This window comes from Tamandua tetradactyla, chromosome 11, assembly GCF_023851605.1.
Source record: "Tamandua tetradactyla isolate mTamTet1 chromosome 11, mTamTet1.pri, whole genome shotgun sequence".
NCBI classification, from domain to species: Eukaryota; Metazoa; Chordata; class Mammalia; order Pilosa; family Myrmecophagidae; genus Tamandua; species Tamandua tetradactyla.
Genome location: NC_135337.1, coordinates 88,861,092 through 88,979,346, shown reverse-complemented (window position 1 = coordinate 88,979,346; position 118,255 = coordinate 88,861,092). Strand labels below are relative to the sequence as shown.

The 118,255-nt window shown below is 55.3% G+C and overlaps 5 protein-coding genes and 1 pseudogene across 14 annotated transcripts; 3 read left to right on the top strand and 3 right to left on the bottom strand.

Moving 5' to 3' along the window:
• Positions 1–6,083: 6,083 nt before the first annotated feature.
• On the top strand, positions 6,084–24,575 carry ZSWIM4 (zinc finger SWIM-type containing 4). Its single transcript, XM_077121633.1, has 14 exons — positions 6,084–6,236; positions 7,906–8,107; positions 9,786–10,142; positions 12,785–12,933; positions 13,016–13,166; positions 14,037–14,204; positions 14,739–15,080; positions 16,374–16,511; positions 16,712–16,966; positions 17,233–17,368; positions 19,876–20,030; positions 20,782–20,945; positions 21,858–21,939; positions 22,594–24,575. The coding sequence occupies exons 1-14, from the start codon at positions 6,084–6,086 to the stop codon at positions 23,451–23,453; spliced, it is 3,312 nt and encodes a 1,103-aa protein (XP_076977748.1). The 3' UTR covers positions 23,454–24,575.
• Positions 24,576–52,734: 28,159 nt separating this feature from the next.
• On the top strand, positions 52,735–56,435 carry NANOS3 (nanos C2HC-type zinc finger 3). The gene is made up of 2 exons (XM_077119594.1): positions 52,735–53,510; positions 55,300–56,435. The coding sequence occupies exons 1-2, from the start codon at positions 53,060–53,062 to the stop codon at positions 55,365–55,367; spliced, it is 519 nt and encodes a 172-aa protein (XP_076975709.1). The 5' UTR covers positions 52,735–53,059; the 3' UTR covers positions 55,368–56,435.
• Positions 56,436–56,829: 394 nt separating this feature from the next.
• On the bottom strand, positions 56,830–86,550 carry BRME1 (break repair meiotic recombinase recruitment factor 1). Of its 7 annotated transcripts, none has more exons than XM_077121624.1 (12): positions 86,512–86,550; positions 86,166–86,225; positions 85,605–85,656; positions 85,111–85,146; positions 78,644–78,821; positions 77,450–77,531; positions 77,116–77,220; positions 66,365–67,585; positions 60,477–60,677; positions 60,157–60,239; positions 58,236–58,328; positions 56,830–57,895 (listed from the first exon to the last, which is right to left on the bottom strand). In XM_077121624.1, the coding sequence occupies exons 3-12, from the start codon at positions 85,633–85,635 to the stop codon at positions 57,775–57,777; spliced, it is 2,151 nt and encodes a 716-aa protein (XP_076977739.1). In that variant the 5' UTR covers positions 85,636–85,656; positions 86,166–86,225; positions 86,512–86,550; the 3' UTR covers positions 56,830–57,774. The 7 variants fall into 7 exon arrangements, with proteins under 7 accessions (XP_076977739.1, XP_076977737.1, XP_076977738.1 ...); XM_077121622.1 differs by having other exon boundaries at positions 56,830–57,861; XM_077121623.1 differs by lacking the exon at positions 86,512–86,550 and adding an exon at positions 86,331–86,505 and having other exon boundaries at positions 56,830–57,861.
• Positions 86,551–86,671: 121 nt separating this feature from the next.
• On the top strand, positions 86,672–100,933 carry CC2D1A (coiled-coil and C2 domain containing 1A). Of its 4 annotated transcripts, none has more exons than XM_077121619.1 (29): positions 86,672–86,986; positions 88,124–88,259; positions 89,072–89,184; positions 89,280–89,345; positions 89,599–89,733; positions 89,836–90,073; positions 92,666–92,790; positions 93,061–93,133; positions 93,271–93,345; positions 93,448–93,578; positions 93,667–93,739; positions 94,429–94,562; positions 94,920–95,031; positions 95,120–95,292; positions 96,601–96,723; positions 96,812–96,870; positions 96,968–97,084; positions 98,184–98,257; positions 98,337–98,395; positions 98,482–98,533; positions 98,628–98,727; positions 98,816–98,906; positions 99,201–99,338; positions 99,430–99,494; positions 100,065–100,128; positions 100,235–100,361; positions 100,518–100,594; positions 100,679–100,726; positions 100,803–100,933. In XM_077121619.1, exons 1-29 carry the CDS (start codon positions 86,927–86,929, stop codon positions 100,821–100,823), a joined length of 2,859 nt encoding a protein of 952 aa, XP_076977734.1. In that variant the 5' UTR covers positions 86,672–86,926; the 3' UTR covers positions 100,824–100,933. The 4 variants fall into 4 exon arrangements, with proteins under 4 accessions (XP_076977734.1, XP_076977735.1, XP_076977732.1 ...); XM_077121620.1 differs by having other exon boundaries at positions 94,917–95,031; positions 99,433–99,494; XM_077121617.1 differs by having other exon boundaries at positions 94,917–95,031.
• Positions 100,934–101,604: 671 nt separating this feature from the next.
• Positions 101,605–107,438, bottom strand: PODNL1 (podocan like 1). The gene is made up of 10 exons (XM_077121632.1): positions 107,188–107,438; positions 106,773–106,994; positions 106,478–106,571; positions 105,942–106,006; positions 105,734–105,843; positions 105,279–105,435; positions 104,597–104,712; positions 102,903–103,560; positions 102,193–102,341; positions 101,605–102,077 (listed from the first exon to the last, which is right to left on the bottom strand). The coding sequence occupies exons 1-10, from the start codon at positions 107,188–107,190 to the stop codon at positions 101,927–101,929; spliced, it is 1,725 nt and encodes a 574-aa protein (XP_076977747.1). The 5' UTR covers positions 107,191–107,438; the 3' UTR covers positions 101,605–101,926.
• A 6,829-nt stretch (positions 107,439–114,267) lies between these two features.
• On the bottom strand, positions 114,268–116,847 carry LOC143650973 (26S proteasome regulatory subunit 4 pseudogene; annotated as a pseudogene).
• Positions 116,848–118,255: the final 1,408 nt, after the last annotated feature.

Below are 118,255 nucleotides of genomic sequence, written 5' to 3'. Positions count from 1 at the left end.
CATGCTACAGCACAGTGAACCCCAAAACCATGCTGCTCAGTGCAAGAAGCCAGACATGCAAGGCCGCCTTTTGTCTGCTTCTGTTTATATGGAATATCCAGGACAGGCAAATCCAGAGAAACAGAAAGAAAATGGGTGGCTGCCCGGGCCGAGGGAGAAGTGGGGTGAGACTTACTACACACGGGGTCTCCTTTTGGGGAAGAATGTTCTGGAATTGGATGGAGGTGATCATTGGACAGCATTGTGAGTGTCCTAAATGCTGCTGGATTGTACCTTTTATTTTTATTGTATTTATTTTTGGGGGCGGGGTGCATGTTCTGGGAATCAAACCCAGGTCTCCTGCATGAAAGGCGAGTCTTCTACCACTGAGCCACCCGTGCACCCTGTACCTTTCAAAATCATGTGAATTTTAACCACATAAAACACAGAAGAGTGATTTCATGCCGGAAAAAAAAAAAGTCGTAGTTTACGTCTTAAAAACCCAGGCTCTAGTGGGAGCAGAGCCAGCTTTCCATGGAGACATTTGCCGATTTGAAAAATTTGTCTTTCCAAGAAGTCCCCCGTCCACCTCTGGAGACCTGGGCCTCCTGGGAGCTGCCCACCCCAGCAGCAGTCTCTCCCTTAAGCTAGCAGTGAGTGACTTCTGCCCTCTGAGACCCCGCCCTCGTTCAAACATTTACTGTGCACCTACTGCATGCCAGTCTCTGGGCTAGGTAGAACTGAGAACTGACGTTCTAGCCACAAGAAAACAAACGCACCGTGTACAAAGTGAGGAAGAAGAAAGCAGGTAGGGGAGTTGAAAGCATTGGTGAAACCCAATGATGTGAGCAGACATGGAAACTTAGAATAGGAGCTGCAGATTCCCAACACTCAGTCATCCCAGGCAGAGGGAACAGCGAATGCAAAGGCCCTGGGGTAGGACCCAGCCTGATGGGTTTGAAGGAAGGATCTTGTGAGCCAGCGGGGAGCAAGAGGTGAGGGCAGGGTATGGTGAGGATCTGGGCTTCTGAGGGGTAAGAGCAGGGCATGCCAGTGGCCCGATGTGGGGTTTAAGTCCCTCTGGTTTCTGTACAACCAGGCATCTACATTTAAAGGGCCAGCGCCAATCTCAGCTTTAAAGGAAGAACTTTAAAGGATTGTGGCGCCCAGTAGCGTACAGTAGGCGCTTAATAGCTGTCAGGTGCTGCTTTCCCAGTGGACTTTCGCTACCTCCTGATGCAAGAAATTGAGCTGTGGTGGGGTTAGGGTCCTTGACAGGAGAGCCTGGGGTGGGACAGAGGGCTGGCCTGGCTGGTCAGCACTGCGCTCCCAGGAGTGGAAAGCTGCCAGCAGATCCCGGCCCTGTGAACACGCGCCCCTGGTTTTCCTCCCGCCTCCCTGGTCGCCAGTCCTCAGTTCTACTTCAAAGCCCTCTTCCCCTGCCCCCCGAATGCCCTCCCTGGTCTGTGGACTCTGATGCCACCTCTGCAGAAAGCCCCCGGGCCCCCCTCTCCCTCTGTCTTCCTAACTGGGTCCCTTTGCTTCCCCAGCGCCGGGCCTTTGTTTTGCTCCCCGCTGCGTCTCCCAGCACTGAGAACAAAACTTGGCTGGAACAGCCAGTGGCTCAATGAACTTTTGTTGAATGAAGGAATAAATTGTTTCTTCTTTCCGCGAGCAAAAAAATGTGTGCTTCAATAGCATTCTGTGCAACACCTGCCTACGACACTTCCTTCCTGGTTATCTGATTCTCGCCCTCATTGTCTTTGAACTTTTAACAACTCTCTAAATTGTTAGGTATCCAATAGCAACGTGATAGCGAGGGCAAGTGGCAGGTCACTGATAGCGATGCAAAATCATTCCTTTCCATAGATGTGCAAATCTGTCCTGTCCAGGGAACCTGCAGCTCATACTGCTGCCCTCTCCTGTTCCTCCACCTGCAGAAAAGCCAATTTTCCCTTATTTGCACATTCACTTCAACATCTGCCAGCTAGGAAAGGACCATTATTTCCGGACTCTTCTAACTGCTTGTAACATCTGCCCTGGTGCCCCGTGGAGTTCAATAAAACGTTTAACACATGCTCATCTTGACATCTTTTAAGAGTCTCACGATTTCACCCACTTTTGAAATTTGCCCATCCGGCGCCTGGGGAGGGTGAGGGCTGGGAGCCTGCACCTCGCTTGGCCACCAGGAGGCGCTTCAAGCCCGCGGGCAAGTCGCGGGGGGCCAGGCCAGGAAGGAGAAAAGGCTCTAGGGCAGGACAGGCATGGGGTCTGGGGGCCGGGATGTCATCTCACCCGTTTCTCTTCTCCCAAGGTGACTTTCCCTCTTCCATCTGCCTACAAGCCCCCATGCACGTGATAGCCAAGAGCCCCAGCCTTTGGGAAACCCAGGTTCTGCCACTCTGTGCCTCAGTTTCCCCCACCTGTTAAATGGGAATCCTAATACGCCCTGCCCCTAACATGCAGAGTTCAGGAGGCTGGAGAGACCCACTGGTGTGATTTTCAAGCCGCCCTTGTAGATTGGGATGCTGGGGACAGACTCAGAGCGGGCCCTGGACCTCACCCCTCTCCATCCATCCACTCTTGCTTCTCTCCCGGGGCCGGGGGAGTCCCTTGAACTTGGCTTTTTGGACAAAACTGTTCTTGCCTCAACCTTTCTTTCTCCTGCCTCTCTCTTCTCCCTCTGCCTGGAATGCTCCCTTTTCCTGGCAGGGCCCTGAGACTTCACCTGTGAACTCGTGCTGCACAAAGGAAGACAAGAAATGTAAGAAGAGTCATGCCAGCCAGGCAGGCGGGCCAAAGGGGCGCGTCCTCATCCTTGAGCAGGGAGCAAGACGGACCAGACCGGGCCGCGTTCCTGCCTGAGTCCAGGGTGGGTGGCGGGGCCAAAGAGCTGGGGGGCCAAGCCCCCTCCCTCATCTGAGCATGCAGGCTCTCCCCTTTACCCGAGGGTCACAGGGACACGTGGGTTTGGGGTCAGGGCTGCAAATACCCAGACGGTGAGCTCACGGCCGGTGGCAGAACAAAACATGGCTTCTACTTCCTTGAAGCCTGAGCTTCACGCTCAGACCATGGGACTGGCTGGAACCCACCATCAACAGCAGACACACACACACACACACCTCATTTCTTAAAAGTCTCACATTGAAGAGAGCCGGCTGGTAATCTGCCTAGAGACTGTATTCTGGGGCTACTTCCACCTCCCAGGGGCCTATCTGACGGTGGCCACTCTTTCAGGATTGCTGTGTGGCCTTAGGCACCTTGCCCACCCTCTCTGGACCTCAGTTCCCTCACCTGTCAAATTAAGGGACCGAGTCGAATGTTCATATTTCACAAACTCTATGCACTGATCCCCAGAAAATAGTTGCCATATCAGGTAGCACCCATGCTACCAATTCTTCCTATTTCTCTTTGAATCAACGTCTCTTTTTATAGAGTAATACCCTCGACAAGTAGAAAACCTGCGTCACCTGCCATTCATAAACAATCACAATAAATATAAATCCCAGGACCGCTGGACGTAGTTAATAAACCCTGCCTAGGCACTGATGTCTGCAAAGGCGCTGCTTGCTCATCTGAGAAGGAATTTTAGCAGGGTCAGTCAAGTCAGTGCTTGACAGAGGAACCGGGAGCCTGGGGCTCATGCCAGGGGAGGGGCCGGCCCACCAGACTTTGAATGCTGGCCCTACCCTGCCCTACTGCAGACCTCGGGTGGGTCACCTGACGTCCCCCTGCCTCAGCTTCCTCATCTGTAAAATGGGGAAGACAATATTAGAACCTATTGCTTGGGAGAGAATAAAATGAAACATCCTTCTCCCCCGGCCATGGTTCTGAGCTACCCCTTGCCCCTTTATCTGTTACTCCCAAAGTAGACCAACTGGCCTGGAGCAGCTTCTCCGACTCAATATCCCCCTGAAGGCAGGGGCCCTGAGATGTGAGCTTAGCGGACACATTTGGGTATCAGATGCCGAACAGAAACATTAGAAAAGCTGGTCCCCGGACCCTGTCCGGCAGGGAGGGGCAAGAGGTGCTGCGCCCGAGTTACTCCTTCCCCACTGGTGCATCTTTTCCCCGAATCCTTTGCGAGAAAGGGTCACTTCAGTCATTCCAGGGTCCAGAGAAGACACACCTGGCTTCCAGCATCTGTGCCTTCACTGGTGGGGACTTTCCCCTTGATAATATACCTGAAAATCTAGAGCAATACATAGGCTTTCGGTACACTGCCATCATCGTCCTTTCTGTTGTTGTCATTTTTATGCCAAGCTGTGTTTTCTCGAGGCCAGCGCTGTCCAGCAGAAATATCACTCGAATCACATCTGTCATTTTAAATGTCTTCCGGCCACATTCAATAAGATGAAAGGAGGCAGAGGGAGTTCATTTGAATAATGTCTTTTATTTCCACCAAATGGTTCCAAAATCTTCTCATTTCAACGTGTACTCAATATAAACCATTCTTAATGAGATCGTTTCCAGTTCTTTGTTTGCCTGCTAAGTCTTTCCCATTGACAGACCACCCGACTTCGGGCCAGGCCCCACTTCAAGGGTTCAGAAGCCCTTGTGGCCACGTCATTCCTGGACAGCGCTGGACAGTAAAGGTCCCAAGGGGACTTTACTGAATGGTGGGGGTTGGGGACTTGCCAGAAAATACTGCCGTGAGACTGGAAGTTCCTGGAAGGAAAAACCCAGAAGAAAGCCAGGGTTGTCACTGGAGGGAGGGACGGGGGTGAAGGGGGACATTGAGGCCACTTAAAAAGCTGGCTTTTCCCCCCTGCTCTGTAAATCATGTCAACCCAATGGGGCCAAAGGGCGAGTTGCTTCACTGAACAAGGTACGGATTGAGCGCCTACTGTATCCTGAGCGCTCTTCTAGGTGCTGGCGGCACAGCAGTGCCCCAGGTTGACAAAACCCCTGTCCCCTGAGGCGCCTGGAACCATCGCCCAGTCCATCAACGTTGGGGGAAGAGAAAGAAACGCGGTGAGGGGGAGAGGAATGGGGAGAGGCAGGGTTGGTTCCCCGAGGGAACGGGAGACCAGTGAAGGGGGGAAGCCATGGCAGGCAGCCAGGCCAGAGACTAGTCGGGAGAAGCTGCCGCCCAGAAAAAATCAGCGCAAGCTGTCGGATTCGACGTGTGTGAGGTTGTACCTAATGAAGTTGCCATTTTTATAGGTCAACAGTGGCTGAAAATCGGCAATTTCATATGATTAAACCTAATAGGGAATAGGAAGGACGGTGAGATCCCCGCTTGGGGTGCAGGGGCGGTGGTCCGTGAACCCTTCACTGGGCTCTAATTCTGGAGTAGGGGTTTCCCTCCCCAACGCGATCCTCAAAGGCGCCCTTGACCTCACTCCCCCCTAAAAAAAGCATCCGGATGACCCAGCGCCCAGAGAGGCAGAACGAGCGCCTGGGGACACACAGCCCTGCGGAAGGGGGCCGCCTCCCGCCGTCCCGTCTCGCTCCCCCGGCCGGGCCGTGTGGATTTCCCTCGCGGCGCCCGGAAGCGACCCTCGGTCAACAAAGCCGCGTGTGGGCGCAGCCCCCGCCGCTCGGGGCAGGCTGTCCAGCCCGAGGGGGCGGGGGAGGAATGTTGTGAATGAACCCAGAGCCCGCCCCGAAACTCCGCCGAGGGCCGGAGCCACGAGGGGGGAGAGGGGAGTCCTCCCGTTCTGATTGGCCGCCAGCGCCCCGTGATGGACAACGCCGCTCGCTGCGCGCTTCGATTGGGCGAGCCCGATAAGACGGGCAGCGCGGGGGGCGAACGAAAAGCGGCAGCTCCGAGTCGGGGCCGGCAAGAGCCGCCAATGGCGGAGGAGGGCCGTGGAGGCTGCCGGGGGGGCCAATGGGGACGGGCGGCGGGGGCGGGACGACGGCGGAGGATAAAGCGGCGGCAGAGGCAGCTTCATTGTTGTGAAGAGTCTTAAAGGGGCCGCATCGCCCGGCTGGCCCGGCGCGGGGCGGGCGTGGGGGCGGTGGGGGTCCCGGGCGGCGGAGCACCGAGCACCGACCGAGGACGGGCGGGGGGCGGAGGGCGTGGGAGCCGGCGCCGCGGAGCGGGCAGCGCACCGAGTCCCCCCCGGCGGATCCCGCCCCGGCCCCGGCCCGGTCGGATGGACCCCCCCGCGGCCAAGCGGAGCCGGGGCTGCCCCGCGGGACCCGAGGAGCGCGAGGCCGGGGCCGGGGCCGCCCGCGGCCGGGGCCGGCCCGAGGCGCTGCTGGACCTCAGCGCCAAGCGAGTGGCCGAGAGCTGGGCCTTCGAGCAGGTGACGGAGCGGGGAGGGGTGGGGGTCGCGCCCAGCGCCTTCCCACACTCGCCTTCTCCTGCCCCTGCCCAACCCCCAGATTCCGGACCTGCCCCCCCCCACAATCGGAGACACCCCCAAGAACCTCCACCCCGCCCGTTGTCACCCCCTCATTCTCCTCTCATTTCTGTCCTTCGCACCCTATGACCCACCCCGTCCCCTTCCCTCCCCCCAACTCCTCCTTTCCAGCCCCCACCCCACCTCGGGGTGCTGCCTTCCAGCCTTCACCCAGGGACACCCAGAGCTCCCCAGATCTCAACTCGGGACATTTCCTTCTCTTCCTCCTGCCCCAGATTCCTGGGCTCCAACCCCCATGACCCTCCCACTACGCCTCCCCCATCCCTCTTTCCACTCCTAACTTAACACCACCTCATTCAGCCCTCACTGTTCTCCCCAACTCCCACAACCCGCCCCCACCTGGGGATTTCCTAGATCTCAACCGGGAGACACATCAACCCCCCCCTCCCCACTTCCTTCCACCATACCCCTGCCCTAAGCCCCCAAGTAGAAGACCGCCCCCGCTGTTTCCACTTCTCAGCCCCAACCCACCCCTTGATGCCCCGGCCCATCCCTCCAGCCTCTGGAACCCACTTTCTGGGTAGGACCACTTTTCCAGTTGGGACCCCTTAGCCCTTCCTGAGCCCTGCTTTGTCTGCCACCCCCAACCCCACCTCCCTGCCTCCTGGGGTTCCTGCCAGGGATGCCCCAGTCCTGGGACCCTTGAAGTCCCCTTTCCTAGTCTCAGCGCCCCGCCCCAAGGAACTAGAGATGCAGCCCAGACATGCCAAGCCCGCAGCAGCCCCCGCCGGCCCTGTCCAGCTTTTGGCCCCCTGACCTCTTTGGAATCGGGAACTTTCCCAGGACGGACAGGTCCGTGCTGAGTAGGGAATGGGGCGGGCTCTGATTCATGGCCTGGAAAATCCCTCCTTAGTCACCCGCTGCTGTCCTTGCAGCCCGAGCCAGTCCCTGACCCTCCCACCATCCCCAGAAACCCAGGAGTGGGGGCGCTGGAGCATCCCTGCCCCACACAGAGTAATCCATCCTAAAGCCCCCTCGGTGGCTCCCCGGTACTGCCCCTGGTCAGGCTAGGATAAGTGTGTAACCCACAGAAGCTCAGTGACTCTGGGAGTTGTTCCTGTGCCCACTTGTGGAAACCGGAGCTCAGAGAGGTTGAGAAACTTGCCCAAGGTCACCCAGCCAGGGTGTAGCAAGCCCGGACTGAAATGCAGGCTCAACTACCTTGGTTCCCTGCCTGGAGCCCAGAGGGGTGTCAGATTAAGGAAAATTGCATCCATCAAGCATTTAACACATTGTAGGCTAAGAAAATGTCCTTTTGAGTCACTTTTTCTTCATTTCTGCTGCCCCCTCCAGCTCTGGGAGGAAGGACTGCCTTATACTGGCTCCCTAGGCCTGGTGTCCCCAGGGTGGGCAGAAAATTCTAGAACACTAACTATAGTCCAGGTGTTACTGCAAACATTTTACCTACGTGAATGCAGATTTAATCCTCTCGACAGTCCCTTTGACACTTGAGGAAACTGAGGGTCAGAGAGGGGGACGTGGCCCAGCCAGGATGCAAACCCAGGGTCCCTGGCATCCAGTCCTGGCTCCTGACCCCGGGCCCCTCCTGCAGGTGGAAGAGCGGTTCTCCCGGGTGCCAGAGCCGGTCCAGAAGCGCATTGTGTTCTGGTCATTCCCACGAAGTGAACGGGAGATATGCATGTACTCGTCGCTTGGCTACCAGCCCCCCGAGGCCGAGCAGGACGCCCGGGTGCCCTTCGCCCGTGGCCTGCACCTGCTGCAGAGTGGGGCGGTGGACCGTGTGCTGCAAGTGGGTGAGTGGGCCCCCTCCGCCCCCTCCCCTCCCCCCTCTCCCCCCTTTCTCCCTCTCCCTCTCCCCCTCCCCCCCCCCCGCCATTGCCCACTCCCACCCAGGAGTCCAGAGCTGACCTGGAGGAGGAGTTAGGGGGAGTGCGCAGGGGGTCCAGGGGAACTTTGGGGGTTCAGCCAGGGGGATGGGAGGTTCTCGACGTGAGGCAGCAGGGCTCGGATGGAGAGTGGGGTGAGAAGTGGTGAGCCCAGATAAGGGCTGAGAACAGAGCGAGGGGTGTTCTAGACCCCAGGCTTCGGGTCTTTATAGTGATTGGGGGTTGAGGTTGTCAGACATGGTGACCAAAAGAGGGCCATAGACCTCAGGCTTCGGGCTCAGATAGGTTGAGTGCTAAAGATAAAAGGATGAGCTAAAGGTCAAAGGTGGTCCTAGAACTCAGACAGCTTAGTTGGGGGATGGGGGAAGAGATGGTGACCCAGAGAGGAGGGGCAGCCCAGGCAACGGGGTCCAGGGGGCTTGCAGGAGTTCAGGGGAGCAGGTGTGAACCAAATGAGCGAGGAGATTCCAGCCCTGAAGCAGCAGGGTTTAGAGCTGGAGGTTAGAGGTAGTCTGAGACCTCAGGCGGTGACTCAGGCGGGGGCTGGGACCAGAGGTTGAGTCCTAAGGAATGGAGTTGGAACCTAAGGCAATGGGGCAGAAGTGGTTGCTGAGGGTAGAAGCATAGGGTCAGGTGGGAGGGGTGGTTTTAGACCTCAGGCAGAGGGATCCAGTTGAGGACAGGGAACAGAGGTTTAAAGCTAGAGGTAAAAAAAAAAAAAAAAAAAAAGATCCTAAATCTCAGGCAGCGGGTCCGAAGCTGGGGATGGGGACAAGGTGATGAACCAGAATGAAAGAAAAGGGGGTGCAGAGCTTGGGTTGGGGGAAATGTTGTAAGGGAGTAGGGGAAGAAAAGCCTCAGACCTCAGGCAGTGGGACTCAAAATGGGACAAGAGAGCAGGTGGGTCAGAGAGGCAGGAGCTCAGCCACAAAAATCCTTCCTGAGCCCTCCTAATCCCAGCATCAGGCACACCGCCCGGGCCCTGGACAGCTTTGGGGCCCCTGGTGGCGGTACAAGGCCCAGCACAGGCTCGGCCACCTCCAGCTGGTATGAGGAAGCCTTGTCTCTGCATGACACAGCCAGGCCCGCCTGGGGCCCGAGCTACCCAACCAGTCTGGTGAGCCTGGCACCTGGGCTCCCCAAGGGGCCAGGGAGGGGCAGGGGCTGCTGGGGTGACCCGGGCCGCCATCTGCCTCCTCAGCCCCTTGCTCCCAATATCGCATCCCTTAGGCATCTTCCCAGGGGGTTTCGGGGTTCCTGACTGTTTCCCTGGCAACCCAAGGACTGAGAAAACCACCTTCCCCATCCTTACTTTAATAATATTATTCATAACTAGAACAGCAAGCCTTTATTTAGGACATAGGTATGGCAACAGTGATCGAAATTCCAGGATAAATTCAGGTGGAAGGTGTAACTATTGTTCCCATTTGACAAACGAGGAAACTGAGGCACAGAGAGGTCCAGGGGCGGGCCCTGGGTTTCTCAGCTGGGTCTCACGCTTCCGGTTTTACCGTGCACTGGGTCCAGGCATTGGCTGCCCGTCCCTGGGGCAGGCACAGCCCCGACGGTTCGGCTTCTATCTTAGGGTTCCACCTGAGTGGGAATATCCGAGAGCCGGGGGGCCCTGGAGAGCCCGAGCGCCTCCACCACGTCTCCATCAGCTTTGACCGCTGCAAGATCACTTCCGTGAGCTGTGGTTGCGACAACCGCGACCTCTTCTACTGCGCCCACGTGGTCGCCTTGTCGCTGTACCGCATCCGGCACGCCGGCCAGGTGGAGCTGCGGCTGCCCATATCCGAGACGCTGTCCCAGATGAACCGCGACCAGCTGCAGAAGTTCGTGCAGTACCTCATCAGCGCCCACCACACCGAGGTGCTGCCCACCGCCCAGCGCCTGGCTGACGAGATCCTGCTGCTGGGCTCCGAGATCAACCTGGTGCATGGTGAGGATGCCCCGGGGTCCGGTGGGGTGGGGAGGTGTCAACACGTAGCCACCTGGAGATCTCCACCTGGGGGACATGCGGGGGTGGGGAGGGGAGGGGAGGGGAGGAGGCAGATCCTATAGAATCTGGCCTTGGAGCCAGGGGCGTGGTTGGAAATCAGCCTTGGAGCAGAGGGCAAAGGCAGGCAAAGGGAGCTGGAGTTCAGAGAACAAGCTGGGGTCCAGTCTCAGGCTGGGAGTATTTTAGCATCACAAGGGCAGCCTTGGAGGTGGGTGGGTTGTATGGACATCAGCTTATGTTGAGGGTTGGGTCCATGTGGGAAGGATGTACCAGGAGGCATTGAGAGGCCTGAGAGGGTTTGGAGGCTACGACATCCTGGGTTGCCTCGTTATGATGGCGGGAGGATGAGATTGGATGAGGGATGGGTATACAGAGGCATGGATGGGTGATTGAGAGTGGGTGCTGTAACAATTGATACAGGCATTGTGGTAAGCTGGTGCTGTGGATAAATGGATGGCGTGAGTAGATGGATGAGTAAATAGGAAGAAAGGCAGATGAGTGAGGAGTTAGTGGTAATTGGATGTGGGGATTGGTGGGTGGTTGAGGAGGGCTTTGATGCTTGAGGGGTTATGGTAGATGGATGGTGGTAGACACACAAAATTGGTGGAAGAATGGAAGAACCAGTGGGTTCATGGTTGGGGGTGAGTTGATGGGTGTGTGGCAGGTTCACATGGGTAAACTTGACATGGCGGATGGATAGAATGGGTAGGTGTTTTATGTAGGATGGATGGACGAATAGAGTGCATAAATGGATGGTTTTATGGGGGAAGGATAGATGGAAAGTTGGGGTTAGTTGGATGAATGGATAGCACAGCCGTGTAGGTCAATGTATGGATGGGTGGATGGGGTTTTGACTGGTTTCTGTGGGTAGATTGGAAAGACAAATGGGATAGGTGGGTATATGGATGGGGAAATGGCCTAGGTCTATAGATAGGTAGGCCAGTAGAAGTTATGGTTAGGGCAGATGATAAATTAATGGGGTAGGTAGGGAGGCTGAGGGATATAGATAGATGAACTGATATGGGGGAAATGGATGGATGGATAGTTATAGGGCATGACATGGTGGGAGTGGTAGTTGATAGATAGGTGAGTGGTTTGGATGGATAAGTGGGTGGTGTTTCAAGTAAGATGGATAGATGATGGATGAATACGTGGAAGATGGGCTGGTCGTGTTTATGTCAAGATGGATGGATGGATGGTATTTCAGGTTGGATGGGTAGATAGGGTATGTGTGATGGTTTGGGTGGGTAGATGGTTGAGTAGGTAGATGGGGTGTGTGTGGTGATTTGGATGGGATGGATGAATGGATGGTATTTTAGATTGGGTTGATGGTGGGTGGATGGGGTGCAGTGTTTGGTGGTTTGGGTGAGATGATGGATGGATGGATGATATTTCAAGTTGGATGAATGGATAGGTGGATGAGTAGGGGGATGGGGTATGTGATTTGGATGGGATGGATAGAGAGATGGTACTTCAGGTTGAATGGTTGGATAGATGGATGATATTTTAGGTTGGATGGCGGTGAATAGATGGGTAGGTGGATGGGGTGTGGTCTGTGGTGGTTTGGGTGAGATGGATGGATGAATGGATGGTATTTCAGGTTGGATGAATAGGTGAATGAGTAGGTTCATTTGGGTGGAATGGATGGATGAATAGAAGGTATTTCAGCCTGGATAGATGTATGAGTAGGTGGATGGGGTGTGTGTGTGGTGGTTTGGATGGGATGAATGAATGGTGTTTCAGATTGAATGGTTGGGTAGATGGATGGTATTTTAGGTTGGATGGTATGGATGGATGGGTAGGTGAATGGGGTGTGGTGTGTGGTGGTTTGGGTTTAGGTGAGATGGATGGATGAGTGGATGGTATTTCAGGTTGGATGAATGGACTAGTGAATGGATAGTGTTTGGATGAATGGGTGGATGGGTGGATGGATGGATGGATGGAAGGATGGATGGATGGATGGGTGGATGGATGGATGGGCAGATGGATAGGTGGATGGGCGGATGGATAGGTGGATGGATGGATGGATGGAAGGATGGATGGGTGGATGGGTGGGTGGATGGGTGGGTGGATGGGTGGATGGGTGGATGGGTGGGTGGATGGGTGGATGGGCAGATGGATAGGTGGATGGATGGATGGGTGATGGGCATATGATTAGGTGGATGGATGGATGGATGGATGGATGAGCAGATGAATCGGTGGATGAGTGGATGGATGGATGGATAGGTAGGTGAATGGATGGATGGATGGGTGGGTGGATGGGTAGATGGATAGGTGGATGGATGGATGGATGAATGGGTGGATGGCTGGATGGATGAGTGGATGGGTGGATGGATGAGTGGATGGGTGGATGGATGGATGGGTGGATGGATGATTGGATGGATGGACAGGTGTGTGGATGGTGTTTGGATGGGATGGATGGATGGATGAGGAGGTGGTTGAGTGTGTGGTGGTGGTTTGGGTAGGATAGATGGGCTTTTAGAGTGGGATAGATGGTGTGGAGGAATGGCTGGGTAGTAGGGGCAGACACCCTCTCCTCCCCCCCGCCCACCCCAGCCTCAGCGTTCCCTCCTTCCGCACAGGTGCCCCAGACCCCACAGCAGGCGCAAGCATCGAGGATGCCAACTGCTGGCACTTGGATGAGGAGCAGATCCAGGAGCAGGTGAAGCAGCTGCTGTCCAACGGCGGCTACTACGGCGCCAGTCAGCAGCTGCGCTCCATGTTCAGCAAGGTGCTGTGTGGGCCCAGGGAGCAGGGGGGCCCGGGAGGCACCGGCACCCTGCCCCTTTCCTCACCACCCCACCCCGGCACAGGTGCGGGAAATGCTGCGGATGCGGGACTCCAACGGGGCGCGCATGCTGACCCTCATGACAGAGCAGTTCCTGCAGGATCCGCGCCTGGCCCTGTGGCGGCAGCAGGGTGCCGGCATGACGGACAAGTGCCGGCAGCTGTGGGATGAGCTGGGTAAGGCCCATCCCCGCAGCACTGCTGACGCTGGGCCCCAGCCTCCAGGTCTTACCTGCCCCGAGACGACAGTCTGACCCGGGATTCCTTCCCCCATTCATTTACTGAGCACCTACCATGTGCCAGGCACTCTACTGGGTGCTTGCGGCTGCTGCAGAGAGCAAAAGAGACAGAATCTCTGCCCTCGCCAAGCCGGCATCTAGTGGGAGAGGCGAAGACAAAATACAATAAACATGTTCGACCAAGGATCGGCAAACATTTTCTGGAATGGCCAGATAATCAGTATTTTCTGCTTTGGGGGCCTCAGGGCCCCTGTCACAACCATTCCACCCTGCCATCGTCATGCAAAAGCAGCTGTGGTCACTTAGGTTACTGAGGTGCACGTGGCTAGTGCCAATAAAACTTTATTTATGAACCCTTTATTCAAATCTCAAGTAATTTTCATGAGTTACAAAACATTCTTCTGTTTTTTAAATATTTTTTCCAACCATTTAAAAAGGTAAAAGTAATCCTTAGTTCTCAGGCCATTCAAACCCAGGGTGCCATGTTTGATTTCTTCACAGCCAGTAATTTGCCCATCACACATGTGAAGGCAATAGTGCTATAGAAAAGAAAGGAAAAAAAAAAAAAGATGTTGAGAAGAGCCTAGTGGTATGGGTTCGAATCCTGACTTCGAACTTACCCAGCTGTGTGACCTTGAACAAATGACTTGACCTCTCTGTGCCTTGATTTTCTCACCTGTGAAGTGAAGGTGCCATGAGCCCAGCAGAGCAGGGCCTGGTACACAGTAAGCACTCAATAAGTGCCTGCTGCTTCTGCTGGCGTGAGTGCTGACACAGTCTGTGCCCACATTTGCTGCACCCTCCCCAGGGGCCCTGTGGGTCTGCGTCGTCCTGAGCCCTCACTGTAAGCCAGAGGAACGGGCAGGCTGGCTCCAGCTGCTTCGCAAATGGGACAAGCTGGCCGTGTGTCCGCTGGAAGAGGGCAATTACTCCTTCGATGGCCCCAGCCTGCAGCCCACCACAGGCCCCTGCCCAGGTAGGAGAGGGGGTCCCCGCCGCTGCTTCCTCCAAACTGCCCACCACGGCGCTGGGCCCCAGAACCCCAGCATTTGTGTTTTCGGGCAGTGGGGCGGTGGCAGCGTGGGGGGTGGGTGACGCGTGAAGTGTAGAGACCCAGCGAGGAAGTTGGAGGGAGTACCTGGGACAGGCGAAGCAGAGAGATCTAATGGTAGGACAGAGTCGGGGAAGGGAAAGGACAGGCGGAGTGAAACCGAGAGGAGGAGGAAGAGAGAGCATGAAAAGCGAGGCAGGGATGGATGGAAAGAGGAGGAGAGCAAACGAAGGGGGAGGAGGACAGAAAGGGTAATGGATGACACCACGGAGAGAAAGGCGGACAGACAGTTCCTCGACTGTCTGATGATGGGGCTAAAATGATCCCCAGGCACTGGGTGCTATGAAATATTTGGGGGGAGACGAAGGTGTCCAAGCCCCAGCTTGGCGAGGGGGGCTGCCCACCGCCCAGTGGCAAGGGTGCCCCTCACCAGGCCCCCCTTGGGTGCCCCTCTCCCAGGCCCGGAGGTGGCGGCCACAGGCTCTTGTCGCCACACGGTGTTCGGCCGCGCCCTGCAGGCCGGGAGGCTGCACTGGAGCGACACCCATCTGCAGCGGATCCTGACCAGCGACACCTACGGCCCCAGCCTCAGAGGTGGTGCGGGCAGTGACAAGCTGGCCTTCGACCCCCAGGGCCGCCCGCTCTGGCTGGACGAGCCCTTCCCCACCGCCTGCGCCCGCGTGGACACGCTGCGCGCCCACGGGTACCCCCGCCAGGCCCTGCGGCTGGCCAGTGCCATCGTCAACACACTGCGCCTGCAGCGGCGGCAGCAGCTGGAGAGCTACAGGCAGCAGAAAAAAGGTGGGCCCCAAGCACTGTTAGCACACCCCGGGGGGGCCGCTGGCGCAAATGCCAGCCGGCAGGGGCTGCGGCAGACGGGAGGGTACGTGGGTGCCAGGCAGGGGGCCCATTGGGTAAACAGAAGCCCCATGCTGGGTGTCTCGAGCAGAAAGGAACTTGACAGAGGGATTCGAGGGCTCACAAAGCGGTCAGAAGAGCTGTGGGGTTGAAAGTCCAGGGAAGCTGGGGTTCCAGAACTCAGATGTGCAAGGGTTGCAGCTGACACCCGACAGTGATTTCAGCAGCCGGCAGCTGCCAGTGGGGCAGTTCCCAAGAAGACACCCAGATCCCACAGGCAAAACCTCATGTCTGTGCCCTGCTGCTGGCCACACACCTCTCCACAGGGGCAGCGAGAAAATAATGGCCTCCTACACTTTCCTACTTCCCAAAGTTCACACACAGGGGCCTGGGAAATTCAGTTTCTAAGCTCCCAGCCCCCAAAGTATAGGCAGATGGTGCCAGCCACGGGCCTTTTCAGGAACATGGGTCTGGCGTGGCCACATCTTTTGCAAAAGATACTAAATGTTTGGGTTATTGGACGTACAATGTCCTGACTTCTAAACATGGGCCCAAGTTCACATTTGTGTTTGAAAAAAAATGACAAGTAAGGGCCACAAAAGGGGAGAACATGCCTGCGAAGTGGATGTGGAGTTGGGGGTGGGGAAGGCCACAAGCCGAGTTCTGGGTTATGGGGTTGAAGGATCAGTTAGCAGGAAATCGGACGGAGGGCGTAATGTGAGAAACACCCAGCAAAGACCCTGGACCAGCCTGTGGGCATCAGGGGGCACCAGTTAGCCTAGCTGAGCTCTTGGGCTCTCTCAGAGCCACCCAGGAGGAAGAGGCGGGGTTGGGGGGGGGGGGGCGGAGGGGAGTTCCATGTAGTAGAAGGAACAGCAGAGTCTGAAGCCCAGAGGCCAGAGAGAGGGCAGCTCCTTGGAAGAGACCGGGAAGTGCAGAAGGCAGGTGGTGTAGGAAACCCTCCTTGGGAGCCCTGCACGCTGTTTGGGCCTTAAGTTGAGAAAGGGAGGAGAGGCTAAAGGTCGCAAAGAAGGGCTGAAACTGATGTTTTGAGAAGTGCCCCCCTGGTGCTTTGTGCCCTGTGGAAACCCCCAGCTGGGGCTGGGGAGAGGTGAGCCTATGCAGGGCTTAGGGGGCTGGGACCAAGAGGGCCCCTGGTGGGCAGGTGGCGGGACTGGGAGAGGAGGGCCCTACCTGGCCGGGTGGCAGGCCCTAAGCTGCTCTCCACGCCCTCAGAGCTCCTTCAAAAAGGCTCCACCAGCATCACCAACACGGAAGGATGGGTGGGCCACCCCCTGGACCCCATTGGCTGCCTCACCCGGGCGCTCCTGGAGGCCAGCTGCCCGGAGGAGGAGACCCTCCCGCATTACCCAGGTACCCGCTCTGGGGAGCCCTGGGGGATGTGGTAGGCACCCCCCACCCCACCCCGACCAGGGCCCAGGGTCTGGAGTCAATGGGATCCCTCTAGATCCCCCAAAACGGAGGCCACCAAGAGGCCTACCTCCCACTAGAAGGAGGGCCCGCGCCCCCCGGCTCCCTGCTTGGGGCACCCCTTCCAGCCTGTCTTTCCACAGACCCGGGCCTGGAGAAGCGGAAGGTGGCTTACCAGCACGTGCCGGTGCCCGGGAGCCCCGGCGAGTCCTACCTGGCGCTGGCGCTGGAGGTGGCCCTACTGGGCCTGGGGCAGCAGCGGGCACTGCCCGAGGGGCTGTACGCCCAGGACAAGGTGGTCCGCAGCGAGGAGCAGCTGCTGGCCCTCCTGGAAGAGGTGGAGCTGGACGAGCGGCTCGCGCAGGTGCTGCGGAAGCAGGCCACGCTGCTGCTGGAGGGTGAGCCCCCCCACCCCAACGTAGGGGCCGTCTCCTCCAATGCGGCCAACGGGGCTCCTCTAGGCTAACGAGGATTGCAAGTGCCCCCACCCACTGGGGCCCTCACCAGCTCCTGTTACCCTCCCCTGGGGCCAAGTGTCATCCCTGCCCCCCACTCCAAGCCTGGAGCTCAGGGAGATGTGGAGGGGGTGGAAAGGTGGCAGGGGACAGAGGTGGCCCTACCCACCCTGGGGTGATGAGCTCAGGTCCCCTTCCCCCCACCGCAGGGGGCCCCTTCAGCGGCTTCGGAGAGGTGCTGTTCCGTGAGAGCGCCCCCATGCACACCTGCGCCCGCTACCTGTTCACGGCGCTGCTGCCCCACGACCCCGACCTGGCCTACCGCCTGGCGCTCCGGGCCATGAGGTGAGGGCAGGCAGCTAAGGGACCCGGGCATGCCGGATTGGGGGTGGGGGTTGGGGGGGGCAGGCTCCCAACCCCACCCCGGCTGGCCCTCCGAGTGTGGCTGATTCAGTCTCACACACCCAGGCCTGGGAGGCCACGGTGGGCTGTGCACCGTTAGATAAGAATAGGCGGCCTCCCCGTGGTGCACGGCACACAGGGTACCGGAAGCCAAGTCATTTCCTTTGCACGCTTTGTCTCCAGTTTTCCCTGCAGGCAAGCAGTGCTATCATGGTCCCATAATCCTGCAAGGGTCCAGGTTTCTGCAAATCTGGAAACTGAAAGTTGGTCTTCCTGGTCCACAAACGGTAGCATCCTGTACAGTCTCTCTTTGCACCTTGTTTTCCTATGAACACGGCTTCTTACAGGCTTTATCTTTTAAGCAGTAAAAATGACCCTCTTGCTGGAGCCACTGGACATTTCATGCTGTTTCAGAACACAATGGGATGAGGAACTTTGTTAGGGTTTTTCTCCTGTGCCAGAACATTTGCAGAAGGAGGCTTTTATTTAAAAACCCTCCCTAGAGGAAAACACACCCAAATAAAGGGAAATCATCTTCTCTCCCCATCTTCCAGAGATAGCTATTAACAGTTTGGTATGTGTCTTTCCAGAATATTTGGAAAAAAACAGTATGTCAGCAGCATAACTTTGAGAACTCTTTTACGGGCAGGGTTTTTATTTTCTAAGCCAGGGTTTGGTCAGCTACAGCCCAGGACCAAATTCAGCCGTCACCTTGTTTTCGTTAACAACTCTTGTGATGAGACAGGCTTTTGCATTTTTTTAATGGTTGCAAAAAAAAAAAAAAAAAAAAACAGTATTTCGGGGGAAATAAGAAATTTAAATCATTGTCCATAGGAATAGTGGTTTTTATTGGCACACAGCCCTGCCCATCCATGGCTTTCCCTGGTCTGAGATCGCAATTGTGTCATAACTAGTCACAACAGCGCAAATGGTCCACAAAGCCAAGCACTGATGATGGGGCCCTTTTCAGGAAAAAGGTTCCAACCCCTTGTCTCAGTCCTTGTCTGTTTGGACCTCATTATTCAGAGAGTCTGTATCTGCAAATTTGAGTCCCTTCTGACATTTATTTGTAGCCCCCAAATCAGTGCCACCAACCCTTCCCAGTCACTCGCAGACACACTCCAAGCACCCAAGCACACACCTTATTTAATGAGCTCTAATTACCTTCCCCTTGATGCTATTTATGGTCAGACTTGCTTTATTGAGGCTCCGAGGCTTTGTCCGAATGGTCCTCTAAAATGCTCTGGATGGCACTGGCCCTGTTTCTAGATGAGGTTAGATGGGGGCAGTAGCTAAAAGGCTGCGTGGAGAAATGTATGCATGTTTTTTTTTTTTATTTTTATTTTTAATTGCAACAGCATAGACCACTAAGATGTCCCATTTTCATCACTTTCAAGTATACGCTTGAGTTAATTACATCCAGTGTTGTGCTACCCTGACCACCATCCATTACCAAAACGATTATAGGCATTTTTAAGGAGGAAGCAAAAGATAGAAGGTATCTTTAAACAGAGGCACGCACATAATCCACAAAGCAAGGTTAAAGGTTGGCCAGTTGAAATGTCCTGGTCTGAGATCAGATGCAGGAACTTAAAAACCTATACGGTCTTTTCCCCTGGAGGCCGTGATTCAGTGTTCGTGGCAACTTTATAGGCGTAACTATTGCAAATAACGAGAATGGACTTGTGTCTGTCTCAGTGATCTGCTTCACAATATGCCTGGATGGGGACACTGAGTCACCCACAAATATTTAGCACTCACCTCCTGCCTGCATACCGGCACTTCTGCCTGCTACAGATACAGCAGTGAACAAAATTGTCGAAAATTCCTCCCTGTCCAGAGTGGACAGGCTGATGTGGGAGAGAGACAGCAGATGAATAGACCCTGTTGAATGCCATACTATATGGGAGAGGGGGGAAATCGAACGAGATAGAGGGAATTGGGAGTGGGAAGTTGTAATTTCACATGTGGGGTGGGGGGTTGTCAGAGAAGCACTTATGGAGAAAAATAGTTGAGCGAAGACCCGAAGGAGGTAGGAGAGGACATATGGAGAGCAGGGTGGGCAGAGGGACTAGCACATGCAAAGGTCCTGGGCTGGATGGTGTCTAGGGTGTTAGGAAGGGACAGTGGCTGACGCAGAATGAGCCAAAGCACAGGGGGATAGGAGATCATAAAAGGGACAATAAATGATGGGGGGGTGTCACATGAGGACACAAACAGTCCCCTCCCCTCTTCATCAGCTATGTCCTTGGCTGCACGATGCATTGCACCTTGGAGCTAGCCACCTAGGTGGTTTCCACGTCCCTCACACAGCAGACATCCTTGAGCACACATGGTCCATCCTTCTCGTGTGCCCAGAATGGGAGGCTCAGTCTGGGGGCAGTGGGCCTCTCCCACCTGCAGAGGATGGAGCCTCACTGGGGGCTGTGGCTTCTCTATCCCCACCCCAGGCTGCCCGTCCTGGAGACCACATGTGTGGCCGGAGAACCTCACCCCATGCCCCTGGACTCCATCCTGAACAACCGCTTCCCCCGTTGGTTCATCCTTGGCCATCTGGAGACCCGCCAGTGTGAGCTGGCCTCCGCCATGCTGACAGCCGCCAAGGGTGAGGCTGCCGCTGGCCCCCACCCTCCCCTCCCGGGCCTTCCTCTCCTTCCTCCTTCCCTTGCACCCTACATCCTTTTACCAAATCCCACCCCTAGTCACCTGCTCTGTGCCAAGCACTGTCCCAGCTGCTTGGGGTACAGCAGTGTACAAAACAGTCCCCCCATACCTTACCCCTAGCGCTGCACTAAACCAGAAGGCAGTGAGTGCTGGGGAGAGAAATAAAGCCAGTTGACATTTGAGTAAAGACCTGAAGCCAAGGGAGGAGCTGTGTGGTATCTGTGAAAAACTGGTGGACAGAGAGAACAGCATGTGCAAAGGCCCTGAGGCTGGGCCGGGCCTGGGGAGTTTGAGGATCTGGGCCAACGATGATGATAACAAGAGTGAAAGCTGACATTCAAGTAGCTCTCACCATGTTGAGACCTTTGTAAGCATGGGATCTCTGATGCAGAAACTTGCTCCATTATTATCCACTTTGGAGCCGCTAGGGCCCGGAGAGGGCAAGTGCATTGCCAGGGACACACAGCTGGAGAGCAGCAGGGCAGGGACCTAAATCCAGGCCTGGATGATTAGGGATATGATGAGGGGATCCCAGGGACCCCTAGGTGGCTTCCTTCTGTTATGTGGGTGGGGCAGCCCCAGGTCTGCACTCAGCCACTGCCAGGCCCCGCTCCCTCCATGTTCACCTGGGCAAGGCATGTGTGTGTATAGGTGTAACCCACAGCCCCCCACTGCCCCTCCCTCTGCCCCAGGAGACCCCAAGTGGCTGCACGCTGTGCTGGGCTCCATCCAGCAGAACATCCACTCGCCGGCGCTGCTCTTCAAGCTGGCACAGGATGCCTGCAAGACGGCCACTCCGGCCAGCGGACCACCGGACGCCACGCTGCTGGGCCTGGCACTGGAACTGGGGCTGCAGGTGAGGGCCATGGGGCGGGGCTCGCGCAGTGGGGCCCTCTCCTGGGGGCAGGGCCTCAGTGGACGTGGCTGCAGCAGAGGGCGGTGAGGGAACAGAGCCTGACCACAAGGGGCTTCCCTGGGGGGTCCTGGGGCTGGGGCTGCGGGGCTGCAAGGGAGGACGGAGACCTTCCCTCCCCTCCCTATCCCCCAGGCTGTCGTGCCGGGGCAAGTCAGGACCCAGCAGGAGTGGGGACTGCAGGGCTCCAAAGGGACAGAGGGGAAGCCAGTCAGGGGCAGGGCCTTAGGAGGGTAGCCCAAGTAAGATAAGGAAATGCAGAATTGCTTGCTGTCCCCCGGGCTTGCAGGTTGAGGCGGGTCCTCCCCAGGCAGAGCAGGCAACTCCGGGCCAGGTGGGGGGAGGATACGGCCGGAAGCAGCATCTAGTGCAGATGTGACCATTGTGACTGTCCATTTAGAGGGGGCAGGAGAAGAGACGCACTAGTGTGGCGCTTGCAGAAGGCAGAATCCTTGGGGCAGGACGTGGGGGGAGGCCAGCTGGAGCTTGGGGCCTGAAGGACATGGGGTAGGGGTGGCCTTTCCATGCAGGGGACTTATTTGGGGTAACAGGGGAATCCACCGAGATGACTGATGGAACTTTCCAGAGAGAAGGGCCGGGTGGGATCCAAAAGGGTCCCAGGGTAAGCCCGACAGCAGCAGCAAGGGTGACCGCTGACCTTGTCTGCACACACTGAAGCAAAAGCCACCATACCAAAGAGCCTCACCTGCACGATAATTTCATTTGATTGGTCCAGTAACCCTCCAAGGTGGATCCTCTCGCATCCCCATTGTAAAGATGAGGAAACTGAGGCCCAGAGCCGTGGAGGTGCTTGTCCTTAACTTCCAGGCCACCCTGTGCCCCTCCCCCCCATAGGTAATGCGGATGACCCTGAAAACCATGACGTGGCGCCGGAGGGAGATGGTGCGCTGGCTGGTCACCTGTGCCACCGAGATTGGTGAGCGCCCCAGGCCCCCGCACCCCCTCCCCTGCTGGGCGTCCTGGATTGTCTGCGGGACCTAGGCCGGCCAGGGAGAGAAGCAGAGGCTTTTCCTTGCCTCCAGCCTGCAGCCAGGGCTCAGCTGGAAGGGCGTGTAGGGTCAAGGGGGAGCCCCAGGTGGACAGAGCCCCCCCATGTGCACACATGCACATGCACACATGCACACACTCATGCACACACACGTGTAACTCCAGCCCCGCCCAGCTGCCCCCTGCTCCCCTGGAAAAGTCAAGGCCAACAGTTTCTTCCAAGCCTGCCACCTTCATTTGCCACGCTGCTGTGACACATATCACACAACGGGAGTCTTATTGACTTACGGTTTCCGAGGCCAGGGTAGGGTGACAGCCTATGGGTCCCTTGGGTTTCCGGTCACACGGCCACATCCTCCCCTTTCCCTTCAGAAGGGTCCGCTCAACTTCCAGGCCTTTCTCTTTCTAAGGCTTCCAGGAACAGGATTCAGTCGGGCCCCAAAACCCGGCCTCCAGGGGTCCTCCCGGCCAAGTGGGTTCAGACTGGGCGGGGGGGGGGGGGGGGGGCACGGGGCGCAGCCCAGTCTGCCCCACCCCTCCCCGCCGCTCCCGCTGACCGGGGCCCCCACCCCCGTCCCGCCAGGCGCCCCCGCCCTGATGAACATCATGCAGAACTGGTACTCGCTGTTCACCCCGCTGGAAGCCGCCACCATCGTGGCGTCCACGGGCACCGCGCAGGGCACGCTGCTGCGGCTGCACCTGGACGTGCCCCGGCGGGAGGAGCTCTGGGCGTGCGCGCGCACCCTGGCGCTGCAGTGCGCCATGAAGGACCCGCAGAACTGCGCCCTGCCCGCCCTCACCCTGTGCGAGAAGAACCACGCGGCCTTTGAGGCGGCCTACCAGATCGTGCTGGACGCGGCGGCCGGCGGCCTGGACCACGCGCACCTCTTCACCGTGGCCCGCTACATGGAGCACCGCGGGCTGCCACTGCGCGCCTACAAGCTGGCAACGCTGGCGCTGGCGCAGCTCAGCATCGCCTCCAACCAGGACAGCCACCCGGCCGTCAACGACGTGCTGTGGGCCTGCTCGCTCAGCCACTCGCTGGGGCGCCACGAGCTCTCGGCCCTCGTCCCGCTCATCATCCGCAGCGTCCACTGCGCCCCCATGCTCTCCGACATCCTGCGCCGCTGGACCCTGCCGGCGCCCGGCCTGGGGCCCCTGGGAGCCCGCCGGGCCTCCAAGCCGCTGGGCGCCGACCGGGCGCCCCTGTGCCAGCTCCTGGACGCCGCCGTGGCGGCCTACGTGGCCACCAGCCACTCGCGGCTCACGCACATCAGCCCGCGGCACTATGGCGATTTCATCGAGTTCCTGGGCAAGGCCCGCGAGACCTTCCTGCTGGCTCCCGACGGGCACCTCCAGTTCGCCCAGTTCTTGGAGAACCTCAAACAGACGTACAAGGGCAAAAAGAAGCTTATGCTACTGGTGCGCGAGCGCTTTGGCTGAGCGCCCGGGGGCCGGAGGGGGTCCGCACCCCCACCCCCTTTGCCCCTGCCTCCCCGCAGGCAGGCGCTGGAGGCCCACGCGGCATTTCAGTATTAAGTCAGGGAAGGAGCCGGCTGGGGCAAAGCTGGGGGGTCTTGCCCGCCCTCCCAGCCCCACCCCCCGGAAACCCAGCCGAGGTGGGGGCGGGGAGGTGGTGGTCTCCCACGCATGTGCCTAGGAGTGCCAGACTTGAGGACGAGAAGCCATAGCCACCTCCCGCGGCCTGGGGTAGTGGGCGGCAGTGCTTGGGCAGCGGGTAGGCCCCCCCCAGCCAGGTCAGCACCCCAAAAGCAATAGGCAAGCTCTCCTTCCTCAAGCTCACCAGCCTGGCTCCAGGGGCTGGGAGGCAGGATTTTCCGGAACCCATGTAGCAGACACCCCCCCACCCCACCCTCCCCACCCACACCCCACCCTGGGTGGCCGGAGACTTGTGTTAGGGTGCCCTCCCCTCACTGCCTTAGGGGCCCCAATCTGTCTCCCTGGACCCCACCCTCAGGCCGCACAGCTGGGGCCAAGCTCCCCTCACCAGTGAAGGATTTGAATAGGCCTCTGGCCTCTGCCACATACCTCAAACCTCCCCCACCCCATGCATGGGTCCATCCGAGACCCCCATTCCCTTGGGCACCAGGGTCCCAGGGGGGACTGGGGTCGCTGCTGCCCCCCTCCCCTCATCTGCTAGTCACTGGACACAACTCAGGAACTCACGCGGCTCCCGCCGCCCTCCCACCCTGCTATCAGGGAGGTGGGTGCCAGGACACCCGCCTGGCCAGCCTGCATGGAGTTAGAAAGCAAAGAGGCCGGCACCTTGGCATTTTCCTGTCTGTCTGTTTCCCTGCTTCACCCCTGGGTCCTCCCCACCACTCCCCCTCCCTTTAGCTTGCCTTTGAGTCCCAGCTGCTGTCTCCCTTTCCCCCCAGCGTCCCAGGAAGGAGGAGAGGGGAGCCCCCCCCGACCCCCTTTACCCCCTCTACCTTCCCTCCTCTTGTTTATTAAGGACAGAAGATCATGCCATTTTATAACTTTTTTTTCTATTTATTGAACCATATATTGTTTTTTCTTTTTTCCTTTTTTTTTAAAAAGATTGAGCACAGCTTTTCCTTTTTTCGATCTATTATGTGACTGGGGTGGGATTGACCGGGCCGGGCACTCTGACCTTGGGGACAGGTGGTCACAGGGCCATGCGGACGACTTGGGGGGGCAGGGGAGGCCCCCAAAGAACCGGGACGGCGGGAAGGCCGGTAGCTGGTTTCCCTCCCGCGGCTCCCCGAGAGGAATCTCCGTGGGGCTCTTCAGAGGTGGTCGATGGGGTGCTTGTGGCAGAAGCCGGAGACGGGGTCAACCTCGGGGCCGGGGGCAGACGAGGACACCAGCTCGCGGAGGGGCGGGGTGAGGCGGGGTGGGGCCTCGCCGGCGGTGGGCGTGGAAAGGGGTGGGGCTGGGCACGGCGATTGGCTCGCGGCGCCGCCGTTCGCTCAAGGAGGCCAATTGGAGGCGGTCCCGCCCCCTGCCTCGCCGGGCGCCTACCCGCAGGTATGTGCGGGTTGAGCCGCGGGGAGCGCTCCTCAGCGCCGCCTGGAGGCACGCGGGGTGTAAGGCCGTGCGTCCCCGCGCACAACCAACCGCGGCTCCCGCGGGGGTCCCAGGCCTCCGCAATGCCCCCGTTTTGGCTGGAGCACCCCAAATTTCTCCCCCCAGTTCTGAGTTGCCCTTTAAGTGCCAGTCACCCCCGATGCCCCTAGTTCAAGCACGAGTCACCGCTCAGGTCCTGGCAGCGGCACCACCACCACCACCCCGCCTCCCGCCCAGCACCCAGCCCCGGTTCCCCGTGCGTCCTTGCTTGGGTTCCATCAGTCCCCTGGCCCCGGGACATGGCATACCCCAACGGCCCCCAATGCCAATCTCTAGGGCTCAGGATTTCCCTCAGTCACTCTCCTCATCAGGACACCTGTCCAAGCCCAGGACACCCCGACTTTCCATGAATCCTTCCCCATCCATTAAGCTGGAACTCCTGGAGAAGGGACAGGGACAAAGGAAGGGAGAAAACCACAAAACGCCAGAAATGAAGTCGGGACGACTTTTATTTAATCCATACACAGCACAAACTCTGCCCCCACCTCGCGTTGGCAGGGGGGCCACGGGCTCAGCCTTAAGCTCGGGGCGGGGATGGGGAGTGGGGGTAGCAGTGCATCAGCTGCATCTCTGGGGGTGGGGTGCTTGCTGGACCTGCCAGATCCCTTCCCTTCCCACCCTGGGCAGAGTTTCCAGTGGAACTTAAATATTCCCTGGGCCAGAGGAAGGGTCCCACAGGCCTGCTGGTGTCCTTTCTGGGCCCCCGGGGGCCCTTGTTCGCTGCCCAGGGTCACCACTCCTCTCCCCAAGTTTAGGAAGCTGATGGGGCCAGGCGTGCTCCAGCAGACAAGCCTGGTTCCGGAAGCCTGGGGGTGGCATTTAACGGTCTGGGGGCCCACGGCAGCTTCCTCTTGGGTAACTGGTGGCCTGGGAGGTACAGGGCCAGCCCGTGCCCCTGTCCCACTTGGGACAGGAGGGACTGAGGCTCCAGGACAAGCGGGACACAGCTGCCCTCCCCTTCCTTGCCCCCCCCCCCCCCCAGCCCTGGCCAGCCCGCTGCAGGGCCATGGGGTGGACGCGGGGTCCTCAAATGCAGAGTAGAGGGGAGGGGGGCCCGAGGCCAGCAGACAGCTGGGCCCAGCCCCTTTCCCCCCCAAATTCCAGGCCCCATCCCTCCCATGTTGCCCCCCAAAAGACGGGTGTCTGGGTCCGCGTCTGGGGGAGCCCTGGCACCACTGGCCCACCCAGGGAAGGCGGGAGCCGCGGGCTCCGAGGGGGCTTGACTCCTGTTCCTGCTGAACTGAGCCAGTCTTCCCAAACCAACTGTGTTTCAGCTCAGTAGGCACGGGAGGCAGAGCCCGGGGAGGCCTGGGCGGTCCGCGGGGAGGAGTGGCAGGGGCCCGAGGAGGTGGCGGGGGCCGGGGGGAGCGGAACTTAGCCACTGTGAACACGACTTGTTGGGGACCCTGCTCACAAGCAGCTAAGCCCTGCTCCTCAGGCCGCGTCCAGGCTGCGTGTGCGTGGGGAGAGGTGGGGGGGGGGTCCCTACCACCCCACGCTGGGGGCAGGATCCTCGGTGGTGGCGGCCCCAGAGGCAAGGCTCAGGGTCAGTTGGAAATCCCTGGCAATGTGATTTGTGGCAGACAGCAAATCCCATCCCCAGGAACCCCAGCCGACCATGGCACAGGGACGCCGGGCATCAGGTGGGGCCAACAGCTAGCACCTGAGGAAGAGAGAAAGGAGAGAGCAAAGGAGGTCTTTGAGATGTGGGACCACCTCCCCTCCTCCAGGTCCCGTCCTGCCCTTTCTGAGGCTTTGCAGGATAAAGCCCCTTCCTCATCCATGTGCAGCTTCCTTCCCACTGGCCGTGCCCTGGGCCCCAGGTCCCAAAGAGGGAGCGATGCCCCCAAACAAGACTTCAGGAACATGCAAATCCAGGGTCCCCGCCCCCTCTGCACCCCCACCGCCGCGCCCTGGGCAGGACAAATGGGGCCAGGGCAAGAGGAAGCTGAAGGGGTGCGGGCAGGACGGCAAGGAAGTGATCTCACCCCAGCTGGCGCCACTTCCTAGAAGCCTGAAGGGCAGAAGGAAACCACCAGGGCGTCCCCCCCCCCCGCCCCCCGCTACCCCCACCCCCGGTGGCCCCGTCTCAGCGGTGGCGGGGCCTCAGCCCGAGCCCCAGTGCGGCCCACCCAAACAGGCACCAAGAACGCCTGGCTCTGCCCTTGGACATGCACACACCCGCCCAGCTCGCTTGAGGTTCAAATCCTGAGCTCAGCGGTTCCAAGCCTCAGTTTCCCCACCTTTAAAGAAAGCCAAGCCCCTTTGCCACACAGCCACAGGCAAGAGTGTGTGACAGTCTCAGCAAATGCCAGGTCCCAGAATTTGCAGGGCCCAGGACAAAATGAAAACACCAGGCCCCTTGTTCAGAAATCATTAAGAATTTCAAGGCGGGGACGGCAGCACGTTCAAGCCAAGCGTGGGACCCCACCCCAAGCTCAGGACGCCCACCCACGAAGGCAGCCTAAATGTGGGAAATGGAGCCCCCTCAGGAAGAAAGCTGAGAGCCGGGAGGCTGGGAAACTGCAGCTCTGCAGCCAGCCTGCCCGGGGTTTGAGCTCTGGCTCTGCAACCTCTTAGCTGGGTGACTCTGAGCAAGTCACTCAACCTCTCTGAGCCTCAGTTTTCCCCATCTGCAAAACAGGGATTCATATAACACTGCCTATTTGCTGTGTCCGGTGAGGCACCCTCCCAAGTCCTACGTGTTATGAACCTGGGGTTGCTGGGGTCCCCAGGGCCCGGCAGGCAGCAGGTGGGACGATGGAGACAGGGTCACCTCACCCAGGTAGCTAGGACCCCAGCATCCGATCTGGAGGTGCCCAGCCCTGGGTGACAGGCGGGGAGAGGCATCCTGGTTCACCCACCCCCAACCCACAGAGAAACCCTTCCCATCATCCTTTCCTAAAGGGCCCCACCGGCCAGCCAGGCGTAGCCCCGTCCCTGCAGGGTCTGGGGACACCCACCGGGTGCAGGCCAGGCCCTGGAGGGAGGCCGGCCTCCCTGGGCCGCCTCCGGAAGTGAGACAGCACATTTGTGTCCCAGGGAGGAGACCGGGAAGGGCGGCCATTTGGCCAGGCCCGTTTCCTGTGGGGTTTCCCCTGCACAGAGCCCTGGGCGGGGTCTCGGCCACTCCCCGACCCCGGAGGCACAAAGGGCCTGGGTCCCCACGCATGGAGTGGTGGAGGGGGATCCCACACACAGGTGCAGGGGCACAGGGGTTCCCCCCACTTCAGCCACTGTGTGGCTCTCGGCTTGGTGGTGGGAGACGGTGCCTGGGGAGAGCAGAGCCCCTGGCAGCCAAGACGCATGGGGGAGGAGGGGTGGGCCCTGGGGGAGGGGGAGAGACGGGCCCCAAACTGCACCAGGTCACCCCAGCCAACCGATGCCTGTGTGTGTGTGTGCACGCATGCGTGTGTATCGAACTCCGCAGACGGGGTGTGTGCGGACGAGACGAAAAGTAGGCACGTGTATTGCAACACCTCCCCACCTCCTCTCCACTTCCCCCACCCCAGAAACCCCAGGTTCCAAGAATGAATTGGGGGGCAGCTTCCGCGAGGGGAGCACCCCCCCTCTGCCCCCGAGCCTGGTCCCCAAATACTTTCCACCCTCGCAGAGCAGCTGGGATCGGAAAATACCAAGGGCTGCAGGCCCCGCCCTGCCCGCCGCCACCGCCCGCCCTCACGCCTGTCACTAACGCTTTCCCTAATGGGCCCAGACTCTCAGCAGAGGCTCCGGGGGCCGGGCCCCGAGCCAGCTGCCAACCTGGGCCTGCCCAGAGCCGCCCGCCCGCCGGCCCGCCGGCCCCCGGCTCCCGCCCCGCTGCGGCGACAAGAAGGAGCAGTCACGACGGGCAGGTCCTCAGAGGTTGGCACCAGGCTGTAAGAAGCGCTCCCCTGGAGGCACTGGCAAGTGGGTGGGCCCCCACTGCCCACCTAGGGCTGGAGGAGGGGGAGGGGGGGCTCAGGAAGGGGTGAGTAAGTGAGCACTGAATCACTTGTTATAAATAGGGGAACCATGGACGTCACACCCCAGCCCCCATTGGGTCCGACCTCACCACACCCCAACCCCTGGCTTACACTTCAGTCTCCCGCCACCCTGTCCCCCAAATCGGTCACAGAACTCCCCCGGTGCCCCCCAACATCCCCCACCTCCATGCCCACCTCTGCCTTCTCTTCAGATGGATACGTGTCCCCTGGCCCTATTCTGGCCTTTTGGGGTACCAGCCTCGATGGTAGCTCCCCACCTCCCTCAGCACCCCGACAATCCTCAGGCCCAAAATTTGCTGTCTCTGGGCTCCCCAGGAACATCCCAGGATGTGGGGGACCGCAGTGCCAGATGGTGACACCGGGTAAGGGGCAGCCGAGGGGCGCAGAGGACTCAGAAGCCCGTCCCCATGCCCCACTCCCCAAAGTCTCCTCACCCCAGGATCCCCCAGACCCGCTGTGCCCAGGGCCTCTGCTGGGTGACCGCGCCCAGGGTGGCGCCAGCTCTAGCGCCCTGGGGCCAGGCGCCGCTCGGCATGACTCAGCCATGCCCAGCGTGGCGGCGTCCTTCTCCTCTCCCCAAGGATTCTCACGCTTGCACGCCCACTCCCCCTCGATGCACATCCTTCCTGGGCGACCACACCTCTGCGTCCATGCGAGATGCCGACCGCAGAGTCGAAGGTGTCCAGGGTGACCCAGGACGGATCCGAAGAGGAGTCGCAAGAGGGAGGGGGAGCACGCGCTGTACTCTGCTTGCTTGCTGAAACGCTCCCCGTTTACAGATGGAGAAACTGAGACCCTGGGAGACTCGGAGGTGGCCAAGGTCACACAGTATTAAGTCTACGGGAAAGCCAGGCCCAAATCCACAGTAAAACGCACGCAGAGCAGGCTAGGCCAGGCCAGGCCAGCCAGGAGCTCAGAGAGACGCAGGACAGAATTTTCTGGAGACCGCCGAGGGTTTCTCAGGAATTATTCGCTGCAGACAGACTCCCCCCCATGCAGCGTCCAAGGTGAAGGGCAAATTCAGCGCAGCAGGGGCTGAAAAGGCCCAAAGGTGTATCGGAGAGCTCCTGGGTCCACACTGAACGCGTTACCCCACCGGTTACCCTGATGTGTCTCCCACTCGGAGCAAACGGGCGGCTGGGCACGAGGGTCCCTCAGAGAACACCCCTCTAGACCCCATGCCAAGCACTGGCTCCGTCTTTCTCCAGCCAGCAAGAGTAGAGAGCGGCGATCACAGGCAGGCTGGCCACAGGGCCCCCAGACACACCCTGTCACGCATGTGTGCCGTGTGCCAGGGCCGAGCCAGCCGGGAAGCTATTTTCGAACCCCCTCAAGTGGCCCAGACAAGGCCTGGCAGTTGGAGCCTGGAGGGAACTTAAAGGGGACATCGAGCAAGGGCAGAGGGCCACAGGGGAGGCCCCCTGGCTGATAGGACAGGGCTGGCACCAGCCCCCGGGGCCCGTGCCTTCCTTCCCAGGCCGGTGGCATGTGAACACATGTGCCTGGGCTGGGCCCACGCGGGGGCGAGCAGCTGGGGCGTGTCCACACCTCACCTGGTCGTTGAGCCCGGGCACCTCGGGCTTGGCCACCCCTCACCCCAGGGATCTGACACTGCAGCATCCCCAGCCGCACCCCCCCCACAACCCCAGGCCCCTCCAACATCCATCACGGGCAGGTGGGGAGGGACAGGTAACAGAGAATCAGCCTCACCTTTGGGGGTACCAGAGGGGGTGCAAGGATTGGGGCCTGGCTGAGCAGAGGGTCAGGGGAGGATGAAGCGCTTTGGGGGCAATCAAGGCCAGGGCTGGGGTCAAGGGTCAGTCTGGAACTAGGGTAGGGGGGCTGGGTTCTGGGCGCTTCTCCCCAGACCCCCTGCAGCCCAAGGGCAGTGGGACCTGGGGCGCAGAGGTAAGGAAAGTCAGCCCTCCCGGGGCCTCCAAAACCTGGCCCACTTTTCTGGGCAAACTTGAGTGAGCCCTTCACTCCCGAGACCAAGGAGGGGAGGGGACAGACTCCCTGCCCCCACCCGCCAGGTCCCACCAAGCCCTTGGGGCTGGGTGGCCTTTCCCACACTCACTGGCCAGACATGTCAAGAACTTGAAAGCTGTGTGGAGTCCACCAGAATCCCGGGGACCTCCACCCCAGCGCGTCCCCATCCCCCAACTCCACCAGCCTCAGCCTCACCCCCAGGCCCAGTGGGCAATTCCCCCGGGGCTTAGGCCCACACATATCAGGACAGCCTCCCACCCCCAAGCCGGGCACTCGCCCCTTTGCCCTACCCTCAACTCCGTGCCCACCTTCACCTGACCCGGTGGCTTTAGGGCACCCACCGCCCCCTCCCACCCGGCTCTCATGGGTCTCCTGGGGGGTATCCGGTGTGCGTGCGGGTGAGTTTGGATCCCTCCCTGGGGAAGGAGTAGAGGCCGGGCCGCCGTACCCCCAGGTCCGTAGGGGGCGCCCCGGGACTCGGCCGCCGCCGCCGCCGCCGTCAGATGCAGGGTCCCCGGCTCCACCCACCACCGCGGTGGCGGGGTTGTGGGGCGGCGCCCTCCCGCCGGCACAAGGCTGGGGGGACCCCCCGAGGGGGCGGACCCCCCCCAGCACGCCACCCACGAGTGCGGCGCGGAAAAGTTGCCGCCGCCGCCGCCGCGGCGCCGCTCCTTCCTCGGATTCCACCGTCCCTCCCCCCGCCCGTTCTCCCTCCCCGACTTACCCGCGGGGGGAGGGGGGCCGGGCACTCCGGGCTCTCCCGGCTCCGGCCGCCGCCCCGGGCCCCGGCCCGGCCCGGCCCGAGGAGCCCACCGGCGGGCGCCCGGCGACTGACCCGAGACGGGACGGGGGCGGCCGCCGGCAGCGCTCCACCCCACTCACTGGCCGGCCCGCCGCGGGGCCCGATCGCTTTTAAAACCTTCCCGTCTCCTCCCCCCCCCCCCCACAACCCTCCCCTCCCGGGCCGGGCAGGGGGCGGGCGCGGGGCGGGGCGGGCGCCGCCGTCATGTGCCCCCGGAGGCGGCCCGCCCCCACTTTCTCTCTCCTGTCCCCCAACTCTGCGCCGTCCCCAACTCGGGCCCAACTTTGTCCTTCCTTGTCCCGAATCTGTCTGGTGCCCAACCGGGGACCATGGCCCCCTCCCGGTCCGGGACTTGGTTTCCCACCTCGGGTTTGTAAAGAGGGCTGGGGTGGCCTCGGGGTCTGACACCCAGCCCTCTAGACCCTAAGTCCTGCTCTTGGCCCAAAGGAGCAACCCGAGAAGCTGAGGGGTGCGGGGTGGGGGGTGCGGGGAACTGGCCAGTGGAGAGGTCTCTGTCCCAGCACATGCTGCCACTGTGCCACCACCCCCCGCGGTCACCTCCAGCACATGAACCTGGGGTTCTGGGATCCCACCCAACAGGAATCCCCACTTCTTCCAGTTCTAGAAGGAACCGCTTCAGTCTTAGGAAGTTCCTCCTTTTATCCCACCTAACCCTCTCCTGCTGCCACTGGAAGACACCTCCTGACCCCAGCCCGGGTGGTCCCCAGGTGTGCGTCTCCTTCCCCCACTCCCTGCTTCCCGGCATCCCCCACCCCCACCCCCACCCCCACCCAGGGCCTCTGGGAAACTCCCCAGCTCCTAGAGTATCCCCTGGAGAGAGGCCCTCCCCCCAGCCCTCCCTCCTTCCCTGCCTGCGTGCCTGTCTCTCCCTCCTCATCCTCCGGCCTCCCTCCACCGGGAACACGGCAGCATTGTTCCCCAGGATGGGACGGGGCCCTGCCTCGGGGCCTGGCCCTGTGCCCAGGTGGGGGGCCGGGAACAAAACTCTGTAAAGGAGGGCGGGGTGCCCTCTGCCGCCAAGCCAGGCTCCTCCGGCCTGCCCCACCATGCTTTGCCCTCTCCAGGACAGGACAGGGGCCAGTCCCCCACCCACCTCACCACATGCTACACCATGGGAGCCCCGAGCACCCTTCTAGACCTCAGTGGATATAGTTTTGGGGGGGCTGTTGTTGCTCAACATTCCGGAAGTCATATCCCTGGGGCTAAGGGTTGGAATTTTCACCACCCACCTCCCTGGCAGTTAGAGGGGCATCCCCTTTTGAGGACTGCTCGAGGAACCCAGCAGCAGGCCCAAGCAGGGTTCACCTTGCACCCCTCGATTCCTCTGGGGACCCCACTCCCTCAGCTCAGCTCAGCCAACTCCCACCTTGGGTGCTGGGGGGATTGGGAGGGCAGGGCAGAAGCCACACCTGGCTACCTTCCCATGGGGCCCAACCCCAGGGGCTCCTGGGTCTTGCTTCTCGGTGGGGCCCGAGGGGCAGGGTGGCCCCGGCTGCAGGATTTGGCAGGTTGGGGCAGGAGGGGGCCAGATCTGCCTGTGGGGCCCGGGGGAGGATTTGGGGTGGCACAGAATTCCCCAACTCAGGGCGGTGCCTGGTGGGGGAAGGGGTGTGCCCGCCCCCACGGCCCCGGGAGCGGCTGCAAACAGAGAAACAAGGCCCCTAGGGTTCTGGGTCTCCGTGATCAGAAATTGACCAAACTACGGCAGCGAATGTCAACCCTGTCCTGCCCCCACCCTCTCCTGCCCCTCCAGGACACTACCGTCACACCCCAAATCAAGGTCTCCCACTCGGACACCCTCTTGGCTGTCGTCAGTCCAGTAAGGTATACGTTTGGGGTAACACCTCCTCCACGCTGGCCTCCGGGGACACCTGCACGCAGCTCAGACCATCCTCAGCTTGGAGGGTCTTCCAGAGTCCCTGCCCTCCCTCTGGGTCTCTTGGCATCTGTCCTCCCCCCCCGCCCCCCTCACTCAGAACCAACAGAGATGGGAACCCCCGAACTGACCAACTGACCCTCTGTCATGACAGGTGGGGGGCCAGGGCAAGGCCAGGTTCACTTGTCGAGTGGCACACATGCACCCATTCATCCATTCCGCAAACATCCATTGAGTGCCTGCTGTATGCCAGGCACTGTTCTGGGCACTGGGGACACATCAGGGAATAAGACCAGCAAATCCCTACTCCATGAGTTGACACCTAAAGGGGGATGCTGTCACAAGAAGCAGACAAATAGGTATAACAATATAGCTAAGAATATATATACGTAGTACGGGAAAGATTGGCAGAGATCAAGGTTGATCAGGAGTGATGGGGTGGGGGTGGGGGACCAGAAGAGAAGGTGACATTGGAGCAACGACTTAAAGAAGGTGAAGCGACACGCATCCAAGGGAAGAGTTCCAGGAAGAGGGAACAGCCAGTGCTAAGACCACAGGTGGCATACAGCAAGGAGGCCAGTGTGATGGAAATGGTGGCTGAGGTAACACTGAGTGGAATAGCACTGAACATCAAATTCTTGCTCCCTTGCTTTCTAGCTGCACATCCTGGGCCAAGTGACCACGCCTCTCTGAGCCTCAGTTTCCTCACCTGTAAAAGGGGGCTGAAAAGTCAGAGCTGGGAGTCGCTGGGTATATGCGTGCACACAGGTACACTGGGTATGCCCAGGTACACTTAGCTGGGCAGGACCAGGATGTGGGGCTGGGTGCTGGGGCGGGGGACTCTGCCAGGCCCTTGCCACCCTGCAGGTCACCCCGGTTCGCAGGCAGGGCCGCCTGCCGGGGTCCATGGCAACGCGGCACACAGACATCAAACAGGCCGGACAGCGGGAGGAAGTCCCACGTCACTGTGGTTAGGGTGGCCCCGCCCAGCCCAGCCCCGGGCTGCTGGCGGTTGGGCTCCTCCATGCCAGTCAGGGGCCCTGCCTCCCGTTGCCCTGGAGACCAGCTGTGTTATGGGCTGAGCGGGAATCCCACCACTTGCCCCCCTCAGCACCCCCACACCCAGAGCAGGACCTTACCTGGTGGCCCTAATTCATTGCCACCCACCCCTCTGTTCGACTGCCCCAGCCCAGCCTCCGCAGCACCAGGAAAGATTTTGCATGGTTCAGGGCACAGAGTGGCCCCAGGGATCCGCGGGGACCCCCAGCCAGGTGCCCAGAGTCCCCAGGGAAGGGTCGAAGGGGGAGGGGATGTTGGGGGGGTGAACAAGACAGGAATAGCCCCTCGGTCTGGCCCAGTCCCCACCCCGGGGCTGACTCACAGCACTGCCCCCCTCCAGGACGTAATGACATCACGGCCTGGCCTGCCACTCTGACCTGGCACCGGGCCCCAGAGAGGGGCACCCAGGAGGGGCCACACCTGGCTGTCATCTCCCTTGCCAGGCCCGGGTTGGCATGTGCAGGGTTAACGAGGGACCCTTGGGGGTCCTCCCCCCTTAATCCCATCCCCTCTTTCCCGGGGATTTTGGGCCCCAGCCTCTCTGACGTCACTGGGGGTTACTATGGCAACGGGCCGAAGTTCCCAAATAAAATTACCGCGGGCGGGTTAAGTTTCCTAGGAGGCAGCCGACCGGTAAACAATGGCGGTGGCAGGCGGGGTCGCGAGGGGCCGTCTCCCCCTCCCATCCCCAATTCTGCTGGGACCCGGGGGTCCCTGGGGCGCCGGGCAGTGTCCCTTTCCCCGTCCGGGACCCGAGAGCCCCGGGATCAAGGACGAGACTGGTCCCCAGATGGGAGACAGCACGGGGTGGGGGGTAGGGTACCTGGGGTGGGGGGAAGGAGGTGAGGGCGGCGGGGAACAAAGCGGAGACCCGAGGCCGGGGCTCCTCCCTCCGCACAGCCCGCCCCCCCCCCTCCCGGCCGGCTGCCAGTCCAGCTGTGGCTGCTCCCAGCTGCCCGGCGCCCCACATCTGGCGGCCGCGCTCTCACTTCCTGTCGCCCCGGCTGCCGGGAGGGAGGTAAAAATAACCGGCCCCCTCCCCCTGCCGGCGGGCGCAGACGCCGGATCCTCCCGGCCTGGAGGAGAGGAGGCCCCCAGAGGCCGCCTCCCGGCTCCCCACCGCCTCGGTGTCCCGGGAGGAGGGGCGGGAGGGCCGTGGCAGCCATCCCGGGCTTGGGAGAGGGTTGGGGCGCCCGTGGCCTGCGCCCTTACCTGGGCCACCAGGAACCCAGGGAAGTGTCCAAGCCGGGCTCCCCACCCCGTGGAGGAGGGGGTTGCAAGCCCTAACCTAACCCCTGCTTTCTAACCGCAAAGACAAGTTACGCAATCCCTATGGGCCTTTCCCCCCCATCTGTAAAATGGGGCTAATAGCGGGGCCCACTTCAAAGGGGAGAACAGGTAGCAAATGCCCTGCATGGTATATGGGCTCGATTCGGGTTTGCTATTATTTTTGTCCCATCCCCAGGGGTCTCTAAGATCCACCCCCAAGACCACTGTCAGATAAAATACAGGATACCCAGTTAAATTTGATTTTCACATAAACCGCAAATATTTTTTAGTAAAAGTTCGTTCTATGCAATATTTAGAACATATTTATAAAAAAAAAATAGCTCCTTCTATATCTGAAATTCAAATTTAACTGGGTGCCCCGTACTTTCAGTTGCTAAATATGGCATCTCTATTCCCCAAACACGGTCCTCTCTGGCCCACTCCAGCATCTCCTTCCCTAATCTCCAGTTGTCCATGCATTCTTCAAAGAGAGCCTTTTAATCTTAAATCCAATCCTTCCCTCCTCTCGCCAACCACTGGGGAAAAATTCCTCATGCTTCCCAGGCCTGCCCTTCCTCACCCCCCATGTCTAGTCTACCCCCGTCCCAGGATATCACCTCCTCCAGGAAGCCTGTCTGCCTTCCTCCCCTCCCCTGCCATGACCTCTGCCTTGAAGTTCCGAGGGAGCCCGTGTTCATCTGTGTTCCCCACTCCACCGTCTGCTTTGATCACCACTGTGTCCCCAGAGTCACTACTATGTCCCCCAGCTCCCGGGGGTCAATGAATGTTAAATCCCAAATGCCCCCAAGGCTCTCACTTCCCAGGCAGCTGCGCAGAATAGCCTGGGAGCCATGCACCTGCCCACGCCACCCTGGCTCCTTAATCTGCTCTAACCCCCCCCCCCACCAGAACTCGAGGCCCCGGGGAGCCCTTCATGCGGGTCCCTTAGGGTTTGACTCAGTGCTTGACTATTATGGGATGCCGGAGGCCCGGCTACTGGCAAACTCTCACCCTGCCCTCGAATGCCAGCGAGCATAGCCCCTGGAGGGCACATACTTCAACCGTGCCCCCAGCCCCCCACCCCATGTCCGGCCCACTCGGCCCACGTGCTCACAGACTCCCACAGACACGCCCAAGCCAAAGTCCCGGGCCCAGAGGGTGTGCGCGGCGCTGCTGGGCTGACTGTACCCGCCCTGGCAAGGGCCTTCAACTCTCTGCGGCTCGGTATTCCCATCTGTAAAATGGGAACAGCAGCCGTGCAGCCGCTCAGCGCTCCTGGTTAAAGCCTGTCAAGTGCGCAGAGCAGGGCTTGGAACGCAGAAAATGTCCATTGGCTTCTTGTCTCCTGGGCAAGGGGAGTGAGGGTGCAAAGCCCAAAGCGTCCCCTAATCGCGAAGCCCGACTCCTCAGATCCCTCCAGGAAAATGGCTTCGATCCTCGGGGTCCATCTCGCACCGCGCAGGGACTCCGGGACCGGTAGGTGGGAGCCACGGATGGGTCTGGATTGGGGGGCGAGGGTGAGCCTCCCTCCGTCTCCTTCGCCCTCGTCTCCGCGCGCTCCAGGTCTTCAGCCCGATCTGAGCCCCTAATCTGGGGAAGGACACTCGGGTCCCGGAACCCCGGGACTCGAACCCGAGTCCGCGCTGGGGAGCCGAGGGGGGGGGGCGGCGGTGGCGGTTGCCGGGCAACGGGCTGTTTGTTGCGGCGGGGGGCGGGGCCGGCGGCGCGCGGTGACTCAGAGCGGCGTGATGCGGGCGGGCCCGGCGCCCGGCAGCCTGGCGGGCGGCCCGAACCCGGCAGCACCCGGAGGCCGGAGGGGCCCGGCGGCGGGGGGCGCGCCAGACCCCCGAGTGGGCGCCCGGGGCCCGCGGGGAGGCGGCGGAGCCGCTTCCCGGGCTCCTGGGGGCAGGGTTCGAATCCCGGGCCAGCTTCTCTCTCTTGGTTTGGGATTTTCAGCTCTCAGAGCCTCAGTTTCCCTACTGGGAAACTGGCGGAGGCAACGTTGTAGGATGCGATCACCGCGCTGCTGGTTCACGGGGTGAGGGTGGGGGGCTCGGCTTGGGGCTCAGTTTCACCCCGGGGCACCGGCATGCACTGCCTCTAGGATCGAATCTCGTGTCCTTCTGCAAACCCCATAACCTCACTGAGCCTCAGTTTCCCCATCTGGAAAAAAAGGAGGTAGTAAGACACCCTAATTCTCAGGTGGTTTGAGGATTGGAAGAACCAGGAGGACAAGGCCAGTCTGCCCCACGTGGCGGGAAGGCTTTCCCAGTGGCCTGGGCAAGGAGGGTAAGGAGGGCAGGGCAGGGCCCACGTCGCCGGAAGGGGCTGTGAGTCCCAGGCCCAGGGGAGGGTGGCCGGAACGTGGCTGCCCAGGTCCCATCCCGAGACTGGCGCTGGCAGCACCTGCCACCGGCGGGCTGGAGGGGGGCCTAGGCGTGAGTCACAGCCCAGCAATGAGGCGTGAGTCACGCAGGGCGGGGTCCCCCAGCAGCCCCCCCACCCCCAGCCGCTCCCACAAAGGCTCTTTGAGAAGAGTGCACACCCTCCCCCCCACACACACCCCAGCCTCTAGGCCCTCTCTGGGGGTGGGCTTTGGGGCCAAGGCCTGGCTCGGCCGCCCCCCTAGGAACCCGGCCTGGGTCCGGAAGGCGCCAGTGCGTTTCCGCCTGGCAGTGAGAAGTCACCATGGGCAAAAGTGGGCGTCCCGGGGAGGGGGCTTCCAGGCCGCCTGAGTCACTCGGGACCGCGGAGGGTCACACGCACCGGGCCCACGCACACAGTGGACAAATTGAGTCAGACTGTCTGGTAGGACGGGCTGGTGGAGGCCCTGGATCTGGCTTCGTAGAAACTTCTGGAAGCAGCACATTGCCGGCGCAGGGAGGGCAAAATTTCTGGCAGGAAAAGGGGATTCCGGGGGTATATTTGGTCTCCCTTTCTTGCCTACAGCAGGGCCTTCTCCCCATGGTAGCTGCTGGCCTTGGGCTTGGGTTAAAGAGTATCAGCCTGGCCGGGATCAGGGTAAAAGAAGTGAGGCATTTGCCTCCAACCCAAACTTTAAGGGAGCCCCCCAAACTCACTAATCAAAATGAAATTTGATGTTGATAACAGTTTCATTGATGTATGCAATTCACCTGCCATGCAATTCACCCATTTAAAATGGGTAACCCATCCGTTTGTAGTGTAGTCACTGAATTGTGCAGCCATCACCACAATCCATTTCAGGACCTTTTCATCACCCGGAAAAGAAACCCTGAACTAATTACCAGTCATTCCCTACTTCTCCCCAGCCCCTGGCCACCGTGTAACCTATTTCCTGTCTCTGTGGATTGCCCTGTTCTGGACATTTCTCATAAACGGAATCAGACAATACATGGCCTTTTGTGTCTGACTTCTTTCACCCAGCATCATGTTTGTTTCACCCACGTTGCAGCATGGATCAGCATTTCATGCCTTTTTCACAACTGAGTAATATTCCACCATCTGGTTGGGCCTGGGCATTTGGGTTGTTTCCACTTTGTGGCTATTGTGAATAACGCCGATATGAATTTTTGTGCCCACATTTTTGCAGGGAAGATTAAATCATATTTTAATGCAATAGGTTTTTTGTTGGTGGTGGTTTTTTTTTTTACATGGGCAGGCATCGGAAATCGAACCCGGGTCTCTGGCATGGCAGGCAAGAACTCTGCCCCTGAGCCACTGTTGCCCGCACAATACAATAGTTTTTAAAAATCAAAATTAATGCAAAAACATCCATAATGAACAAAAATATCAAATTTTTAGGTAAAGACAGGATCTTCTAGGGATTGGATTTGGGAGAGGTGAGTGAGGTGAGTCAGACCAGGGCAGGGCTGGGTTCTGCCTGCTCCTGTGCCATCCCCTGGTGTTGTCCCAGGCCACCGCTTGCTACTGAGCACATCTGAAATGCAGCCAGTCCAAACTGGCACGTGCTAGAAACATAAAGCACACCCCAGATTTCGAAGACTCGGTATTACAAAAAGAATCTACAACATCGTGTTAATAATTTTATTATATATTTGATAACATGTACATGACTTTGATGACACGTGTATGCATTTGCCTACATGTTGATTCTCTCGGATAGATGTTGGGTTGAATAAAATATAGTATTAAAGTTAATTTCATCGTTTTCTTTTTACTATGTTTAGTGTGGCAGACAATACATTTTTAAAGTTACATTCTTGCAGTTGAAAGGGGAAGTTTCGAGTTGTGTATGTTACTAGGATGAAAGTTGGAAGTGATCCGTGTTCTGAATGACAGAGGGGTTAATAGTACAAATATAAAAATGTTCTTTTATGAATTATAATAGGTGTATGACACTAATACAAGGTGTTAATAGAGTGGTATATGGGAAGAAAAATACACCTAATGTAAACTATTGACTATAATGAAAAATACTGTTTTGTCATTCTTTTTTTTTTTTTTTTTTAATATGGGCAGGCACTGGGAATCGAACCCAGGTGCTCTGGCATGGCAGGCAAGCATTCTTGCCTGCTGAGCCACCGTGGCCCACCCTGTTTTGTCATTCTTTCATCGGTTGTAACAAAGAGGTACCATCTAAAGCAAGTTGTCAGCAGTAGGGAGGAGTATGGGAATGCTGCTTTTTTCCTATGACTCTTCTGTTAAGCCTACAACTTCTCTAATTAAAAAAAATGTTGAAAAAAAATAAGCATTATGCTAAGTGAAAGAAACCAAACACAAAGTATTGCATATGGTATGATTCCATTTATATAGAATGAAACTATAAACCTACAGAAGCAGGAATAGATGAGTGGTTTAATAGGGCGGGGGGAGAATAGGGCGGTTGAGAACTGACTGCTAAGGAGTATGGGGGAGGGTCTCTTTTGGGGGTAATGAAAATGCTCTAAAACTGACTGTGAATATTCTAAAAACCACTGATCGTACATTTTGGATGGTTCGTATGGCATGTGAATGTATCTCAATAAAACTGCTTTTTTACAAACGAAGAAAAAGTTACATCTTTGGCTCATGCTTGTGGTTTGTATGTACTGGAAGTATAAAGCTCACCCCAGATTTCAAGGACTTAGTATTTACAAAAAAAAAATCTACATCTCATTAGTAATTTGTTGATATATTTGATTATGTATACATGAATTTGATGGCATGTATGTACATTTGATTACATGCTGATGCTCTTTTAATGTGATTATATATTTGATTACATGTAGTCTACATTTATGGGAATGTCCTGCGCTGTATTTGCCACTTCTGTGTCGTTCCCTCCATCTACTTCTCATGCCACTGGCTGATCCCATTGCTGACATCAAAATCCCAAGTCAGGCAGACTTTCTCAGCTGTCAGTGTCCTTGACCCTAGCCCACCTCGTCCTTGACCTTGGGATACCACATCGTCCTTAGTCTTCTTTGTGGGATACTTTCCACCCCTCAAAACTCTGTGCCCCTGGGTTCACCTTGCCACTGCCTCCTGGATTGCACCTCCACTCCGCCCAGAGCTCTGATCAGCACATATCCAAGGCCACCTCTCTGAACATCTCCTAGGTGACCTCCAGGTGCCTTGGACGTGTTCCCCAACATAAAGCCCTCCAAGGATGAGCCTGAGTCTTGATGGGGACAGTGGTTACACAATTGTACACATTTGTCAGAACTCATAGAACAGTAAAAAGGATGACTTTTACTCTACGTAAATTAGACTTCCATAAACCTGGCTGAAAAGAAAACCCTCCCAAGTTTTACCATCAGACTTATGTCTGAGCTCCTCACTGGGCAGCAAAGCCGTGCAGAACCTCACCTCCTCCAGAGCCTTCCCTGATTACACCTCCAAACCCCAGACTGGACCCAGCTCCCGCCCTGTCCACCCTTGTACATCCGGCTTCCATATACATGAAAACACTGCATTAGAAGCAGCTGGCAATGTGGCTGCCAACCCCCACCCCCAGCCCCAGATCCCCAGACAATGGCAGGCAGGCTCCACATCTGCATTGTGATCAGCCCAGGAACATAGTGGTGACTGATAAACTCACTCAAGGGCAGTGAAAGACACAAAACTTCCAGTTTGGAAGAGCTGACGTTAAAGTCCAGGAGACGGACAAGAAACAAGATACGCACATTCAGAGGCAACAGGGAAAAAATGGGAATGTTGGTGATGGAAAAAATAAGTAAGCGGGTGCAAATGTTAATAAAGAAGTCAGGGAAAGCTTCGCTGAGGAAGTGATATTTGCATAGAGACTTGGGGGTGAAGTAGGGGGTCATGTCCTTAATAGAAGGAACAGCTTATGCAAAGGTCCTGAGGCTGGATGGGGAACTGTGTGTTTGAGGAACAGCGAGGAGGCCAGTGTGGCTGGAGCAGCGTGAGTGAGGGCGGAGGGAGGGAAGGAGGAGATGAGGACAGGAGGGTGATAGGGGCAGATCATTCCTTGTGAGTCATGATGAGGAATTGGAATTTTACCCTGAATGAGATGGGAGCCATGGAGGGTTTGTGGAGAGAGCAAGGACAGGACCTGACTTAGGTGCTCAGAGGTGCCTCTGGCTGCCATGGGGGGAATAGACTGTGGGAGGTGGGGGCAGGTAGAGCTGTGGTCCAGGTGGGTGGGGGGCTGGACCAGGATGAGGGCCCTGGAGGGTATAAGGAGAGGTCAGATTCTGGATGTGTTTAGAGGGAAGAGTAAACAGATTTGTTAATAAATTGCATAAGAGTCAGGGAAACTCCAAGGTTTGCGCAGCTGGAAGTATGGAGGTGCTGGTTTGCTGAGGAGGCAACGAGTTCCCAGCCTGAGTCCACTCCTGGGCCGGGAATGTCTCTGCCCCAAATCTCATGGGTGCAAGGGAAGGCGCCCCACAGCCTGCACTTTGCCTCCTCAAGGGTCTTTTCTGGCTGATCCCTGAGTGTGCAAGTTACACACACATAAAGCCACACACGGGCAGGACCCCCCACGACCCCACACAGGGCCCAGTATCTAATACCCATAGCTTAGGGACCTGAGGTTTGGGTGGAGCAGAGAAGAGCCTCTTGGTTCACACACCCACCCGGTCCCCATCTGGGTCCCTGGGGAGACCCCCAAGGGGGCAGGAGGTGACCTGGGGTGGGAAATCTCTCGGGAGAGGTTCAGGAAGAGGCACTGCTGAGTCATAGCCTTGGGCTCCCCCTATGAGTCAGCACTGGCAGGGGACCCAGGAACTGGGGGCTGGGGAGATGAGGAGGGCAGTTCCCACGCCCAGAGAACCCGACGTCTGCAGCCCTAGGGCTCTCCCATCCCCCGCTCCCCAGCACCCCTCCCACTCTGTGTTCAGCTCCCTGAGTATCAGGAGGATTCTGGGGGGTGAGAACCCAAGAGTTGCACTGGCTACTCGGCCAGGATCCCGGAATCCTCTCTCCTGGTCTGACCCAGTTCAGGAATGCACAGGCTGCCCGCCCAAGGAACATGTTGCAGCAAGAAGAAGTAGAATTAGACTTTAAGAGGGACAAGGTGGGAGGGTGGCCCTCATGGGGCTGTCAGTTCCGGGGGACTTTATTTAAAAGGAGCACCCTTCTTCCTTCTGGTTCCAGCCTGGGGGTTCTGGAAAGTGTCCTTGGCTCCCCGGGGGGTGGGGGGTGGCGGGGAGTGGTGGTGGAGAAAGAGAAGGGTGCTGGGCTCCAGCCTGGGCCGGCAGCTGAGCGGCTCTGGAGTCTGCTGACCCCTGCCGGTAGCCGCGGGAAGCCCAGCAGATGGGATTGGCAGTGGAGTGCATTTTCTTGGCAGATCCTGGAGCCAAGGAAATGGGGGAAAGCCCCCATTCGGTGCTTCTGGCACTGAAGCCCTGCTCTGCTGCTTACAAGCCATGTAACCTCCGGACACAGCTCAGTCCCTCTCTGGGCCTCGGCTGTCCCTCTGCCAAAGGGACAACAGTTACTCCATTGGCATTCTGGGAAGCGAGTGAAGGATGTCAATCCTGCTGGGTTTGGGAAGGGGAGCTGAGGCCCCCACCACTTGGGGCACCACCCCTCAAAAAGAGCATGAATGAATGAATGAATGAATGAATGAAGGGTGTATAATCCAGGCACACCCCCCACCCCACCCCCCTTTTCAGTTGGAAAAGCTGGAGGGATGGCACAGCAGGGACAGACACAAAGCTGGCTCCACCCGTTAAGGCCCAAATGCCATTTAGTCCTATCCTCTCCTCCTTGCATCACAGCCCCCTCCCCAGGGAATTACCCCCCCCAACTTTGTGGGGAGTTAGATCTAGGAAGGATCAAACCCCATTGTCCACTAGGGGTCCTGGGGAAATGCACCCTCCTAGACTGGCTGAAGCTTGGCGTTCATGGGCCCAGAACTGAAAAAGGGCAGGAGTGGGGAAGGAGGGGACCCATCTAGGGGAAACTGAGGCAGGGCTGTGGTCCGGCAGCTCCAGGAGATGGTAACTACCAGGGAGGGCAGGGCCATGGGTCTGTAAGGGTTAAGTCCTGGGCTTTGGGGGCTGATGTGGCAGGTCTCCCAACCCCTCTCAGATGGGGGTGGGGTGGGGCAAAAATAAATAAGCAGAATGACAAATTTTGTCAGCTCAGCCTCAGCCAATGGGAGGCTGCCTGGCCCACGGCTCTGCCCTGACATGACCTCCTTGCACCTGCCACCGTGGCTGCCACGAGCTGGGGCTGTGTGTGCGCGCCCCAGAGCACGTGGGGTTGTGCCTATTCAGTGGACGGGAACTCAGGCAGTGATAACACTGTGTGCCCACACCCTGCTGTGGGTATCCATGCACCTGACCTGAGTGTGTTTGTGAGTGCATATGTGTACATGTGTGAGGGGATATGGGGACATATCTGGGGCATCAGGACAGCTTTGGCCTGTGTCCAGGTTGTGTGTCCACCTCCTGGGTGTGGCCTGTGCACGTGATGGGCCCAGCAGGTATGCATGTCCCTGAGTGTCCACCTGGGCCACTATGGCCCTGGGTGCCTCCGTGAATTCCCAGCTCCTTCCCCGCCCCGGGCTGGTGGCTACGTGAATGCCTGTGCACGTATCCATGTGTCCGTGAACTCTGTGCGTCTGCCTGTGCCCCTGGGCTTCTCTGTGTGTGTCCGGGCACCAGTGCATCTGTGGATTTTCCCTGAGGGCCTCTGGGTTCCTCTCCATGCTATCGTCAAGTTATAAGGAGGTTCCTTCTGTCCGGGGATGGTGTGTGGCTGCGTGTCTGGCAGGTGTCCTCGGGCCCCTGGGTGTTTCCACGCAGGTAGCTCGGTTCTCTGGCCATCCTGGGTGGCCGGTGTCTAGGGCCGCCCGGGACCCCTCCCATGGGTGTGCGTCTCGCTGCCTGCACACCCTTCCCTGTCTGGGGCCGCGTGCCTTTGTGCACGCGTGCTCCCCATGAGCCTCTGAGGTCTGCGTGCGTCTGGGTCCCTGCGTGTGCCCGTTCGCGCCCCCGTGTCCCCGTGTCCCCCGTGCGGGCCCCAGGAGCCGCGCCCTGGCGCCCCGTGCACCTCCCCGCGGGCGGCCCGGGGCGCGCACAGCCGCCGCTGGACCCACCAGCCCCGCGCGGCGCGGGGAGGGAGGGAGGGGGCGGCGGTGGTGGGGAGCGCGGGCACGTCACCGAGACAGACAGGCCGGCGGGCGGGAGGCGGCGGCCGCGGGTTCGAGCCGGCGCCGAGCCCCCCGCGGCCCCCTCCCCCGCGCGGCGTGGGGAGCTCCCGCCCGGCCCCGGCGCCTCCGGAATGCCCCTTTCCCCCGCGGGCGCCCCGGCTCGGAGTGGGGGGTCCCCGGTTCCCGGCGGCTTCGGGAAAAGCAGAGCAGCCCCGCGGCGGCGGCGGGGAGCGAGGTGAGCTCGGGCGGCCGGCGGGCGGGCGGGCCGGGGGGCGCCGGGGGCCCGGGCGGGGCGGGGGTGGCCCGTGGGATCGGGGGCGCGGCGGGGCGGGGCACGGCGGCGGGGTCGGGCCGCAGCCCCCGGGCGCACCTGCTGGCGGCCCGGGGAGGGGGTGGGGGGAGCCCCGGCCTCTGCGGCCCGGCCCTCCATTGTTGCGGCGGCTGGAGGAGGGGGGCGGGGAGGCCGCGGCGGCATCTCTGCCTGTCGTCTCCGCCGATCCCGGGCGACGCGAGGGCCAGACTGCCCCCTCCCACGCCCACGCACACGGGGGGCCCGGCGCCCCTGGTCTCCCAGCCCGGGCCGCCGAGGGGAGGGCGGGCCGAACTGTCTGCGCGGGGCGGGGACGCACGACGGGGGGCCTGGGGGCGGCCGCGGGGTCCCCGGACACCTGACGGCGGAGAGGGCCGGGGCGGCGGCGGCGAGTTTTGTTCTGGGGGGAGCCTAGCGGGCGGGGGCCTCGGCAGCCCGGGACTTGGCCTGGGCTCGGGCCCCGCGCGCGCCTTCGGGCGGGCGCCCCCGGCCAAGTTCACGGGCGCGCGGGCCTGCGCGGGGCCTGGCTGCGGCCGCGGGCCGGGGCGCTGGCGCGTTGCCCTTGCGGGGCCGCCCACTCGCCTGTCACTACTGGCGGCTGCCGGGCATTTCCAGGGGCCGAGGTTTGCCGAGGACAGCCCCCCCCCCCCGCCCCCCGAAAAATGGGCTTTAAAAAAGAAAGATGGCCCCGACTATCAGGCTCAGGGAGCCCTTTTAAAGCGACAGGGAGCTTTTCGCAAGGACCCCGCCCTGGAGGGCCTGCTGGAGGTGGAGGGATGGGGAAGCCCCCTCATTGGCTGATGGGGCTTAAAGAATGGCCCCCCTTACCTCGGTGCCCCCCCATCTCCATTCCCTCCCTTTCTCAGAGCTACTCATGGCTCAGTGACAAGGACCCCAAAGCCAGACATCTCCACGTGGACAGGGTCACCCAGGGTAACACTGACACACACACGTGCACACACACACACATTCGCCCACAATAACACCACCACGTGTGTGCACACAACACCCACAGTGACGTGGACCTCCAGGGCTGACACCATAAAACATGGGCACACGGAAAGAGCCGGCCACCACCGAGGGTGGTCACAGAGGAGAAATACAGCCTTGCACTTACCACCAACACACGCAGATGCACAGACCCACAGAAGCTCACTGTCACCCCATCACCCACACGCTGTCACCAGGAGCAACACTGACGACCACACAACCGCAGATGCATAAATTCCCCGACACAGGTGCACGTAGACACTTATCCGAAACAACCCAGCTATGCACACATACACATCCATGTGTCCACCCAAGCAAGGACACGTACACGCACAGTCAACGTGACACACACAGATGACAAAAAGTGAGCAGAGACGCTGACATCTGATTGTGGATCAAAACAACCATGGCATGCACACACAAAGAGCACCCCCCCAACACAGCCGGTGCACACACAGTTGTCTGTGGTGAAACTGTCTTAAGATTACGCCCACACTGACACAGTCGCACACAAAGACATATGGACACCCCCAGGAGTCACAGTCACCCATCTTAATACTTGGTTTGCATGCAGACAGCCAAACACCTACAACACACACACACACAGACCTAATATATGCACACACCAATGGGGACCCCCAGGAAATGGGACTCAAGAACAGGCAGAAATCCATGGCACCTTGACCCAGAAATCCCACTCTTCCTTGTGGAGCATCCCTTATGTCCCAGGCACTATACTAGCATCAGGGACAGAGCTGCAAACAAGAGAGAAAAATCCCTGCCCTCCTAGAGCTGACATTTTAGGGGGGGGTGGGAGGAGACTGTAACGGGATGACACACAGACTGCAGTCACCCGAAGTGACACTGACAGACGCCAGACTCCCTCGTGCACTGGCTCACACGTCGACCTGCAATTATCCACAATTAGCCTGACGCACAGCCCACAGGAGCACTGGCATGCACACACAAACAGAAGCCCACAGGAATGCTGGTGCGTGCGCACACGCGCACGCACGCTCACACGTAGCTGGCATCAAGCCGGCCGCCCACTACAGCACATACCCACCTGGACTTACAGATGCCCATGGACGGGCGGAAATAGCTCGGAGCCACTTGCCGCCCACACTGGAGCTCACCCTCACCCAGACCCAGGGTCTCCTTGCAGGGGGTGAGGGTGGGAGAGCCTGGGTGGAAGTGCCTGAGTTTCCTACTCCCCTGCTCTGGGCCCCTCTGCAGCCCCCAACCCCAGCCCGGGGAGTTAGAGCCTTCTTGCCTCTCTCCCAGCAACAGCCCTGAGTCCGGTGAGCTGGGAAGGAAGTTAGCTGTCCTCCAGCCACCCTCGGTCTGTGCAGGACATGTGAGTCCCTTGTCCAGGGACCCTGGCCTGAGAGGAGTGTGGGCAGCCTGGGTCACCCCCGGAGCTCTCCCACCAGGCTCACACTGCCACTGCACCCCACTAATGGGCTCTTTGCCTGCCAGGCCCTGACCAGCTCCTCCCCCAGGAACCCCCAGGCCCAGCCATACACACACAGGGGCACACACACACAAATACACATAGGGGATAGACCCGTGAGCACACACAGGGATGAAACACAGGACTGCAAGGGACACAGATACACACAGGCCACCAGGAAGCTTGGGGTCTCTAACCCTCTCCCTACTTGTTCTTCAGCTTGATGGCACAGAGCTGCTCTGGACTCCCTGCCCCACCCACCCCACCCACCCCTGCCATCTGTTACTTCTGACCCTGACCCTGACCCCAGCCCCGGCCCAGCTGCCCTGCCTGCCTGGAGCTCAGGAACCACCCCCACCCCCCATGGGTGTGGCTTCTGGAAGGCTACCACCCCCCCACTTATACCCAGCCCCCTGCCCAGATGACCCTCTCAGCTGGGGTGGGGGGCTCTTAGGGGCTAAGGATGAAGGACAGGCAGAATGAGGGTCCATGAGGGCCCTAAAAGGCAGACGCCGCCCCGTGGCCCAGGTTTGGGGGTGGGAGGAGACAGGTCTCCCAACACCCCTCCCTGCTAGCTTCAGGAGGGGGGGGGGCCTCAGCACCTGTTACAGGAGGACAGTCAGCCCCCCACCTGCCCCCAGGTCCCCAGACCCCACACAGTATAAGTTCAGATCCGAAGGGGGGTGTGGGTGGGTGAATCCCACAGGCCACTCCACCAAGGGCCAGCGCCCCGCACACACGGGACAGGGTGGCTCAGACTCAGATGGTGACAAGTGGTGTGCAGGACCAGCTACCCACAGGCAGACAGACAGACGCACACACAGGTCGGGAGACTCAGAGGAACACAGGCCCGGCCGGGGGCACAGCCAGACCCAGACAGGAGACCCTGGCTGACAAAGAGACCGGCGGTCCCAGACAGCCCCAGAGGGCGGGAAAGCGGCCACGACCATGGGCAGACAAAGGGAGACAGACCCCGCGGCGGGCCAGACGGCGCCGCCCTCCCGGGGCTGGAGGCGGGGCCAGAGGCTCCTCCCACCCCGCCCCCTTACTCCAGCCCCGCCTTCCCGGCGGGGTCAGACAACCCGGTCTTGGGGATCCCCCTTACAGGGATCCCAGGCCTTGGCAGTTAAGGTCAAAGCCGTCAGAAGGAAGCGAGAGGAGGGGAGGCACCGAGGGGGAAGGGGTATCTTGGGGAGCCCCGCGAGGTGGCCAGCGGGCCTCGCCCCCCATTCAAAGTTATTGAGAAATCGCTGCGCCCTGCCCCTGGCCCGAAACTTCTCTGAATTTCCCCATCCCCAGCGGGAAAATGGGTAGCCTCCAAACGGCCACATGAGGGGAGGCCTGGAAAGCGCTACCCGATTTTACTGATAATTTCCCTGCCCTTCCGCCCCTCCCCCCCGCCCCGATTTCTGTGCTTTCCTCTCCTCGGCCCCGAAACCCCGCACCTGACGGACTCAGCGCCCCATTCCCCTGCCATCCCTCAAGAGACAGACTCTCTAGGCCCAAGGGCCTGGGAGCCCTGGGGTGGGGGTGAAGTGGCGGGTGTTGGGGGGGGAGGCTGGGAGGAGGCTGAGGGGAGTCAGCCCGGGCCGGACCCCCACCCCTGCGCCTGAATGGGGGCCTGCTGGCCGGGTTGGTGAGCCCGTGGGGGACGGCGTCCCATTCCGAGCTTGGGGTGGGGGCCCGACTAGACCCCGGCGAGGGGGACCGGGCAGGAGGGTTCTCTGTGGGGCTAGGGGGTCTCGGTAGGGACGCGGCGCTGCGGGGTGGGGCTCCGAGAGGGTCTAGGTGGGCGGGCTTGAGGGGAGGGCCCTAAGGGGGCGGGGGTCTCCGGGCACACGCCTGGAGCGGGCTCTGGGGGCGGGGCCCGGGGTCGGCCCTTAGCAGAACGGGGCTCCTAGACAGGCCTATGGGGGTTGGGTTTGGGGGACGGGCTTCCTGGAAGCTTGATGGGCAGGTGATGGGTGGGTGGGTTTTAAGGGGTGAGACTTTGGTCGGTGGCTTCAGGGGGGCTGGTGTGTGGGGGCAGCTCTAGGTGGTGATTTTGGGGCGGGGGTCTGGAGGGCTGTGCAGGCTCCTGCCCTCACACTCAGAGTCCCTGGTCCACGTTGGGGTGATACCAGGGCGTTCCTTTGGGACTCAGTCTCCCCCTTAGTGAAATGGGAGGGGCCAGAAAATGTGAACATGCCTCCCCTTTCCTTGGTCGCGGCTGGCGGTGTGGAGTGGGGAGTAGCTGGCAATGCAGGCTTGGGCGGACTCAGGGGTCCCCAGAGGAGCAGCAGGTGCCCAACTCTGTGTTGTCCTTAGGATGAGAAAGTGGGGGGTCGGGGGGCTAAGAGGGAATTTAATCTCAGCTGGTTTTTTGAGGGTGGGCAGCTGTGCACCCCTACATCACAGGGGTGGGGTGGGGAGCCAGGCAGCTCCCCTCGTGGCTAAGCCTGAGTCCGGGTGCACAGCCCCCACTTTGGTTTGGTTTCACTCTTCTCTGGGGTGAAAGGGACCCGTGGATGAGGTCTGGCTGCTGCAGGGCTGCCCCCCACCCCCTGCCCTCCCCACCCCCCACCCCACTGATTTTCACCCTGGCAGGGCAGAGCACTGACCACCCCCAGGGGGGCTGTTGTGAGTCATAAACAATTGTGCCCGGAACATGGTGAGGCCAGCAAGGGATTACATTGTATTAAAATCCCTTGTTTATCTGCCCAGTGGATGGGGTGCCCCCAGGGGCCCGGCTTGTATTGTGGGCAGTTAGCTCCCAGCAGACATCTGGGGGCCAGATGGAACACACCAACCTTTTGCTGGCCTGCCCTTTGACCTCAGCTCCCCAACTGACCCAGGGACGGTCTGCGGGCTCCAGGACGCCGCCTGGCAGTCACTGGCCAAGAGTATTTACTGTCACTCGACTTGCTCGGTGCCTTCCCCAGGCACCCAGGTGCTGCCTGAGTTCATCTAGAGTTCACGGGTTCCTTCGTCCCTCCCCTCTCCTTCCTTGGTGGTGTTGGGGGGGGGGTCCTGCCTTCCCTGGTCCCTGGAGGAGCCAAGGGTTTGGGGGAACATTCAACCTGTCGGTGAGTTTGGGCAGCTCAGGCAAACCATCGACCGTTGAGTGGACCCCGAGGCCTGTCACTGCCATCTGCCTATCATGACTCCTACCTGAGATCTGGGGGGGGGGGTCGTGGGGGGCGTCAGCAGGGAAGCCGACTGGGATCCCGCTGGGGCACACTCTGTCCCTCAGGCCCCAGCGAAGGTCACAATCAACATTCATTGTTGTCGGTGGGTTGTGAGGATGGAGACCAGACCCACCGGGGGATGAATGTCACTGTGGCTGGGTCAGACGCGGCCTGGCGGGGACGGGAGTTGGGGACAGGACCCCCCCCCTGGGCGCCTCCTGCCCCCAGAGCCCCCTCAGCCTGACCCCGACCCTCTCACCTCTTGGGAAACTGATGGGCATGGATTGGGTCAGGGGGATAAATCTCGGAGGGTTTGGGGTGGGGGACGGCCGCCAGAAAACTGTCCCAAAAGGGGTGGGGAGACTCCCTGGAAGACTCAATAAAGATTTCTTTGGGTGAATGAATGAATGAATGAATGGGACGGGTAAGTGATGCTGTACCCTTCTCTGTGTTCAAGTCCCGGGACCAGCCTTCCCTCCCACCCCCGCTGTGTTGTGCCTGCCTCACCCTCCTGCTTGCCCACCTGCACCTTTGCCCGCATAGGTCCCACCTGCAAGTCTGTGTCCCACCTGGGTGACATCCGGCTACCCCCACCCTCCCAGGCCGAGCCAGGGAGGACTGAGGGGAAGGCTGGAGGGCTGGGGGTCTCCCCCATTAGACTATCCTGTGCCTCTGCTTCCCTCCCAACACCCCCCCCATAGTGTTTGGTTTTGCCCCCTCCCTGTAACTGTCTTGGGGAGGCAGGCTTTGGTGCTGGTCTCTGTAAACAACTCCACTGGGCAGGGGGTGTCGCACCTCAGTTTGTCCATCCATCAGATGGGAATTTGGCTGGAACCGGGGGTGCACCCACAGATTCTTGGGTCTGGGTTCAACCCCTTTAAGGGAGCCCCAGGAGCCTGGGCACTCCCCACCCCCACCCCCACCCTGAGAGCCCCCAGGGCACCTGGCCCCTCCCCCAGCCCAGGGTTAGGAAGAGAGAAGTTACTAAGTTACTGAATTCATCCCTGCCTGCCCTTGGGGTGGTGCTCTCTCCCAGCTTCTGCATCACCGGGAGGGGCAGGAGGGGTCATTCTCCTCCATCCTGGGAGGGGGTTGGCAGAGGCAGCTCCCCACCCTGTGCCCTCTGGGGGCTATGGCTCCAGATCGAGATGGGGGAAGGGCCTGCAGCCTAGGTCCTCCTGCTTCCCAGCCCACCCCCTGGAGCCCAGGCAGCCTCTGGGCAGGTGCATGGATGGAGGGAGAGGGGCAGCAGCAAACCCCCCCACCCCAGTGACAATAAGGAGCCGCCCACAGCCTACTCCTCAAAGAGGTAAAAGGAGGGAACTGACAGCCCAGACTCCCAGGCTCCAGAGAAGGGAAAGGAGGAGTGGGGAGGAAGGGACTTAGGGTCAGAGCTTCAGCCAGACAGGTTTTCATCTCTGTCCCCACTGCACGGCACGCATTGTCCAGGCCTGCCCCACTCAGCCATGGGGACCTTTGACTTGTGGACTGATTACCTGGGTTTGGCACGCCTAGTGGGGGCCCTACGTGGGAAAGAGGAGTCTGAGACCAGGCTGGACCCCCAGCCAGAGCCTGCGCCAGGACCTGGGGGTCAGAGTCCCATCCAAGAATCCTCGTCCGCCACTGAACGCCTGTGCTCCTTCTGCAAACACAACGGCGAGTCGCGGGCCATCTACCAGTCCCACGTGCTCAAGGACGAGGCTGGCCGGGTGCTCTGTCCCATCCTGCGGGACTACGTGTGTCCGCAGTGCGGAGCCACACGTGAGCGTGCCCACACTCGCCGCTTCTGCCCGCTCACCGGCCAGGGCTACACCTCCGTCTACAGCTACACCACCCGCAACTCTGCGGGCAAGAGGCTCACCCGGCCCGACAAGACGCGGACACAGGACGGGGGGCAGCGCCGAGGAGGAGGACCAGGTGCCTGTGCAGGGGGTTGGGGTGGGATGGGGGGTCTCAGGCACCCGACTGGGCCTCTGTGAAGGAGGATTAACCCCAGGACCCACCTCAGAGGGGGGTAGGGGTGGTGGAGAAAATCTGCGGAGAGAGCTTAGAACAGTGTCCTGGAAGTTTTGTCTAGTCTGGAATTTGTTGTAGGGCCTTGGATAAGTCGCCCTCCCTCACTTGGTCCATGGGGGGAAATGCTGTCCTTTCCCCGGTGCGATGTGAACTGGCAAGGAGGCTGCAGGGCACGGCAGTGGGATGGGGAGGCCGGTGTACACTCAGCCCTTAGGAGCTGTGTGTTCTGTAGGTAGTTGTTCAACCTCTCTGAGCCCTAGCCAAGTAGTGTGCATGTCTGTTCTGGGCTTGGTGCTGGCCCAGGCCAGTGGTGAGCAAGGTGGGTGGGAGAGAGGCAGTTAAAACACAGGGAAATGGGTGCTGAGTGAGTGGATATGTGGGGAAGCAGAGGAAATTCTTGACCCCAATGAGAAGGCTGGAGGGCTTCCTGGAGGAAGTCACTTCTGGAAGTCTGATTCTGTTGGGTGGAGGGATGGGAAGCATGATCCAGGCATTGGGGTGTGCGTGCAGGACCCAAAGACCAGAGTGGGGTTGTTTGGGGACTATGTGAAGTTGAGCCGGCTTTGGATGAAGAAATGTGTGTGCATGTATATGGGGGTGGGGAGGGGGACAGCCTAGGGTCCTTGTGGGTCACCCTAAAGAGTTTAGACTTGGGCACCAAGGGAGCTAGGGAGGGAAAGGCCAGATTTGTGTGTCGGAGTGAAGGCCACCGGGGAATGGTTTCAAGAGGGTGGGAAGGGATGAGACTGCTGTGGCCTTCTAGGTGTCTGTGCAGGACCCAGCCAGCGGGGAGGGGGAGGGAGGGGGGAGGGAGGTCTTCCTTTGCGGAGCAGGACAGGAGGGCTTTGGGGGGTGGCAGGGATAGACGCTTAGGGGAAAGCTAGCTACTCTTGAGCCCTCCTGGTCTCAGGATCTTGCTCAAATGCAGATTCCAGCTCCACAGGTCTGGGGTGCGGCCTGAGCTGCTGCATTTCAAACCAGAACCAGCTCCCCTGGAATGCTGTCACTACCCCAGGTCCTTGGGCCGGGCTTTGCGTAGCATGGTCTCAAGTCCAGCAATTATTATTATGGAGCAAAGGTTTTTCTCTCTGCTCCTCCAGGATTTTAAAAGACAGCACATGTTAGTAACTTTAATTGCCTTCGAGGAAGTGTGGTGACAGAGGAGGTAGGTCTGATGGGAGCGCTTTAGTTGCCCGTTGTGGTGCTGCCTCCCCCATCAGACTGGGAGAGCCCCTCAAGGGTGCTGGCCATGGGACTTGGATGCTGGTTAAATGAATGACCAATGCCTTCCTGGGGGAAGACACTGCCCTCTGAGGCCCACGGGAGGCAGAGATGATGCTCTTAGAATCTTCCTGTCCTGTTCTTACATCCAAGGAGACAGGAAAACTCACCTCCTTGGGTGTTGCTGGTCACTTAACTGTGCGGGTGACAAATTCAAGGTCCCCAGTGCCCAGGGTGGCCGCTAGGGGGCAGCAAGACCAGAGTTGGAATTTTCTATGCTTTGTCTCAGGCTCTGGGTCCCCACCCCTCGCTTCCAGGTCCAGGAATGTCACGGGGGGTCGCTATACCAGAAGCAGCCCCCAGGTGGCGCCAGAGACCTGGCAGCCTGGAAGGTGGACCCAGGACCCATTGAGGGATCGTAGAATCATCTTCTGTATTGTGTCCCCTGCCCTTCCCTTTTAAAATCCAGGTTCCAAAGGTGCCAGCAAGTCTTCTGGAGCTTCGTCTTCATCCTGTTGTCCCTCCACTTCTGCCTAGGAGGCCAGCGCAGGGAGGCCAGGGACTGGGGATGCTGCCTTCACCAGGGGTTGGGGGTCCTGCTTCCCGGGCTCAGTTGAGAAGGATTTCGAGGAAGATCCACCCTCTAAGGACCAGGCTCCAGGCCCTCCCCACCCCGAGCCTGGGCTTGTGGCCTCAGGGGCTGTCTGGGGGCTCAGTGGGACTAACCCCTATGGGGAAGGCCAGGGGTCCCGGGGCACCCCCACCCTCCCTGCCAAGCTGGTGGCCTAGTCACTGCCTGCCCTGTTGATGCGTGTGTTGAGTCAGCACTCAATAAATGCTTCTGGAAGGAAACGGGTCGTGACCAGGCAAGGCCAGGTCGTGGTACTTGGACCTTGCTAGTGCTGGTTCTGGAGGACAGGGGGTGGAGTGGAGGGGTGGATCGGGGACACCCCTCTTCCCTCCTGGGAGCACATCAGCCAGGTGGGTTTCACCACCTCTGCTTTCCCTGACTGCTCCCCCGAGGCTCAGGAACAGCTGGTCCGTGCACATAAAGGCAGGTGGTGGGTGGGTCTGGCCCATCACATCTGAGTTAGCGTCCCGAGGCCACTTCTGTGCTGGCTGGTGGAACTCCCTTCCAGCTTCCCTTGGCTTAATGGCAGGGCAAACGGACCAGACTGTCCCCAGGCACTGATTTGAGGGGGGAATCGAAAGACAGTTCGATGGAGCACCCCACACACACACCATCTTCCTCGCCGAGGGTGCCCCCCGTGAAGGGCAAGGTGGGGTTGGGGTTTGATGAACATACTGGGGGCAGGGAATGGAACCAGGCCACTGGGCAGAGGGCACTGTGGTCTGGGGTGGGAGATGGGGCATCCCGGGGAGTTTGGAATTTCTCCTGGGGGCTGGCACAGGGGAACCCTGCCCCCCTCTGCATCCTTGACCACCAAGGTCTTGCTGTCTTGGCCTCAAGGGCAGCAGGTGGCAATGTTGAGGAAAGCTTGGGTCCAGGAAAGTGGCTCAGCTGTGGGTAAACCCCCCCCCATCCTAGTTCACACTGTCTCTGGGGTGAGGGGGAAGGATTTGGACTTGGCAGGTTCCTTCTGCTCTTGGCTTCTCTAATGCAGGAGGGTGCTGGGGTGAGCTGGGGAGGGAAGGGGCTCCTGAAGACACCTGCAGTCCAGGTTTGGGGGGGGGGGTGGAGCAAGGAAGGAGGTAGGAGGAAGGAAACAGCCCCGGGCTCCCTAGAGGACACCCATCTCCGAGTGGCACTGGTGACATAACATCAGCCAAATGTGAACAGCCTACTGCATAAACCAAGCAGTGGGGGCCGGGGCAAACTGGGGTCTGGGTGGTGGGCATTCATGGAAGGGGTTAGGTGTTCAGCCTGGAGAATGCTGAAGACCTGAACCTCCTCAATCCTGCCCCTGGCGGAGGAGGTAGGGTAAAGGGGGCACTGGATGCAGGAGTTGCAGGCAGAGCCTCTCATAAAGTCGCTGGTCTGGGCAGCCTGTTTCCCTATGATGGGGATGGCAGGGGGGCACCAGCGCCAGTCAAGCTGGTGCAAGACTCACGTGGAAGGAAGCCTTGGCACACTGCAAGAAGCAGCTGCGTGTGCACCCACAGCCAGGGCCCGGGACCGCTTCCCTGCAGCCTGGTGGCTGCAAGTAGCTCGCCCCTGTGAAGAGTGGTGGAGCAGGGGGCTGCAGGCCGGGGAGCTCAGACTCAGCCACCAGGTTGCCAGTCACCATATCTGGGCAGGCTTTGGCTGCGTAAATGTAAACGTCCCTGTGTATGACTGGATGTGAGCCAACAGGGACATGGCCTCTGCAGGAGGAAACCCTTACAGCTTTATGGGGACCCTTGACCTGGCTGGGCCCCATAGCAGACATGAGAAATAAGCCGTGAGGAGGGGAAGGAGAAAAGAGTTAGCGGAGCTTGTGGGTGGAAAAACAAGGGACCCAGATGCCTCGATCCCAGAGAGGTCAGCAGGCCTTGCCAGAGAATCATTTATTCATGGTCTTCTCAGGAAGGAGAAAATTGAAATCAGGAGCAAGGCAAAAGCATGGCCAACAAAGGGAACTATTTTCTCCTCCAGGAAAGAAAGAAATTCAGACTCTTCCGTAACCTCAGTTAAGGACTGAAATTTGCAAACCAAGATAAACAAGAGGGCTGTCGGGAAGTAGGGGCCTCCAGGGCCCAGAGGAGGCGCTGGCCCCTCCCTCACCCTAGAGAGCTGCCTTCCGGCCACCTAGGGGAGGGTTCACAGGGGTTTCTGGGACCACAGTACAGCTGGGGGCAGCAGCTCTCCACTGTTATAACTGCAGGGCGTCAGGCACTTCCTGGGGCCAGGCCCTTTGTCCCACACGCACACCTACAGCCCTACAGGTCCCTCCAGGTTTGCTCCCCTCGAGGGAGAGCTGCAGCCCTCTTTGAGGTGTGGGACTCAGGGGCTTTCCCTGCAGGCTTCACCTTCCGGAATCTGAGGCGCTTGCAGGCTTCCAGGTCCCGGTGGGCACCCATGATCAGGCGGCTGCAGGGAGGCCAGGGTGGGCTGCAGGGGAACTCTGCATGTGCACACACACACCCATCCACACACAGGTTTGCACTTCTACTCACGCAGCTCCTTCACCCATTCCCAGTCACACAGGCACACACTAGCTTACACTCATGGGCACATACACCCTCCCTCGGACCTGCTGGACCCAACCCCTCTTCAGAATTTCATGACTCTGCAATGGCCTCCCATAACACCCAGGGCGAGTGGAGGAAGGTGGGGTGGTCCGGTGACCCTGACAGGTTCGCGAGGCCCTCGCAAGGCCTCTCCTGGACCCTCCCACCATCCTCATTCTAAAGGTCTCTCACTCTGCCCCCCACCTCACTCCCGCATCCCAGATAAGCCCCTACTTGAGATTGGAGAGCTCCATGACCAGGCCACACACTGTCTCTGTTGCGTCTTCCATCCTGGAGGCTTCGCAGATCTTGGCCTCCTGGGGGTTCCTGGCAGGAAGGGAAGGAACATCAGAGATGGCCTTCGCCCTGGGCACTCCCCTGCAAGTCCCTTCCCAGGAACTTGCTCTGGGCCTCTAGGCTGGGTTATCCCCACAAATGTTAAATCCTCTTAAATCCGTCCTCCATTCAGACCAGCTGAATGTCCCACCAAAAATACTCCCCTGCCAGCCACCTCCCCCACACCACCACCCTTTCTTGGGTTGTGTCTGGGTTCTTGTCACAGCTTCCAGCCTGGTCCCCCAGATCCTGTCCCAATAGCCTATTTCCCCACAGTACCTGGGGAGAGGGCTGTGAAAATGTACAGTCTCAGAGATGGGAGCCTTGCCCACCCAAGTCCCTCCCTGAACCACCTGTCTGGCACCCAAGACCCCATCTCATTCCTCTTGCCTTGCCACCCTGCCCCCACCACACTGAAGTCCAGGCATTCCTTGAGCATCTCTGGAACGTTTTTTCCAAATGTCACCTCCTCCAGGAAGCCTGCCTTAACCACCCTGTTCAGTATGTGAGCCCTTTCCTTGCCTTTTCTCCCCCATCAGACTCTTTAATTGTCCTGTCTTTAATTGTCCTGACTACTATGAAGCTTTGTTTGTCCTTCCTGGCAGGGCAGTCATGGGGCTGTGTCAGTATCTGTGGAAGGAGCAGTTGCCCTGGGGATGCCTGCCTGCCTAGTGTGCTCCCCCATACAATAGGGGTGGGCAGAGCCTTCTCAAGTAGCTGCAGGTCACCCTCCAGGCCCCCATAAGGGTTCCTAAAGCCAATCCCATCCCACGCAGGGCCTCCTGGCTGTCATTACAGGAATTCCGGTTCTGCTCCCTCTGCCTGGTCACCCCAGTGGCCAGGGTTTCTGGGCCTAAGCCTCTTGAATGTATCAGTCAGATTCAGGGGCTCTCCTGGGAGAACCCTGGCTTTCCAAGCCAGGTGGGTCTGCCCCAGTGAGGCCACCAGAGACTCAGTTCTCCCAACTTCTTCCTCTCTGCTCCAACAACAGCAGAATCAGGCCAACTTTATAAACTGCCCCTGGTCCCTGGGCAGGTTGTGTGTGGGCTGGGGTGGGGGTGGAACAAATGGCACAGCAGGTGCCAGCTATGAGCCTGTGCAAGAGCTGGTGAGGACACGGCTGGCCTTGCCTCCCAGCAGGCGGTGAACCAAACCGAACCGGATCCCACCCCCACACTCGCCAGACAGAAACTTGGTCATTAATAATCCATGAGTCGCCACCTCGGCAGAGAGGCAGGTTCGCCTGCAAGGTAACAGGAGAGGCCAGTCCCTGTGCTGGGAAGGGAGGACAGAGGAGGCAAGTTCTCCAGGGGAGAGGACACCCATACCCACACCCTATGGTGGAGGGAGGCCTTGGGGCTGGCAGCAGGGTCAGGATGGGCTGGCCCAGGGCACATTGCCAGGAGGGAGGCAGGGAGCAAGCACAAGGCAGAGCTTGTCAGATGCCTGAGCTGGGCACAGTCCCCAGGTCTTCTGGACCCTTGGTTCTTAGCTCTGTCTGGGTCCCCTGCTCCTTTTAGAGAGGCTGGGAATGCTCTGTACACACGACTCAAAACATACACATATACAAAAAACAGGGGGCTCCAATTCCAGGGTCCATGGGGAGGCTGGCTGGGGCAAAGGTGGCTGCCACCAGCTCTCACTTATGGGGGCCTGGGGACATGCATGCATGGTTTGAACGACAAGACTTGGCTCTCAAGTACGATGCAGGAAACAGCAGCCGGGCCTGCTTGACAGGCGTCCTCCTCATCAGGCTGGTGGGCGGGCAGGTACCCAGCAGATGGAGGCAGGGTTCCAAGAGCTGCTCCCACCTGCCTACCTTGGCTGGGCCTCGGGGTCTCTGTGGGCAGGTAGGCTGGGGCCAGGCCAGCGGGGGCTGGGTCTGCTTGCTACAGGACATTGCTGGAAAGAGAGGGTATGCAGTAAATGAGGGCCTGGCCCAGCCAGGCTGCAGGGGGGAAGGAACGCTTATGTAGGGGTGTCCCGCAGCCCAGGCCAGGCTCCTGACATTGTGTGTGGGGAGAATATCAAAACTGCTGGGTGTGTGTGGGGGGGGATGAGCTAAGTGACCCCCACCCCACATTCACTCTGTGAGCCTCCCCTCACTGATGCCCTCAGCCCATCCAGGTGGCTCTGTACCTTCTGACAGGTAGATGTATGCATGCCAGATGGTTCTAGGGCCACAGGCCTGTTCTCACTCCCTGACCACTGAGGGCGAGACGGGGGCTGGCCCTGGTCTCCTGCAGGTCTCTTGGTCTCTGGAGGGGCACAGGGAAGCCTGCAAGTGGCCGTGGCTGCAGCATGGTGGGTGGCCAGTATTGAGGGGACAGCATCTTGGACCTGTGCCAAATGAGCGACACATTTCATATTAGAAAAGATTCTGCAAATATAGTGCAAGGGAAAGTCGTAATTAATAGAGAAGAGAAACCAGATAACCCTGAGATACTTAAGTTTCTAAATGTCAGCCTGGGTTTAACTTTCATGGGAAAGGTTAGGCAATCTCACAGGGTGGCCCGCTAAGAGGGACCAAGGCAGACCAGCCAACCCGGGGTTGTGTGGTTCCTTCTGTGCATAATGAAGGCTGAAGGAAAAGGGCTTGTTCCAAGGATGCCCTGCCCAATGGAGGCCCTGATCTGGACAAGGGGGAACAGGGGAGGGCCTCAAGCTCCCTGTGCACAGCTTCCCCGAACCCAGAGGAATCAAAGGATGTGGAGAACTGCCTGCAGATCTGGGGTTCTCAGCTGGGCATGATTCTGCCCATCTGGGGGTGTCTGGAGACATTTTCAGTTGTGATAAGTCAGGTGGGGAGTTTTCTCCAGCGTCCAGAGGGTAGAGGCCAGGGATGCTGCTAAATGTTGCTACAGCGCCCAGGATGGCCCCTGCCACCGGGAGTGACCCAGCCCCCACACCAGCAGAGCCTCGGTAGGAAACCCTGCCAGGGACCAATCCCCTGTCTTGGGGCCTCTGGCTGACCCTTGAATGTAGGCGACTGCGTGTTATCAGGCGCAATTCGATGTCATGTAATTACCAACTCGCTGAGCCATTCTTTGCTATGAGGTATTCTCACACCCAAAAGACAAAAATGCTATCCCAGGCACCTGTAAATGTCTTAACCCGACAAAAGCTGGCCCTAAACTTGAATGTGTGGGGAGCCACAGCTTTCAGTGACCACCAGGGTCAAGGTCCAGGGAGGGCCCTGGGGAGCCTTTCTTTTTCAATTGTGGAAGTTAACAAACTTTCTCATCTCAACCCCTCCCAATCACACCATTCAGCGGGATTAATCACGCCCACCATGTTGTGCTGCCATCACCACATGCATTACCAGAACATTCCATTTACCCCAAACAGAAACTCTATACCCAACTAAGCATGAATTCCACATTCTCTCTCCTTCCTCCCCAGTAACCTACACCCTACTTTCTGTCTCTATGGATTTCACATCAGTAGAATCAGACAATATCTGTCCTTTTGTGTCTGGCTTCTGTCACACAGCATGATATCTTCAAGGTTCATCCATGCTGTCACATGTATCAGAACTTCATTCTTTTTTATGGCTAAATAATATTCCACCACACAGAGAGACTGTTTTGTTTATCCATTTATCTGTTGACACACTGGGGTTGCTTCCACCTTTTGGTGCTGTGAATAATGCTGTGATGAACACTGGGGTACAAATATCTGCTTTCAGTTCTTTTGGGTATATCTCTAGGGGTGGAATTTGCAGGTCATATGATGATTCTATGTTTAACTTTTTGAGGAATTGAGGACTTGGCCTTTGAAATAACTCCTCATCCAGGCATCCAGGAGGCCCCCTACCTACCAGTCCCCAGGTGAGCCCTGAATTCTAACGGAGCAGCTCTGAGAGGTGAATCCACAACCTTCCCCGTGAAAAGACCCTGGCTGGAAAAGAGTCCCATGGACCCTGGGCGAGTCGCCAAGCAGTCCCCTCTGTCTGGCTCATCTCATGTCACACAGCAAATGGTGAGGGTGAGGACAGTGCACCAGTCAGTGGGAGGGATGGCTGCGGGTATTGTTCAAACCCTGAGCCCACATGGGGGATGCTGGCCCTGACCTCCTGCCAGGGAGGCCCTGGTCTCCTGCAGGTCTCACGGTCTCTGAAGGGGCACAGGGAAGCAGGCAGTGGCTTGGCCTTCCCACGGGAACCTGCTGGGAGGCTGGGTTACCCTGACTTGTTCAGAACTCCCAGTATCAAAACAAAACACACCCAAGCATTGGCGGTGGCCTTTTCAGCGCAGCAGCTCCTACTCTGGCTGGGGAAGGCCGTGGGTTGCCCACAGCCCCAGTGGTCTCCATTTCTTGACACTTTCAAGGTGTAGAATCACTGGTGGCCTTTCAGAGGCTTGTTTGCCTGCAGGGTGCCACCCAGGCAAATCTGATGCCAACCCCCCACTGGGACTTCTACCCCAGCCTTTTCTCTTGGCCTCTGCCCAAAAGACCAGGGACTAGGAACAATTTAAACGGTTCCTCTTCAGGAGAAAGGTTGGTGCTTTTTTAAAGGGTGAGACACCACTGATAACGTTTCAGTTAGAGTCCGCAACCAAAGTCATACCTCTCCCAGCATGAGGATGACCACATCCAAACCACATGGCCGAACCACACCTGAGTGTTTTCAATCACAGATTGTGAAATGAGTGGGCATGAGGGGACCCACGGCTGTGTCTTCCCATGGTGCAAATAGGCCAGGTCTGAAAATCGCTACAAACCTCGTACACACGGGTCCACGGCAGCAGCATCCACAATAGCCAAAAGGTGGACGCAAGCCTCGTGCCCAGCAGCAGATGAATGCATAAACAAACAGGTCCTTCCATACAAGGGAATATTATTCAGCCACGAAGTTCTGACACATGCGACAGTGTGGTTGAGTAAAAGAAGCCAGACCCAAAGACCACATATTATATGATTCCATTCATATAAAATGTCCAGACAGCAAATCCATAGAGACAGAAAGCAGACTGGTGGCACTCAGGGGCTTAGCCGAAGGGGGAAACGGGGAGAGACTGTTTAATGTGTACAAGGTCTCTTTGGGGGGTGATAAAAATATTCTGGAGCTACAGAGGTGATGGTGGCACAATATTGTGAATGTACTAAAAGCCCCTGAAGTGTTCACTAAAAATGATTAATTTGGGGATGTTAGTTTCACCTCCGTCAAAAGGAAACCGCTACCTGAGGCGAACGTCATGGATGGACAGTGAAGCTGAGGAAGCGCCTTGCAGGCCCACGACCACCCTCTCCACAAATCCAGCCCTGCCACTTCTTCAGTAGAACAGCACGTGAAATTCTTTGTGTTTAGGAAAAGTCTAAATACTGGGACTCAGTGTGGCACAAAATAGAGGTGCTGGGCAGGGTAGGAGGGAAACTCTTTGGGGACAGGAACCAGGTCAATTTCTTCACCATTGTCACCCTGGCATGGAGTGGGTTCGTGAAAAGTATGTGCTGAATGAGTGGATTTTTTTTTTCCAATGACAATACGGATGGCAGAGGAAGCAGAGGCTGATGTTTAAAAAGAGAACTGGGAGTGGGAGAAAGATTAAAGGTGATGGTGGCGTTATGTAGAAAAGGTATGAGTGCTAAATCATACTGATATTTCTTTTAGTCTCCAGTATCTTAGAGGAGCTAGAAGTAAAACCTAAAATTGTGGAATTGCAACCCATCCCAAACTCTGAAATCTGTCCTACAACTAATCCCCCCCGCCCCTGCCCCAGAGCCCTTGCAGCCTCTACAACTAATTTTTGCAGTGTGCTTTGAAATGTACTGCTTTTCTGTATATGCTGTTTTCACAAAAAAGAAAAAAAAAAACAAGAACTGTGTCTATTCATATGTGCATCCCCAATGCCTTTAGGACCTGACATAGTGGATGCTCAATAAATATTGATTATGTAAATAAGAAAAAGCTCAGTTTTAAAAAATGGATAAATAAATAAATAAAAAGGGGGAAACGGGTAAAATAAATCGGGCAGATTGAAATACTAGTGGTCAAAAAAAGGGAAGGGTATGGGGTATGGGATATATGAGTTTTTTCTTTTTTTTTTTAATTTTTTTCTGTAGTGATGCAAATCTTCTAAAAATGATCATGGTGATGAATACACAACTATGTGATGATATTCTTTATTGTATACAATGGATGGACTGTATGCGTGTGAAGATTTTTCAATAAAAATATTTTTAAAAGAGAGAGAGAGAGAGAACCAGGCACCACATTCCAGGACAGAGTAGCTGAGGTCCAGCCTGGGCACCTGACAGAGCTGGGCACAAACCCAGCCTCCCCCACCTCTGGAAGGTTCCTGACCTCCTGCAGTCTTGCCATCCCACCACCCTGGATGCAACTTCAGGGATTAGAGGAAACAGGCCCACAAAGTATTTAGCCCAGGCTCAGGGGCGTGGGAAGCCAGGGATGTCACCCTTTCCCAGGGAACAGGGTGGAAACAAGGTTGCCGCCTGCCTCAGCCAGATACTAGGCATAGCCTGCACAGACTCAGCAGCCAGGGAGAGAACAACCCCTGGGCAGCTTTAACCACATTCCTGTCAGGGGGCGGGGGGGATGGGGCAGAGCCCCGAAGGAAGCAAGCACAAAGCCCTCATAAATTGCAGTGGAAATTAAACTTTATACATATGCATATATGTACATATATATATACATATACACATATATATGTATATATATATTTTTTTTTTTCTTGCACGGGCAGGCACCAGGAATCAAACCTGGGTCTCTGGCATGGCAGGTGAGAATTCTGCCACTGAGCCACCATCACACCGCCCTGCATATTTATATTTGATTCTCGCTATTTGCTGTAGTTGTGTTCTATAAAGCTGCAGTGAACACAGAATTAGTGAACACTCAACCTTTGTCCTTAGGGGAAATATAAGGTGAGGCTCCTGACAGCCTCTGGTCACCGTTGTTTCATCAACTGATCAATACAGAACCTTAAGACATCTTCTTGAATGTATATTGTAGATTTACACTAAACTCAGGGAGAGCAGCATGGGAATTCCTGCCTGAATAAGCTCACCTAACACACCCAGTGTCTCCAAAAGGCACATCCCAGCTGTCCTGTGCTTAGGAACACCGGACAGCATTTCAGCACTGTACTCGGGCCATTTTAATCAGCGAACTCACCCACAAACAATGCAAAAAATGTGAAAAACATGGTGCTAAGTCCACCCTGAGAAGGAAGCTTGTTTGAGGAAGGACAGGAGAAAGCAGGGCCCCTTGTCGGACTGCAGCTAGGAACATCTGCACCGGGCTTTTTCCTGCGGCACAGTGCCTCTCAGCAAACGACTGAGGAAGTACCCTAAGTATTGACTGGCAGTGACAAAGTCTAGTGAGTAAATGAATTCGCAAAAAGGGAATTTGTGTGATATGAGGATTGACTGAAGATTTTTTTTTTTTTTTTTTACATGGGCAGGCACCGGGAACCGAACGCAGGTCCTCGGGCTTGGCAGGCAAGCATTCTTACCTGCTGAGCCACCGTGGCCTGCCCTGAAGATATTTTTAAACAAATCCCATCAAAATCTTCAAATGGCCCTAAAGGTGGGCCAAGGCTCTTTCTTGCCTGTTGGGGAGTGAAGTCCCTCCCTCCGGCCCAGCCGTGAGGTCACGTTTTCAGGCTGCCCTTCTCCATCCAGCACCCTTGATGGGCCCCTCTGGGCCCACAGCCAGGAATGGGTGCTGAGGGATGGAGGGGATGGGTGCAAGCCTGCCAGGTGCTCCAAGTCACAGCAGAGCCATCACTGATTCCACCCAGGCTGCAAAGGAACAGACTGCCAGCCCTTCGGCACCCACATGGGATGGGTCCCTCACAGAGGCTGATGCACCATTTCCGGAAAGGCCCCTGCTCAACACTCAGCAAATGTGATTCAAAGTCCTGGGCTGTTCGTGGTAAACAAGGAACACCACACACACCCTGTCTTTCCTTCACCGCTGGGTGGCCTGGGGAACAGAACCCTCAGCTGACTGGACAGCACCTCCTGTGGGTGACCCAGCTGTACCATGGAGAACCTCTTACCTGTTCAGGTAGGACTTCAAGGTTGGGGGCGTCCAAGACATCCCGGATCTGGCTGTCTGGCAGGAAGCTGAGTTCCACAGTGGAGCAGCCCCCCCAGGAGGGCTGGTCTGCGGGGGTGGGGGTGGGGTTGGGTTGAACTGCTAGGCCTGCATGGGGGTCTGGGCTGCCTTGGAGGGCCTCAGACTCCCAGGAATGGCTGTCCCTAGCTTCTCCACGCTCTGGAGGCCAAGTGGCCCAGAAGCACAGTCTGAGCTTCTCTAGGGCAAGGTTTTGCTTGTGACTTTTGCTACCGACCTCAGCTGCCTTTGCACCTGTGGGCTCCGCCAGGGAAGGCTGTGCATCCTTGTCCCCTGGACCCTCTTGACTGGGGCCTGGGACCAATTTCTTCTGGACACCTGGGCCCGTTTCTGAGGCTTGAGGGCTGGAATCCACAGCATCCACTGTAGGTTCTCGGTTCCTGTGAGTCGGAGCCAGGGGGGTTGTGGGGCCTGCTAGGACATACTCGAGGGACTCTTCCTGCCCTGGCTCCCCCCAGCCTCCAGTCCTCTCCCCAGTGAGTGGAGAGCTGCTGAGCGGGGCACCTCTGTAACCCCCATCAGCGGCCTTCCTTCCAGAAGGGTCAGCCTCCTCTGGACCCCTTTGTCCTGGCTTGGAAGGCTCTGTGCTCATGGTGGTAATGACCCCAGGATCTGGGAAGGAGCATCTTTGGCTGCTGGGACAGCTCCATTCTGCTTCTCCACCAGTCTGGCTGGGTGTCTGCATGTTGTTGGGGGGGCCTTGGGTGGCCGGACATGGTCCCTGGGCAGATGCCGATACTGGGGCCCCTGGGACACCTTCTCCTTCTTCCTCGGGGGCCCCACAGGCCTTGCTCCTCAGCAGGTGCCCTTTCTGGTCAACATCCCCAGAAGCCAAACCCCTCTCTGCCTCAGGCCGGCTGTTTCCCACGTTTCCACCAGCTGAAGGATGGGTCACTTGTTGTTCTGACAGATGCTCCTGGTCAGCACTCCATGAGTCAGAGGGTCCCGGCCCCCCTTCCTGAGGGGTGCTAGCAGAGGCCGCAGCATCCCCAAGGCAGGGCACAGGCTTCCCTCCAGAGGTCTGGCTGCTCTGCTCCAGGCGGGTGTCATATCCGGGCTCTGCGGCTTCAAGGATTGCAGGTCCTAGGGACTCATCCAGCGCCTGGCTTCCTATCTGTGAGGCCCTGGGCTCTGGCGGTGTTTCCTGTGGAGAAAAGAGGACTCAGGCTTGGGGCCTTCAATAACCAAGCGCTCTGAGGATGCTGCTGGAAGTTACTGCCCCAGCACAAAGTCTCAGGTGCTGCAGAAACCCACGCATCTCCCGTCACCCCACACGGAAACAATGCATGGCACAGCTGCAAGGTCAGACCATGCCTTGGGGGCCCCTCCCTCCACTAGCTTCCCTGAGCGCCTTCTCCCCCACAGCGCCAGGAAAGACAGGGATGTGTAGACCAAGGAGCCTGGGGTTGGCTCCCAGTTCAGCTTCCTGGTTTGGGGAGTACCCTATGGCTCTGTAAGACGTTACCGCTAGGAGAAGCCAGTCAAGGGCACTGAGGACCCCTCTGAGCTGTGGTAACAACTTCCCATTGTCGCTAGTCATTTCAAGATCAAATCTATAATGATTTCAAGATTGAAAGTTGCTTTTTTAAAAAATCGAAGTGCTCGCTAGTAAAGGTGGGAGATGACAGCAACCAATGCAGGGGGAGGAGAGGGAGTTTTGCTGGGGTGGAGGCGGGACTTGCCCTTCACAGGGGAGAGGACGCTCTACCCTCAAAGTGCTGCAGCCAGGACCATCCCCAACTCCAAAGGAGCCATTGTTATGGGCTGAACTGTGTCCTCACAAAAGATATGTTCAAGTCCTAACCCCCAAGACCCGCGACTGTGACCTCATTTGGAAAATGGGGAAACTGCAGGAAGACACAATAGGTTAACATGAGGTGATACAGAAGTAGGTATCCTTACAAGGACGAGAAAAGAGACACAGGCAGAAGGATACAGAAAGGAGGAAGCCATGCAATGGAGGCAGAGAATAGAAGGAAGCTGCTGCAAGCTAAGGACTGCTAGGAGCCACCAGGGGTTGAAGGAGGCAAGGAGCCTCCTCTAGAGCAGTCAGAGGGTGCTTGGCCCTGCCCAAACTCTGATTTCAGGTTACGAAACCATACATTTCCATTGTTTGACACGCCACCCCCACCCCTATCTGTGGTACTTTTGTTAGGGCAGCCTCAGGAAACTAAGACAGTGGGTAGTATCTCTTCTCCACTCCAAACCCGCCCTCAGTTCCTGTCTCACTCATGGCAACACTAACCCCCATCCCCAACCCACCCAGCTGCCCCCTGGCCTCTGGGGGTCCAGATGCATCTGCCTCTGGCCTTGGCACAGAGGGAAGGGTCCTTGTTAGGCTCAGACCTCCTCCCTGAAGGGACGGCTCAGATGCCAGCCTGGCTACCACTTCCCTGCTTGCCCTCTTTCTTGCTGCCCCGTTCTCCACAGAACTTTCCGTCCTTTGACCTCAACATGTTCTGGCACTTGTTGTGTCCTGTTTCCATGAGGACATTGTGCTATTATCTCTGCAAGGGTAGAACTGGGATAAGCGTGTTCACCAAACACCCCAAGCCTGGAGCAGTGCTGGCTCTAAGATGTGCAGTGTGTATTCCTGGAAGAATGTCTGAACAGATGTACTGTGTGTGTGTGTGTGGGGGGGGGAACACACAGGCCTGCAACACTATCAAAAATGTAACTGCTGATAATGGGACAACGTGAATGAACCTTGAAGACATCGTACTGAGTGAAATGAGGCTGACCCTAAAGGACAGATATTGTAAAATCCCATTTACATGAAATATCTAGAATAAGCAAATCCACAGGGACAGAAAACAGATGAGAGGTTACCTGGAGCCAGGGGAGGGGAAGTGGGGAGTTAATGCTTAATAGGTACAAAGTGTCTATTTGGGGTGATGGGAAAGTTTCAGTAATGGATGGTAGTGACACTGACACAATATTGGGATATAACTGTTGTCACTGAATTGTCTGCAAGAAGGCGGTTAAAATGGGAAATGCTGTGTTGTACATACATCGCCATGATAAAAATTTTTTAAGTAAAAAATAAATTTGTTACAGACACAGTTGATTACAGGGTACCAGAGGCAGGAGGTGGGCTGAGGAATTGGGAGTGTGGCATAGCATGGTAAAAGTAATGAGTGCCACTGAATTATATAGATGAAAGCGGTTAAATGGGGAATTTTGGGTTCTATATGTGTTACCTCAATAAATTTTTTTTTAAAAAACTTGGAAAAAAAATTAAAAGTGAAAGAAGTCAGACACAAAAGGCCATGTATTGTGATTCAACTTACATGAAAAGATTTGGAATAGTAAGGGGTATGGTATGTATAATTGTTTTTTTTTCCTCTATTATCATTTTATTTCTTTTAATGTTGTCTTTTTTTATTAATTAAAAAAATTAAACAAAACATTAAGATATCATTCCATTCTACATATACAATCAGTAATTCTTCATATCATCACATAGTTGCATATTCTCATTTCTTAGAACATTTGCATTGATTTAGAAAAAGAAATAAAAAGACAACAGAAAAAGAAATAAAACGATAACAGAGAAAAAAAAGATTATACATACCATACCCCTTACCCCTTCGCTTTCATTTACCACTAGCATTTCAAACTAAACTTATTTTAACATTTGTTCCCCCATTATTTATTTTTATTCCATATGTTCTACTCTTCTGTTGATATAATAGCTAAAAGGAGCATCAGACACAAGGTTTTCACATTCATAGAGTCTCATTGTGAAAGCTATATCATTGTTCAATCATCATCAAGAAACATGGCTACTGGAACACAGCTCTACATTTTCAGGCAGTTCCCTCCAGCCTCTCCACTACATCTTGAACAACATGGTGATATCTACTTAATGCATAAGAATAACCTCCAGGATAACCTCTCGACTCTGTTTGGAATCTCTCAGCCATTGACACTTTGTCTCATTTCACTCTTCCCCCTTTGGTTGAGAAGGTTCTCTCAATCCCTTGATGTTAATTCTCAGCTCATTCTAGGGCTTTTCTCAGTACCTTGAGGCTAAGTCTCAGCTCATTTCAGGATATCTGTCCCACATTGCCAGGAAGGTCCACACCCCTGGGAGTCATGTCCCACGCAGAGAGGGGAGGGTGGGGAGACTGCTCATGTTGGCTGGAGAGAGAGGCCACATCTGAGCAACAAAAGAGGCTCTCTTGGGGGTGACTCTTAGGCCTAAATTTTAAGTAGACTTGACCTATCCTTTGTGGGGTTAAGTTTCATATGAACAAACCCCAAGACTGGGGGCTCAGCCTATAGCTTTGGTTGTCCACACTGCTTGTGAGAATATCAAGAATTCAACTTGGGGAAGTTGAATTTCTCCCCACTCTCACCATTCCCCAAAGGGGGCTTGCAAATACTTTTCCAGTCACTGATCAAATCACTCTGGACAAACCCACAAAATCTCATGTCCTACCTGAGATTCCAAATACTTATGACATTCAATCAAACTATCTAGAAGAGTTATATTAGGAAATGCTCTAGTAACAAATAAACAGTTTTTTGCTTTAGTCTCACACATAAGGTGACATTTTAAAATATTAATTATCATCTATTTTCAGCACCCTGCAATAATGACATTTATTTGTTCTTCCTCATGCAAAAACATTTTTAAAGTTTGTACATTGTACATTTCACTATTGTTATATACTCTAGGCATTCCTAGATTATACCATCTCGATCTTTACCATCTATCTTTCTTTCTGATTTCATTTATGTCCCCAGCCCTCCTCCCTCTATCATTCTCACATGCAGTTTCATTCAGTGTTTTAACATAATTACATTACAGTTAGGTAGTATTGTGCTGTCCATTTCTGAGTTTTTATATTTAGTCCTGTTGCACAATCTGTATCCCTTCAGCTCCAATTACCCAATATCTTACTCTATTTCTATCTCCTGATGGTCTCTGTTACCAAGGAAATATTCCAAGTTTATTCACTAATGTCAGTTCATATCAGTGAGACCATACAGTATTTGTCCTTGTGTTTCTGACTAATCACACTCAGCATAATGTCCTTAAGGTCCATTCATGTTGTTACATACTTCATAACTTTATTCTGTCTTACAGCTGCATAATATTCCATCTTATGTAAATGTCACAGTTTGTTTAGTCAACTGTCTGTTGATGGACATTTTGGCTGTTTCCATCACTTGGCAATTGTTAATAATGCTGCTATAAACATTGGTGTGTAAATGTCCATTTGTGTCCTTGGTCTCGTGTCCTTTGAGTAGAGACAGCATATAGATGGGTCCTGTTTTTTAACCCATTCTGCCAGACTATGTCTTTTGATTGGAGAGTTTAATCCATTAACATTCAGTGTTATTACTGCATGGGTAGTACTTTCTTCTACTATTTTGCCTTCTGGATTTTATATGTCATATCTAATTTTCCTTCTTTTTACCTTTACTCATAGTCTTCCTTTCTACACTCTTCTCCACACCTCTCTCTTCTGTCTTCATATCTGTCTCTAGTGTTCCCTTTAGTATTTCTTGCAGAGCCGGTCTCTTGTTCACAAATTCTCTCAGTGATTTTTTGTCTGAAAATGTTTTCATTTCTCCCTCATTTTTGAAGGACAATTTTGCTGGATATAGAATTCTTGGTTGGCAGTTTTTCTCTTTTAATAATTTAAATATATTATCCCACTGTCTTCTTGCCTCCATGGTTTCTGCTGAGAGATCCGCGCATAGTCTTATTGGGCTTCTCTTATATGTGACGGATTGCTTTTCTCTTGCTGCTTTCAAGATCCTCTCTTTCTCTTTGACCTCTGACATTCTGATTATTAAATGTCTTGGAGTATGTCTATTTGGATCTATTCTCTTTGGGGTACGCTGCACTTCTTGGATCTGTAATTTTAAGTCTTTCATAAGAGTTGGGAAATTTTCAGTGATAATTTCCTCCATTAGTTTCTCTCCTTTCCCTTCTCTTCTCCTTCTGGGACACCCAGAGCACGTATATTCGTGCGCTTCATATTGTCTTTCAATTCCCTGAGTCCCTGCTCGTATTTTTCCATTTTTTTTCCCTATAGTTTCTTGTCGGATTTCAGATGTTCCGTCCTCCAGTTTTTTTTTTTTTTAAAGACAGAGAGAGAAGGAAGGAAGGAAGGAAGAAAGGGAAACATCTTTAAACATTTTCTTGTTTTTATTGTATTTTGTTTTTCCGTTTTTTGTTACATGGGCTGGGGCCGGGAATCGAACCGAGGTCCTCCGGCATAGCAGGCAAGCACTTTGCCCGCTGAGCCACCGCGGCCCGCCCCGTCCTCCAGTTTTGAAATCCTATGTTCTGTCTCTCGAAATCTACCATTGTAGGTTTCCATTGTTTTTTTTCATCTCTTCTACTGTGTCTTTCATTCCCATAAGTTCTGTGATTTGTTTTTTCAGACTTTCAGTTTCTTCTTTTTGTTCTTTCCTTGCCTTCTTTATATCCTCCCTCGATTCACTGATTTGGTTTTTGATGAGGTTTTCCATGTCTGTTCGTACATTCTGAATTAATTGTTTCAGCTCCTGTATGTCATTTGAATTGTTGGTTTGTTCCTTTGACTGGGCCATATCTTCAATTTTCCTAGTGTGATTTGTTATTTTTTGCTGGCATCTAGGCATTTAATTACCTTAATTAGTTTATTCTGGAGATTGCTTTCACTTCTTTTATCTAGGGTTTTCTTGCTGGATGAATTTGTTGTCTATCTGTTCTTTGACATTCCGTTCAGCTTTATCTGGACCTTTAGCTTAAGTTTTGTTTAACAGAGGAGAATTTTTCAGTTCTTGTTTTCTTGTTTCTTGCCCTGCTTGTATGGTGCCTTCACCCCCACACACACTTAGGAGGGTCTACTTAGATATTATAGACCCCAGCCAGATTTTCCCAAACTGGCCTCCTATCAGGAGGAAAGAGTCACCTGCGTCAGTTTTCCCCCGAGGGTGAGACCCAGCAGGTTGAAAGACTTTCCTGTGAAGTCTCTGGACTCTGTTTTTCTTATCCTGCCTTGTGTGTGGCGCTTGTCTGACTGCAGGTCCCACCAGCATAAGATGATGCGGTACCTTTAACTTTGGCAGACTCTCCCTGCTGGGGGCGTGGTGGAGACAGAGGAGAGGTTGTAGGCTGGTTTTAATGGCTTCAAATTACCAAGCCCTGGTGTCTGAATTCCTTGATGGAGGGATTCCACCTGAGTTGGGCTTCACCCCTCCCCTGGGGAAGGCAAAGGCTCCAGACGAGCCCCCAAAAGAGCTGAAAATGTGCCTATGCCTGGGGCAGTTGCAGCCTGAAAAGTCCTGCCGCTGTATCCAGAGGCAGTCAAGCCTTTGTAGATTACACAGCCACAAAAACCTGTTTCCTTCTTTTTTTTCCCCCCTTTTTCTGTCAGTCCTGCCCCCTTGGCACCGGGGCAAAAATGAGCAACCTCCACTTTGATCAGGTTCACCTAAGCTGGGGGCCTATTTTTAGTAGTCAGAATTTGTTAGTTAGTTCCACAATTGGCGTTTGATTGTGCCCAGTCCCTGCTGCTGGTAAAGTTCTTTCCTTTCCCCTCTGGGAAGCGGCCTGTGGGGGAGGGGTGCTGGCCGCCACAGCTTTGGGAACTCACGGTTCTGGGGGGGGGCGGCGCTCGCAGCGGGTCTAGCTGGTCCAGACTGGGGTACGCTGTGTGTCTGGTCACTGACGTGGCCCCAGGAGCTGTTCTGTACTGTTTCTGGTTATTTAGTAGTTGTTCTGGAGGATGAACTAAAACGCGTACGTTGTTAAACTGCCATCTCTCTGTGGTGGCAATACTGCTATATCACTATTTTCACAGCTGGTGCAGGATTTAGTAACAATTCCTTATATCAGTAGAATCTTCTGCTGTTGTAAAATCATTTGAGCCTCACAAATGGTCAGAACAGGTATATCCACCTCCATTTAATATAAGGACACAGCTTACCAAGCTCAGCAGCACCTGGAGAAAGGGAGGTGTCCAACAGTAGAATAAGCTACTGCCCAGGTAAGGAGAGACTTCTATTCTTGGGCTTAGGGTCAGCAAAGCATGGAAACCCCATTGTGAGGAATGCTGTGGGAATGACTCTTTCAGCAGGGAATTCCTCGAACTCGTCGTCCTCCCAGGAGACCCAAGTCTACCGGCTGTTTTTCTCTGACATCATGACTCTCCGCACCCAAAGCGAGGCCAGAAAGGAGAAAGGAAGCCTCACTCTTCCTTACAGCATCCTTCACACGGCGGCCTTCTCCGAGGCCGGCGCTCTTAATCTTGTCTTTTTATTTCTTTTTCTGAATTGATGCAAATGCTCTAAGAAATGATGAATATGCAACTAGGTGATGATATTGAGAATTACTCATTATATATGTAGAATGGAATGATATGTTAAGCTATTTGTTCTTAATTTTTTTTAATTAATAAATAAATAAATTTAAAAAGAAAAGACAAAAAGATTTGGAATGGCAAATCTACAGAGTAAGAAAGTAGACGGGCTATTTCCAGGGACTGGGAGAGAAGAGGGAATGGGGACTTATTACTTAATGGGGACAAATTTTCCATTTGGGAGTCATTAAAAAGTTTTGGCACTGGATGATGGTGATAGGAGCACAACACTGTGACTGTAATAAATGCCACAAACCATACACTTAAAAATGGTTAAAATAGCAAATTTTGTTCTATATGTTATGAGATTTTTTTTTTTAAAGCATGCTTAAAGCTTTGATTGAGCCCCCACTGTGTGCTATGCCCTGTGCTGGCATTTCACACACAGCAACTAGCTGGATCCTTACAGCCGCCTTACAAGGCACATGTCTACAATCCTCTTTAATTCACAAAATTAAGTCACGGCTGGTGAGTAGCAGAGCTGGGACGTACGCTGATTCAAAATCCAAGCCCCTAACCCTTGCACCCTGGAGAAGCTCTGGGACAAAGCTGCTGTGAATAATAATATGTTTAAGGGCTAGGGACAGCAGTGAGCACCCAGTAGGGTCCACAGCCACCAACGGCCCTCTCCCTTCTTTTAGACAGTGGTCAGTATAGGGGATGGGGTGAGGAGACACTCCCTCCATGGGGACTTCCTGCCCCACTCAGGGCCAAGCTTTCTGGGACGGGGTCTGTTCTACAAATGTCGGACCCCTGAAGGTCACAGCGTGCTCACCAGGGGAGGCACTTGCCATCCAGTCTGCTAAGTCACCCAAAGCCTTTTCCATGTATCTCCAATTGACGGTGAAACTCACACTTCCCTGACCCCCCATTTTTTATGGTTGTCAGATAAATGCACACGAAATTTCCTATTTTAACCACTATCACACATATGATTCATTGGAACCATTTTTAAGTGTATAGTTAGTTCAGTGGCATTAATTACATTCACAAAATTATGATTTACCTATTACAGATATTTTACAGTAGTGAAATCACATGCTATTTCTCCTTCTGTATCTGGCTTCTCTCAGCATGATGCCTTCAAGGGCCATCACACTGTCACATGGACCAGCACTTCTTCCTTTTCGTGGCTGAACAATACACCATTGTACTGAAGAACCACATTTTCTTTATTCACTCACCCGCTGATGACCCTTGGGGTGTTCCCACCTTTTGGCTACTTTGAATGCTGCTTTGCTCTCCCTGGTTTTAAAATTCAGCTTTGTATGTCTCAATGATAAGACTCACATATAATGACAGGAAGTAGCACCCTTTGCCTGGTTTGTCCATGGTGGCCCCTGCATAGCTAAAGTACCATTTTACTTCAGAACAGTGGCAGGGCTACAAGTCCCCATCCTTACCCAGATTGCTCCAGTTTCACTTCTGCACCTGTGCGTTGCACTCCATACAATTCCATCACCTGAGCAGGGACATGTAACCCTAGCACAGGTTCCGGCACTACCAGGATATTCTGCACTACAGCTTTACAGCTACCCCCACCTCCCTACCCACCAGCAACCTTCTTCTAGTCTCCAACTATCTAAATCTTTCATTTCAATAATGTTCCATGACTAGAATCATACAGGATGTAGCCTCCCAGAGTTGGCTTTTTCCACTTAGCACCTCGTCCTCGTTCCAGTGGTGCAACAGGCGGCTGGTTCCTTTACATTGACTCAGTGGCGTTCCACAGCATGTGTGAACCACAGTTTGTTTAAGCACTTGCCTCCCGAAGGACATCTTGGGTGCCCCTGATTCTGGGGGATGACAAATTCAGCTGTGGTGAACACTTAACACCCTTTTTCTTTAGGGGTGCATATTGCCAGAGACACCATCCCCACCCCAATCTTGAAAGGCAAGGATAAGACAGCACATTGTAAGACACCCCCCCCCCCCCACACACACACCCAACTCACACAAGAGCCCCTTAAAAGCAAAGGCAGTTCAGGGATGGAAAGTGGGCTGCCTTAGTTTTACTATTTCCATGTGCCATGGGGGCCAGAGCTCTGGCCTCAGGCTCTGAGTGTGGTCACAGCTGTCCATTGCCTCCCCCCAGCAACAAGCTCCCATGTGACAGATACTCAGTGGACGTCTGTAGTGTACTGTCCCCAAAATGAGGGGCATGGAGATGAAACGTGTGCCTTATCACAGCCAAAGAAAGCCAAGGCTATGCACAGCTAATGTAGGTGTTTCAGAGGCTGCCACGGCAAAGCCAGAAGGCTGAGCACCAACGGGGCTCAGCTGGGGCTGATGTGAGACCCTTACTCACCAGATGAAAGGTTTGAGTCCCGAAGTCCTCTCCCCTCGTCTCTGCTTTTCTTGACACTGTCTTCCTGGACTTTGCGAACTGAGGGACAAACTTCCCGGCTGAGTTCTGCAAATGACATACCAACAAGAACAAGACAATAGTAAAATGGAAAGAATGCAGTCTCAGGGAACAACAAAAAACCAGTGCCTTTTCTTGCAGCTCCAAATGTGGTCCTTGCCTTCCACCTGCAAGACACATTCTCACCAGCCCCGGGGACCTGCTGTGTTGACAACACGCACAGGCTTCAGGGCAGTGGTGTCCTTTACACATATGTTAGGCCACAACACAGGCTCACCTGGGAAAGAGGAAAGGGAACTGAGTCCTTTTCTAATTGCGTGAGGAACCCCAAGGGAACTCCGGTTTCTTCATCCATGGAGCTGCGGGGAGAAACACAAAACGGAAGAAGAGGATCTGAGGTCCTCGAGTTTGTTAACACAGTAAGTGTTGAGACAGAAGAAAATCCAAAAGAAATGCAGTGCTGGGAGTATCCGAAAAGGGAGACCCCACAGCTTTGCTTACAAAAGTTGGGAACTTGCAAGCTCTGGGGTTGCTGTGACTCAGAGGGCACTGCACTGAGAGTATTTCTGGCCTTGTGATCTGCTCTAGCTTTTAGACCTAAGACTGTATGGATTTCAAATCAAGCAGACAGACACACACGCGCGTGCAAAAAGTTTTGTCACTCAAATATATACGCCTTTTTTTTTTCCGCAGAAAATTTGGTAGCCCGAGACTCAACATCAGAAGACATCAACTAGAAGGAACCTTATTCTGACTCACCTTTTCACTTGGCAATGGCTGCATGTAGGTTTAGCCCCACAGACTAAACCACTCATGACCTCTTTCTTTTATTTTTACACCCCCTGCCCCCAGCAGGCTTAATTACGTATGGGCTGAAAAATAAAGGGACTGGGGATGCCAATGGTTGACAGCTCAGTTGCTGGACACAGGCTGGGACAGCCCGAATCCCAGCCCTGCCACCCAACAGCTCCATGGCCTCAGTTAAATCATTTACTCTTGCTAGGCCTCAGGGTTCTCATCTGTAACTGGGAATGAAAACAGTGATTTCACAGAGCTGTGAGGATACAATGAGCCACTGTGTTAAAGTACTTATTAGCCCATTGCCTGGCACACACTGATTACTATCTTCTGTTAGGTGTTATTTTACAGACCAGTGACTCCTTTGGTCTCTTCTTGACTGAGAAGGAGAAAGAATATGGAATAAATACGGGATCTGGCCAGCAGAACGGGACATCAAGCTTTACTCTGTAGCTAAGTGACCTTGAGCAATTTAACGTTTTTCTGAATTATGGTTAAAATAGATATATATTTTTTTTGACAGAAAAGAATGAGTCCGGGGGGGGGGGGAGCTGTGGGAAGTCCTTTCTGAGGTGAGGCACAGTTTCATGAGGGCCATCCTGGTCCCCTACCCGAGGGCCAGCCATTGAATTGAGTCAGTAGGGAGTTTGCCAGAACATTCTGAGCCACCTACCTGGAGGCCACCTGTGCCAGGTCCCCCCAACTGGGCTCTGCAGAGGGAGTAGGTCCCGATTTGCCTGGTGTCTCTTCAGGGTGCAGCACAGAGTCTAACTCCGAAATCTGGGGGGCCCTGTTGATGTTCCCTGGCCTGGAATTCTTTGGGGGTTTTGGAGGATGGATTCCTTCTCTTCCTGGATTAGAGAGAAAGAAAGAAGCAGAAGTGGTAGTTGCCTGGAACATGAGCTGCTGTGGTTGACTCCCAAACCTCCAACACAGCTGGTCTACAGCCCGAGGTGGGCAGGCTTGGCCCGGGAGCAAGACCCCACCAGCCCCCACCCCCAACTCGATGTATGGAACTGTTGTTTAAGATGTAGAGTTACAACCCTATGTGGTGTCTCAGCTCACCAGAACTGCTATAACAAACACCAAATTGCTCAGATTGAACAGCAGGCATTTTTTCCAAGCAGACAGACAGACTTCTGAAGCCCAGATATCCAAAATCAAGGTGATGGCAGGATCAAGCTTTGTCTGAAGTCCAGAGCATTCTGGTGGTGGCTTGCCGGCATCCGGGATTCAGTCTCTGCCTCTGACATGTGGCTGTCTCTCACCCCATCTGTCTCTCCTACACACCGTCAGAAAGTCTTCTGCTGCTAAGAACTCCCATCATATTGGACTAAAGCCCATTCTGATTCATGTTGGTCTTATCTTAACTAATAACATATTCGAAGATCCTATAAACCAATGAGTTCACATCCATAGGACCGGGTTTAGGCTTGAACGCCTTTCATGATCTGTAGACACGATTCAGTCTATAACAGTCCACCCTCTGATCTCCGAAAGACGCGTTCTTCTCATATGCAAAACACATTCACCCATGTCAGTATCCCAAAAGGTTTAAGCCATTTCATTGAAAACTGTTAAGATGAAAATCTCATCTAAATCGGTTACGGGTGTGGCTCAACCAGGGCAAAATTTCTCTGAACCTGTGGACTTGTGAAACCTGGAACACAAGTTTTCTGCTTCCAAGACCCCAAGGGTGGCTCAGGCATAGGACAGATGTTTCCATTCCAGAGGGAGAAACTGGAAAGAAAACAGGGATCACAGATCCTAAGCAAGTCTGAAACTCATCAAGGAAAAAATTCCATTCGAGGGTAAGGCCTGAGAGTTCTCTGCAGTTCCCTGCTTTATATCCTGGGCCTGCTAGATGTGCCCATGGACTATCATGGGACTTTGTAGGGATGGACCCATCATGAAGGAGTGGGGTACCTCAGGGAACTTGGCAATCTGGCCCAGCTAACCTTCTCTGGCAGTGTGAGAGGTAAAGGGTTGGGCCCTTTGGGTCTCAGCCTGAATGTCCCTACAAGAGGGGCCACCCATGACTTTTCTCTAAGGCATCCCCTTTTGGCCCATGACTGTTCTATTTAGGGCCCAGCTTTCCTGCAAGTATCTGATGTATTGGGTCATTTATGTCCCACCCTCCTTCTCCCAGTTACAACAAAGAGGGGCCTTGTCTATCTCATTCCCTGCTCTGTCCCATGTGCCTAGAGCATTTAGTACACAATCAATGTTCACTAACTACTTGGTGAATGACTGAACAAATGCATGTAGGAAATGAAGACCACCAGGTACAGATGAGACACTATTATGCACTGCCCTGGTTTTCTGGAACCAGAGTGACCATGGGCTCCAGAGGTGATACCTCAATCACTCCTGGAATTTTGTACCTTTGCAACACCTTTCCCATCATCGGGAGTGTCTTTTCCTTGCCCTTGAGAGTCTGAAGATGCTTGACTGAGGGAAACTTCTTTCTGCAGAAACAGTCAGCAGTAGCTGGCCAGCAAGATTTCCCCACACAACAGTTAAAAAGTTAACTGTTTATTCAACAAACAAATGACAAGGGCTGATGCTCCATTGTTCCACGCCCCAAGCTGGCCTAAGAACTTCCGTGTGCCCCATGACAGAGCTTTGAGGTAGGGCACTGCTCTTAAGCCCATCTGACAGACGAGGAAACCAAGGTACAGAGAGGCCAAGGAACCGTGGTGATGGAGCCTGGTGTGGAGTCCAGGCAGTCCAACTCCAGAGCTCACACCCTTAACTAATGTTAAATGAGTGCTGACTGTGTACCGAGCTTTTGGCCAGGGAGTGAGAGCAAAAACATGAACTTTAGGTCCCGTTTTTGTGGAGTTCAGTCAGGTCAATTCCCCATTTCCAACCTTCACTTCTTATACACCATCATAGTTTCTTATTGCTGCAGTAATGACGTATCATAGACTGGGTAGCTAAAAACAAGAGAAATTTATCGTATCATGGTTTTGGAGGCCAGAAGTTCGAAATCAAGGTGTGGGCAGGGCTGCGCCCCCTCTGAAGTCTGTGGGGTTCTGGTGGTGCTTGCCCACAATCCGTGGAGTTCTTTGGCTTGCAGCATAAGTCAATCCCTGCCTCCATCACCTGGCCATCTTCTCTTCTCCTACTGTGTTCAATTTCCCATTCTTATAAGGACACCAATCATATTGGATGTGAACCCACCCTAATCCAGCTTAGCCTCTTTTTAGCTAATAACATCTTCAAAGATCCCATTTCCAAATAGGGGGACATTCACGAGACCGGGGGTTAAGGACTGGAACATGTCTTTTAGGGGATGCAATTCTATCCACAATCCACATCTTGAAGTAAATCCAACTGAACGAGCACCTCCAACGCCGTTAGTTTTGCCTCAGTTTTAACTCAGATGTTCGTACTTCATGAGGGCATAGCAACTTTCCTCCCATTTCTTCTGTCAGTTACGGTTCACATGTTCCCATTTAGAACTGTATCCCATTGCTGTGTACCTGAGGAGCTCTCGAAGAGGAGCATTTTCTCCCCCACCTCAAGTAGACCACGAGGGGTCTCGAGGGCAGGAACTGAGTCTGAGTCTGCCACATCCTTTCTCTCACCCTCCCCCTGCTTCCCTCCACCAGGCGTCTCCCCAAGAGCTGCACCCCCAAAAAAGCTCTGCCGAATGTTTCTTACACAAACACATCCTCACCTTGCAGCTTGCTGGAAAGGGCACACTATAGCAGCTTCGTTTATTTGGCTTCTTAAGCTTTATAAACACTAGCTCTCTTTGTTGCGCCAATGGACATTTGTACCAGATAAAAAGAAAAAAATATCAACAGACGTGAAGAGCCTCCCATTTCCTTCCTGTGACCCATCCCCTCAGGACCAGTTTAAGAGAAAGTGGTTTTCAAGACAGAACCCTGGGTTCAACACCAAAGGCCAAGGACAGTGGGCAGGAAATGACCTCTTTCACCATCTGCCAGAATCTTCTTTCTTCTTCTTCATCCCTTCCAGGAACACACAAGAACAGATGTTGTGGGCCAGCACAGGCGTCCACTGAGCTGGGGAGTCTGCTGCCAAGGGAGGCCCCAAATAACCTGCCTGGGTGGCCTGCTGTCCCCAGCTTCCCCTCCAGGGTCAGAGAAATCCTTGAACCTCTAAGCAGGCTGTTGTTCATCTGTTTGCACAAACCGTTTTCAATATGTTGATAATTTTTTTTTCTATATTATATCTTGAGAAAAACAAGCTCTCCTCCTAAATTTGTTTCTAAGTGCAGGAGTCATTTCTAAATTTTTGAGAAGTTTAAATTACTTTAAAAAATGACAGGGAAATAGAATCCATGTAATGTTAGGTGTTTGTTGTTGTTTTTGCCTAATGAAGAAATTCTCTCTATATATATATATATTTATTTATGAATTAATTTATATAGATATATAGATAGATATAGATATATTTTTAATGTATAATATAACATATATATAAAGCAAGCAAGAAAAAAGCAATAGTTTTCAAAGCACTCTTCAATAAGCAGTTACAGGACAGATCCCAGAGTTTGCCATGGGCTACCATTCCATCATCTCAGATATTTTTCCTTCTAGCTGCTCCAGAATCACATATATTTTATCTATATACATACACACACAAAGAAAGACAGTCACACTGCGCTGTGTTAAGCGAAGAACTGAAGTTGTAGACCAGTTTGCATGATGATTCTACTGTGCATTTACAACCACTGTAAACTTGTACAAATACACAGAAAAAGCCTGGAGAAGTATTATACTGAGATTAATCTCCTTTTTTTTTCTCTTTAAAAAAAATTCTTATTGTAGTAAGATACATACAACTCAAAATTTCCCATTTTAACCACTTTCAAGTGTACAAGTCAGCAATACTAATTACATTCACAAAATTGTATTACCTTCACCAATATCCATTACCCAAACTTTTTCATCACCTTTGTGTGTGTGTCTGTTCTACTGCAACTGCACTAGATATTATGATTAGGGAAAGTTGGGGGAAGGTAGACAGAACTCTCTGAACTATTTTTGTAATTTTTCTGTAAGTCTAAAATTATTTTAAGATAAGTTTTTTAAATATCTGAATTGGAACCCTAGTACACAGTAGGTGGGAATGTAAAACGGTGTGGCTCCTATGGAAAACAATCTGGCAGGTCCTCAAAAAGTTAAACACAGAATGACGAGATGACCTGGGAATCCCCCTCCTACGTATATACCCCAAAGGATTGAAACCAGGTACTCAGACAGATATTTGTACACAGAAGTTCATAGCAGCATTATTCATGATAGTCAAAAGGTAGAAATAACCCAAGTGGCCACTGAAAAATTAACAACATGTGTTATATTTGTATAACAGATTATTATTCAACCATAAAAAGGAATGAAGCTCTGACACATGCTACAATACAAATGCACCTTGAAGATATCATGTTGGGTGAAATAAGCCAGACACAAAAGGACAAAGAATGTACAACTCCACTTCTCTGACAGACCTAGAATACATAAATTCATAGAGACAGGAAGGAAATCAGAAGTTACCAGGGCGTGGGTGGGGGGAGGGGAAATGGGGAGTTTTTGCTCAATGGGTGCAGAGATTCTGTTTTGGATGACGAAAAACTTTGGGACACATATAGGTGTGATGGTTGTGCAACACTGTGATGTAATTAATTAACATTATTGAATTGTACACTTAAAAATGGTTTCTAACAATGGGGACAACTAAAGCAACAGGCCGAGTCCCCAGTCTTGGGGTTTGTTCATATGAAATTTAACCCCACAAAAGATAGGCTAAGCCTACTTAAAATTAGCCCTAAGAGTCAACCCCAAGAAAACCTCTTTTGTTGCTCAGATGTGGCCTCTCTCTCTTCAGCCAACACAACAAGCAAACTCACCACCGTCCCCCTGTCTACATGGGACATGACTCCCAGGGGTGTGGACCTTTCTGCCAACGTGGGGCAGAAATCCTAGCATAAGCTGGGGCTCAGCATCAAGGGATTGAGAAAACCTTCTCGACCAAAAGGGGGAAGAGTGAAACGAGACAAAATAAAGTGTCAATGGCTGAGAGATTCCACAGGTTATCCTGGAGGTTATTCTTACACATTAAACAGATATCACCTTGTTAGTCAAGATGTAATGGAGAGGCTGGAGGGAACTGCCTGAAAATGCAGAGGTGTGTTCCAGTAGCCATGTGTCTTAAAATGATTGTATAATGATATAGCTTTCACAATGTGACTGTTGTGATTGTGAAAACCTTGTGTCTGATGCTCCTTTTATCTACTTTATCAACAGACAAGTAAAACAAATGGAATAAAAATAAATAATAGGAGGAACAAATGTTAAAATAAATTTAGATTGAAATGCTAGTGATCAGTGAAAGGGAGGGGTAAGGGGTATAGTATGGATGAATTTTTTTCTGTTGTCTTTTTATTTCTTTTTCTGAATTGATGCAAATGTTCTAAGAAATGATCATGATGATGAATATGCAACTATGTGATAATATTGTGAATTATTAACTACATATGTAGAACAGAATGATCATATATTAAGAATGTTTGTAAAAAAAAGAATGTTTGTATTTGTTACATATTTTTTAAAAATTTAAAAAGAAAAAAACTGAAGAAAAAAATGGCTTCTAAAATGGCAAATTTTACATTATATCTATTTTGTGACAGTAAGAAAAAAGTCAGGCAAGACATATTAATAGCACATATTTAGGTACTACCTGTGGTCTGTTCTCAGTGCTTTAAAATACGCACTCATTTAATCTGCACAACAGCTCTATGGCAGGGTTTCTGAGCCTCAGCACTCTTGGCATCTGCAGCCGGATCATTCTTTGGGGTAGGGGCCATCCTGTGCTATAGTTATAGGCTGTTGGCAGCATCCCTGGCCTTGACGCCAGCAGCACCTTCCCCCCACCAGCAGCGATGACCAAAAATATCTCCAGACATTGCTGACTGTCCTCTGGGGGGACAAAACTGCCCTGGCCGAGAATCACTGCTGCCACTGATTGCTATGGCCAAGGGACAGGGGATATGCGGTTTCTTAAAGCAAACAGTTTCTGCTCTGGCTTGTGGTAGATGTGGGGACAACTGGTTTGGCAGAAGCATAAATGCTGCGGAAGCAACTAGTAAAGTCTCACTATACTCACCTTTGGCTAAATCCTTGGAGATGAGATTTTCTTCTGCTATAAACAGAAAGGGTAGGTGCGCTTACTATACCTGATTTATAGGAAAGGAAATGTTATGCCTATTTTGCCACAGTATTTTTCCCCAAGGCACAGAGGAACTCATTCTCCATCACAAAGTGAGTGAGCCAGGTTTATGAAACCAGTGTGTGTGGTTCCCGAGTGAAGCAACTGGCCACAAAATGGACTGGCTTGCATTTTAGCCCATCAAGCTCTAATTTGGGGGACATCTCTGGCACTAGGTTCCAAGACTGCTGTACCCCTCCCCCAAAGCCTACAGACTCCAAAAAGCTGTCACATTTCATTTTACATACTCCTTCAAAATCTGTATCTTTTTCCTATTAGCATGTATTAAGTCATTTTTCTTTTAAGGAACCTGGAGTGGTCCCATTTGCATTTCTGCATATCCCCCCTATATGCAGAAGCAGCAAAAAAGCAGTGTCAACCTGGACAAATACCTGAGGTTCGAAGCTTCTTCCTTTTACTCATCTCAGCTTTCCCTTGAGAAACCTGAAGACAACAAGCAAAGACCTTCCATTATAACAATCTGAGTCAGTGGTTCCAAGAGCAGATACCAGCCCCACCCCACTGGGCTGTCCAGCTGCCCCAAGGGGTTCATGGGACCCAATAGGATACAAGGTGGGGGTCACAGTCTTTGTCCATGGCACAAGATCTGCCACCTTAGCCAAACGCCAGGTAAAAACCTCCACGTTGCAGTGGGACTGCCCACCTTATGTCCACTGACCCAGGTGAGTCTGGGCAGCATGTGGGCATAGGTGGTCCTCTGTGGGAAACCCTCCTCTAGTTCCCCGGGCTGCAACAGCCTGTGCCGAGCCCTGAGTTCCTGCTGGGGTACCTAGAGCCATTCCAGGAGCCACCGGGGGTCCCTTTACTTGAACACCTGGGACTTTTAAGGGGGCTCTTAGATGTCTTTAGGGAAGGCTTGGGCCCTTGGAGGAGCAGCAGTGACCCACGGACCCATTTCTTTCAGCCTCGAGTCCCGGTTAGCCAAAACCCACCTAGGCCAGAGAAATTGTGGAGGTCCCTCTGAACTTGGCAGCAACTAGCGCTTCCTGGATCTGTTAGGGTAAAATCAGTCAAATTATGTGCATTAAATTATTTTGAGAAAAAAAGACAAAACTAATGCTTGTAAGGAGTTGAAGGAATGGAGGTCGAGGACTGACGGGACGGGAGGCCTGAGGCCTGGCGCTGTGGAACCCCGTTTTTCGGCCACTAGACCCGCATTAACCCTACACCGGACCCTGAAACATGAGGACTCCTCAGGCCCGGCCACCCAGGTGGGACCGGCGCCCGCAGGTGGCGAAGGGAAGCCGACAACCGCGCAGCCGCCACCGCCTCTCACACCTGCACACGCTCCGCCTCTTTCCCGCGCAGCGCCAAGGCAGGCAATGCGCATGCGCGACACAGCCCCCACCCTCACGTTCCGCCTCTTTCCCCGCGCCACCCACGATTTCACCCGCCTTCCCGCTCTGCGCATGCGCTCCTGCGCGCTGTCTGTCGGGAGTTGTAGTTCGGGCGGCGGACCTGGCGAGTTTAGTGGCCGCGCTCCCTTGCGGTGACGGCTTCCCAAGGGCCGAGGCGGAAGTGGGGCGGTCACCCCGGGGGGCGAGAGCGAGGGCGCGGGGCGCTGAGAGAGGGGACCCGCGTCTCCCGTGAAGAGCGCGTGCGCGGGAACAGGCCCCGGCGCGTGGGGGGGGCGGTGAGGAGGCAGGGCAAGGCCGGGAGCCGGCGCCGGTGGTCTGGGGATCCAGCCTAGACGATGCACAAGAGGAAGGGACCCCCAGGACCTCCGGGCCGAGGCGCCGCCGCCGCCCGCCAGGTGAGTTAGTGCCCCCTCGGTCCCGCCCGATGCACCTTCCCTACCCCTATCACACGCTTGGGGGGGGCCCCACCCACCAGGGGCGCTGATCCCCGCCCTCCAGGTGAGACCCGGTCCCCGGCCCCCCCGCCCCCACCAGGGGAGGCCGCTCACCCCTGGCCTTTCACAGTGCGGCCTCCAGGGCCCGGCCCCCCCAGCTCCTGCCGTCTCGTTCCGGGCTCGGGGCCACCTGTTGCCGCAGCAGCTCTAGGTCGCTAAGGCCAGGCCCAGAGTTCCCCATCTGCACAGTCATAAAATCTCACCAGTCCTGATCTCTGACCAGGTGACAAAATAGAGATGAAGACACCTGCCCAAGGTCATAGGGATTAACTGCTTGACCAGAAATACAAATGGAAAGCTGCTTTCCTCGAGCTCCCCAGGACTGTGGCTGAACCTCTCCCCTCCCTTAGCTCCTGTACCCCAGACACCCAGCACCCAGGCGTTCAGCTTTTCTCAGCTTTGATGGAGGGAGCCCAGGGCATGGTTCAGTGACCAGGCCTTAGTCTGGTAGGCCTAAAATTTCCCTCCCGCACCTGCACATTGGACACGTGCCTTCACAGCTTTGTGCCTCAGTTACCTCATCTGTAAAAGAGAGATCCTAAGCATCCTAGTAACACCAAGTTTCCTTGAGATAACTTCTGGAAAGTGCTAGAACATAGCACTGAACAGACATTACCGTTGTCACTAATACGTGGTGCTTTTACACCGCTGCTGATTGTCCACCATTTTGACCTACATAGAAGGGGCAGGTTCGTATAGTTCTGATATTATCATGTCACAACTCGTTACTAACCAGGATAGAAAAGCAAGTTTGTTTCCCAGCACAGCCCCTACTTTTGACTTCAATGTTGTCCCGAAGGCTTCTAATTACCATTGATGCCTCAGACCTTCCAACCCCCTGTTCTGAAGATTCTAGAAGGAAAAGCCCCCTGGCATGCAGAGTGGTTCTGCTCTGGGCAGCGGGTAGGGCCTGCTTGTCCCATTGATCTTGGCTTGTAGGGTATCATGGGTCACATGGGGACTGTGGGCTCGTCTTGGCTGCCTCTGGAAAAATGGGGTCCTTCGCAAGAACTGACAGGCCCCTCGCTGTTCCCACAGCTGGGCCTGCTGGTCGACTTCTCCCCAGAGGGCTTGATGATTCCCGAAGATGAAGTTAATGATAAGGAATTGGAGGCCGAGTTTTTGGCCTTGGTGGGGGGCCAGCCTCCAGGCCTGGAGAAGCTCAAGGGCAAAGGTGAGTGCTTGCATTTTCCACACTAACACACGCATGCACACCCCCTGAGTGTTTTCTGAGCTCCTGCTGTGTGTTGGACTTGGAGCCCGGTACCGGGGAGATGGGGGGAAGGAAGACCAGAGAAGACCCCTGCCCTCCTAGAGCCGGTGGTCTGGGTAAGAGGTTAATGTGACAACACAGGACCCAGACTCAGGGTTCACCTTCCAGCTCTACCGCTTACTGGCTGTGTGACCTGACGAGTCACGACACCAGTGTGGGCCTCGGTTTTGCTGTATGTAAAATGGGGACGGTAACCACATTTCACAATGCTTAGCTCCCAAGTGTTGGGAAAGCATTTCATGCAGGGCCTGGCAAGACCTCCAAGTCGGGGCCAGATTCCCAGGTAGGGACCCACAATCGGGATGGTTAGGAGGGGTCATGGCCAAGGCCGGGGGCCGGGAATTCTGGGGATGCTGCTGCCATTACTTGGGGTTAGAGCCCAGAGGACACACAGAGCCTTTAAACTCTTTCGCTAATAGAAAATGCTGACAATATTACCACTCACCGTTCTAAGAGCTTATTTGCCTTTAGTTCCCAAAAGATACCTGGGAGAGAAGGATGGTTACGACCCCATCTAATGAATGGGGAAACGGAGGCCCAGACAAGTGAAACCACTTGCGCAAGCTCACACAGCCCGGATGCTGCCGAGCAGGTTTTGCACTCGGGTCACCTGGCCCCCAAACTGAGGTTTTATGAGTAAGAGATGAAGCCCAAGAGGTTGGCAGTGCAGGGAGCGGATCCTGGGTCCAGCCTCAGCCTCCCCCTACCACCAGGGCCACTGCCCATGGAAACCATTGAGAAAATGGCCGGCCTGTGCATGCAAGACCTGGATGAGGAGGAAGAAGAGACAGATGAGGACGATGTGGAAGCTGATGATGAGCTGCTGGTGAGGGGCCAGGGCAAGCTGAGGCGGGTAGGGGCTCCTTTTCCCTGTGCCCCCCACACCAGCGCATCTGCTTCCCTGACCGTGTGTCCCTCCAGGCGGAACTCACTGAGGTTCTTGGAGAAGAACAGAAGGTTCTGGAGTCCCAGCCACCTTTGGCTCAGGTACCTGTCCGTTGACCCTGCTCCCTTGAACCAGAGTCCTACAGATAGCCTGAGGTTCAGGGCTCACCCTTGTCCCCCCACCCTGGCCATGGGACCTCAGTCCCCTCCACCAGGAAACAGGGTTGTGACTACTCCACTGCTGAGGTAGGGGAAGTGGCACAGGGACCAAAATCCCACATGGGCATTGGGCCCACCACGAGGGCCACATGGAGTGGAGTCCCCATTCCAGCCTGGATCCCCTTCATTCCTGCAGCCAAAGCCCCCAGCTCCCTGCCCAGGGGTGGAAGCCACCCTGCAGGAGAGGCTGGCCCTCTACCAGACTGCGATAGAAAGCGCTAGGCAAGCTGGGGATGGCACAAAGATGCGGCGCTACGACCGGGGACTCAAGGTAAGGAAGTGGGGAGGTGGGTGCCGGGGACCCGACCACCACCCCCGGTGGGCAGCCCAGCTCCAGCTTTTCTGAAACCCCCATGCTCATGCTTCCTTCCAGACTCTTGAAAACCTGCTGGCCTCCGTCCGAAGGGGCAGTACCATCAACGAAGAGGACATCCCACCACCTGTGGCTGTGGGGAAGGGTCCAACGGTCATGCCTGCCCCCACCCCTGCGCCCACCCAGCCAGTCTCGACAAACCCACCAGGCCCAGAGCCTAGGGTGACCATGACGGGACCTCCTTCCACAGTCCCGGCCTCGTTCCCGGGTGCCCCGGCTAAGCCCCAGCTGCTCCCAGGTAGGTCTGGGGGCATGGATGGATTGTGAAATATTTTGAACACCTCCTGGGTCTCCGGGCCCCTGAAGTTGAAGAAGGCTTTCCAAGGGGCTTAGAGGCATGCAGAGAGTTTGTTTGTTTTTTAAAAGTGTTTATTTGGAAATAATTTCAAACTTGCAGGACAATTGGAAAATAATACAAAACCAAAACCAAGAACTCCAACCCACTCTTCACCTAGAGTCTCAGATCCACCAATTTCTAACAGTTTGCCACATCATTTTAGCAAGCTAGCTGTCTGCCTGTCGGTCTGTCTGTCCATCCATCCATATATCCATCGTCTGTCTATTTATCATGATCCCTGAACACATAATATTGCCATGTACAGTTTCTAAGAACAAGGATATTCACTTATGGAACCCCTTTAATGCAGTTGTCAAATTCAAGAAATTTAACGTTGATGTAAAGTTTACTGTCTATACACCAATTGTATCACATATCCCAATAACATCTTTCGCACAGAGTTTTAAATGAAGAATTCCTAAGCCCTCAGCTTCTCTGTCTTCTACCCTGAAGCTCAGCTCCTGGAGAATACACCTCCTGAAAGGTTTTCTTTCCCAGTCCCCCACCTCCCATTTTAAAGGAATGGAAGGCCTGCCTCCCTTCTGAAATCTTCTCCCAGGTTGGGGACAGAGTTAACTTGGGTGACAAAACTCTCCTCCAGCTGGGCTGGCTTCAGAGCTGTTGTTTTTGGCAAAGTTCAAGGTGGCTTCTCAGAATCCCATCCCCTGAAATTCTCCGCTAAAATCACCGCAGACTTTTCACAGTGGGGTCTGTGGCATATCGTTTGGCTGGAGTTCAAAGAATCACGTGCTGTTACGGTAATGAGACTCTACCCAGTTCCATACACTTGTTGGTATGAGCTGTTTTCTCAGTACATTCAAAAAAGACCAAAGAAAAGTAGGGAAAGAATGAATGGGGAAATGTGGATTAATTGGTAGGAAGAGGACCCCGCCCCAAAATGACAGCAAGAGGTGCTGTTCCAGGAAAATTTTACCATTGCATAAAAATTATTTGGCGAAAAGCCTGATGGATTTGGGTTCTGATCCCATTTACATGCTGGTAATAATTGTAACAATAATTCAACCAAGGAGAAAAAACAATTTTTTTTTAACTTTCTTGTGGTGACATATGCATCACATAAAATTTGCCATTTTAAATATTTCTGAGTATGCACTTCAGTGGTGCTAACTACACTCGCGATGTTGTGCTATCATCACCGTCATGTTATCAAAACTTTTTCATCCCCCCCAAACAGAAAATTTTACCCATTAAGCAACAACCTCCCCTTCCCCTTTGCCCCCCACCACCAGCCCTTGGTAACCTCTAATCTACTCTCCGTCTCAATGAATTTGTTTATTCTATGTATTTCGTGTACGTGGACTCAGAATATTTGTCCTTTTGTGTCTAGCTCCTCTCACCTAGGATAATGCTTTCGAGGTTCACCCATCTTATAGTGTGGATTAGAACTTCATTCCTTTTTATGGCTGAATAATATTCTGCAGTGTGGATGGACCATATTTGCTTTTTCCATTCATCTGTCAATAGACACACAAGTTGTTTCCACCTTTTGGTGATTGTGGATTAGCATCTACAAGTATCTGTGTGAATTTTTTTTTTTTTTTTTTAGCACTGAGAGACTTACAGTCACAGACAGTGCCACCAGTGAAGTGTCAAGGTTTTCTTCAACTGCTAAATGCCTTTTCAGGAGAAGCATGTCTAAATTTAAATCACGGGGCCCAGTTGTTAATCTGAAAAAGTATAATGTTTACCTTGTTTTCCTGGCGTTTGCAGGTTTTGTGGACACGCATTGGTATAATTATTGCACTTTTTTTATATATCCACAATTGTACCGTTTGGCTTTGATTGTAGGGAAATTTCCCCCCAAAAAACATATTGAGCATATTATTTGAAAACATAACTAACATACTGTTTAAAAATCAGTTAATCTATGTTTCCCAACTTTGTAGCCACACTGCATAAATGTATTTTCGCTACACAAATGTATGAGAGGGTGGACAAAAAAAGACTCAAGAATATAAATATATTGCATTAGGACATGGATGGAAATAAGAGTTCAAGGAGAAAAAGCTGTGAAATTCCCTGCTAAATATGAGCCCATGGATATAGTTTAAAAACGAATGTTTGTGAATTTCAAATCTCCATAAGTGTTAAGGCCCATTAGATTTTTAAGAGTGCGGGAACAGTTTTATTTCCCGAATGTCAACATATGTGAGACTTTTGCTGCACTTTATATTTAAAAGATAAAAAATTTCAGACATTAACATAACAACGCATAAGGCTACATAAAGTTTTCCAGAATTCTCTTGGGGAATAGGAATGGTTCTGGAGCGTGCTGGGCCTGAAGTTCAGTCCCAGCCCTTCCACTTCCAGGCTGTGTGACCTTGGGAAATAGCATCCCCTCTCTGAGCCTCAGTTGTCTCACCTATAAAATGGGACTAAGAACGGTCCTTGTTGTAAGGATAAAATATCAGTGGTTTGTACAGAGAAGTCGGCCCAGCCCTGGCAGCCCCCCATGCATTGCGCCCCATCTAGGTACCGGCAGCCCCAGTACCCTGGCCCAGTTGCAGAGCCGGCAGCGCGAGTACAAGCTGGCCGCCCTCCATGCCAAGCAGCAGGGGGACACTGCCACTGCCACCAGGCACTTCCGGGTGGCCAAGGTGCGCTCAGACTGACAGGGTTGGAGGGAGAGGATGGGGATGGAGGGTCCTGATAATCCTTGCAAACAGAGGCAGGCCCAAGTTTGAACCCCAGCTGGGTCACTTCCCAGCTCTGGTTTTGCTATTCCCCTTGGGAATTCAGTTTATCCCCTCTGTGAAATGGGCGTAAGCAATGATGGTATAAAGGAAGGGACTCTTCTTTCGAATGGCAGGATGTGGGGGGGTTCCCCAAGCAGTCTCCTCCCCTAATCGTCTCCTTTCTTCTCCCAGAGCTTAGATGCCATTTTGGAGGCCTTGAGCAGGGGGGATCCTGTGGACCTGTCCCGTGTGCCACCCCCTCCTGGTGAGGGTCCCCCAACCTCCACCCATCCTCCAGGAAGTTCTTCTGGGTGCTGCCATCCCCATGATCAGGCCTGGGGACCCTCCCAGGCCAGCCCAGCCTGGTGTGGAGGGACCCAAGCAAGCCCTCTTTGTCCCCAGACCAGCTGCCCGCAGACCCACCCTCTCCATTGCCTCCCCAGCCTCCAACCCCCACCACAGCGCCCTCTGCACCAGGTGAGCTCCTGGGACCCTCTGCGGGGGTGGGGCTCAGGCTGGGACAAAACTGTCTTCCCGTCCCCTAGACTATTAACCCTTCCCCCTCCGCACCCGGCCTAGAGGTGCCCCCACCCCCACGGAACCTTCTGGAGGCACTGGAGCAGCGAATGGAGAGGTACCATGTGGCTGCTGCGCAGGCCAAGACCAAAGGGGACCAGCGGAAGGCTCGCATGCACGAGCGCATTGTCAAGGTGTGTGGGGGCCCCTGGGTAGGGAAGGTTTGGGGGGTGGCCCCCGAGACCTCGCCCAGCCAGTCTCAATGCCTGCGTCCCCTTGCAGCAATACCAAGACGCCATCCGAGCCCACAAGGCCGGCCGAGCTGTGGACGTGACTGAGCTGCCTGTGCCCCCAGGTAGGCCCTGCCCCTGACCCCTACCCCTCTAGCCTCTGAGCCCTCGCAGGTGCTGTTCCTTCACATCCTGCAGGCGTAGGGAGCTAATTGCTACTGATGCAGGAATTTCACAAGTTTGCTGAAACCGCTGGTAGCGTGAAATGTCATATAGGAGTGTTTACATCGTGGAAATTGGCTGACACTAAAAACTGGGGTTTAAGTCTAGAGAGGCCACCACTGTCCCTTTCTTCTTCTTCGATTCACTCCTTCTCAGCCATCAGGCCTCAGCTTTGGAGACACTTGCTTGGCCTCCCATCCACACCCCAGTGGCTCTGGGGCTTGTCTGTGTTCTCAGCACTGCCTTCGCATCCCCTGAGAGAGTGGTTCTCTCTCTGAATCTTGGTCTCATTGGCCTGGGAGCCCCTCTAGGCCAGGGACCACGCCCAGGTGCCCCACTCAGCCACTGGCACAGGGAATGGATCAGGACATGCTAGTTGGAGTTGGACAAGGCCTGGGGTTGGACCAGGTTATGCAAAAGGCTTAAAGAAAGTTGGGAATGTCTGTGTCTCCATGGAACCAGCAGCAGCTCCTTCCCTGGATTCAAAGCAGAATTAGAGGCCTGAGACTGCGTGGGGTGGGAAGGGACCCTCACATCTCTGCCTTCATGGCCTGGTGCCTGCCTCCTGACCGGGCCCCAACTGGCCGCCCAGGCTTTCCCCCCATCCAGGGCCTGGAGGCCTCCGAGCCCACCCAGCAGGGCCTGGTAGGGGTCCTGGAGACTGCCGTGAAGCTAGCCACCCAGACTGAAGGCCCAGAGGACGAAGAGGACGAGGAGCCTAAGAAGGTGTCTGGGGCCGGGGCTTTGGGGCAAGGCAGGGGAATGGCCACAAAGCAAAGCCCTGAGAGCCTCAGCCTAGAGTCAGAGAGAACCAGGCTCACTTCCTGGCTGTGTGTCTTCAGGAGCCACATCACCTCTCTGAGCTTCGGTTTCCTTGTTTGTAAACTGGGGCTAATAATAGTCCCTAACGTCCGGGACTTTTGCAAAGCAGCCGTGAGAACCGGCCTGGGCCTATATCTTGTTGGGTGCTGGCGGAGCAAAAACCGAGGCAGCTGCTGTTGTCAGTTTGAGGCTCCAGCATTTTCAGGGTGGGTTCATCATCGATGCAGGCAAAGCACCAACTCCTTCCCTGTCTCTCAGCAGTCCCACAGCCCTGCGGCCCCCACTACCCAGCCCAAGGCCTCTGCCTCGAAGGCACCCCCATCTGGATCAGCCCTAGCAGCCAAAGCAGCCCCCAAAGGCACATCCACCAGAGGTATGTCCCCCACCCCTGGCCCCACCTCGGCAACCTCATCACCTCATCCACAGCCGGGCAGCACCTGCAGCAGCCCCTGTGCCCACAGCCCAGCAACAGCTGGCCTTCCTGGAGGGCCGCAAGAAGCAGCTCCTGCAGGCAGCACTGCGAGCCAAGCAGAAGAATGATGTGGAAGGTGCCAAGATGCACCTGCGCCAAGCCAAGGGGCTGGAGCCCATGCTGGAGGCCTCCCGCAATGGGCTGCCTGTCGACATCACCAAGGTGAAGCCCTAGGCCCATCATCCCTGCACAGGTGTCCATGAATCAGCCCACATGACCGGGAATGTATCAGTCAGCATCTGGGCTAAGCTGTGTAACAAACAGGCCCTACCTAACAGTGGCTGAGATGAGGTAGACATTTAGGCTAATCTCAGGTAACACTCGGGGCAGCTGGGGCTCTGCAAAACAAGGCCATCCAAGGCCCAGATTCCTTCTGCCTTATTGCTCTGCCACCTGACCATGTGGTCGAACTGGACCATTGCCCCATCCATGTCCTGGGCTATGGGAAAGGGACTCACAAGAGAAGTTTCCCTTTAAGGAAGTGACATGGAGTTGCTGTCACTTCCGCTTGCTTCCCATTGTCCAGAACAGAGTCACAGGGCCATGCCTAGTTTCTGGGAGATAGAGACGCCCCTACCAGAGAAGGGGCAGATTGGATCTGAGGGAGAGATGCTTAGCAGGTTCTGCGACATTGTTCAGAGTCTCCAGGCCTCACTTTCCTCCCTGGAGAAGTGGGGGCTGTGCGCTCTGCCCCACAGGGGTATGGCCAAGTTTGGTGGGATGGCCTGAGGATGGAGCAGCATCCACAACAGGAAATATTTATGGAGCACCTAGGGTGCGGCCCTGTGCCAGGTGCTGGGGACATAGCTGTGTACAGAGCAGACCAAAATCTAAGTGGTTATTGCATTTTGGGAACAGCAAGAAACAAACTTAGCCCCATCTTGTGGGCCCAGAGACTCTGCACGACATGCCCTCCTCTTTCCCATTCTCCCCCTCCCTCCTTCCCTCCAACTACCTGGCCTTGCTGTCCCCAAACACCAGGCCTGCACTGACCTCAGGGCCTTTGCACTGGCCATTTCCTCTACCTGGAACCCTCTCCTTCTGATACCTGTTTGGCTAACTTCAGCTCTCTGCTCAAATGTCACTATCCCAGAGGCCCTGAGGGTGACCCTGTCTTAATTTTCTCTGTAACATTTGTCACCTTCTACTCTATCAGATAATTTACATATTTTTCGTATGTGTTGCCTTTTTCCCCCAAAAGAATGTCAGTTGCCCATCAGCAGGGACTTTCATCTCCCTGATTTATTGCTGGCTCCGGAGCAGGGCCTGGCACACAATAGGAGCTCCATAAACAACTTCTTGGATGATGGGAGGATTGCATTTGTCAGATGGTGGAAAGGACAGAGTAGAACAAGCAGAGGCCAGGGGCAGAGGTGGGGTCAGGGAAGTTCTCTCCAAGGAGGAGGTGACAACTGCAGAGCCCTGGGCTCTGACCAGCAGGCCCCTCCCCATGAGCCTCACCTCCCCCAGGTACCCCCTGCCCCCGTCAACAAGGATGACTTCGCCCTGGTCCAGCGGCCAGGCCCAGGTCTGTCCCAGGAGGCTGCCCGGCGCTATGGCGAGCTCACCAAGCTGATAAGGCAGCAGCATGAGGTGAGCGGGGGCCCCCGGCCCGGTTTGTCCGCCCCTTCCCCGGGCCACAGCCCCAACACCCTCCCGACACCATCTTCTGCTTCCCTAGATGTGTCTGAATCACTCTAACCAGTTCACCCACCTGGGCAACATTACCGAAACCAGCAAGTGAGTGTCCCTGCGCCCACCCCCACAGGACATCTCCACCCCCCGTGCCCTAGCCAGCCCCTCCCAGCAGGCCTGAACTGGGCTCTCTCGCTGGTAGATTCGAGAAGCTGGCTGAGGACTGTAAGCGGAGCATGCAGACTTTGAAGCAGGCCTTCGCTCGGGGTCTCCCCACACCCCCTGCCCGCTTTGAGCAGAGGACGTTCAGTGTCATCAAGTAAGTCTTGGGGGCCCCCTGTGCTGGATGCCACTTCTGTGCTCCCCAGAGGGCTGGGCAGGAGGGTGAGCCTCTGGAAGACAGCTTGGGTTGGTGGTGGCAGGCCAGTACGTGCAAGGGTCCTGGGGCGGCCTGGTGAGGTGGCAATCACAGTAGCACGGTTGCAAGGGACAGAGAGTTCCCATATCACAGGGGCCTGGGCAAGCCCGTGGGAGACCATATTATCATTTTGGTGGTGGTTGCTCTTGTTCCTGTGATTTCTTCCCCATGCCCTGACGAGTTGAGATCATTTTCCCCACTATATAGATGGGGCTGGAGGTGGACATTTGCCCTCCAGTGGCACCCCGCTGCACCTGGGGTTAAACCCATGCCCCTGACCCTGGCTTCCCCAAGTCTGTACCTGTGCCTGGCTACGTGGCACCTCATCCCCCTGCACCATCCCCGCTTTGCTTGGCGCCAGCCACGTGAGCTTCCTTTGGTCCACAGACATCTTACATGTCTTCCCACTCAGGGCCTTTGCACATGCTGACTCCACTGCCCCGGACCTCTTTGCCAGGTCTCTGCTCCCTTTAGACCATGCAAATCACCTACACTGTCACCTCTCCTGGGAGGCCCTCCCTGCTTCTGTCTGTCATCCATAGCAGCACCCCTCTCCCCTCCTCAAGTTGCCCACCCCCCGTCCCCTGTTCTCATTCTCTGCAGAGGAGCTCACAGCATCTGAACTTTTCTGTTTACCTATTCATGTATCCATTGGTCATCTGTCCCCTCACTAGATTTGGACTCTGTGAGCCCAGGGATAGGGTTTGCTGCATTTACTTCTAGATCCACCAGCAGTGAGGACACTGGCAGTTGCACAGTAGGTGCTCAGAAATATTAAGGAAGGCCCCCCAAGAGCAAGGACACTGGTACCAAATACATTTCCATAGCCTGAAGAAAGGACTCATATGTCAGCCAGTGGCAGAACTAGACAGAGTTCTCTACTCTGATACCAAAACTGGAGCTCCAGAGCTGGGACACCCTAGGAGGCCAGGGACAAGAAGGCAGGGTGGGCAGTGGGGCTGAGGTGCCTCTCTCTCCCTGCCCGCCCGCTGCCTGGAAGGATCTTTCCCGAGCTCGGCGTCAACGACCTGCTCCTGTTCATCGTGAAGGGCATCAGCTTGCCCACGCCCCCAGGTGAGGGGCCGGCGGGCAGGGGGTTCAGGACCCCGGGGACCCGCCGTTCTGCCCGGCTCTGAGCCTCCTCCATCTGCAGGACTGTCCCCCGGTGACCTGGATGTGTTTGTGCGCTTCGACTTCCCCTACCCCAATGTGGTATGCGGGGTGCTGGAGTGGGGCGGCACCCCAGGCGGGGCCCAGGCCCAAGCCCCTAAGCTTTCCTGCTTCCTGTCCGCTCGCAGGAAGAGGCCCAGAAAGACAAAACCAGCTTGGTCAAGAACACAGACTCCCCCGGTGAGCCGTCACGAGACCCCCCACCCCCACCCCCAACCCAACCAGAACCGTGAGACAGTGGCCTGATCCCTCCGTACCCCCCGTTCCCCGGCAGAGTTCAAGGAGCAGTTCAAACTCTCCATCAACCGCAGCCACCGTGGCTTCCGACGGGCCATCCAGACCAAAGGCATCAAGTTCGAAGTTGTCCACAAGGGGTGAGCTGGGGTCAGGGGGGCTGGGTGGGCCCCAGGAGAGGGGGAACTACCCTTGGGCCAGCCACCCTGCTCCCCACTCCCCCAACAGGGGGCTGTTCAAGACTGACCGGGTCCTGGGCACAGCACAGCTGAAACTGGACACCCTGGAGACAGCGTGCGAGGTCCGGGAGATTCTTGAGGTATGAGGTGGATGGTCACCCACACGGCTAGGCCATTCAAACACCTCCTGTCCCGAGCCTCTCCAGGGCCCTGTTCCATGACCCAGGCCCTCCTTTGGGAGCTGCAGGCCTCCCCACGGCCCAGTACTGAACTCCCCCACCACCCTGGTCCAGTGTCGTCCCTCACACCCATGGCGACGCACCTATAACTAAAGGGTCCTATGTTGGAAACCACGCCAGCTCTCCTTGTTCCTGGTCTGGAGTCTCCGGCCACCACTTGCTTCCCACCAACAGCCCACCCTGGCCCCCGCCTAGGTCCTGGATGGCCGCCGTCCCACAGGGGGGCGTCTGGAAGTGATGGTCCGCATCCGGGAGCCGCTGACGGCCCAGCAGTTGGAGACCACAACTGAGAGGTGGCTGGTCATTGACCCTGTGCCAGCAGCTGTGCCCACAGTGAGGCTCCTACCTGCTGGGTCTGCCCCGGAGAAGGGGGTGGCGTGGTTTGGGGGGCCAAGAGTCATGGTACTGGTTCTGTCCCCGGAAGCAGATGGCTGGGCCCAAAGGGAAGGCCCCTCCCGGGCCTCCCCCTGCGAGGGAACCAGGGAACAGGTAGGTGATTGGTCGGGGCCTTGCCACAGGGAAAAATTGGACCCTGTTCCTTCCCTTCTTCCAGAGGATGCAGTTTGTACTCCTCAGCCCAATATTTAAGATCCTTTGTGACCTGACCATCATAGATATGTCCAGCCTTCTGTCGGACCCCTCCCTCCTGCTGACTCGTTTACAACCCTGCTTTTCCCAGGCCTCTGACCTTTTCTGTGTTCCACTGCCCAGGCGACCCCTACCTCTCACCCTTACTCCCTGCTTCTCTGTCCAACTCTTATTCGTCCTGTGGGTCCTAACTTGGCTTTTGCCTCCTCCGGGAAGCCCTCCCTGCCCCCAAGCTGGTCGGGTGCTTCTGCTGGGTTCCCCACCTACTGGAACACTCAGGCTCCTCTCCCAGCCTTAACCATGGGTGTCTCCGTCGTCGGGGCATGCAGCCCTCTCCCCATCAGATTGTGGACTCAGTGGGCACCAGGGTGGGCCTGGCTGCCTCCCCAGTGTCCAGCGAGGAGTTAGTGTTGGATTTATGGGGTGGGATGGGGGGCCCCTGCAGCCGCTCACCCCCACCCCCACCCACAGACCAGCCCGGCCCCTGCACAGCCTCAGCGTGCTGGCCTTTGACCAGGAGCGTCTGGAGCGGAAGGTGGGGGCCTGCCCTGCTTTGCTGGGGGATTGGGGGCACGGGGCACAGGACAGGGGAGGGTCTGCAGGCCCCAGTGGGACCCTCACAGCCCCTTCTGCCTCCCCAGATCCTGGCCCTCAGGCAGGCACAGCGGCCGGTGCCCCCGGAGGTGGCCCAGCAGTACCAGGACGTGGTGCAACGCAGCCAATGGCAGCGGGCACAGCTGGAGCAGGGGGGCGCAGGCGTGCGGCGGGGTAGGGTGCCTGGGAAGGGCTCAGGATAGGGCACAGCTGGCACAGGGCGGTGAGGGTAGCATAGAGCAGAACAAGGGCTGGGGGCTGGGGCATGGGCACGGTCTTGAGGGGTGGGGGCAGCCCGGCTCCACCCTTACCCCCACCCTTTGCTCGCAGAGTATGCGGCGCAGCTGGAGCGGCAGCTGCAGTTCTACACGGAGGCCGCCAGGCGCTTGGGCAACGACGGCAGCAGGGTGAGGCGGGCAGGGCCGGCTGGGCGGGACTGGGCAAGCTGGGGCTGCCACCGGCTGTGCCCCCTGACCACCAGCTCCCCACAGGAGGCCGCCAAGGAGGCGCTGTACAGGAGGAACCTGGTGGAGAGCGAGGTGAGTGCCAGGGCGCTGGGGAGGGCAGGGGCGCGGCCTCCACCCTCTCTGACCCTGTGGCCCCGCCCCCTTCCAGCTGCAGCGGTTCCACAGGTGAAGAGCAGGTGGCTGGCCGAGGGCCGGGAGTAGGCCCCCAGGCCCGGGAGGAGCTGACCCCCCTGATCACGAACCGCAGACCAAATGAGGACAATCATGGGACAGTGTATTCCCTGGCTGCCCCAGGGCATCGGGGGCGACTCCCAGCCAGACACTGGGCACCCGCAGCCCAGCTTCCGGCACCCTTGGCAGGCCTGGCCAAGTAGGCCCCTGAGCATCCTGTTTGCACAGCCCCTGGAGGTGCCGGCCCCTGGCCAGCCCTTAGGGTGGGAGTGCAGCTGGTACCAACCCCATGGACCCCTGCAAGCACTTTACTTTCAGTCCCTCCCCTGCCTTAACCCCAAATCCCACCCGTACCCCAAAGAAACTGCTGAGGTCACGTACCCCAGCTGGCTCCCAGACTTGTGGAATAAACAGCCAGGGCTACCACCGGCTCAGCCCATCCTGCCTCTCTTTCTCGTTCCTGCCCTCAGTGCAGGGCTTGGTGCCCCCCACAACCCCTTGGGGGCGGATGGGCATTGCCTGCGATGGGGGCAGGCTGGGGTAGGGGCAGGGCGTGGACCAGCAGAGGGGGTGTTTATCCCTCGCATTTGCTGTGTCTGCCACCTGAGGGCGTCTGTCTCACTGTGGGCGTGGGAAGTATTGGGGTGGCTGGGCACGCATGTGGTGAGGCTCTTGGTGACCCCTGCATGCACCCTGCAATGCCGCGTGTCTGTGTGGGGGGCGTGGGGGGATGTCAGCCTTGGGCTCCTGCTATGCCACCCACTCAGCATCTCAGAGCCTCAGTTTCTCCAGCTGTATATTTTGGGTTGTGGTATGGGAAGGGTCAGTGGGCACAACCCTCCACAAGTCCAAAGGGTCAGGCTTTATTGTCATCGTCTCTGTCCACGTGGGGGACTCAGGCGAGGCCAGCAAACTCTGCACCCTAGAATGTGCATGGCGCTGCATATGCGGGTGGAGCTGCTTCCTGGGCGCTCCTCCCCCAGGTTCACCCACGGGGCGGGTAGCACCCAGCCCCCAGCAGCCTGGGCCAGCCCTGCAAGCCCTGTCTCCCTAGTCCTCAGCCTGAGGAAACCCCTAGGAGTCGGGGCTGCCCCGCTGGGCTCAGGGCAACCCCGCGCGTGGCCGTCGTACAGCTGTGGGCGGCAGCTGGATCAGGACCTGGTCCGGGTTCCCCGCGGTGTCCACCACGTGCAGGTGCCCCAGGCTCAGGAAGGCCTCTGGGGCAATGCTGGTCGCGTGGAGCCTGTTGGCCCTGGACAGAGGAGCGGGTGTGAGGGCAGGTGCAAGGGGAGGCACCAGCCACCCTGGCCTGCCCCTGCCTGCCTCCCCCGGCCCGGGCCCTCCCTGCCCTCCGGGCACCTGGGCACCTGAGGAAGAGGGCGCGCAGGTGGGGCGTGCTGAGGAAGGCGTCTGGGCCCACGTGGCTGATGCGATTGCCCTGCAGGTGCAGTTCCTCCAGGGCCTCAGGCAGGTCAGGGGGCACGAAGGACAGTTCATTGTGGCTGAGATCCAGCACCTGCACGGGGGGACAGAGCCGGCACGTGTGGGCCCCGAACCTGGGCCACCCAGGACCTTCCCTCGACACCTAGCCTGGTCCTTCTGTCCCCAAACTCCTCCTCTCCGCAGAAGTCAACCGAGTTCCTTCTCTGTGCCAGGCCCTCCCTGTTCTCGGGCCAGGGGCACAGCCAGGGTCCCTGCTTAGGGAGATGCTCTGTTCATTGCTGCAAGGATTGTTTTCTCCACTCCCTTATCATCTTGGAACACACTCTACCCTCCCCTTGTTGTTTGTTTTGCTGATTGTCTCACTCCCAAGCAGGGGCGGGAACCGTGGGAGCTCCGGACCTGCAAGCATCCCTGGCACCCAGAGATACCATAGCATCCATAGAAGAGGCAGAGGGGATGGCCACGGCCTGAGCCCTGGAAGCTGGACCTGCCTTATCTGTTGTGCCAAGGCCTGACACACAGGAGGCCTGGCAAGGCCTTGAGGGGCGAGCTGGGCAGACAGAGGTGGCAGAGAGGCCCAGGGACAGCCCAGGGACAGCCCCATGTGCAGTCTGGCCCAGATCCCACCCCTGACCTTGAGAGCCTGCAGCTCGTGCCAGGTCCCCGGCCCGATGTCGCCGACGCGCAGCCGGTTGTGTGCCAGGCCGAGCTCCTGCAGCTGGTCCAGGCCGACCAGCGGCTCAGGCTCCAGGGCCCGCAGCTGGTTGCGCTGCAGCCTCAGGGCGCGCAGGCCGGCGGGCAGGCCGGAGGGCAGCCGGGTCAGCTGGTTGCCGGCCAGATCGAGGCTGCGCAGGGCGCGCAGCGGGCGGAAGGCCCGGCGGTGAACGCGGGCGCTGGCCAGGCGGTTGTAGGCCAGGTTGAGCTCGGCCAGGCCGGGCATGGAGGCCAGGTCGCGGGCACCCAGAGCAGCCACGCGGTTGTGGGGCAGCACCAGGGCGCGCAGGCGGCGGGGCAGCGCCGGGGGCACGCGCTCCAGCCCGTTGCCGTACAGGTGCAGCGTGTGCAAGCGCCGCAGCGACCGCAGCGCCCCGGGGGGCAGACCCGCTGTCCCCAGCTGGTTGTGCTGCAGCAGCAGGTAGCGCAGGCCCCGGGCGCTGAGCAGGCGGGCTGCCTCCACCCGGCGGATACGGTTTCGGCCCAGGTGCAGGACAGCCAGGGTCCGGGGCAGCCCAGCAGGCACCTCGGCCAGCTGGTTGTGGGACAGGTCCAGGTACTCCAGGCTGCGCAGCTTGCTGGGGATGGGGGGCGGGGGTGGGGGAGACGGGACCATGCGTCAGGCTGGGAGCTCACAGCGTCATAGTCCCAACTGGTGCCCATCAGCAGGTGCATGGGTAGTCCAAATGTGTGCCATCCGGAAAGCGGAATATTACTCAGCCAGGAAAAATGTGTTGTTCAGGGTCCATCCCACAACAGGGATAAACCTCGAAGACAAGATGCTGAGTGAAGGAAGTTGGACACCAAAGGACACATCTTATATGGTTCCACTTCTATGAAATAGCTAGAATAAGAAAACTCATAGAGGCAGAAAGAAGATGAGAGGTGACCAGGGGCTTGGGGTGGTGGCAGCAAGGAATGGGGAGTTTCTGTTTGGGGTGGTGAGAAAGTTTTGGTCTGGCCATGGATGGTGGTGATGGTGGCACAACATTGTAAAAGTAACGAATGCCACTGAGTTGCACACTTAAAGATAGTTAAAATCAGTGATATATATATATATATACATGCATATGTCATACAGTCATCCGAAGTTTGCACCAAATTTTTCTAAGTCTTGCATTTGCAGGGCTTATAAAACAGTTTAGCAATAGACTACAAAAAAAAGAAGGTTAAAATGGCAAATCTTATGCTATATATTTGTTACCACATTTTTTTTTTAAGTTGGGGGCAGGCAACTTAAAAAAAACCCTCCTGGGGGCAGGAGGGTTAGGGAAGTGTCCTGAGATATGCTGGAGGTTTCATCTTGGGTTGATGAGGTGAGAAATAAATTTGGGGTGCCCAGGGGAGATTCCAACCTAGGATGTCGATGTGACCATGTGACCATGACGAAGTTCTGGAACTGAGGGAGAAAGGCGACCTTTTCCAAGTGGCTGCAGTGACTTGGGGGTATAAAACCACGTCTCAGAGTGGATGTTGTCCAAATTTTGCAAGCAGTAGGTGCTCGGTAAATGGGGTGACTGGCCCACTGGGGGAGGGGGATTGAGAGGGTTGGACCCCAGGCTCTGAATCCTCACCACTGCTGCCAGGCCCCTCCCACCCCACCACAATGCCCACCTGAAGGTGGTAGCATCCAGGCCGCTGTCCGTCAGTTGGTTGTGCTGGAGGTAGAGCTCACGGAGCTGGGTCTGGCGGCTCAGGGCTCCTCGGGGCACCTTGGCAATGAGGTTATTCTGGAAGGGGGGTGGGGTGCGGAGAAGAGAAGGAGACTGAGAGTCGGGGGCAGAGGAGAGCCATGGAATGTTCTTGAGTGCAGGAGTGACGGGGGTTTGCGTTAACTCCTCAGCAAGCGCCTAGAGCGAGCCATCAGCGGATGAGATTCAAGGGAGGTCTTCTGACTGCTGGGAGTGCTGGGGAATTGGGAGGCTTGTACGTGAGGGGATGGAGGGGTCCCCCAGAAGAGAGGTGTGGGGGGCACATGAGAATGGAGAAAAACAGATGGCCAGGGATGTGTTGAAGAGGGAGGGAGGGTGGGCTGGGGGCAGATGCACAAACTTGGGGTGAGCATGAGAGACCCCAGTTAGAGAAGAAGAGCTCCATGCGGTCCATAGCTCAGCCTCCTAAATACTACTTGCCTGGCCCTCAGGCACTTTCGTCAGGGTTGGGGGGGCCACTGGCATCTTTTCAAGCCGAAGTCCAGGGATTGGAGTGGGGAGGGTGAGGACGGGGAGGCCCCCCCACGGGAGCCCCGGGCCTCCCCCAGTGCCCCCAGCTCACGCCCCCCCCGCCCCGGCCTCACCTGCAGGTGCAGCCGCTCCAGCGCGGGTGGCAGGCTGGGTGGCAGGTAGCTGAGCTGGTTGCTGGAGAGACTGAGGGTGACGACGGCTGCAGAGCCACGGAAGGCGTCGGGGGGCAGGCCGGCATTGCTCAGCTGGTTGTTGTGGAGGTACACGGACCTGAGGGGAGCCAGGCTCCGGCCACCCGCTGGCACCCTCCCTGCCGCCCCCACCCCCACCCCGCTCCAGCTCGGGGGCCCCCGTGAAGGTGTGTGTGTGGGTGCGTTTGTATTAGTGAGTGTGTGCATGAGTGTGTGGAAGGCTGTGAGCACGTGCATGCTGTCTGCACCTCCAGGACTCCAGGACACAGAGCACTGAACCCCATACCACCACCCCCAGTATAGGGCATGCCCCCTTGGAGCCCCAGGGCGGGGTGGGGACACCCCCTGCCCCTCCGCCTGTTCGGGCCAGGGGCTACCTGAGCTCCGGCTTCTCCCCAAAGGTGAGTGGGAAAATCTCCGTCACTTGGTTGGCAGCCAGATCCGCGACGCGCAGGGAGCGGGGCAGGAACTGGGGGGCCACTGACAGCTGGGGGAACGCAGCCGCGCTGGTCCCAGTGCCACCTCCCTGTGCCCCCCTTTGTGCTGTGTGACCCTGGGGCCAGGCTGTGCCCTCTCTGGGCTCACCTTGTTGTGGGCGATGTATATGTGCTGCAGCTGCGTCAGGGACTCGAAGGCCTCGTCTGGCAGGCCTGGGGGCGGAGGGCAGGTTTTGGTTAGGGGTTCCCAGGCCTGGGGCGGTGAGGGGACCCCGAGCATAGTGGAGCTGGGGCGACCCCAGGCCTGTGGCTGGGGGGCAGAGTCAGGGAACCCTGGACCTGTAGGGGATCTTTGGCTTGAGGAGTGCTACAGTTAGGGGACCCCCAGACCTGGGGGAGCAGGGCACACGGCAGGAGTCCCCGTGGCCCCAGAGCTCTTGTCTGGAGGCCGGCACAGGCTCTGGGTGCTCTTCCCACCCCCCACCCCCACCCCGTCACCTCCACTCAAAGCCACAGCCCCCGGCCCCCCACCCCTGCCCCCGAGTTTCCATGCTGTTCAGCAAAGGGCGGTTCTGGGAAGCTGGCCACGCGCTGCCCGCAGCCCCGGGGCGGGAAGGGAGAGGGCTGCTGGGACCGCCTGCCCCACAGGCTGGGGAGGCCCCCCCAGTGCCCCTGCCCCCTCACCCTCGGAGGAGATGAGGTTGTTGTGCAGGTTGAGGGTCCGCAGGTCCCTGAGGCGTGACAGTTCGTTGTAGGGGAGTTCCTGGAGCTGGTTGTTCTGGGGAGTGCAGGGGGGGCGCACTCACACTCCCGACCTCAAACCAGCACCCTCAGCACCCATCACCTCCAGGATCTCCACTCCGACTCCCATCGCTGCCAGCACGCAGACCCCAGACTCATCAGAACTGACCTCTGGTCCTTTCAAGACCCCCCTCCCCGCGACCCCCCCACACCACCCCCCCATCACCAGCAGCCCCACCTGCAGGGAGAGGTGCCGGACGGCCCTGCTGACGTTGCCAGGGAACACGTGCAGATCCAGACCCTCGCAGTCCACTGTGTCGGCCCTGGGGCAGGAGCAGCGTGGGGGGCAGGCCCGGGGCGGGGGCCGCGAGCTCTCACCCAGGTGGGGGAAGGCGGCGTCCTCCACACCGGGGGCGGCGGGGGGGCCCGGCCACAGCAGGAGCAGCAGCAGGCTCAGCCACTGGGAGTGGAGAGAGGGGTGAGCGCGCCCCCCAGGCCGGGCCTGGGGTCACCATGGCGACAGAAGCATCCCCGCATCAGGGGAGGGTCTGGGGGGGGAGAGGAGGGGGGTGGTCTGGGTGGCCAGAGCCCGTTGGCAGAGGCTGGAGGGGGGAGGAGGAGAGGCCCCTCAGACCCTCCCGGCCCCACCTTACCATAGCCAGCCCCGGGCTCTGCTGCCTCGCCCCAGCTGCCTACCAGGTCTCCGGGACAGACGGAAACCAGGCGGGCAGCCACCTCCTGGGCCTCTGCCGAGGCCGCCCCCGCCCCCAGCCCCCAGTACCCCAGCCTGTTTTCCCAGGGGTGGGCGTGGGGTGGGGGCGGGGGGACGTGGCTGGCCTGCCCCCTTCCCTGCCCTGGGGAGGGTGAATAAGTGGCCGTATGGGTGGGCGAGGACAGGCCAGCCCTTCCCCTCTGCACCACCCCCCCATGCCTCCCCACCCACCCCAGCTCCTGCTTGCGTAACCTCAGCCAACTCAGGCCGGGCCACGGGAACGAGGAATGTTTGGAGAAAAGCTGAGATTGGCCCTGTCTGGTATTTGGGCCGACCGCAGGAAGAGGGGAGGGCACAGAGGGCCGGGTCGGGGGGAGGCTTTGGGGCACAGGAAGGTCCCTGCAGGGGTTGGGACTGGGAGGGAGGGGTCGCAGGGTGGGGGCTGCTGGGCTCAACCTGCCAGCCCAGATGCCAGTCTGGGGGCTCTGGGCCAGTGCTGCCATCCAGCCCTTCCTCACCCCTGCCAGCTGGCCTCGCTGGCGGCAGAGTCCCCCACCCGCACCCCCCCCACCTCAAGTGGTCACAGCTGCCTGGAAGGAAATGATATGTATCGCGGCTTAAGGATGGGAGCTTGGGTGCCAGCCTGTGTGGATCGTCTCAGAAATGTTACAGGATTAAATGAGATGGCGTGTAAAGGGCGTCTCTGGGCTCTGAGTGCAGGAGCAGGGGGCAAGGGGCACATCTCCTTCACATCCTTCAGCCGAGCCATCGCCAGCAGGACTCCTCTTCCTGCCTGGACCCCAGCTCTCCCACACTTTGAATGGGGGTGACAGATGAAATGTCTGCACTTGCCGAGCACTCGATTCAGGGGTGAACCAGGCAACAGGCTGGACAAGGGGTGTGACTGAAGTTGGGCACAGGGGTCCAGTGCTCTTAATTCGGAAGATGCAGGGGAGCAGGGATGTGAGACCGGGAAGGACAGGCAGTCAGGGTGCCAGCGAGAGGGTGATCTGCTTGTTTGGAACCTCCTGGTATGAGCACTCAAAATCCTGCATCCCTGGAAGCAGGGACGGTGGATCACCGGGGTTATTCCAGCGAGTATCCGTCAGGGTCGGGTGGGGGAGCTGGGGCTAGGGGAGCAGTGGGAGAGAGCTGTGGGAACACACCCCACCAGGGAGTGTGAAGTTGAACCCTGAGTAGGTAGCAATGAAGGACACTGAGGTGATGGAAATGATACCTGGGGTTAAGGATGGGAGCTTGGAGAGTAGGTGTGCCGGTGAGAACAAGCCCGTGAGGAGATGTGATGGAGAGAGAGCATGTTTGGGGTGGTCCTGGGAAGTCTGTGTCTTTAACGCCCCTTCTGGAGCTGTTATGGTTTGTCTGCATTTGCTAGGATTGCGTGACCCCCTGATGATCCCTCTCCCACTCACGGCTGGGTCGGGACAGGATGTAGCCTAAGCTAGCAGAGATCCATAGACCTGACCCCAAGTTCTCCACATGAGGCCAATGCACAAGGAAGGAGTTGAGTAGAGACCCCCTTAGTCTTCTGAACATAGTATTGGAGGTGATTCTGGGGAGACTGAACTACTGCACAAGTCCTAGCCCCAGCGAAGCTGCCACGAGAACCAAGCTGTTTGAGTTTTGGGCAGGTCTCTTTCAGTTGCAAAGGACAGAGCACCCAAAGCAAGCTTGCTAAAGAGAACTGACTCATGAACAGAAATGTTGGGAGGATGTGCCTTCAGGTACAGCTGGATCCAGGAGCTCAAATGATGGTCTCCAGATGGATCCTCTCTCTCTTCCTCTCAATTCTACCAGCAGGCTCCCCTGCTTGGCATTGAGATGGTCCCCAAAGCAACATACCTTCATTCCCCAGCCTAAAGCCTCAAGCTTGGATCCCATTGGCCTAGCTTAGGCCACATGCCCATCTCCAAACAGGTCTCTTTGGACAGAGGGAGGGGATGTGCTGACCTGCTGATAACCTAACCAACCAGCACTCCTGTAAATGGCCCAATGGCCTCATATTCCTCACACCCTGCCTAGCCCCACCCCACCTGTTGTAGCCCCCCCATGTCCAGCAGAGTCTAGCACAAGTCGGCGTTTACGCACATTAAGGGAATGCATGTAGAAATGTGGCTGTGTGTGAGGGTAGATTTTCAGGGCAAGGGTGAATTATTGTTCCTCAGTCCTGAAGGTCTGTCCTCAGGGCGGGCAGGCATGAGGGGTCCAGGGGCAAGGGACAGTTGCAATAATAACGTTGATGGCCTGTCCCATCCAGTCTTATTTTGTGTGGGAGAGACCAAAAGGCTGAAAAAAATGCAATCTCCCAATAAGAAGAGGAAAACAGGAGTTGTGATATCAGGTAATGGTCCCAAAGCACTCTCAAGATAACCCCCTCCTCATTCTCTGCCAGTATTCAACCTAAAGACAAGGGTCGAGGCCATAGTTCTCAATCGGTCTCCATCTGGATGATAAACCTCTCTGAAACTGGGCTCAGTCCACAGAAATGCTAATATTTAGCCGGGAATATGGGTGCCTGGAATAAAGAACTACATTCCCAGTATCTCTTGCAGCTGGATGTGGCCGTATGACCATACTCTGCCTAATGGAATGTAAGCAGCAGTGGTACGTGCTACTTCAAGGAAAGGGGGTGAATTTCTATTTCCTACTGTAGAAACGTACATGTGATGGCTGGAGATCCAGCAGCCATTTTGACCATGAAGTTCTCTTGGGACCAGAGGCTTTGCATGGTAGAGCAATGAGATACCAGCAGTCAGGGTTCTGGATACCATGAAGAGTCATGCCACCTCTGGATGGCCAGCTCCAGTCTCCTTGGACTTTGGAGAGAAACAGACATATCTCTTGCTTATTCTACTCTTTCTCTTTTATTTCTTCTTTCCCCCCCCCCATTTTTAGAAGCTGAATCTAAACTACTACAGGAAATATCCAGTGAGGTGAGAATTAAAGGTACATTGTGGGTGGCATTAAGCGAGGATATAGAATAAGAGGAGGAGGCGGCCATGGCTTTGAGGAATACTTACATTTGAGGAATGGGCCGCAGAGGAGCCAGAGATGGCCATGGAGAAGGAAGGGTCGGAATGAGACAAGGAAACTGACCATATCCAGTAAAATAGAAAATGTGGCTGCAATGTATATTAGTCAGCAAGGCATGCTTTTTCTGCATAACAAACAGCCCCAAAGGTCAGCAGCTAACAGCAAAACAACGGAGCCCAGAAGCAAGGGACCAGCAGATGCCAGCCACAGACTTCCCAGCTGACAGAGGTATTGCAGACCCATTGGCCTTCCTTGAATTAAAGTATCTTTCCCTAGATGCCTTAGTCCAGACATATTCATGGGCTTAGAATTGTAAACTTGCAACTCATTAAATCCCCTTTATAGAAGTCATTCCATTTCTGGTATATTGCATTCTGGCAAATTGCAAACTAAAACAGATTTTGGTACCAGGAGTGGGGTGCTGCAGCAGTTTGCAAATACCAAAAGTATTGGAATGGCTTTTTAAATGGAAATGGGGGAGATTCTAGAAGAATTGTGATATGCTTGATAGAGAAGGCCTAGAATGCTTTGGTAGAAATGTGGACTCTAAAGATACCTCTGATGAGGCCTTAGAAAGAAATTATGTACATATTATTGCAACTGGAAGGAAGGAGACCCTAGTCTTAAAATAGCAGATAATCTGGCAAAATTCACTACTGGTTCTGATGAAAGGCAAATTTTAAAAGCCATTACCTTGATATTTAGCAGAAGAGATTCCCAAATCAAATGTGGAAAGTGTAGCCTGGTTTCTCCTTGCAGCTTATAGTGAAATGTGACAGAAAAGAGATAAGCTGAGAACTCCTGTGTATAAAGAAACCAGAAAATGGTGGCCGGGAATATTCTGGGTTCCCAGAAAGTGAGACCTCAGTGAATAGGGCCTTGTTCTAGTTTGCTAGCTGCCAGAATGCAACACACCAGAGACGGACTAGCTTTTAATAAAAGAGGATTTATATAATTAGTTCTGCAGAGGAAAGGCAGCTTACTTTCAACTGAGGTTCTTTCTTACATGGGAAGGCACAGGATGGTCTCTGCTGGCCTTCTCTCCAGGCCTCTGGGTTCCAACAACTTTCCCCATGGTGATTTCTTTCTGCATGTCCAAAGGCCTGGGCTGAGCTGCGAGTGCTGAGATGAGGTATGCTGAGCTGCTTGGGCTGTGCTATGTTGTGCTCTCTCATTTAAGTACCAGCCAATTAAGTCAAACATCATTCATTGCAGCAGGCACGCTTCCTAGCCGACTGCAGATGTAATTGGCAACAGATGGGGTTCACATACCATTGGCTTATGTCCACAGCAACAGAACTATGTGCCTTCACCTCGCCAAGTTGACAAATGAATCTAACTACTCATGTCCACCCCTTGTCAATTTGGCAACTACACGCATCACCTTGAACAACAATAAAGTACAAAAAATTCTCTTCTGGCTGTGGACCTGTGAATCTCAAAACAAGTTGTCTGGTACCAGTATGCAAAGGAGGAACAGTCACAGGATCTATAGGGAGAAACTGGAAGGAAAATCAGCAGGGTAAATACCATTGGATTTCAAAGTCTGAAAGTCATTTATCCTTCAGCTTTAGAAAGTGGCAGTCCCACACTTTCCAAGGGCCTATGTAGTGGCCTGCCTCTTTCCAAATCAACCTTGGGGAACATTGAAGAGACCACCTTCTTCTCGGCTCCACTCTCTCCAGGCATTGGGGCCAACCCTGGGCTCTCTGCCATTTCCGGGGTACACGCTCAACCCCTCCATGTGGTGGTAGCCAGGCTCTCCTCAGTCCCCCAAGGAGTGTGCTAAACCTTTTCCAAGGCCTGAGGTGGCACAACTCTTCCACTGCAATGAGATGGGAGACTCAACCTCTGCCCTCAGGGCAAACTCACCCGCTCCATGTATATGGGTGGGTCCACTCTCCTGGCCTGGGTTTCTTGGCTTCAGATCCGAGTTTCCATGGTTCTCATTCTGAAAACTCCAATTTGTCCCTTTGTGACCCCCTTGGTCCAGATTGGCAGTGGTTCCATTTACACCAATAATCTCTTCAAGCATTCTAGGCCTTCTCTATTAGGCTTCTCACAACTCTTCCAGAATCTTCCCCTTATCCATTTAAAAAGCCATTCCAACATGTTTGATATTTGCAAGTCACAGCAGCAGCACCCCACTTCTGGTACCAAAATCTGTTCTAGTTTACTAGCTGCCGGAATGCAACACACCAGAGATGGATTGGCTTTTAATAAAAGGGGATTCATTTCATTAGTTCTTCAGAAGAAAGGCAGCTAACTTTCATCTGAGGTTCTTTCTTACATGGGAAGGCACAGGATGATCTCTGCTGGCCTTCTCTCCAGGCCTCTGGAATCCAACATCTTTCCCTGGGGTGATTTCTTTCTGCTGCTCCAAAGGCCTGGGCTGAGCTGCGAGTGCTGAGATGAGGTATACTGAGCTGCTTGGGCTGTGCTATGTTGTGCTCTCTCATTTAAGTACCAGCCAATTAAGTCAAACATCATTCACTGCAATAGGCACGCCTCCTAGCTGACTGCAGATGTAATTAGCAACAGATGAGGTTCACATACCATTGCCTCATGGCCACAGCAACAGAACTAGGTGCCTTCACATGGCCAAACTGACAACTGAATCTAACTACTATGGGCCTTGTATGAGGATTTAACAGAACAGAGAAGCAGTCAGCCCTTATATGACAAGCGAGGATTGGAGATGAAGTTATCCAGAAAGGATCTGTGGAAAGTCCTACTTTCCACAAATGCACGTGGTGGCCTCTCCTGGCCTATCAGTTCTCTTCCAGGTTCCATTAACCTTTAACTTCTGCTTCCCATAGTTTTCTCTCCAATGGTAGGATTCAGATTCATCCTAAGTGAGTTGGCCCACACCTTAACTAAAGCCAATTCATCAAAAGGTCCTGCTTACAATGAGTTCACACCCACAGGAATGGATTAAGTTTAAGAATGTATTTTTCTTAGGTGCGCATGGCTCCAAACCTCCATACAAAGTGACTCTACCATTTTATACTGCCACCAGGCTTGTGTGAGATTTCCAATTCCTCTCCATCCTTGTCAACATTTGGTGTGCTCAGTCTTTTAAATTTAGTCATATTTTAATAGGTGTATAGTTATGTAGTCATATCTCATTGTAGTTTTAATCAGCCTTACCCTGATAACTAACAATGTTGACCATCTTTTTCTTTGCTTATTGTCCATTCATATATCATATATTTTAATATTAAATGCAATACTTATTTGTGAAATGCAATACTTATTTTAAAAATTATCAAAAAGTTGAATGTAGTTAGAATAGGAAATGTCCGGTTGTACATGTTGCCGCAATAAATTTATTTTAATCAAAGTCAGTGAAAAATTCAAAAGCTGCATTTAAAAGTGCTATCTATAAATCATGATATATATCGAAGGGGTTTGTATGCAGGCTTGGTGGCAGGAATTGACAGTGGTTCAAACGAGGGGAAAGGCTTGTTTCTCGTGTGATGTGCCAGAGGACAGTTCTTGGGGCTGGTTTGGCGATTGAGATTCAAAGTGCCCTGGAGACCCAGTCTCCTGTCCTTCTCCTTGGTGTTTGGTGACCCACACCCCGGTGCTCTGAAATGGTTCTCTGCCCCATTCACCTTCCAAGCAGCAGTGTGGACGAGACCAGGTCCCACCCTTTGCCAAAAGGTCGGGCAGCTGAGGAGTGCTACCTTTATGCTGGGCTGTTGTACATGCAGATAAAGATTGGGATCCATCACTACACAAAAAAACAGGGGGACCCATATGGGGGATGGGCCATTTGGGCCATGGCGAAGACTGAACTCAGACCTTTCCATGTTCAGACTTGGTGATCTCCAAAGTCAAGTGTGTGGGTTTGGAGCTGTCACGTACCCCAGAAAAAAACATGTTCTTTTTTAACTTCTGAAAGAGTATGCTTAACTGGGAAACAGTGCTGCAGTGAGCAACAGACAAAGGCAACCCAAGGGACGTCCTACACATCACACTAAAAAAAGACACACAATGTTTTGATAATAAAAGCCAATTGAAGAGCAGGTGATGGTGGCGCAGGGGCAGAGTTCTCGCCTGCCATGCCAGAGACCGGGGTTCGATTCCTGGTGCCTGCCTGTGCAAAAAAAAAAGGAAAAGAAACAATTGGAATATGGATTCTCCTGGTCAACTTCCCCAACCTCATCCTCTGCGGGGTTGGGAAAATGCCTAACCATTTTCTTGGAGGCATGTGGCTTACTGAGAGATACAGCCCTTCAGGGGTACCTTCTTGTTTTGTTTTTTTGTTTTTTGTTTTATAAAGAACAGTTCTTTAGATTTTTTGAAGTCTTAATTTGTTGCTTTCATTCCATGTCCTCCCAAGGCCATCAGGCCAGCTTCTGTGCAGATTGCCTTGATGTCAGCGTCAGAGAGGTCATCTTTAGCCATGATCAAGTCATCCAAGATTACATCGTTGGCCAACGTCATTCTGCTCATGTGAATCTGGAAGATGTGCTTCTTGCTCGTCTTGCTGGGCGGGGGGAAACTCGATCTTCCTGTGAATACAGCCTTGTCTGCTAAGAGCTGGATCCAAAGTTTCCATTTGGTTTGTGGCCACGATAACTTTCGCACCTCCCCTTGCATCAAATATCCAGCTGGTTCAACAGTTCCAACAGAGTTCGCTGAATTCTCTCTTGCCACCACAATTTGAGTCACGTCTTCTTGTACCAATGGCATCGGTTTCATCAATAAACACAACGAATGGTGCAAGTTCTTCGGCAACTCGAAATAATTCCTGTGCAAGTTTGGATCCATCTCCTAGGTGCTTCTGAATAAGTTCAGAGTCAACCACTCTTAAGAAAGTAGCCGAGATTTTGTTGGCTACTGTTTCAGCTAACAACGGTTTTCCTATGCCAGGTGGATCATAGAGAATGGCCCCCTTAGGGGGCTTAATACCCATCTCTTCCAAATATTAGGGGATGTGCAGTCTTGGGGTTTGTTCATATGAAACTTAACCCCACAAAGGATAGGTCAAGCCTACTTAAAATTAGGCCTAAGAATCACCCCCAAGAGAGCCTCTTTTGTTGCTCAGATGTGGCCTCTCTCTCCAGCCAACATGATGAACAATCTCACCACCCTCCCCCTCTCTGCATGGGACATGACTCCCAGGGATGTGGACCTTCCTGGCAATGTGGGACAGAAATCCTAGAATGAGCTGAGACTCAGCATCAAGGGATTGAGAAAAACCCTAGAATGAGCTGAGACTCAGTATCAAGGGATTGAGAAAACCTTCTCAACCAAAAGGGGGAAGAGTGAAATGAGACAAAGTGTCAATGGCTGAGAGATTCCAAACAGAGTCGAGAGGTTATTCTGAAGGTTCTTCTTACGCATTGAGTAGGTATCAGCTTGTTATCCAAGATGTAATGGAGAGGTTGGAGGGAACTGTCTGAAAATGTAGAGCTGTGCTCCAGTAGCCATGTTTCTTGACAATGATTGAATAATGATATAGCTTTCACAGTGTGACTGTGTGATTGTGAAAACCTTGTGTCTGATGCTCCTTTTATCTACCTTGTCAACAGATGAGTGGAACATATGGAATAAAAATGAATCACAGGGGGAACAAATGTTAAAATAAATTTAGTTTGAAATGCTAGTGATCAGTGAAAGTGAGGGGTAAGGGGTATGGTATGTATAATCTTTTTTTTCTGTTGTCTTTTTCTGAATTGATGCAAATGTTTTAAGAAATGATCATGATGATGAATGTGCAACTATGTGATGATATTGTGAATTACTGATTATATATGTAGAACAGAATGATTGTACGTTAAGAATGTTTTTGTTCGTTGTAAAATTTTTTTTAATTAATAAATAAAGGAAAATATTAGGGGATGTGTAAGAGGAAGCTCCACAGATTCCTTAATTTCCTGAATTTTGTTGTCCAACCTGCCAATATCAGCGTAGGTCTCCTGGGGGTTCTTTTCCACCTTCACCGCCGTGACGAGGGCGTTGGTGTCATCTGTCAGGGCCCCTGAGCAGGACAGAGCAGCCTGGTTCCAGTAGATCCTTTTCCACAAATGAAAGAATGTTCCGAGCCCACTGAAGTAGCTACGACGGGATGATTGTCATCGATGATCTCTTCCAAGGTTCCTACGGACATTGGGGCCTCCTCAGATTATCTCCCTTTGCTCTTTCCTCCTCTTGCTTTTCTTCTAATCATCTCTTTGGTTCCTGATTTCTAATGGATTCTTCCTCCACGACAAGATAATCTTTCAATGCTCTGTAACTTCAACAATTTTAACCGGCACTGAGTGTGAGGTGTCACCAGCGATGGTTTCCTGGCAGCATCGGATCCCTTTGTTTTCCTCTTCTTTTTCCCCACTCTACTTGGTACAGAGGTTCATTTTTCTTTGTCTTGTCCTTGTCATCGTTTTTGCCACCTCCAGGCCCAGGACCACCACTCTGACTTTGATCCATTTTGCTTTGGCCAAGGCCATGTTCTTTTATTTTAAAAAAAATATTTTTATCGATAAATCAACATATAAACACAAACATTCTTAACATTCAAACGTTCCATACATGGCATGCAATCGATCCCTCATGATATCATCACATAGTTGTATGTTCATCACCGTGATCATTTTTTAGAACATTTGCATTACTCCAGAAAAAAACATAAAAAGAAGAAACTCATACATACCATGCCCCTTGCCCCTCCCTCTCATTGACCACTAGTATTTCTATCTACCCAATCTATTTTAACCTTTGTTGCCCCTATTATTTGTTTACTTTTTAACCATATTTTTTACTCATCTGTCCATGCCCTAGATAGAAGGAGCATCTGACACAAGGTTTTCACTATCATGCAGTCACGTTGTAAATGTGTTCTGTTTTGCTAGCTGCTGGAATGCATTTACCAGAAACAGAATGGCTTTTAAAAAGGGAAATTTATTAAGTTGCTAGTTTACAGTTCTAAGGCCAAGAAAATGTCCCAATTAAAGCAAGTCTACAGAAATGTCCAAGCTAAGGCGTCTAGGGAAAGATACCTTGGTTCAGGAAGGCCGATGAAGTTCAGGGTTTCTCTCTTAAGTAGAAAGGCACATGGCGAACACAGTCAGGGTTTCTCTCTCGGCTGGAAGGGCACATGGCAAACACAGGGTCATCTGCTGGCTTTCTCTCCTGGCTTCCTGTTTCATGAAGCTCCCCGTGTGTTTTCCTTCTTCATCTCCAAAGCACTGGCTGGTGAACTCTCTGCTTCGCGTTGCTGCAGCATTCTTTGCTCTCTCTGAATCTCCTTCTTTCTCCAAAATGTTTACTCTTTTTTATACGATCCAAGTAAAGTAATTAAGACCCACCTAGACTGGGTGGAGAGACATCTAATTCAGCTTAACAGCCACTCTTGATTGGGATACATCTCCAGGGAGATGATCTAATTACAGTTTCAAACATACAGTACTGAATAGGGATTAGAAGAAACGGCTGCCTTTACAAAATGGGATTAGAATTAAAACATGGCTTTTCTAGGGTACATACATCCTTTCAAACCAGCACAAAATGTTATACCATTATACAATCACCTTCAAGAAACAAGGCTACTAGAACACAGCTCTACAATTTCAGGCACTTCTCTTTCACCACTCTAATACACCATAAATTGAAAAGAAATATCTATATAATGCTTAAGAATAACCTCCAGGATAACCTCTATGTTTGAAATCTCTCAGCCACTGACACTTTTTCTCATTTCTCTCTCTCCTTTTGGTCAGGTAGGCTTTCTCAATCCCATGATGCTGTGTCCCAGCTCATCTCTGGAAGTCATGTCCCACGTAGGGTGGGAGGGCAGTGGATTCACCTGTGAGTGCAAACCTATTATGGGTGGGACATTTTAATAAGGTTCTTTCAATTGCGATGGGACCTACCCATTCAAGATAGGTCTTAATCCTATGCTGGAATTCTTTATGAGGATAAAAGGCCGAAAACCCAGAAAGCTCAGAGGG

What these genes read in the sequence shown, in the direction of transcription:
- BRME1 (XM_077121622.1), bottom strand. Translation starts at nt 85,635, where the DNA reads ATGAGTAAAAGGAAGAAGCTTCGAACCTCAG. An exon ending in GAAGAAGCTTCGAACCTCAG is followed by an intron (nt 85,147 to 85,604) that starts GTATTTGTCCAG and finishes TTCTGTTTATAG; the next exon opens with CAGAAGAAAATCTCATCTCC. An exon ending in GACCCCGAGGCCCAGCCAAG is followed by an intron (nt 58,329 to 60,156) that starts GTAGGCAGGTGG and finishes CCTTCCTGCCAG; the next exon opens with GAACCCCCAGGAGGCCAAGA.
- NANOS3 (XM_077119594.1), top strand. Translation starts at nt 53,060, where the DNA reads ATGGGGACCTTTGACTTGTGGACTGATTACCTGGGTTTGGCACGCCTA. An exon ending in GCGCCGAGGAGGAGGACCAG is followed by an intron (nt 53,511 to 55,299) that starts GTGCCTGTGCAG and finishes TTTAAAATCCAG; the next exon opens with GTTCCAAAGGTGCCAGCAAG.
- PODNL1 (XM_077121632.1), bottom strand. An exon ending in CAACCTCATCTCCTCCGAGG is followed by an intron (nt 106,007 to 106,477) that starts GTGAGGGGGCAG and finishes CTCCGCCCCCAG; the next exon opens with GCCTGCCAGACGAGGCCTTC. An exon ending in GGGGAGAAGCCGGAGCTCAG is followed by an intron (nt 105,436 to 105,733) that starts GTAGCCCCTGGC and finishes GGCTCCCCTCAG; the next exon opens with GTCCGTGTACCTCCACAACA.
- ZSWIM4 (XM_077121633.1), top strand. Translation starts at nt 6,084, where the DNA reads ATGGACCCCCCCGCGGCCAAGCGGAGCCGGGGCTGCCCCGCGGGACCC. An exon ending in CACCACAGGCCCCTGCCCAG is followed by an intron (nt 14,205 to 14,738) that starts GTAGGAGAGGGG and finishes CCCCTCTCCCAG; the next exon opens with GCCCGGAGGTGGCGGCCACA. An exon ending in CTACAGGCAGCAGAAAAAAG is followed by an intron (nt 15,081 to 16,373) that starts GTGGGCCCCAAG and finishes CCACGCCCTCAG; the next exon opens with AGCTCCTTCAAAAAGGCTCC.
- CC2D1A (XM_077121617.1), top strand. Translation starts at nt 86,927, where the DNA reads ATGCACAAGAGGAAGGGACCCCCAGGACCTCCGGGCCGAGGCGCCGCC. An exon ending in AACATTACCGAAACCAGCAA is followed by an intron (nt 96,871 to 96,967) that starts GTGAGTGTCCCT and finishes TCTCGCTGGTAG; the next exon opens with ATTCGAGAAGCTGGCTGAGG. An exon ending in ACTTCCCCTACCCCAATGTG is followed by an intron (nt 98,396 to 98,481) that starts GTATGCGGGGTG and finishes GTCCGCTCGCAG; the next exon opens with GAAGAGGCCCAGAAAGACAA.